This window comes from Hirundo rustica, chromosome 3 (assembly GCF_015227805.2).
Source record: "Hirundo rustica isolate bHirRus1 chromosome 3, bHirRus1.pri.v3, whole genome shotgun sequence".
In the NCBI taxonomy this organism is placed as follows: Eukaryota; Metazoa; Chordata; class Aves; order Passeriformes; family Hirundinidae; genus Hirundo; species Hirundo rustica.
The window spans coordinates 107,721,887-107,866,065 of NC_053452.1; the positions used below are offsets into that span (position 1 = coordinate 107,721,887).

Here is a 144,179-nt window from a genome sequence, read left to right on the forward strand (position 1 = left end):
AAACATTGTTTGGGGCAGTTCCTGCTAGAAAATGCACACCACCTTTAAAGGCATGTTTACCTACTCAACAACTTTAAATGTTTGTTTACCTGCTGTACATATGGGTTGGGCTTCAGAGGGCAGACATATTCCAAGAAAAGGCAATCTCTCAATCAGTCACAAGCAGGTCATTTAGGACAAGCAGATTATCACATTAAATTGTTCAACAAGTGCTGGAATCACTGACCAAGATGTCCCTATAGTCCCTAAAGGAAAGTGGGAGATGGCCTGAGCCATGACATGGCATCTCCTCTTGAAGAAGTGGTTTTTAAGGTGTCAGCAAGGCCTGTCATTGTTTTAGCAGATGTTGCCTATAACTCCCCTCTCCCTCACTGGCTTCTCCTAAACTGACTATTTAAAAAAAATCTTGTCTGCAATAGTATTTTAGTGCTATTCATTCTAAGTCCAGCAGTGTTTCTGGAAATTGAAACAGGTCCCATTTAGCAAAAGATGCTTTCCTGGTCCTGGCCTCCCTGGGGTAGACAGATAGGTGACAGTCAGAGGTGACTCAAGGCACACCCTTGGAGTGATACAGGGTGGACTTTAGTCCTTGGAGAACAGAGGCTGGGTCTACAAGTGCTTCTGCATGTGCTGTTACCTGAGCTGGTCCCGAGCTTAGCTCTGCCAGCTCTTCATGGAGGGAGCCCTGTTGCTCTTGGATTTGATTGCTGAGTGCTCAGGGTGCTTGAGAAATTTTATGACTCCCATGTTTTGAGCAAGCCAAGCAGATGGATGTGTAACTCCTGCCTTAGCTCCAGGGTTCTGGAGCTTCAGGAAAGCTCCCAGACTTTGGGGCTAAAGCAGGCTTAAGCATCTGCTTGACTCCACCAAGAACAGAGCATTGGGCCAGTTCCCATTTAGATGCTTCAGAAACTCAGAAGTTAAAACACAAGGCTCTGGTGGGGGTTAGATGCCCTAGGGCAAGGCAGCATTGCAGGATGAAGTTCTGGATGCAAAAATTCCCCACTTTTGGGGAAATTTGGGTTTCATCTGCTCTTCTTAGGGTCAGTGCACTCCGGAGTGTCCCTCACCTAATGCCACAAGACGTCATCATGCCAAAGTCCTCACATGAGCCCTGTGGCCAAGTATTCATCCTTTGTCCTATGATGATGGGAAGTTTGATGGCTGGATCCTGTCAAGATAAGGATGGAGATCCTGGATGGGGCACATGCCAAAGCACTGGGAGGAGAAACATCTCTCACTGGCTCTCATCCAGGCTTTCAAAGCAGCAGAGCCAAGGGAATCATGTGAAACCTAAGCATAGAGTCAGCACTTCAAGGGCCTCAGCACTTAAATCATTGGCAGTCACTGTTCAAAGTAAAAACTTAATTGACTTTCCTGATACCTACCTGATGCACGCCACCAAAAATATGCTGTGGGGTTTTTTTTGTTGTTGTTTGGTGTTTTTTTTTTTTTTTTTTTTTTTTTTTTTTTTCCCTGTGGGCTACATTACCTTCTTAGGTAAAAAGTTAGGAAGAAAATGTCCATTAACACAGCTGAATGAAATGGCAGTTACTGGATAGTCAGACAGCATGGAGCCTGTACTTTTTATGCCATTAATTATCTCATGGCTTAATAAATTAATTACACTAGTGTAGTCAAGTCTGAAGTTCAAGAAGCACAATTGTGAGGGTTCTTTTTTTTTTGAAATACATACGCATTGAGATTCTCTAAAAGGGAATTTTGCCTACTCTGAGGCCTTGACTGCTGCATTATTGCAATAAGGCACTTACAAAAATATGTGGGGTTTTGACATGGTATTTTTATTTCTTTGCTTTGCATATGCTTTACAAAATTGAGCTATTTTTTTTTTAATGTAAATGAAATTACCAGATTTTTTGTATCCTAAAAACAAAAAGGAATTTTGCTTTGCTATGCTCCTGTGTGTCAGAAGAGCAAGGCTTTTGCAGGTGTTCACCATTTCTTAAAGGAATGCAAGAGACACTTGTATCCCTCAGAAAAATGTGCTCCCCATTTTTCCATCCAGGATTACGTGGCAAGACGTTCAGAGGAGATAGCAGGAGGTTTAGGTGGGAATCACCCAAATCACAAAAATTTAGGATTAAGTTACAGTCTTTATGAACGAGTGGCAGGTAATTCTCACCTTCCTTCCCCAGGCTCAGCCCCCTCATTCCCATCAAGCTTCCTGTGGCATTTTAGGGCTCATGCAGTTGTACTGGAAACAGATCTGATCTCGGGGAAAAGAAACAAAAGTTGTCTTCTGATGGATCTGTTCCCTGAAGTGATTTGGTGCACATTTTTTTGCTTTTATATTCCACTGACGTGAACCGTCCTCTTCTGATGGCATTGGTCAATGCTCCATGGGCTTCTCTTCATTAGGCAGTGCTAGTAAATAATTGTTCCTTTTGCTCTGGGGCTCTTGGGAGTACCAAGGCAGAGAGGCAGAGCGACTTTTCAGCACCCATAAGGACCAGTCTGTGTTTCTCAGCCTGGTGCTGCATATGAAAGCATGGCTAACACTTAAGGAATAAGAAAGGACTTTGCAGAGCAAGCTATTTATAATCCTCCTTGCCTACACAGCCACAGACCCATGTGATTTCTGCAAAAGTGATAAAGGCCTCCTAAATCCTGGCTTCCCATGGCTTAGGGGCATGGTCTCAGATGCCTCAGTGTTCATTTTAATTTGTTACCTCTGAACAGCTAATGAGCAAGGTGAGGAACGTGCCAGCAGCAACAGCCAACGGGTCCTCACAGCCACTGTATTTGTGAGTCACTTGCTGAGGGTATTTATTTACACCTGCAGCACTGGTGAGTGTGCAGGGAGCGTGCTGCTTCTTGATGGTGGTGACACCTCCAAACAGCACCATCCCTTAGTCACCTCGTTCTTCAAGGACTGATCCCCAAGATGGAGCATTGCCATTTATCAGGATTTAGCTGGGGCCTAATATGCAGTTTTGGTCACTGTACTTGGGGAAGGAGAAGCTGGAAGAGCTTCAGAGGGGAGCATCATGAATGATTGAAGGTCCAGAGGATGAGATTTGTGGATTCAAAGGACTTGGGGAACACCAGTCTGGGTGACAGGGGACTTCCAGGGAAAGATAAATTTGAAAATTGATAAATTTGCTTGAAACAAGGAAAAAATGCCCTTGGAAAGGAAGGGAATAATCTGTGCCTGGAAAGGGGCCAGAGATTATCAATTTTAACTACAGCAAAAAGACTTCAGTTAGAAATTATGAAAAACTTTCTCAACCTAAAATATTGAAGAATGGAGTTGGATGCCTGAGGGAAGCTGTGAAATCTTCACACCAGTCTTTTTTTTTTTTTTCCCCTGAGGACAGCTTAGAGGAGCACCTATGAGCATTAGTTTCAGTATTGTCAAACTTGTCTTGGGGCAAGGGATCTGCATAGTGACCTCTCAAATTCTCTTTCAGGCTGGTGTTCTCTGATGATATTAACCTGTGAAACTATCACAGAAAGTAATTTCTGTGCAACAAGTGAGATGCAGCCACATGGTGTTTCTGGGTGTGCTGTGGCAGCTTTGCAGGGCATGGATGTGGTGCAAAGCAGCTCAAAGCAGGGCCCAGGGACCCAGCACAGGAATGCAAAGCTGAAATGTGGATGAGAGACTTTAATTAATGGTGCAGCTCTTGAGAGGGGTGTCCTGCAATTCTTAAGGACTGCAAATGGTCAGGACCTAAGTCAAAGATCTGAAAGGGAGTGGGTATTGATTTCTCTAGGGAATCAGGTTATGTGTGAGTTGTGCTCTTCCCCTGAAACTCAAAAGCCATTGCAGACTCCCAAAAGACCATAAACCGTCTGCCTTGATGATTCATTTCTGTACAGAGGAGACTTGCTCCCTAACAAGCCAGTGCAAAATTGTTTCCTTCACATGCACCTGAGCAAATGCAGTTTTGCTCAGGAAAACCTTGATCCATGATGTCTGCAGGAGTTTGGAATTCTAAAGCCAAATGTATAATTTGCAAAAGCGCTTCTCTTATTCAGATACCACAGAATTGCATAGGTAGTTGGAAAAGAGCACGCCAGGAGTTTTCTCATTGTAAACACACTATGAGCTGATATAAATCCTGGACAAGCCAAGCTCACAGCAGATGAAACATAATAGAAACAATGAAAAGTTTTCTAGTCCCATAGAGGGGGTGGAGCTGTCTCTTCTATTCAAATGTGGGGATAGATATATCTGCAAGTATACACAGAAAATGAGAGTTGTTCCTGGTGATTCCTTTTCCAGTCGTGAAGCAGTCACAGTTCACAAGCACTGCAGCCAGGCTGAAAGTGCACATTTTGCATGTGATATGTCTGTGCAGGGAAAGATGGAATCAGTGGAAGACCTGACAGGAGAGAGAGGTTCTGAAGGAGGGATGCAGATCCAGAGCAGGAGGTGGGAGAGGAGGAGGCTGTGCTGCACCCATGTGCCCCACATGAACTCCAAGTACAGGATCCATCATGGGATGTGCAGCCCATGGGTAATTTACTTCAGCATCTCAAAGCATCTTGAGGCTGTGAGGAACACCAGCCAGGCATGCTGTGGTTGTGTGGGTATTTTGGTACAAAAGCCCTACTGATTGCATATAGATCATTTTAGTTTGGGATCATCCCAGTGCGAACGTGATCTGGGTTTATATGCACATTTTTCAAGAGGCACTGACATGGCAGAAAGAAAGGGGACATATCACAACCCTTGACTCTCACAATCTCACCAGATGCCTTCCCTCTGTACTCAGTGATTCACTGACCACCTCCCTCCATTCCCACCTTGAGAGCCACAGCTGCCCCTGCACATACAGCTGCTGCTACAGGCTCCGTGTTTCAACCAGCCCCTGCTTCACAGTGCAGCTTGAAAGAGGCCTTGGGTGAGCCTGAGTATTTTGGGGCACCTCTAAGAATCAAAAGTAATAAAACTTTCTTTTACATAATCTGTCACCCTGCTTGAGTTAAAGTTAGCAATTGGTGCGAGCATTTGCCACAAAGAGATCTTACAGAGTTAGAGAACAAGCCAACCCCTGTGGCATTATCAGCAAATAATATTCACTAACATTTTTCTGGTTTTGAGACACTAAAAAAAAAGATGTAATCTGGCAAAAAGCTGTGGAAAGAAAGAGCATATTTCTGACCAGCCAAGGCTTACACCATCGTCTCCAGGAATGTCTTCTCTTCAGGGAGCACCGGGGAACCCTTCTGTAGAAGGTCAACAGGGTTACTTAAACTTGGGTAATTTTACACAGCTGGACAAATGAATCTGATGAAACCAAGGTGGCAGAATCCTCTGTCAGTGAGACTGGAAGGGATGAGAGACCAGGATGACCATCTGGAGCTATAAGCCACTGCTAACAGACTGTTCTCTGTTGAAATACCTGGTCTGATGGTACCTTTTCCAACAAAGACATCTGCAGCCTTCATCACCCATCACTTGTTCTGGGCTGGGAGAATGAACTCGACCAAGAGGCTACCCAAACCCGTGCCTCTTCTATTTGCTCCACACATTGGGGAATAACACTGTAAAAGCCTTAGGAGCCATTTCTGGACTGCAGCATTCCACAGGAGCTGCTTGAGTTAGACAAGGTGACCAGAGTGGTGGATGCTGAGCAGAGAGCAGTGCCATGGGAGGACTGTGCCCACTGCAGGGGGAAAGGTCTGGTTGCACATTCCTCAGCCCTGAGTCACATGGGGCTGCCTGCTGACCCCTAACCCCACTCCAGCTACAGGCAGAATTTTCCTGCCTCACTTCTGTGGGAGAGAGCATCTTCTCCAAGAGGAGTGATGAAAAGCAATCACTGAAGTCTATAAAACACCACTCCTCTGAGGCCACACTGTGCCAGGAGGGCTCAGTTGGAGATGGCTCACAAAGGGGCTTTTCTCCTTTCACTCCTGGCCTGAGGGGGAGGAGGGGGGCCCAAAAAGCTAGTTAATTTTGCAAAACATGTGAATGGCATGATGCAGCAATGGCAGAGATCTGCAAGTGTGCAAATGAGAGGCTTCAATCTTTGCAGTTTAGCAGAGGTTAATGAATGATCAATAGATGATCATTAGCCAGATGCTCTGTTAACTGGTATTTTGGAGGTTGCTACAAGCCCAAAAAGGCCTCATTAAAATGTTTCAAACAAAAGCTTCTATAGGTAGAAACTGAGGCACAAAATTGTCAGTATCTCCACACCAGCTCAATGCACATCTGATGTGATCATGACTTGCTGGTTGCAGGCAGAGTGCACAGAGACAGGAGTTTCCAGTCCCAACAAAGTGACAGAGGAAAGGCCAAAACTCGAGTTCTGGCTGCAAGTCCTGCTAATTTTTTTCTATCTTCCACCTAAGTTTAGTGTTGTGACCTCCCCTGAAAAGTGGAACCCATCAGGAGGGGCTGCTCTAAACAGTTATGTATATTGAGCTGTGTGGGATGTGCCTGACAGTCAGCAGAGAGCTGTGCTTCCCAGAGATAACAGAGGCTTTGGAACGCTTGCAGCCTTGTCCCACCACTCCAATAGTCACAGTAGATGCTACAGCACAGAAACATTTAAGGCCAGGAGGGGAGAAGTGCATTTCATCTAAATCTAGATGCCTGCTTTGTCTGGACTAGGAACTGTAAAATCCCTCTCTGATTATTACATAGAAAAAGACACTTCTAGAATTTGGTTCATTTTCAAAAAGTATAAAATGAGGGAAAAAAATTGCTCTCCCATATCCCTGCATCTGACCCCCATGAGGAAAACAGACCCATAAAACTTTCCTGGATCTTCCTAGCTCCCATCTGAAGAACTTCTTGTGTTGGCTATTTTCCTTTAAAACAAATAATTAAAACAAAACAAAAACAAAAACAAAACCACAAAACCCACCCCCCCAAAAAACCACAAACAAACAAACAAAAAAACCACCCCCCCCAACTGTATTCTTGTTTAAATAAATATTAAATGAAGTAAAAAGAGATGAAAATTACCAGGTTTGCTGCCCTGCTGCAGGTATATGAGTAGTTAGTCTTGTGTAAAAGGAGCAGATTTTTTTTCCAAATGGGTCTGCTTGCGCTTAGGGTGCAAATATAACATTGTGCAGTGATGGTGACAGGGAGGTGATACCAGTGGCTCTGTACATGTGCATGGCAGTTAAATACCTTTCTAAATGCTCCAACAGCCTGCAATCCCAATGGACAGGTGAATGAATTGGAGTAGAAGAAAAGAAAATGTAGACTGTGTTTTTCCAAAGAAGGGGAGCTTTAGTCTTCATCCTTCCCTTACCACCCTAAAAGGATACCATTGTCTCAGAAGACAAGCAAACCATAATCCAGATGTCCAGAGTATTTGAAAAAGGATGTTTATTAATGACCTGGGGACTGAAGATAAACAGGCTGCACAAAAATAACCCCTGAGATACAATGGTGGACTTAACCTCTGCATGCCAGAGGTCTGGGTAGCCTGGGGAGGGGGTAGACAGGGCTGCACAGGCTGTGGAGATGGCTTCAGGCACAGCTCAGAGATTCCACTTACAGGTAGTAACAAATTGCAGCGCTGCAGAGGGTGAATACAGATCTACCAGAGAAGTGTCTTCTCCTATTGTCTGCTTACATGATCAATTATAACAAGGGAAAATCCTGGCCTCATCGCTCATGTCAAAAAGAGCAGCCAATCCATCTCGCTGTAGCAAACATGGCCATGAGAACAAAGGGAGGTTTTACCAGTCCTTCCTTTGGACACACATAATTTATAAACCTACAGCAATATTTTTGCCAGAACAACATCCATGCAAAACAACCACCACAATAAAAGAAATCCTCTTTACTTAGCTTTGCACCCCCCCCCCCCGCCACCTAGCACATGAAACCTGCCTGCTCAAAGTCAATAATGTATGTTCTGAGCAGGGTGAGATCCATCTTCCCCTTCCGCACATCATATTCCCATAGGGAAAGGCCAAGAGGCTCAGATTCCTCTTCTGAACTACATTGCACACCCTGAAACTCAGTGAGTCTGGGCTCTGTGATAACTGTAGAGGAGAGATTCTCATGTCAAGGACACGCTGCTAAATGGCCTTCTGCCAGCCCAGATTAAGCAGTGTCAGCTCCAGCTGATTGCACTTATCACAGACCTGTGCAGGAAAAGCTCAGCTCCATCCACCTGCCCTTTGGGGTGGATTTATCCCCCTGTTTGATGGCTCAGTTGGTACCCAGTGTGAAGGGATAGAGCAGTAAATTGCCTCTATTTAAAAAAATTGCTTCTGCCTTAAGAAAGTTTATGTAAAGAAGTACATAAACTTACATAGAATTTATAAACCAAATAATGAAATACAAAATTAGTAATATATAATTTAAAAATTAAAACATTTATGTAATAATAAATAAATAAAGCTTAAAGAAACTCACAACCACAAAGGTGTGGCTTTATATTAGTTAGGGATGAAGCTTCCAGTTGGCTCCCCCCACTGAGATGTGCCTGGCTTTAGTCAAAGTCTGCACTGCTCTTGAATATGTGTAAGGCACTCTGATGGATACAGGCTCAGGACTGGAGACAAACCCTTTCTATCACTTCTGAGGGGCTCCAAAACTATCCAAGTTACTCCCTGAATCTCCCTTGTCGCAGCTCATTTCTCCTCTCAGCCTCTGTCTCAACAGCTCAGGTCCTCATTTGTTCTGTTTTCTCTCCACTGACATCTCCCTTCCCTATCCATTATTCACACTCAGCAACTGATATTTTGGATTTTTGGATCAGGGCTAGGGAGACCTCTTGCTTGACCTTGCCTAAGCCACTGAATTTCTTTGTATCAGCTTGTAAGCTGCAAAACTGAGCCATAATTCCCGTGTCAAACTGTGTATCATCTACTGAGGCTTCGGGGCAGGTCCTTAAATCTCTCTGGCACGTAACTTGAGAACTGAGTTTCCAAATATTGTGGAAGACTAGGGCCAAAGCTCTTTTGAGAGTGTGTGATTTCTTACTACATACAGGTGTACAAAGCTTTGAGGTATGTCTAAAGATTTGTGAACCTTGGTCTTAGCTGAGACCTATGCTAAGCACTGATAATGTTTGTTCAAACCATGAACCCCACGAAGATGTGTCAAAACATCCACCCTGCCCACCCACAAGGAGCTTCTCTGGCTTATTCCCAGGTTCTCCTGGTAGAAAATGGTTAATATGACCTTTATGTGCCAGACGCAATGAGACCAAGTTTTAAGACTTTTCAATATACAAAAGAAAACAAAGGTCAGGTAAAAATAAACTGATGAAAATGCCTGCTATGTAGCAAAGTACAGTGGAATGACCCACTTGGGAAAACTGCATATTTGACCTCTTCAAAAAGGTATGAAAAACACTCCCCTGACTCATCAACTATTTGCCTCATTTACCTGCTGTGTGCAGTCTTCCCAGGCTAACAGGAGTCAGCCGGAATTCGGCTGCATTTGCAAAGCTGGTGCTGACCACTAACCTAATAACTCATCATTTCTGCCAGTGCCCTTATCTCATCCAGGAGAAACAATTTCACATTTGGCTGTAGTAAGGACCTGTTGATTGATGAGAGCCCAGTTTCCCCGGGCCGTTTGTGCACCGCCGGCCGAAGGTCCCCTCTGCAAACATGCCACAGTGTCTGCAGTCTGTGTGCTGTTTACCCAGCCTTTCCTAGGGCTCTCCCCAGAGGAAGCACCAGGCATTATCAGCAGTTGACACTACTTAACTCTTCTGCTTAATGCATTCCCCCAAGAGGTATTGCAAACACACGTATATCATCTGCCATTTAGCTGGAAAATAACTCAGGCCTCCATTACAAGCCATGTCCAGTTGCATTCATGCTTCACTGCAATTGCTACCTTGAGGTCGAAAGTTGAAGTAAAATCTTCTTGTTAGTATTGTATTTATAATGTTCTTATTGGCAATGAACTGAGCTGGCTGGACCATTGAACTAATCCTTGTATTCACTGAGTGGAAACTCCAAAATATTGACAAAGTGCTGCTATCTAATCTCCAGGAATGCTTTTTGTTCTAAACCAGAGGCATCTAAGACTTTACAAATTATACCAAGAGGCCTCAAGTTTATCACAGGATCCTGATGTTTGGGAGAGAGAAGATCCAAAATGGAACTGCTTGAGAATTTTTCAACTCCCATTTTTCAACATTTGCACATCAGCTTTTTGAAATGGAAATTTTTAACAGAAGTATATTAGTTCTGGTGAAATACGGAGTTGCAGCTTCACAGTCGACTTTGTGTCTGTCACTCCTGAATGAATAGACTGTTCACTCAGAAAATTAGAGATTGGCTTCAGATCTCTGTTTCTGTTATTCAGAGTAAAGGTCACTCTGGAAATGCCATGGTTCAAGCAAGTGTTTCACCAACTATTGCTACAGGCTATTTTGATCTATCTCTTTCTTTTAAAATCTCAAAAAAATATCACAAAACTGGGAATGATCCTTTTCTCCATACACCTGCCCTCCAAATGGACATCAGATGAGAGAATGTATTCCCCTTTCTACCTGGGGTGTCACTCAAGAACAAGTTCCCACTGCCCTGTGAGGTGGCTCAGCAGACTCCTCTCTCAAGGCTGTCTCCTGCCTGGCAGTGCTGAAGAGGATGGCTGAAGAGGAAGGCCTAAATACTGAATCAGCAAGGAGCAGTCTGGAGTGCGTCCCTCCTGTCAGCAGGGAAATAATGTGCTTTGTTCTTCAGTGGCTGCCAACGTCACTCCCCCCTTCAAGCCACCAAGCAATCAGTCAAGTGAGAGTTACCATTTCCTTGCTGTCAGAACTTGGCTGAGGTAGCACTGCATGGAAGAGGTCGAGCCAGCACCATCTTCTCCAACTTCACCAGCAACATACTTCTGATGGGATACACTATCCTAATAATACTGCAAAAACAGTGTTCTGGGGGATCCTGATCAAGGGCTGAGGTGTCAAGAGGGAGTAATGCTGGGACAAATCTTGCTGTGCCGTCTCCAAGAAACACTCAAGCAACCAGCTGAGAGCCCAAGCTCAGTGATAAGAGGGAAGTTCCAGATCCATGACTACTCTGTCCCTGTCTTTGCTAAAAACAGCCAGAGAAATTCAAAATTGGGGATTTTATGTTCCTTATGGGCTTCCATTTTCCCCTCTCAGATTTTTGTGAAACCGAGTACTCTTGTTTTCAGGAGCCCGTAAATCTGCCACTGGGAGGCTGGTTGTCCTTGGAAACAGATTGCAATCTCAACATGTTTCCAAATGAACAAGAAATATCTGGAGATTGAACTGGATTTGTGGGACATAAAGAAAAGCCACTAGCCCTGTGCTTTAAAGCTGTCAGGGAAGATTCAATTTCATGAGGAGGTGAACAAAAAAACCCCATCCAAGAACACTTTCAACATCCCCAAAAGATGAGCTTCTCTGAAATTAAGTCCTTCCTGGATGCTTATATTTGTGCAAAGTGAGAGGGTCCCAGGCATGACAGTAGCAATGCATTTTGTTTGGCAAAATGCCACTTTCGGTGTATTTTAGCTCATAAGTGAATGTATTCCCTGCAGGCAGCTTTGAGCCTTGATACAGCAACCTCCAGCACACAGGAAAAAAGACCACCTTTCCTCTCAGCAGATTAGCAGCAGTTAGGAAGGAAACACAATGAGTTGGTTGAACAAATTCTTTCAGCTCATGGCTGGTTTCTAAAACCTAAACAGCCTTTTGGAAGGGGAGCACAGCAAGGCTGGTTGTGTTTACACTCCAGATTAAAATATACTGACATACTGCCAGGTTTGGAGCTCTGTATCAGGCGAAGGTCAGTGAAAACTCAAACTCCTTGTGACAGATTATTTTGTGCTTAAATAAATTCAGATAAATCGTACAATGAGTTTATCCGTAGCTTTCAAAAGACTGACATGCACCAAGCAAGTTTGAAGGCTGTTGGCCAGCTGCTGTAGGCAATGGCCAGCATGGCCCTGGACACAGCTGACTTATTGGAGTACAAGTACCTGGAATTAATATCTTTCCCAAAAAGAGAAAGCCTCACAAAAATGAAAAATTATGGAATCCTGATTATTATTTACACTTGTAACATAAGACCTGCTAGTGCTTCCAAGTTATGCCCCAAGTAGCCCAAATATTACCATATTTTCTCAGATTGTTTCCTGTCAGTGGCTGGTAGAGCCTGCAGAGGAAACATGTTCTACTCAGCCTCTGGGGATGGTGATCAGACCTGTCCAGCCCCAGCATCCTGTGCCTGCTCCTTCTGTCCTCCAAGGCACCCTACCTTTTCAAAGCCCATGTACAGATCTTGGCTGCACAGCTCAGTCATTTTCATGCTTTTAGTTAAAAAAAATGGAAGGACTTGATGTGTCAAACCTGCTCCCTGATAGCACTGTGCACTTTCAATAGCACTAAATTGGCAAGCATTCAGTTTAGAGCTGTTTATGCTTTGGCCAACAACCAGAGCCCCTCTCCCCTGAAAACAGACATGCAAGGAGCACAGCAAGTTTGCAAGAAATTTGTTAAATGTTGGTTCTGCATTATCGGTTTTATTAATTGAGATGACTACTCCAGTGTAGCAAATTATAACATTAATTATTCATACTTTAATTCCCTCTTCCCTGCTTTTTCCATTTTGACCTGTTTCTTCCTTTGTCTCCTCAATTGCTTCAAGACCAGCAATATAATCTTCTCCCTGTTTTGAAATCCTTTTAATTACAGTTTGGCCAGTGTGACCCCATGAAAATCCTTCCACTGTGAGCAAAAGGAGTCAGGGTTGCATATTAAGCAGAGAGAACATTTACTTGTGTCTTAAGAAAGACACTAATCAGAATACAGGCAGATATAAAAACTGTTATTTATCAGAACGTCTATTTAAGGGAAGCAGTTATAAGGGAATCAGTAGGAGTAAAGTGGAGAAAGTGATCCTTGCAGGGATCACACAGCATTTGTCTCAGTAGAAGACAGTGAGTTATGTCAGTGAAGTTTAGCTTGCTCATCTTAAATTTCTCCACATTGATATATCAGAATTTGTTTATACTGCCCTTAATCAGGAATAAGCTGCTGCCCTACAATTATATGGCAGGATGATTATTTCATCTGGAGATCAAAGACTGCATCTGTCCGTGCTTCAGGATAGTCCTTAGTAAAATACCTGGGAAGCTGGGCTGGAATATGAGGTGCAATATCCAGCTGCATTAAGTCTGCATTTTGTCATAGAATCATAGAATTGCTATGTTTGGAAAAGGTCTCTAAGATCATCGAGTCCAAACATTAGCCCAGCATCACCATGTTCAGCAAACCATATCCCCAAGTGCGCCCCCCCCCCCCCCCCCCCCCCCCCCCCCACACACACACACACACATCCCTTTTGCCCTTTTGAACAATTTCAGTGATGATTTCCTCACTTTCCTGGACAGTCTGTTGCAAGGCTCAACCATTCCTTCAGTGATTAAATTTTTCCTAATATCTAATCTAAACTTCTTCTGGTGCAACTTGAGTCTGTGTCCCCCCCATCCTGTCAAACTTGTGTCTTTGGTTGGGACACAAGTTTTCCCATGTAGAGAGGGAAGCTGAGGTAGGAAATCAGGCCACACACTTCCTTGGACATTGCTGCCTCCTGGGGAGTGTGTCCCACTCTTCTGCAAATGGCAAAGGAACTGCATTCCTCCAACCCACCTGCTTTTCCAGGCACTGGCAGGGATAGTTGCAATGAAGGCTGTCTCTCTTTGGAGGACATAATTTGGTGTGGGTGGATGTAGTATGGATTTTCTCCATCCCGTGTAGTTTTCATCTGGGTAAGCCAGGTTAAGGTGTGCGCTACTCAACACCAGGAAATGAGATAGGGAAAGGAGGTCCCGACCTCCTGGGAAAAGTGTGACAAAATGCATCCTTTTTCTCTGACTGACTCAGGAAAAGGTCCCAAAGTTTGCTGTGGGATTGAAGAGGGTTGACCAGACAGTCCTGGTCTTACCCATGAGCAATCAGGTTTGCACAGAGGCAACCAGCCTTCCAGAGGGGAAAAAAGCCATCTGTTGGGTGTTGCCATCTGCTGGCACTCAAATCTGACATCCATGTCCTTGGGCATTTTCCACCGGGACAAAGAAACCATTCCAGAACAGTTCTAACAATTAGGGCTTTCTACACATGCTTTCTACACATTTCTTACCAGTGGAGTCAGAAAGCTGAGAGGGAATGTCCCTCTGAAGGTGAGCTGTAAGACTGGCTAACCCAAACACTAGGTCCTAGCATGAGGTTTTTATTGACATAGCACTGTCTCTTTAAGTCAAGCATGTTTCAGTTCACAGCACTAATAGCAAATTACATTTATGTTTAAAACCATACCAGTATGTAGTTACTCCATCATCCCTTGTGGATAAGCCCTCCTCACGACTTTTTATGAGCCATCCATAACTACTAAAGGATTTATCCAAGTACCGCCATGTTGTAAACTTGGTCACATGGAACTGTTGATGAGGGACATCCATAAATTTTAATTATGTCATTGATTCTTGCTAAAATATTAACTTGAAGCTGGGTATAGAGGACTCCAGCCACTTGGAATCAAATGAAATTATAAAATGTCCTGTATTTTAAAGATGTTCAGCATGTACTTTTCAAGTAGTGATCTACAGGGAAAACCTTTCATTGCCTGCTATAAAGATAACCTCTTGTATTAGGATTTAATGTGAACAGTTATAAAAATCAGAGCCAAAAAGGATCTATTAATTCACCTCCTGATTCTCTGCCAGCGTAAGTTTGTTCCAAAAAAATTTATTATTGAGTGTTATTGGTATAGCAAAGCTTTCAAAAGGGCCAGCTAATGGGAATTCCGTAACTCTCTTTGGATGTTGTCCCCCAGGCTAATAGACCTTGGCTTTGGAAAAAGCAGCTCTGACATTTAATCTGCAGCTTCTCTTTTTCAGTTTCACCTCACTGCTTCCAGCTGTACCTGCTTGAATCAGCTTGAATTTTGGCTGGCCAACCCTGGTGTTACACAACCTCTAACACAGAGCCTTTCTGCTGTTCTGTGAACAGCCTGGATGCTTGGATGAATTTTTCAAAGCAGGCTCGAAGATCCAGACACAGCTGTAGAGGAGGAAAACAGGAACAGACCAAAAGATTCAGCCATATAAATTTCACTTATTTTTGTGGGAGTCATGCAGTTGCTGCCTGAAATTAACTTTGAAAACCTCACCTGTCTGGTTCTTTCTGTCATGCCAGAGTGGACATCTGTCCCAGCCTCCAACTTGATTTTCCTAAAGTATTTAAGTTTTAATAATTCCAATATTTAGAAATTTCTTTAACAACACTCCCAATGGAATGACTAGGCCAACTTCCACATCACTGAATTTTGACTCCTAGTGTATTATGCAGTGGGCACTAGTACTTGTATGCCCAGACATATGTGCACAAATCTATATGGTTACCGGCACGGACCCACGGGGTTGGTCTTATCTGCATCTACAAGCATGCTAATTTCTTTGGATGAACATTTTAGGGGGCTGGGGTCTGTTCAATTCCACAAAATGACTGGGGTTTTTTTTCATCTGCAGAGTGTAACAGACATTCAGCAGGTTATAAAGCCAACAACACTGAAGTGGTGATGTATCTGCCTGGCTTGTTTATGGCAAATCCCCACAAAGCTAGACTCGCCATTGCTCCTGGAAGCAGATCATTGCTTTTTGTGTCATTACTCCTCTTTAATTCCAGTCTCTCCTCATCTGTAGGCTGGTTTGGAAGAGCCATGGCTCTTCCTTCCTGTTAGTGAAGGAAGCAGATTGGTTGGAGGAACCCACAGAGATGATGAGCAGCACCCAAATGCTGACTCAGATCTCACCTGGTCCAGATGAAAGAGCCTTGTCTTTCAGCACAGATGACTCAATTATTTTGGAAAGCAGAAGAATAGCCATCAAGAGCTAACAAATCTCTAACACATGGGGATTTTTTAATGGCTCATGGGTTCACCTCTCTGCGTCCAAACAGTAATACTTTAAGTTACAGATTAGTGTTCCTCTACCAGCTGTGAGAGGAGTCATGTGGATCATGTGGAGTGACGTAGCCTCCAGAAGTAGTTCAAAGCAGCCTGAACTCAGAGTTGAACTTACTCATATGAACAGGAAGTAATTTATGAGGTAGTAAAAAGAAGGTCATAAGCTGTCATTTCTACTTTCTCTCTCACAGGACTGTCTGAGTTTGGTCACTGAGGAGCTTGGCACATCCCAGGCAGCTGGACAGGCAGGCAGCTGTGGCTCAGAGGTGATACACACCTCTTCACTCTGATGCAGCAACGAGATCCACAGAGATAAAAGCCACAGTGAGCAACTTGGCAAAAAATGGATTTGGGTGCTTCTGAAGATTTATTGAGTGTGACATGTCAATAAAATGCAGTTATATTAATGTTGCTATGGACAATAACAGCACATCTCTGCTGTTGGGAGATTCCAATACTGCAGTATGAAAACATCATAGATATAATTCTGATCTGTTTAGACTTGTTTTCTTGAGTTTCACCTCAAGGCCCTTGATATTGCACCTGCAATGATTTCCAGCAAGCAGGGAGGATGCACTGCAAACATGAGCTGTTTGAATAAGTCCTCAGCAGCTCCAGCTTTAATGACTTATTCATGAAAATAAATTGGCAGATGACAGGCCGCCGTCTCTGGAACAGAAAGGTTACAGCTTTAATTAAACTTTTAATTGGCATGGCCATCTCCTCCCACCCAGAGCAGACACTGAATAAACATAGAATGTCACTGCATCCTTCTTATGAACAGACATGGAGCCATTTCGGAAAATCAATGACAATGATTAAGAGAGCTTTCATGCCTTGCTCCTACCTACATTTTGCTTTCCACACCAAGTATATTGACTAAATGTCTCCTCCCAGAAGGTTATGTGTACAGGCTTTCAGCAAGACAGCACCTGCAAAATTTCTTGTTAGAAGCAGGCAATAGTGCTCAAATTCCTGGCAAGCACCTTCTTTTCCTTTTGCAGTACAAGTTCTGTGGGATCTGGCCACTGTATGAGCCTGGCAAGAGATATACTCTCCTCAGAGATCTTCTAGTCCCTAGGACAGACTAGAAGTGATCAGGGATGAAGAAGTGATATGAATTTTTCCTGCTTGGGGAGCCAGGCAGTAGGAGAGGGCATATGGCTCCTGGCTGAGGACAGAAGCCCCATCTTGGAGTCTCCTTTCACTATTCTGTATGAGAAAACTCCCTCCTCTGAGAGGTCAGGCCAGCCACTGTACCATCCCACAGCTCAGCCAATATGGCATTCCAGAGGCTGTTGTTTTGATGTCTGAAATGCAGCTGTAAGAACACCACATCCAAATGTGTAAAACTCTTTAGAACTGATGGGCTTGTTGGGCCAGCCTAACCCATCTACTGCAGCTGCTCTCCAGTTCTGGTGATGTTCAGGTCTGGGCTTGAGTCTCAGTGTGATACAAAGCAGATGGAGCTCAGTGACAAGTCTGGCTCCCAGATAATCACACTGCTACAGAGCAGCCTTCTTGAAGAGATGTTTCCTGTTTTGCTTAAAATCAGCAGACAATCCAGATTAGGAGCTTTTATCATAAGCAACAGCATTTTGCACACACTGTAATGTTACTCAAACTTTTTTTTAATGTCTTAAAAAGTTTTATTTATCCATCAAAGTTTTATAGTTAATTTTTCACATAAAGGCCTAGGGAGAAGCATCACAAGAAGCATTGGTGAAATATGCTCTAGCAGCTCCAGCAAGGAGCAGAACAGGCCTATATCTCGTTTCCTTACATGGGTTTGAATCTATATCGGGTCAAGCTAAACTAACCTACACCTCCTCTCCTCATATGTCCAGTGAACACAGATCTCTGTAGTAGATTTATACAGGCAATAGCCTGCTCTGCTAGTGACAACCCAGCCTATTACTGCCAGCTTATTAATGGCAGCTGAGCTGTGGTGACTGTGCTGCTGCTGGCCAGGTTTGCCCTTCCAGCCCATCTCTGGAGCAGAGGGCTGGAGTACCTTTCAATCCATCAACTGAGAACTAAAGTGACCAATTTTAGACCTCAATAAAAGAGGTTTACACTGTGCTGCACATGAAGATTCTGTAGATGAATGCATGAGCTTCACTGGTGTCAGCTCTTGGATTGTAATTCATTGAGCTTCTGCATTCTGCATATGTATTCCAGCACTGAGGTGTTGCATATATATATGTGTGTGTGTGTATCTATATATTATATAGATAGATATATATATATATTTATATCTATCTTGGATGTAAATATATGTGTGTGGAAGTATCTATCACAAAGTTACAGAAGAGCTGAGGTTAGAAGGGATGTCTGGAGATCATCTAGTCCAAACCCCTGCTCAAATCAAGGCCAGCTACAGCAGGTGATTCAGGGTCATCTCCTGCGAGGTTTAGAATGTCTCCTGAGGCTGAGGCTCCACAGCTTCTCTGGGCATCCAACCATGGCAGCAAAGCATAAAGCAAGGACCTTAATGCAAGTTTCATGGCCTCTGTAATCCATACTATTGCTGTGGATGGCCAGGACAATGTACTGCCTCTCTGCTGTCCTCCAGTAAAGGGGAAAGCTTTCGTGGTGTAGATACAATGCTGAAGAATTTTGCACATATATGAACACATACGCAAGTTCTCACCTCCAGAGCTATCAAGGTATTTAGGAGTCTTTATGCTTTTGAAATCCATCATGCCTAAAAGACCTTCGTAGTTGTGGAGCCTATTTGTAAGGCTCCAATCACTGTAACATAAATGTCCTGTGTTCTTAAGAACATTATTTCCTTATAGTGGCCCAGGATATAGAAAAAAGGAACATTTTTTAAGAACACTTTTTCCTTTTAGTGGTCCAGGATATAGAGAAAAGGATTTAAACTATTTGTCCCTGTCAGAGACACATCAGTGACAAGGACAGCAACTTGCTTCATGTCAGTCCCAGACCTGAAACCTCGGTTCATCTTCCCTCAGTCCAGCTATTCCAGTAGCACATTACAAATTGGCAGCTTTAGAGAAAGGGAAGTTGGCACACGCATAGGGCTTCAAGCTGCAAGTATTAGAAATGGATTCAAGCTCTTGGATCTAAATAACCCTGGATCTGTATGCAAACTTTGCAGCTGATGCCTAAGAAGTGGGAGGGATTTGTAAATTGTGTCTCAGGAGACATCTCAGAGCTACTGATACTCTTCCTGGAGGATCTGAATTGTGCTGCTGACTTTGCCATCAGGTCATGACTAAATAACAGATGAAAACTAAACTATGCAAAGTTATGACTATTGCATGTGGGGGCCAAATGACTTGGCCGAAAGGCAAGTGTCCAAAGGAGCACTGAAACAGAGCAGCTGCTGTACTGCCTTTCCTCCTCCTCCTCATTTGCCTCCTCCTCTTGCTTCTCTGCAACAGTTGGAGCTTCTCAACTGCTCCCCAAATCCCTGAGAAGCTGTGAGAGCACAGGAGGTACTGCGAGACAAAATAATTCACTTTTTCTGCCTTTTGACATGCAGAGGCCCTTATCCAAGTTCTCTTACATGGATATGTATTTTGTATCCATCTGCAGGCTTTGTGTGCTGCATATAAATGGAATCATAGAATCAGAGAATAGTTTGGGTTGAAAGGGACTTTTAACCCTTCTGCCATGAGCAGGGACATGTTATTTTGTGGAAATACTAAGGGTGGGACCTCCACCTTTGAGCTACATTAGAGAGGGTATATCCATGGGTGTATCCGTAGAGGCTGGATGAGTGACAGTCTGGTTGTGCTGGACAAAGTGTAAATGTTCAGACAAAGTTTGGGGACAGCTGAGCTCTGAGGGTTAGGGATCTGGACTGTTCTGTCAAGCAGATTTAGGGCTTCCATCACAGATTTCTCTTTTCTTAATTAATTTTTCACAACTGCTTCCAAGTAGCCCAGAAACATTCCAGGACCTGCAGACCACAGTTGAAAAGCACTGGTTTAATAAACAAAACACTACTAATAGTTGAGACAAGCAAGCATGGAAAGAGCAGAAAGAAGTAAATTGGCTCTGCACAGTTATAAGCCAGAGGAATTACCACAATTTCTTGCCTTCTAAACCATCCTCAGGCTGCAGTTCATACACATACTATGGAACCCCTTATTTTAATTTACATTTATTTTTTTCCATGCTTTAATTTCTAACAATGTGTGTCAGGCCAAGTGTCTCAGGAAGCAATATGCTTACATACTAATACAGGGAAAAGCACAGCAATTGGTACCTTTTTTCCCTGAGAAGCTGTGCTTCATCTGATGTTCACAGGGCTGTGGTCAGTGTGGTCAATAAAAGAGCTCAGTGGAGGGTGGGAACTATTAGGCTAAGCATGACTTCTGGTGGTCATTATTGCCAGACTTTCCCTTGAATTATTTAAAAGGGAAGAAGCTGGGCTGGAGATCCTTGTGGGTCAGTGAGGCCGGTCTCTCAGTAGGTGCCAGTCTCTGCTGTCACAAGCCACCATGTCACATATCCCCAGAGGTGCACCCATCACCTCCTAAACCAAGATTCACTCCTGCTTCCAGTGCTCTTCCTGTTCTTCCTTTTGTATCTGAAGCACTCTCCTCCAGTGATTAGAACTGCTTTTAACTTCAAGTCTAAAGTTATTTGTGGCTGGCTGATATTCATTTGTACTGGTGCCAACAGTGGCTTTAGCCTACATGTTTTTCTTCATCCTCTGGTGTGTATCTGCTTGATGTATTAATAGACAGCACAAATTAATTGCTTCTTGGCTTTTGTTTTGTCAGACTAAACTGGCCAAATTCACTCAATTTCTTCTCATTGGACATGTTTGCTATTTCCCCCAGTATTTCTTCCTTGCATGCCATCCATTTGGGATGACCCTGGGCTAGAGGAGACCATGATAAAACCATTTTTTTTCAGGAAATATTGTAAAGGAGAAAAGGATGCTTTCAGAAGCCTCTCTCCTGATGCAAGCTGTGACTGTATTTGCTGTCTGGTGTACATTTTGTGTTTGATCAGCACACTCTACTTTATAGTAAAACACTGTAATTTCTTTGGCCATAGTTATGGCAAACTGTACAGTGAGCCAGTGCCTGATGGCGTGGCATGGCTCACATCCATGACTCTCTTAATCTCCAAACCAGAGTGACCTCATCCCTACAGCCCCCTGGAAGCTGTCCCTGGCTGGTGCTAATCCCCAAACCATGCCTGGGCATTGTTGAGCAGGGAATTGCTCAGCCCCGTCAAACAGTGCCAGGAAGCACATAAACATTTATCCTCGCTGATGATCACGGGGCAGTTCATAAACCTGCCCTGGCTCAGTTTAATTAATTAGTGTAGAGGGAGTCTTAGTGCATGCCAGGCACTTTGAACTCTTCACTCCAGGTCTGCTGATACAGCTCTCAAGTGCAATGTGTTTTTCCTTTCTGCTATTCCCAATTCACTGATGCCTCCCAACTGTGTATTGTCTGCAAATATAATTAGCTCTTTCTTATTTTTTGTTCCAGAAGAAAACTATCTAAAACTGGCTCCAAGTAATTTCACCCATTATGTCCCCCTGGCCCTATCATTTTCCTTTCAGAAGAACCTGTTGTGTTTGTTCTTGGCTGTTTCCTGACAGACCTTCAGCTCGAATACCAGTCCCTGTTTCTTCCAACACAAACAATAATTTCCCATGTGGCTCTTTTATCAGAAGTGTTGCTGAAGTCCAGACAGATTAGATCTAAAGCATTTCCCTCGTCTAAAAAAGCCCATGGAGAACTTTGTTTGCTCTTTTTTTTGTGGTTGTTTTCTTATCAAGTTAGTCTGACTCAAGTGACCTTGGTAAATCCTGGATTTATTTTTATCATATTTTGTCTTTTACTACCATGCCTTCAGGTCTTCCTTCAGAATTACTTTGCATGTTATCCAAACAACATATCCAGACCTTCTTCTCCGAATTCATGTAAATTCAGTCCCTAAGTAGTCTGTGTTACTTACATATCACAGCCTCAGGACGTCTGAAATTCTCCCTGCTGTGTGAGCACCCTCAAGAAGTGGGACTGTTTTAAGATGATGGACAGGAAGAAAACTCACAGCTAAAGCTACCTCAGTGCAGTGTGGGAACACCCAGCCTCACTTGTGCCAAGCTAAATATCCAGTTGAGGCAGAAAAAAATCACTTGCATACTAATTCCCTTCATAATTAAAATTTAGGCCAATGCCCCCTTGTTTCTCCATGGGGGTTTTGCAGCACATCCTGAGCCCCCAGCTCTGTGCCTTCCCTGCTGACCAGTCTGTCCATGCTTCACTGCCCCAATCTTCACACACCCGAGTTTGCAAAAACAGATGTACAAGGACCTGCAGGGCCAACACTGACACTGCGTAGCACAAGGCCCATTTGATGTGAATTCTCTGGAACATTCATCTCAGAATACAGTTTGGTCAGGACCTCTGGTGCCCTTTTAAGGGATTTTTAAGGGATCCCTTGCAGCCATGACAAGTGCTGCAAGTGTTCCTGCTGCATTTATTTCAAGTCTTTTAAAGTCATGTTATACCTCTTTCCTGGCAGACCTGTCCCTCAGTCAGCATCTCTCCACAGCCTCCTTTGTGTATATAAATAGATATATATACATAAAGTATATGAACGTATGCGTGTATCTATCTATGCATATAAAATCAATGTGTTTCAAACAATTCCTTGTCTCCTTTTTTGCCCAGTCTAATGCATACACAACAATAATGCAGGAGAGTCCCAGCAGCTGCAGACAAGCTCCTTCTCCAGTCTCCATCAGGCTCTGATCCAAAAGTCTGCTGGTCTTAATCTGGGACAAAGGAGCTCTTTCCCTATTTAGCTGGAGGGTAGCTATGGCAACATGGCACAAAGACATCTCAATAGCTGGCTAAGGCCAGACCAGCCCCCTGTCTAGCAGTCAGACACTGCTTGCTGGCACTTCAGTTCTGCTTGCTTTTTTTTTTTTTTTTTTTTTTTTTTTGACAAAAGGAATGTTTATTACCAAAAACTGGGCCCCTGGCTCAGAGTGTCTAGTATCTGGAAGTGAAAGCAAGCACCGCAACTCCCTCAACAAATGGGACATTTCAGGGGATGTCCATGAATAGGTCATGTAGTGGGTAATGAAAGGAGCAGCGGAGAGGGAGGGGAGGAAATGAATGAGCAGAGGCTGCAGCAGCTAAAGGGAAGCTCGATGCAGGAGACGGGAAAGAGCGCTCTGATTTATGGCTTGTCTGTCTGGGAAAGTTGCACTGATAGAGCTTTTCTTTTTGTCTCAAATGTGCTGCCTTGTGGCCACACACAAATTGTCTCGCATCCTTTTGTCCTGCCTTTCAATGGAAATGATGCATTCTTTTCGTGCAAGGGCTGTTTCCCTCCTTTGTGTTGTAAAGACAAGGGTGCATGCACAGCAAATCACTCTGTCTGTACCCACCAGCCCGTCCATGTGGCCATCACTGGCCTTGGAGCTCACCAGAGGCATATTTGGGAAAGCTTTGGGGAAAAATGGCCTATAAACTCCTCACATATAGCAGTGTATCTGAAGGTCTTTTGAGGAGCACCAGCACAGCCACAAAGGATCTGTACTTTCATGCCCTCACATAAAGCTCCACTCCTGCACTAACTCCCCATGGCATTTTATCTTTTCTCCTGTTTCTAACTTCTATATTTTGGGGGATGACCCTGGCAAAATTAGACAGTTTCAGCCTCTAGGTAGTGGCAGCTCCGAGTTTACTAGAGTCCTCTCTGCTCTTGCTATTGCTCGGTCCAGAGTAATCCCAAACACACCAGCCCTGAATACCCAAGGGAAAGGATAGTGCAGATGTCTAAACCAGCAAACATCTCTTTCTTTCTCCTTCTAGCCCCTGGCAGCGTTCCTCCCTCCAAAGTCCTGCTGTCCTGGACTACAAAGGCTCCACAGGTGGGCCTGGCTGTGCAGCGTGGGCGCACAGCCGTGGTACATGGGCCCTGTGGCCCTGATCTCACCCAGCATGTGCCTCAAGCAATCCCACGCATTTATTAAGGGAAGCTTGGGGAATCTCCCGCTCCGTCCTGCCCCACAGTGTTTCCAGCAGTGGCAGAGCCAGGAGGTGCTGTCCCTTTGACCACTCCACCCCCGAGGCAGGCTCATTTCAGCAGCCACTAGTGCTGGCTGATGGCTTTAGGGTTGCGGTGTCACTGCTGGCACACGCAGGCACCTTTATCACCAATTACCTTCCTTAAAAGCCCCATCTGTCTGGCACTGCCGGCCCTGTCGCCTCCCGATGACAAGGCCCTCGAGAGTGGCACAGCCGCTGGTGCCCGCAGGCAGCGCGCTGCCAGCGTCGGGCGCTCCGTGTGCTCCCCGTCCACCTGCTGTCCCCGGCACTCGCGTTAATCTGAGCCCTGAGGGTGGGAGGCAGTTGGCTGTGCTGCCGGCTCTGCCTCACCTGACCCAGCCCCAGCCCAGCCTGAGGCTGGAAGCAGCAGGCAGGGAGTCAAGGAGCTGCCTCCTGCCCTCTGTGCCCTGCTGAGGCAGGCAGCACCAGCCGGCAACCAGCCTTTGCTGGTTATGTCCTGCACTGACACAGCCGCGGCGTGCAGAACCCTCTCTGCTCCCTTGCAGGACAGCTGGAGGCGTTCGGGGCATGGCTGTCACCTCACAGGACCACCAGTTAACTCAGCCTCGTGCAGGTGTGGAGGTGATCCGTGGCTTGCTCTGGAACATGAGGGCAGGAGGCTCAAAAAAACCCTGATGTTAGCAAACAGCTCATGTGTTATGTTTTGCTGATGAGGAAGGCTGATGTAGTCTCGGGTTTTTTCTCCGAGATTCAGGTGGTTTTAGAGCCTTTTTGCCCTCTGCAAAGCTCTGAGCCAAACGCAAGAAAGAGACGCAGTCTACAGGTTCTGATTTTTCAAGGCTGCATGCTTCGTTTATTGTTTCTTATCTTACAAATTTCTCAGTGCCCCACAAAGGTCTGTGCAGCTGCTCGGGCATTTGGTGACTCCTCGACTCCTCCCGCACGGGGCTGTCGCTATCTTTTATACTAATTGCTACGTATTCTTTACTTATCATTATTTAACAATACCTATCCCTTATACTAAACAGGTCATCTCTGCTTTGACCCAATCTCTTTAAACTACTTTGTGCCACCGTCACTGCTGAAAATGGAGTGAGGGAAGAAGAAAGAAGAAGCAGGAGACAACGCCCCAAATCCTCCATCTTGCCCCCATTCACTTCAATACTAAAAACCCAAATCTACTGTTTTCTTACCCTGTGACCCTGTGACAAGCTAAACTACTATCTTTCACACTCTTGTGGCTTGCAATCCTTCCCGCAGTGCAGGAAGCCTTTCCCATGGACTGAGATCAAAGCCAATGTCCCTCTGGGCTCTGGGCCAGGGTCCCAGACCCCCCTGTCCAGGTCTCTGACCCTCCAGGGCAGCCAAAGGAATGCCCTGGACTCCAAAAATGTAGCAGCAAGCTGTTTGCAAGGTAATAATCAGTCATCACTCAAAAATATGTTAATATATTAGACTGGGTAGTTTATATTAATCTATGCTCCTCTGTATTTCCACAAGTAACCTCCCTCCTGCTATTGGGCCCAACAGACTGCAGTCTTACCTGAAGCAAGGAAACAGTTTAACTCATTTAAAGGTGAGAGTTGGTTGTTGCCAAAAGTCAAAGACTTTTTTGGTTCCTCTTGGAAAAAGCACTGATTTTGGGACCAATCGGGATGTTTATGTGTACATCTGTGAGAGAGCTGCTGGCACTCTGGGTACCCTCCTGCTTCTCACAGTAGCTGTGGTGCTCCCTAACCCTTTAATTACTAGTTCTCTGGGCCTGCCCACTGCTCTACCTCGATAACCCAGCACCATATGCTGCCATAGACTCACACTTCAGCTTTCACCACAGCCTGCCTGAACCATTTTTGTGGTGCTAATACCACTGCAAGCCACTCATTTGCTTTTCTGGATGACAGTCTTGAGCTGTCTGATGTGCCCCAGTGCTGGGGTGAAGGGAAGTAGAGGAAGGGGAGAAAGACACTCAAGACCTGGGTGTCAGCATTGACATGACCTTTTCTAGCTCCTCAACTTGTTGCTTTGTCCCAGGCACATTCTTGTCTGCCATACAAATCAGGATATTTTTTCCTGGACATCAATATGCCTGTTTTTATTCTTCTCTTCCTGTGGGACAAGGACCTACCTTTTCTGAGACCTTTGCCCAGCAGCTTCAGCCAAATAAAATGCAGAGGCACTGAAGGTGCTAACTTCCAACAAATTCCGTGACTGCAAAGCAGCAGGGGGGAGAGAGAGAGAGAGCAACCCTCTGGAGAGGGAGAATCAATGGGTGTTTCAGGTTGTAGGCATAGCAGAAGTCAGGCTGGGGTCTGGGACACTGACACCCACAGAGTAGGGGTGTATTTGTGCCTCCTGGCATCCAGCAGGGTCCTACAGCCACGCTGGGTGGAGTAGGACCAGACGACCCTGTCATCACTCCAGGGTCTGGTCCCTGGGCATGCCAGGATGAATGCCCACAGAGATTGTCCCAGATGCCTGTAGGGATGGCAGAGAGACACTGACATGCTGCTTTTTGGGTGAGGAGATGTGTTTCCCCTCCACTCCTGGCAGATAGGAGGGTTTCCAGCAGCCTGGGATGCCTCAGCTGAGCCTCCCGAGGTGACCAGGGACAGCAGACCTTCGCATTTTTTAGCTTTATACATCAGACACCCAAGGAATGACATCAGTATGACTTTGGCCAGGCAGGGTGGAGGCTGGATCCCACCCTCCCCACAACACTGCTGGTGAAGAACCCCACACAATGGGTAAGGGAAGCTGGAATCTGCAGTTTGCTCCCAGTTTGGTCATGTCTTGAGTGCAGACCTTTTCCCTTCCGGTGGCCTGAAATAGGGAGGACTGCTCTTATTGAAAGGTCAGCAAGAAGACAGCTGACAAATACCTCTGTCTTTGGCCTGTCACTGTGCACATCACACAGATGCTGAAATAATCTGCCTGGGGGTCTGCTGGGGGGGTTTGGAGGGGTTCGGATTAGTTCTACAGAGGGATGCATTACCTTGTGCTGAATGCTGTGCTAAAGGCTGTGTCACAGCCTTTTCCTCTGCTGGTTAGATGAAAGGGGAGGGGAGAAGGAGGTCTGGAACTTGTAGCCCCAAATAACTTAATGGTCATGATCTGTACTTTGAAGCGAGATAATAAAAGACATCTTTTCATGCTATTCATTTCAGGATCCTTTACTCTTCAGCCAGGATTTTTCTGCCTGATGGAAAAAGTTTTAAAACATTCAGAAATCCCATCTGAGACTTCTACTTTGTTCTCTACCTCTGAGGTTTATGTAGGATTTCTGTGGCCTTATACATCAGACAGGGCAATAAACATCAAGAAACTCCAGGTCACACAGGGACCAAATTGCCAACTCAAGCTCAGCTGATCTCTCATAAGTACCAGATGCTGCACCACCAGTTTAAACACCACAGAGCTCTGGAAAGCCATAGAGAACTTATCTCTCAGGCTCTGCCTAACTCCTGGAGGTGCTGAAACCCAGTAGGAATGACCAAATTGAGCATCCAACAACAGGCCTTGAGGATGGGTTGTTCATCACTGCTGCTATATGCTGCAACACCTGATTTTGAGTTATGGAAGAGATTTAAGGAGCTTACACATACATGTGAGAGCTGAGCCTTAAATTGGGGTTTGAAATAGTGTGTATCCCCAAGAGACACCAAAATGCATATTGCCAAGAATGGTCTTTTAAGTATCAAAGATGGGCAATGTGATCATGAGGCAAATGTCAGCTACAACAGCAACCCCCAGCATCCTGAGACAGCTAGGGAGGGCAGGATCACATGAGCAGGTTTGACTCTAAGGTGGACTGAACCCAGCTAAACTGATGCATCCAGGCACTACATGAAGAAGTTCTGGTTCTTCAGAAAATTTGTGGTAAAATCCTGAGTTGCCCAAGCAATGCAGGAACGTGCACAGACAGGCAGCAGATGTGGAGATGTCTGCAGAGCTGGAGGTCAAAGCTAGACTGGGTCTGAAACTCCAAGTCTGGACTTCACACATTTTATCATGGTTTTCCCCTATTTCTCAAGTCAGTTGGAGGTTAAAGCAGACCATCTTAGCTCCTTCCAGACATATCACTATAATAAGTTGTTCAATTTTTAATGAAGCCAAGAGACTGTTTTTCTAAAGACCTTCTGAAAATCAATAGTGCTCTTTAGAGTGCTACTACTTTACAACAGGAGGTCAATAAGGAAGGAAAATGTAAAACCTCTGGGGGCAAGGCTGCCTTCTTACCTGAAATGATTAATTTTATGTGACAAAGTTCAGTTAGACACATGAATGATTTGAGGATGCATCACCACCACATCACTTGTTCTTTAGAGTTATTAAATTGGTTGCTGGCAAAAATTAATTAGTCAGAGATCAGAGATGGTGTAGTATTTTAGAATTTTTGTACAATATCATTACTGCTCTGAATTTCTTTTAGCACTTCCTATAGCGTGGAGGGGGTGGCTATTATCATATTCTGCATAAAAGGAAAAAGCAATTGGCAAACAGAAACACTAGGGCATCCTTTAGGTCACCTGTTACTAAGCTTGACCATCCATATTCAGGCTTGTTGTGTCAGAATAACTAGTCATCTGGGGAAAAAAAAAAGTGAAACTGTGTGGTAAATCCATATTAGTAATAAATATCTTTGTTGATTAGTTCAGAAATTCTTTGTTTGATTAAAAAGTCAACAACTAAATTAATTTGGATCCAACTTGGAACTTTGTATCAAATTCTTACTGTATGTGTCGTCTTCTTTTGACTTCAGTGAGATTGAAAGAAATGCCCGGGGTTTTTCCCAGATTTGGAAATTTCCCAAGCTGAAGTGTATATATTGTGAGCAGTCACTCACTCTGACCTCCCTCTGCTAGGTGCAGAAGGAAAAAGCAGAGAGGAGAAGCACATTCATGCCAACATTTGGACATCTCTGCTAGAAGTGTTTCACTGGTGTTCCTTATACCTTTAATGGGGAGAGCTGGGAGCTGCTGAGCAAGGGTGCAGAAAGCCTGGATCTGCCTTCTTGTGGCAACTAGCCTCCCTTCTGCAGCCCTTCCCAACATTCTGCAAACTCTGGAATTTTCTCCCAGCTATTGAGAAGTCTTGGCAGCTGCTGGCGCCTTTGACTCATCTGTGTTTACTTGGTCTGCCCCCGGTGTGAGGGGATGTGTGACCTTGGAAAAAAAATCTGCTGGACTTCTCTCCATCCCACCCCCGCTTCCCTTTGCACCCTTGGGCGGATGTTGTCTGCACTTAATGCCTTGTCAATACCAAGAGGCTCGAAGCCTTCACAAGCTATTTTAAGATTTATCTTACAGACTTCCTGATTTTCCTGCATTTCTCTCTCTAAATATCCCACCACCATTTTAGGTAGAAGTCTGTACTTCTGAGCTTTGAAAACAATGACCCAATAACTCTGTTATTACATTTTTTTTTTTTTCAGTTTCTATTTTCCCCTATATCATTTCTGCAAGGAAAAATCACCTCTCCTAGTGACACTAATCATAAGTTTTCATATCTTTTTTGTTAATCCTGCTGTCCAGGGACACTGGGTCTTATTTTTGTCATTTTTCTTCTGTATTTCATAACTTTGTTGAAGTTTTAGTCCCCTTTCACCTTGCTCCAAAGTTTTTAGGCAAGAATAGGTATTGTATATTTATGGGTCACCCTGGAAACTGAAATGACAAGACATTAGAAGTTGAATTGAAGGATAACATTGGATTTGGGTGCTTTGGATTTTAACCCAGTTCTGGTAGAGTGGGATCGATAGCCAGGAGCAAATCACTCAGTAAATCCATCTAGTTTCAGCTGTCTTTGAAATGGGAATAATTTTTGCCAATCTCTTATTGCAGCTCATTTCAAACATAACACCTTGGTCAGTCTTGGGTGAAGGGCACTGGAGAGATCTCAGATAAAAATAGATAAAAATGTAGCTGGGCCCAGGTAAAACACTGTACAGGGAAAAGACTGAGATAGGAAATTCTCTGCTAATACAGCTCATGGACACTGATGTGACAAATACACCACAAGGGTTCGCAGGGGAAATAATATGAAGACAAAACCAAAGTAAAATGAAACTTCAGTAAAGGCATTTGTTTTACACCAAAATCATCAGGTCTTTCCTTGGTGACATCATTAATATGGGATTTCCTTACTTTAACACAAAACACAGTTTCAATTCCAAAATAGCTGACAATTCAGCTGGCGTCTGCATCCACGCTGAACTTCAAAAAAAGCAATGTTTTCTTTACAAAGATCCTTGTTTTTTGGTTTTTTTCACTGAGCTTGAGATGAGGCTCCTGGACATAACATACTCACAGTGGATGTGCAGCCACATCTGAGGCAGGGATTAAGCACTGCAAACCTTCCCACAGCATAAAGATACAGGAAGGCATAAAGATAAAGGATTCTATATCCGAGAGAAATCACATTTATCTTGAAGTGACAAGCAAGAGTGAGAGCAATGCTCTTTATTTTATCTAGCATCAACCTCTTCTCATCTCCTTTGCAAAATACTTTCAGTGGTCAACTGAGCTGTGTCCTGGAAAAACGTACTAGAAATTAATTAGTGATGGATTTTTAACAACAGTGTAGAAGATATGCACAGGAGAGAAAGATCTGGCAGTTCAATTGAATTATTATATTTCCATGGGTTTTCAGACTGACTACTTTATGCTTTTGATTAAATTATTATAATTTATGCACTTTACAAGTAGCAATCTTCTCTGAGAGATTATTTTCTCTTGACCCATGTCCACATAGAATTATTTCCATGGTAACAGTTTGAGTAATTTGAGAAACAAAATCATGAACTTCCATTACTATTGGGTTAAAAAAATAGTGTTTTGAAACAAAAATACAGCAGATTTGGGCTTTATAAATGATAAAAAGTAGCATCTGAGGAAATTGAAACTTGATCTTTCATTATTTCTTTGCAACAAAAATATTATCTTTCAAATAGGGTTATAAACTGTTATCATTAAACCAAATAAATCTGATGTTTATCTGCATTTGAAAGTACCTTTGAAAGTATGAGGCTTAAAACAGACATTATTTCTCCTGAGTCAGCAGCCTGATAAATCAACTCACAACTATTATTTAGTATTTTCCTGGAATTTTCTCAGTGCTGAAATGTTTAAATGAGTTAAATGATTTAAATGTAATGCATAAATTAGAGGAATTAGATAAGCCATGAGAGGCAGGTGACAATCACCCAAGGGTAAGTGAGGGATTAGCTGAAGCACTCTTTGAAACATTAACAATCCTCTTTGAGTGCAAATAAGGGTGGGAGATCCCACCAGGCCAGAGAAGAGCAAACAACAGAAGGAAAGGGAGAAGGTTGTGCATGGAGAGAAGCCAGACCAGTCAGACTTGCTTTGGTACCTAGCAGGATTCTGTGAATTGTTTGCAACTTTATAAGCACCAGCAGTGTAAAATAGAAATGTAACAGTAGTAGATTTTTCAGGAGCAAGTCGCATGAGTCCAGCCTGACTCCTTTCTTTGACAAGATAACATGTCCCAAGAACAGGAGAATAGTAGCTGCTATATTGCATCACGACTTCAGAAATGCTTTTGTCCTGGCCAGATAATGTTCTTACATACAATCTAGGAGAATGTGAAAGAGATTAAATCATAACAAGGTGGGTGCTGAACTGCTTGGCATATGGCACTGAAGAGCAATAGTTTGCTCTCTAAAAAGTTGCAGTGTTTTTAGCCAATTTTTTTCACTTTGAGTTCATGATGGAGTAAAGGAAGCACTTTCATTTGTGGAGGGATGAAGCCTCTCAAGGGAAGTTTTCAAATCTACTTAAGGCTCAGCAAGGCTCAGAGCAATATGCTTTTCCTAGAGAAAAGGAGAACCAGCAAGGCTGAATGAAATGAAATGTTGAATTTGGGAAGGGGGGATTCAAATATGCAAATACCAAGGTGGCAGGAAAAAAAACACACCCTCCCAAAAAAACAACAAAACAAGCAACCAAATAAAAAACAAATCCCAAACATCCCCAAGCACAAGTTTTTATTAGGTAGAACATGGAATGTGAAATAAAAGGGGAAATGCATTAAATAAAAGGGAAAATGCATTCTGAGTTGTATTGGTAAGAGTATTACAAGCTGTGGTTTTGCTCTGGTCTTTGCTGATGAGTCTTGGGTTTATGCACTAAAACCAGTTTAAGAAAGGTTGGCTACTGTCCAGGATGGGCAGGTGTGGCAGAGGTTTAAGAAATATGAGTCAAGAAGATTGGCAGACAAGTTCCTCTGGAAAAGAGAGGAGTGAGGGGAGAGAAGCATGCAGCAGTCTCTGAATGTGGGATGGAGGACAGCAAGCGACATTTTCTGCCTGACTGGTAGCACTAGGCAAAACCTATTTGATGGAACTGCCACAAACAATATTTGTATGAAATAGCAGGGAAATATTTCTAATTATAGAGTGCTGAAGCTGTTGATTGAGAGTCCTGGAGAGTTCCTGAACCTCTTGTACTGGGGATCATATACCCCAGGTTAGACAAGTCTTCACCAGGGAGGGTCTAATATGTTTGTTTCTGCCTTAAAACTGGCTAAGAAGAGCTAAGTGCTGTTACTGTCACCTGTGTTGGATGGTGCCTGCATGGGAGGTCGCCATGGGAAGATGCTACTGGATGATGTTTTCCCTTTCTGTTTGAAAGTCTTCTTCACGCCCAATGGAAGCTTTCTTTGCCAACACTCAGATGTCAGCAGAAGAGATCTGGAAGCAGGAGAGGTACCAGGAGCATCTTTTAAATCCCAGGTTCACAGTTCTGCCCTGGTGAAATTCTTTTGATGCCAGCTCCCTGACTACACTATCGAAGAGCATCTGTGCCCTTACAGCTCAGTTCCTACACCCACAGGACGCTGTCTATCCTGGGCACCAGCCAGACTCATACCTCAGAAAGGCAAAAAATACTCTTTTAATTTACAGAGCTGTCATTACCTACCTGTTTTGGGTATATATTTATGTACCTGCTTACTTTGCTGAACAGAGCCCAGAAGAAGAGTGGTACCAGGAACAGAGTCAAATTTGCCTGAAGCCTTCCCAAGGCACTTGCAAGATTTACCAGGAGTTTCATTACCAAAAAGCACCTCCTTCACCTAGGCAGACTCTAAGCCTCTAATCTGATCCCACCCATAAACTATGGGTTCAGCTATCAAGAGTCCTGTATCATGATGCTGAAATTGCTTATTCTTAGGCATTTTTACACATGCACTGTCCCCCCTGGGCAGAGCGACTGCCGGGGTGAGCAGGCTTTGCTGCTGAAAGGTAATCGAGGCTTGTGCCAAGGGCTGTGCTGGCAGCATGCATGCTGTGAAATCCCTGACATTAAACGACAGAAAACAGAACTTCCTGCACAGCCCACTTAATCCAGATAGATGAAATTCATTTTGGATGGTTTCTCTTTCTCAGATCATAATGGATAAAAGAAGAAGAGTTTTATCAGGTTGTGTTGAACATCACTGTCTTCTACAATTTTTGGAAACAGATGCTGCCACATTCACAATGGATATTTTCTCCTTCTTCTTCTGATATGTTTCTTCCTCTTTTTTTGTAAATTTTCAGTCTTGTCTAGGGACTCTTTAAATTCTAATCCTCTAATCTCAGTGTAATAAAGACTCTCTTAAAAGCTAGCATTGGAAGTGCTCTTAAAGGTTGATTGGAATGCACACAGGCTTTCAGAAGAAAAACCTCATGATTATGTCTTCTTGCTAATTTAGATCATGTTCTCTGTGCAAGGAGGCTTCCACCAGGATAGCTGAAAGTGAATCAGGGAAGCTTGTTCTAACCGATGCTAAACTTTCCTGTCTTGTGGTAATAGGAAATTAATATTGGGGGGTGGGGGGGGGGGGGTGGGGGGGGGAGGGGAGAGGAAAAAGAAATAGATCAGGTTGGTTTTAAGAAGACCTTGTGTTCATACATTATTTTGCACTTTTCAGGATGCAGAAAATCCATTAATAGTTTAGTTTGCGTTGTCAGCAGGATGCACTTCTCATTACATCAAATTTTGGTACTGGCTGAGTTTGACCAAAGCTCAATAGCTTTGAAAACACTGAAATATTTTTCTCCAGGGACACTGCTGTCCTGCTTGCTGCCTGCTCTGGATCAGCATGTTCTACTCCTTCCCACAGGGAGTCATTAGGGACAATGCTCTCTGCCAGCATCTTGGGGAACACGACACCTCCCACTCCCAGCTGCTCAAACACATAACTTCTTACCCAGCTGTCTTCCTGGCTAAGGAGATTAAGTACTGTTAAAAGGCTTCTGAGAAGCAATGGGTGCAGGTCACTGGGACACACAGGCACTGGGATGTTTGCTGGTGGCGGGGGGGTCCAGGCATTGCTCACAGACCAGAGGTGTCAGTGGGCTTTGGTGCCAGGGCCAGGCACTTCCCATCTGGCAGGACACTTGCCACCTCAGCCTGCCACTGGGGGTTGATCATCTCATGGAAAGCCCATTTTCATTAAATAAAAAGAGCCTACTTCAGTTCAGGGTCTTTTTTTGATTCTAAGCAATGGTTTTACCTCAATTTGATCAGTGTCACAGCACAAAACCTTGGATCTAGTCTTGATAAATGAACACCTTCACTGGTCAGACAACCAGGGTCCAGGTGAAGCAGCCTCTCCTGAGCCTGCAACCAAAGGACCAGAGTGAAAACCAGAGAGCACCTATCTCTATAGTCCCTTCCACAGTATTTTTAAAAATCATCTAGCTACAGGCATCAGGTACCACTACAAATAAGCAAGCATGTGGCACTCCCTAATATTAGCCTCTGGGCCATTACTGGGACTTGCTCCTGCCCAGGGTTGCAGTGCAAAGGCAGGTGAGAGCCCAGTGCTCTCCCTGTCCCAGCCATCCCATGTCCCTGTCCCTGCAATCACAGATGCCTTGGAGAGGCTGTAAATCACAATTGCTCCCAGCACCAGCAGCAGGAATACCCCTGCATCTCTGCTCCAACCACACTTGGCAAGTTTGTCCAGTTCCTACTGCCTCTCTTACTACAAGGCTTGACCTTTTTAAGGTCCAAAGGATCTACAGGCCTTTCTCTGACTTAAGCATTTTTAGGCTTTAAAGTTCAGTGGTGATCCTTACCTCCTCCTCATGTCTGAGTTCCATCCTGTTGAGATATGAAGGAGAGTCTGTCCTTCCATCAGCTCTGGTCATCACCTCCTCATTTTTGAGAATAACAGTCTCACAAACAATACAGACACTTGTTTCAATTTCATAGGGAAGCTTAGTTTTTGTGCTGCAACAGCTGAAGATTGAAGGCGGAAGAGGTCCACAATCAATTCATCAATTTGTAAGTACCTCTACCCATCTTCCCTTTGTTTGCAATAGTTAGGCATATTAATAAGTGAATAGAAATCAAACTGTTCTCAGACAGGCAGGGCCAATAAGAACAAAGTACTTCTTTACAAAGAGCTCAGTAAGACATTCTAGAAGAGAATGCTTTAAGACTGATTTAGAAGAAGAACTTGGCAAGAAACCACTATCCGTGCCAACTGCAAACCAAAACCAATCCGAGTTTGCAGAGATACTGGTTTAATCACTAGCTGAAAGGACTACTGTTCTGCAAATCTCGAGGCAGGAGCTGCATTGCTGTTACGGGATCCAGTCCAGTCCCACCACCAGAAGTCTCATTCCCATTATGCTCTCTGTGAGCAAGGGGGGCACAGGCCTTCTTCTTGGCATGAGCAGTGTCACACCTTCTTTCTGTGCCTCCCTGAGACCAGAAAATAAAATACTCATTTTCACAGGCAATTTAGCAGGGTGAGAGGCAGCTCTGCCCTCTGCATTCATTAGCACTGCTGTTAGTGCACCCCATTCTGGGGACAAGCAGGTTCCTGTGTGCTGCATTTTTGGAGTATGCTTTGAGTTGAGAGGCCTTTTCCACAAATAGTCATGGCCAATTGAGCCCTGCCAGACCATTTCTGGTTAATGAGACAGCGGGTTTCACACATTCTGAGGGGGTAACTGGAGCGTCACATGGCAAGATGCCAGGCACCCATGCATCTTTGTGCCACTTGTGTGGGTTTCAGCAGCATCTGTCTGGATTTAAATAGGAGCCTTTCAAGGCCAGAATTTAAATGGTGCATTTATAGCTGCTTTGTCCTGGAATAGTCAATGCCTGTAGGAAGTGTAGGTCCATTGCAGCAGCCTGGCTCAGCTGATGGGTTTTTTTGGTGCAGCCCAGATTCATGTGACCTTGTGTCCTGAGATCTTCTATCTGTGGCCAATATTTGTGTGTCCCCTTGGACACGGCAAGGCAATACTGCAGTAACTCTTTGCATCCAGAGGCGGCAGCTGGCTCTTGGAGGGTTCTGACAGTTGGTCACTGACTTTGCTTCAATGCTGTATGGAACCACCTGGTGTGAGAGATACAAAGCTGCCTGAAGCACATCCCTGTGCAGTAATTAAATAGGTAGGCAAGGCTGTGCTCTCTTGGGACACATTTCATTTTTGCCTGAGATAACAGGATAAACTGCAAATTGCCTTACCAGAAGAGATATCCCTGTTGTTGGCCACTCCATCCTTGTCCCCATGGATCACAGGGGGACAGCACAACCTCCTACTAAGGTGACAGGGAAGGGCTCTCACCCCTCAGCCCTGACAACGCCAATGTTTTCTCATTTTCCTCTCTCCAACCTCAGCGGGTTGAAGACCTCCATCACTCACAGGCCTTGTCTCCCAACCTTATAACCCCATGGGAGTCGTGGGGAAGTTTTTTGCCTGAAATAACCTCATACTGTTGAAGGTCAGAGCATTCCTGCACACAGAAGATGTGGGTGCAAGTTTTGTGGAGTAGGGGACAAAGGAAGAATAGAAAATAGGATTTTTCCCCAAGGGGAAGCTCTCATTCAGTGAATGAATATCAGCTTGGCTTGTCCCTGAGCGCAGACATTGCACTATGATGAATGCTGCTGACAGCTACACACTTGTGACAGGCATGTGTGTGTGGCTGCTGTTGAGGCCTTGGATGCAGGGGGACATGGAGCAGTGTCAGCAGCCTGGTATTATATGTCACCTCCAAAAGAAGTCTGGGTCCCACAGCTGCTTATTTGTCTTGGTTTGAAAGACAGGTATCTGCTAGGGAGAGGCGGGGCCTCTCGAGGAATGGGGAATTCCAATCCCCTCCCTCCAAGTTATTATAATTTAGAAGATTAAAGAGACTTTTCAGGCAGGCCTATGGGGAAAGGAATAACAGTTCTTTACTAGTAAATGTAACAAGGCAAACAAATAACAACAACTACAGCTTTGATAATAAACAGAACCAGGATCCTCGAGGGGCTTTGTTTCACAAAGCCCGGAGCAGTCTGATCCCTTGGGACCCCGAGAGCACCAAGCTGGAGCGGTGGAAACTCCCGGGCTGGTGGCTGGGACGGTGAGAGTCCCCAGCAGGCAGGGGGGTGTCCCGGCAGGAAAAGGGGGGGTGTCCCGGCAGGCAAAGGGGGGTGTCCCGGCAGGCGGGGGGGGTGTCCCGGCAGGCAAAGGGGGGTGTCCCGGCAGGCAAAGGGGGGTGTCCCCGGCAGGCAGGGGGTGTGTCCCGGCAGGCAAAGGGGGGTGTCCCGGCAGGCAGGGGGGGGTGTCCCAGCAGGCAGGGGGGTGTCCCAGCAGGCAAAGGGGGGTGTCCCAGCAGGCAAAGGGGGGTGTCCCGGCAGGCAGGGGAGGGGTGTCCCAGCAGGCAAAGGGGGGTGTCCCGGCAGGCAAAGGGGGGTGTCCCGGCAGGCAAAGGGGGGTGTCCCGGCAGGCAGGGGAGGGGTGTCCCGGCAGGCAAAGGGGGGTGTCCTGGCAGGCAAAGGGGGGTGTCCCGGCAGGCAAAGAGGGGTGTCCCGGCAGGCAAAGAGGGGGTGTCCCGGCAGGCAAAGGGGGGTGTCCCGGCAGGCAAAGGGGGGGTGTCCCGGCAGGCAGGGGAGGTGTCCCGGCAGGCAAAGGGGGGGTGTCCCGGCAGGCAAAGGGGGGGTGTCCCGGCAGGCAAAGGGGGCATTCCCGGCAGGCAAAGGGGGGTGTCCCGGCAGGCAGGGGAGGTGTCCCGGCAGGCAAAGGGGGGGTGTCCCGGCAGGCAAAGGGGGGGTGTCCCGGCAGGCAAAGGGGGGTGTCCCGGCAGAGTGAGCAGTGCCGAAGGAGCCGCGACGGCTGGGCAGGGCTGGCCCAGCTCCAGCAGGGCAGGAGAAGGGGCTCCGAATTCCTGGGCACACGAGCAGATGATGGTAGATTTCCCAGTACCGGACTTTCTGTTGACAGTGGACTCCTCCCGCAGCAAAGAGCAGCCTGGCCGTCCTCTCCGACGCCCAGAGCAAAACCAGAAAACAGCCCCCAGCTCCCCCAGCCCTGTCCTTTTCCCTCCCCCAAGACTCGTGTGATCTTCCCCCTCCCTTTCGGCCAGGTCTTTTGTGTTGGTCACGCACCATCTAAGCACCAGTACTTAGTCTCTTAGCAACTTATGGGGAAAAATTCTCTAAGACAAAAAAAAAAAAAAAAAAAAAAAAAAAAAAAAAAAAAAAACAAAAAAAACAAAAAAAAACAAACCTAACCCCCAACATTTTTCTATGAATTTAAGCCCAAAACTCAGTGTAAAGTGCACTTTAGTTGCATTAATGACACTTTCCTTGTGCCGCTTCCCAAAGATCTCACTTTTCCAAACTGGTTATTATATTTTCAGATATTAAAACACCTGTTGATATGCTTTCCCTTGGTGCAAATTACCTGTGAAATGAGGTTATTTAACTGGTGTAGAATAATGCTGGCTTTGTGCTCACATCTCAGGAGACAAGAAGTCTGCAACAGCAAGGATAACAGTGTTTTTTTCATCAGGTGTTGGCACTTCTGAAAATGGTTGGCAGTGTTCTCTCAGAAATTGGGAAGGGATCAAACGATCCAGAACTAATCTAATTTGCATGGATATTTTACCTTAAATGCCACCTTGAATGAAACTACAATTCTGCAGAAATTTTTGGGACGGTAGATAAGACTGAAGGCAAACAGAAAACAGCATATATCTTAAGAAGGTTGAATTATCCTCCGGAAGTTCCGGTCTCTCACTGTGGATTCTACAGAGAACTTGGCAATATTCACATAACCAGCTATGACTATACTTTCTAGCACCCGGTGTGTCAGGACTGCTGCTTTCTGAGCATGAGTGGCAATTGCTCCTCGCTCTCTTGAATCCAGTGTCTGATGGTGATGTGCTGAGATCCAGGCCATCCCTTAGTTCTCTGCTGTGTGATGTTAAGGCTTGGCTTAACAAGTCCCTACCGAAAGTTCAAATGGTTCAAGAAGAGGAAATGAGGCCCTTTTGAAGGTAGATAGTATATTTGAAAAGTCATGGCAACAGTAGAAACTTACAGGAGGTGAAAAGGAAACAAAATAGAGGATAAAGCATGTCGAAGTAGAGGGTAAGTCAAGGTGAAGGCCGTCAATCTGCAGTTTGCTGATGAAAAGGGGATTCAGTCCCTCTTAGAAAAGAAGGATTAGAGAGGAGTTAATCCCCTCACTGCTTTTTGAGTTACAAAATAAGGTCTTATTTGCTTTCAGGTAGGAATGGGACTTGGCTGTATTCCTGAGGAGAAGCAGAAGGGATGGAGCAGAAAAGAGGGAATATTGCAGCTTTTGCTGAGCCTCTCAGGCCTACCAGGCATGAGGGTGACTGCAAATGCATGTGTCTGCTGCATGTCTGCTGCACATTGCCTTCAGAGAGGTGATGCCTCAGTGCTGCAGGATGTTGTGTTTCAAAAAGGGCTGTGTGACCAAACTGCTCCTTCAGCTCCTGAGCTCAGCTCTGTGCAGCTCATGTGCAAATTCTGGGGAAGCCCAGTCCCCTCCCTGGCCTCAGCAATTCTCTGAGTGGGGTCTGAGGATGCAGAGGGGGAGGAAGGCTCCAGTTCCCTCCTCCTCTGCAGATCCTCCAGCCAGACTGGCTGTCGAGGTGGTGGTAATAATGAGGAGACCACTGAGGGAGCTTTGACATCCCTCAAACCCTGCTGGCGAGTCCAGCCACCGCACACAGCAATACTTGGTGGTACCAGAATCTATCTCACACACCTAATTTTCTTTCTGTGGGGAGGAGTGAGAGGAGAAGGGTGTTCAATATCCTCAGGGTCACTAGTATCAATCCTCATTGCTATGAGTCCAGGAACGCAGGAGGAAAATTGCAGCCAAAGACCCAGAGACAGCAATAATCAAAGAATCAGAGAACAGCTTGGGCTGGAAGGGGCCTAAAAGACCATCCAGTTCCAGTCCCCATGTCATGGACAGGGACACCTTCCAGTAGACCAGGTTGCTCAGAGCTCCATCCAACCTGGCCTTTGACCACTTTGGCAGGGGCTGTGCCCTCACAGCTGCCAGTGGAGGTCCATGCTGAAGCAGGATGTTCTGCCATGAAGTGTGGTCAAGGAACTTGAATAACGCCATGTTTGCAAGCCGATCAGCGGTGGACTGGGGGAGGGATGTGGGGGAAGTGAGAGGAGGGCAGTCCTGCTGCTTTTGGTGCTGAATTACAGCTAAACCTAGTCTGACTCGTTCTGATAATGAGGTAAAGATGTGGCAGATATGGTAAGGCATCCCTTCCTTATCTAAAAATGCTAATCTGACCCAGCTGACCTGAAGATACACAGCTGACAATCCATCACTCTGGATGCTGTCTGGGCACAGCAGAGTGGGGCAGCTGGCTCCACTGCTCCGTCACATCTTCCAGGTCCCACTTGGAAGAGAAAGGAGCAGGCAGCACCTCAGGAAGGTGTGGGGGGAGCCTGGGGAACACAGGACCTGCACCACCTCTTTCCAAAAGGGGGAATTGACTGTGTTTATAGTATAAAAGTCCAGTCCCACTTGCAAACAGGCAAGTTCTTCTAACATATTTCTCCTTGGAATGTGTGGAGATCCTTTCCCTGGGTTTTGGAGACACCTACCAAGGATAACTCCTTGAGATTAAGAGAAAGAGGCATGCCCACGAGTGTTGAATGGTGAGTTGCATCAATCTCTACTTAAAAATTTTTCCTTTTTGCTAGCTTTAATATAGTTGCTTTAATATAATTGCTTTAGTATAGTGCACTGCATTATATTGTACACTACTGCAGTTTTTAGTTTTCACATTGTGTAGTTAATAACTCTGATTACCATCTTTTGCCTAATCATTTGTCATAATAAATAATACATTTTATATCAATATATCCAATTTGCCATCTTTCACTTCCACGGGACAAAGTTGCTTAATCCATTGACAAACTCTGAGGCTGCGATTGGATCCAGCCACTCGTAACTTTCTCCCTGAGAAGGGGATTAGAAGGCAAGGGAGTCCTCTCTGTGCCTCATGGCTCAGCAGCAGTTTATTCTTCAATAAACTTTGTCTGAACCTCATAGTCCAGCTTCGACAGTTTGGTGTAGTCTTGTCAGGATGGCAAATGATTTTGAGAAACAGACAAAAGGTTTAACAGAATATTTATGGAGGCCTATTATACACAGCGATGCTGACAACCCCTGGCCAAGAGACAGCTGGTATGAGTGGTAAAAGATACAGGAGAAATTAGATACAAAATGGGGATTGCAGAAAGATAAGAGAAAAAGGTATTATCTGTCATGCACTGGGCTTATGCTTAAAGGCTGCATGACAGTGGAAAGAACAAATGTTAAAATAAACTAATAATCTTAGAGAAGAAAGAAAACTTGTAGAACTTTCTCTACAGTATCAAAATGACCGATTGAAAAAAAACAGTTAAAAGAATCTAAGGAAAAGACAAAAAACTTGGAAGGATAATTATAACTGATATTATTAAAAATAACAATCCTATTGTTAAAATTTACAAGAATTGATAGTTTCACCTGAGGATGAGGGTGGTGATAATTGGGAAAGCCTTGATGAAAATGCTGATGAGGTTGAATGGGATTCCATTGAAAAACTTAAACCCCCACCTGTTAGAGTGGAAGGGATTCCAGGGTTAAAAAGGAGTCCCACAACTAAACTCAAAGTTGTCCGAAGGATCTCAAGGAAGTTAGAGGAGGAACAAGGGCAGAACTACTCCCTGGGCTCCTGCAACGGATAAATGTATGGGAAAAATGTAAATAATAACCGGGGGAGTCAGAAATTGAGTATTTATGGAGAGTGAGTCTCTGGGGGAGATGGAATTTTGCTGCATGGGTTTGAGAGCTCTGGGTTCTGGGGTACCAGAGTCTTGTTAAACATGGGACCAGAGCCTGCCAATGAATCCCATTTAATAAACAGCGGGGTTGCATATTGGGCAGATGGAATAAGTATTCTGGACAGAGGAGAGCCAGTTTCCACACCTGTAAGGTCAGTTGATGCAATGTTTGCCGTTGGTCCAAAGGCAGCTTGCCTGCAGGCAATGCACAGATGAGCACACGTAGACATTCCAATCTCTGAAGAGGTGGACACCAGTTTATTAAGACCCCTGTTAAAAGGAGCTCCTACAATACTAAAAATGTATTTAGTGAAGGACGAGATGAAATTGGAAAAGATGTAATGCATAATGAAGTTTTACAAGAGCCACAAACCGCAAGGAGAATTATCGTATGTGGGCAAATCTCTTACATGACACGGTGAGCCATGTGGACTGGGAAAATCATTCTGGAGAGCAAACTTGGGCTACTGATGAGACCCCAAAGTCTGGAATGCAGAGACCTCCTGAAAGAGGGGTGAGGACTTTTAAACAGAACCCCCCTGGAAGAGAAGAAAAATCAAAGCCTCCTGCTCACTGGCGAGAGCAGTGAAATGAGCTGTGGAGGACTGCAGTGACTTAGGGAATTCTCTGTGCCACCCTCAGATTTAGTCAAGGCCATACAGAGCAGGAGGGAAATGGGTAGCGAAAAGCCTCGACAGGAAAAACGCACCCACAACCCTTTTGAAACTCAAAAGGAAAACAACCTCTAAGAGCTGAGTGAAATTTGGGCATCAACACCCAGGGCATTCCTTTCTTCCAGTGGTCCAATAAGAGTGGGCCCCATATCTACTTACCAGTAGGACCTAGAAAAAAGTCTTTAAGTTTTAATTGATACAAGAGCTCAGCTCTCTCTGATCATCCCCAGAGATGCTAAAAAATTAAGCTTAAGTTTTAAAAGAAAGAATCCATCTATAAGGAAGAGGGTTCTATGAACAAATTGCTATTTGTTATACTGCCAAAATCTGTTTATGGTTATCTGAAGGAAAACAAATGACCTCACAAACATTTGCAAATGCAGATCACGAAGAAAACATTTTAGGATATGATATTCTTAAAGGAAAAGTTTAGCAATTGCCCATTGGGAATGTCTGGTCATTTGGGAACACAAAAACTCTATATAGTACATTTTATGGATAAAAAAAATAAAAATTAACCTATTAAAATTTTTTGCAGTTTTACCTGCTTCTGCTGTGACTAATATCAAGCAGTACTCTATTCCTCCTCCTTTCCAAAGAAAGGGTAAATGAATTAATTAAGAATTCAGAACAAAGGGGTAATATATTTAGGACACATTCCCCATAAAATAATCCTGTTTGGCTGCTGGGAGAACCAGATGGGAGCTGGTGCTTAACAACTGAACATTGACAACTTAATGCTAACACAGAAACACTCACTGCAGCTGTCCCAAATATTGCAAACCTCACTCCTGCCCTGCAAGCAGCTGCACATAAATGGATTGCAGCTTTAATATAAAAGACATGTTCTTCATGATTCCACCTCAGGAAGAAGACAAACCCAAATCTGCATTCACCTGGGAGGGAACACAATACAACTTTAATTGCCTACCCCAAGAGTACAGGTATTCACCTACCACAGCACACAATGCTTTAGTGGAACTCCTTCAACAAATGAAAATCCTGGAAGGCGTACACATCTATCAATACACTGATGATGTGTTGATAGAAGGTGAAGAAGAAGATGCAGTAAGAACAACAGCACAGGATATATGGAATAAATTAAATGATAAGGGGATAGAAGTGCCCCTACTAAATGAAAATGACCTTCTAAAGAGGCAAAATTCCCAGGAACCTGGTGGACTACTGGTGAGGCCACAATCCCAGATGTAATAATTACAAAATTGGATGCTATACCCACTCCTACTACTAAAAAGGAACTTCAAAAGGTCATGGGTACTTTAGGATACTGGATAAATGTTTCTGGATTTTTTCCTAATAGAAAGACCATTGCACACATTAATGAGGGAAAAAACAGGCCTGGGAGTGGCTTGATGGTCACAAACAGGTTTTGCAAACACTGATAAAAGAGTTAAAACATATCTAACACTAGGTCCTGTTCATCGCAGTGATGCTATAGTAGTTAAATGGGGTTAAATGCAGAATGTGGGACTTATTGTAATATTTTCCAGAAAAGTCCACATGGACCCAAACAGCCATTAAGGTTGATTTCCACAACATTGAAGGATACTGAGAAGAGATACATTGATTGGGAAGAGGGATTATTGTCTCTGACCTGAGTTCTTAAACCAGTAGAAAAATTCAGCAGCATCAACCTGTGCAAGTCCAAGGACCTTTTAACCTGTCAGTGAGTATTAAGAAGGGCAGTGCCTCACCAGATGGGATTGCACGAAGACCAACAGTACACAAATGGTTTGCGTGTCTCAGGACTCAAGGATCAGATAGATATAACTGAAGGGACAGCAAAACCTGCAAAATTACATAGCTGTGAACCCAGATATGCTAGCCCTGCAACAGCCATATAGACCTAGTCCTGTACTTGATGCTCCTGCATCTACAGCAGAGTCTGAAGTTAAAGATGTCTGGTTTATTGTGTCAGCCAAACACATTAATGGTAAATGGAAGTACGGAGCAGCTGCTTTTAACATTCAGACAGTAATGGAAGTAGTAGAAGAAAGAATGGGAAGTGCCCAGGTGAGAATGTTAATAGTTGTGTTGCTGGCAGTAAGAGAAAAAGCAAAGACAATATATGTTGATTCTTACGCAATCTGCGCTGGTGCCAGTTGTTGTGTCAATGGAAAACATTAGTTTGGCAGGTAAGTGGAAAAGAGGTGTGGCAGAAGGAAGATTGGAAGTGATTACTTGTACAGGCTCAAACCCAACCAATCCACATAGGATGGATCAAAGCTCATGCCAGTGGTCAAGCCTTCCAGGACCATTAGTGTTCCAACCCAGGGGTCATGACTTCCAGGAACCTGAAAGTGTTCCAACCCATCAAGGTCAAACTACCCCAACTGGGATTGTACCTGTGACTCTAATGGACAGTTGATGTCCATCAGCCCAGGTGGCTACAAACTCTAATAACCACCAACACAAAATCAGGATAATTCCCACATTCTGAACTAAGGAAATTAACCTATCCCATCCCGCACAGTTGCCCATATATATATTGTTTTATTTTACAGATCAATGGCTGCCCCTGGTTATCATCCTGATAGTAACACCTGGAACACTACAGTGGATATAATATCCTTCAAACAGTTTGGAGGCTGCTGACATATGGATTTGCAAACACACCAGATCTCATGGGCCAATATGTACCTGCCCACAAGGATCTTTCTACAACTTGAAGGTGATGTTGTTATGCATGAAAATTACCCTGGTTAAAAACTGTTGGAACATCCTGATCTACACAAACCGGTACAATTGAAAAAGGATAATTGAAAAAATTAATCACTGTCCTTCATGGTGTGGAAAAATACACTGTTGTCCTAGAGAGAGTGAAAAGGGATAGAGAATGTCACTCTATGATGACTTGTTTGGATGATCCCCAACCACAATGAATTCTGAATTTATTGTTACACCCTGTTATGATAATATTGTTATTAATCAGAATCTGGTTCCTATAAGTAATAATTTTATATATATTTTATATGCAAGTGTGGTACCTAATCCAACAAATAAGGATACTAATGATTCCAGAAGTACATAAATTAAAATAATAATTGTTTCTTGCCAGAATCAATAGCTAATTTTATAGTATGCTCCATTTAAAATAAATAATTAAATTCAAACTGATTTTTATAATAATTTTTATATAAAAGTATGAAGTATGATTATAATATAACAAACACTATTTCGAGTCATCTAAGTTAGGATAAAATAGTAAAACATAGGAGACTGATGTATTTCAACATATTTAACAATAATGTATACATAGGCAGTGGACACTTTTATAGCATGAAAGCAAGAGGTACCTGTATTACCACTTCATGAGGTAAAGATGACTGACTGCAGTCATGGGGTGAAGTGTAGCAGGATGCTCTGCCCTGGAACATGGCAACTCAAGCAACTCCAACACTGCCCTAGTGGCAAGGCTACCAGTGGTGGATGGTGAGGGGGCTGCTTTTGGTGTTGAATGATGCTAAAACCAGTCTGACTCACTCTGATGCTGAAGTAAAAATACGGCAAATATGGTAAAGTATATTTATCTAAAAATGTTAAGCTGACACAGCTGACCTGGAGACAAATGACTGGCAGTGAATCACTCTATACTGTAGAAGTCTGGTCCCACTTGCAAACAGGTGGGTTCTTCTAACGTATTTCTCCTTGGAGTGTGTGGAGATTCCTCCCTTGGGTTTTGGGGATGCCCAATAAGGATTGTCCTCAAGATCAAGAGAAAGAGGCCTGCCCACATGTTGATATTGGTGAGTTACATCAATCTCTACTTAATAGTAGCTTCTTTTTGTCAGCTTTAATATAATTGCTTTAATATGGTCCATATAGTCCACTACACACTACTAGTACTTTCAGCTTTCATACTGTATAGTAAATAATCCTGTTTAAGACCTTTTTTCTAATAATTTTTCATAATAAATAATTCTTTTTATGTAAATGTATCTGATAGGATATCTTTCAGCTGGGGGGAAGGGGAAGTTATTTAAACTGTTGACAAGCTGAGAGGCTGAGATTGGATCCAGCTGACCCCAGGCTCCTCTCTGAGAAGGAGTTAAGAAGGCAGGGGAGTCCTCTCTGCACCTCATGGCTCAGCATTGGTGAGAGCAGCACAGTCTCCCCAAACTGGTTGCAGGTGAGTATCAAGATGGGCCTGTTGGGTGTCCTGGGTTCAGGATTTTCCCATTCCACAACACCAAATATCACCTCGAGCTCACAGCTGCCTCTAGGCTGTAACGCAGGCACAGTATGAGGAGACAGAGAATGGTTGTGCATTTGTTCAAATTGCAGTGTGGATTCTGCTGCTGAGTAGCAGCTATCATTTAAATTGTTGGTCTTAGCATTTCAGAAAGTTCATTGTTGTGCTTCCTCCTTTTCCTAATTTAGATGGCTGAAGGGTGCTAAAGAGCAGCTCACTGGTGTCCCCACAGCTCACCAGCTCCATTCTGCCCAGCATCCTCAGCTTTTGAGCTTCAGGCACTGGCATGGGTGCAAGATCTATCAATCACCACAGTGGTGCAGAAAACAATGGAGATCTCAGCACAGCAGGAGCCAAAGATGCCTGAAAAACAATTGCTCCTTGTTCAAACATGCAGGCTGCATCCATGCAAGGAGTCAGATGAGCCAAGAAGAGAGTTTTGAGAAAGGGACAGGATCTGCATTAATCTTTATCTGATAGTGAGAGTTCCTGCTTTCTTACAAGCTCAAATTCAGCATTAATTGAATTGCTCACCTACCTCCACAGAATTAAGTACACTGATATACAGCATGGGATTTGAGTTCAAGCTGACTGGCCGTGGTGGCTTGGGTGAGAGGTGGAGAGGCCTGTGATGACAGACAGCCTTTGCATGCAGGACAAAAATCTGGGTAAAGCTAGGGAGCCACAATGGCCAAAATTATGTATAGACCCCAGGTTCCATCCTGCCCTTAATCTTCTTGGCTTCCACAAAAATACTCCACTACTGGTGGGCACCAAGTCTTGTGGGAATTCACTGCTCTTTTTCCAGCTCTGAAATGGGGTTGATAAGAGATTACCTTCAATAGAGGCCATCAAAATACCTCAGTATGTGACTGTTCCACCACTATAGGCTAAGAGTGGAGACACCATAACCTCCTTGGGCAACCTGTGTCCATGCTCAGTCAACCTCACAGTAAAAAAGTGTTTCCTAATATTCAGCGGGAACCTCCTGTGTTTCAGTTTGTCCCCATCGCCTCTTGTCCTGTCACTGGAAACCACCAAAAAGATCCTGGCTCTAACTTCTTTGCAGCCTCCCTTCAGTTATTTATGCATTGATAAAATTCCCTTTGAGCCTCCTCTTCACACTGAAAAGTCCCAGCCCTTCCTCATAGGAGAAATTCTCCAACTCTCAATCTTTTTCATGAGCTTTCTTCAGAGTCTTTCAAGTATGTCTGTCTCTCTTGTACTGGGAAGCCCACAACTGGACCCAGCACTCCAGCTGTGACCTCACAAGTGCTGAGTAGAATGGAAGGACCTTGACCTGCTGGCAGTTCTTTGTCTGATACAGCCCATGGTGCCATTTGCTTTCTTTGCCACAGAAGCACACTCCTGGCTCATGTTCAACTTGGTCTCCAGCAGGACCCCTAGATCCTTTTCTGACAAGGGGGTGGCCCTCAGCATATTCTGGTGCATGGGGCTGTCCCTCCTCATGTGCAGGACTTCACACTTGCTTTTGCTGAACTTCATGAGGTTCCTGTTGGTCCATTTCTCCCATCTGTTGAGGTCTCTGGATGGCAGTGTGGCTCTGTGGTATCAGCCTCTCCTCAGATTTGTATCATCTGCAGACTTGCTAAGGGTACACTCTTCCCTCTCATCCAGACCATCAATGAAGATGTCAAACAGGACCGAACCCAGTATAGACCCTATACTCCCAGTCACTGGCTTCCAGCTAAACTTTGTCACCACCCTCTGGGCCCAGCCATTCAGGCAGTTTTCAATCCCCCTTACTGTCTGCTCAACTCATCCACACATCAACAGCTTGTCTGTGGGCATCTGATGTAAGACAGAACTGAGGACCTCGGAGGCATCCAGGTAGAAGCTATCCACCCCTCTTCCCCCATGTCCAGGCCAGTAATTTCTTCATAGGAGTTTGTAAAATTGGTCAAGCATGGCTTCCCCTTAGTGAAACTGTGCTGACTGCTCCTGGTGGCTTTCCTGTCATGTATGTACCTGGAAATGGTTTCCAGGGATGAAGCTGAGGCTTGTCAGCTTGTACTTCCTTGGGTTATCCTTCTTGTCCTTCCTGAAGATAGGAGCGACATTTTTTTCCTCCAGGCTTAGGGCACTTACTCATCTTATTTTATGAGAAAATATGTCAGTCCTTAAAAGACCTGGTAAAGCAGCATCATCACTGAAAACACTGCATGTGAGAGAGGATTTTCCTGGCCTGGCTGTGCTGGCAAATACTTCAGAGATAAAGGATGCCTTGGAAACCAGAGGATTATCTTTGATGCTAACCTGTGTTTCAACTCCATCCATGGATTCACAAATAACATCTGGCACTTCTCTGCTTAGGTGATCTTGTGGGCTATAACAAATCTGTTACAGGGAAAAAGAAGTTCAAGTCCCTGTGGGCATCTCTCCCTAATGATTCACTCCTGGCATGACATGGAGCTTGCAGAACTCTCCATGACTGCTCAAGAGTTACACCTCTGCAGTGAACTGTGTCAACCATTCCCTAAATGACAGAGGAAATACCTTCATACTCATCCATATGGTAAAGGAAGTAAGAACATCATCAACAAAAAGATAATTAGGGTAAGATATCCAATAGAGATGCAAATTAACCTCCCTCCACAAAACCCCTTATAAATCCTGGGATTTTGTGCACTTATTACTTCTATTAAACGTGATGTATTTAAAGCTTCCCTTTGCCAAAAGTGCTCTTTCACTCTCTCTCTGACCTCACTTAGCTAGTTCATGAACAGAAAGATTAAAGGGGAGATAAATTTGATTTATTAAACACTTGGGACCCCTGGAAAAAATTCCATGTATAAAAACTTCATGAAACATATAGTATTCTTAAACATTTTATTTTGCTGAAGGTTTTGAACTATTAATTACCAGTAATATTCCAAAGTTCAATATTTCTCTACCAACTATTCTCTTGCTTGCTAGGAGCTTAACTAGCTCCCTCCTCGCCACTTCTCTTTTTTCCCTCTTTGCATCCAAGCTTGTAGAAACCACTGATCTAGGTGGGGAAAAAAGCATTAAGTATACTTTGGCTCTAGGTTACAGTTCAACAGAAAAGGGCTTTTCTTTTTAAATTGGATAGGGTGCTTGCCTAATGTGGAAAGTCCCTGACAGGCCAGCACACTGCCAGTGCAGATTTTTGGTCTGCAACACCAACATGCAAGGTGAGGCTCCAGGTGGAGGTCATTCGGGACTGGGTCAGCCTACTGGGAAGCAGGTCTTCAGAGTGGTGCCTCTGAAAACCTGCCCCTCTGTGGCTTTTTCTCAAAAGTGGTTATTTGCTCCTGCAGGGCACCTGGGTTTCAGCAGGAACATCTCATCCTTATTTGCAGCTGGGGTTGGGATAAGATTTTTGTGGTGGAGATCTCTGGGGAGGCAGCGGCACCACACGGTGCACATCTAGAAGGTGCACAGCAGTCCCACGTGCCACCCCATGTGTCAAACAGCTCTGATGGCTGCAGGCCAACATCCTCAGCAGGTGTGGGATTACTGACAGCTGAATGACAGGAGATCTTGGTGATCACTGGCCAGCATAAGGCCCCAGCATTTGGTGCATCCATGACAGGACATGGAGCTTGGCTGGATCCAGCACCGCTGTATGTAAGTGGAGACAACACCCTAAAATAGCCAGGGGCAATAATGGAAAGCATATTCTGCACGGAAGACAGTCAGACACGTTTCCTCCCACGTGCAGTGGGAGTTGTGATGGCTGTCTGGACCAACATTTGAGCCTTCAGGAGATATGAGGCAATCTGGTTCAGCTGTATCCTCTTTCACCGCGAGCTACATGATGTCACACCCAGCCTCTGCTGCCAGAGCCTCACATCACACTTGGGCACTTGCTGCTGCTGAGGAGCTCCGTGATAACCTGCCAATCTGCAGTCATGTGTCAGAGGTCTCAGTGGGTACAAATCGGGAGCAGCTCCATAAAAGTTGATTACACTGGTGGAAAAAATGGGCAGTGAGCCTTCTGTGCACTTATCAGTGAGGCTGGGCCTATTAGTCATGATTTACTCAAAACTGTACAGAGAAAAACAAATGCCTGGTTGGCCCTATTGAAGTAACTGCTTCAAGTTAACATTTATGGGAAATGGTTTGCGTAATTGGAAAGAGCTTTGTCCTGAGCTCACATGCCACTAAAGAGTTTACTTTCTTCTGCAGGTCCTCACCAGTCATCTTTTGTTATGTTGAAAATATATTGATTTTATTAACAACCTTTGGGAAGTTAAGGTTACTTTGGGAATTAATTTCTTTCAAAAGCATCCTCCTTGAGACTGAATATGTGTAAAAAACTCATGAAGTATAGCAAGAAAAGAGGGAGTTTTGAAAACTGTCATGCTCTTCCCTCACATTGCAACCTCCAGTAAATGCCCCAGCAAAGCTGCAGTCCCCAAGCTTGGCTCAGACCTTTGGGGAAAGTCAACCTGTAGCAACCCAGGGTACCAGGCACCAGAAGGACTTTTTCTGTGATGCTATAATGGTCCTTTTTGGCAGATTCCTTGGGATGCATTAGATTGAAATGACACTGAATGACTGGTATTTACATAGCTATATTTTTAGGTTTCTTTTAGAATAATTTGTTTGCAACGGAAAGATGTGTAGCCATTTTTGTTATTCTCTATAGAAATATAACAATACAAAAGTATAAAATCATCACTTAAGAAAATATATAAGGAAAAGTAAGAGAGAAAAAAAATGTTAAGGGTAGACAGTGGAGAGGAAAGCTATCATCATCCATGGATCCAGCAATGAGACTTGATTGTTGCAAAGTGATGGTTGCAGTCTTGAGAGGTGGATCTGCTTCTTATCGGCCTTTTCTCTTATCTGGCTCAAAAATCAGGGAGTTGCTAAACAAAAGTTAGTTTGTCATGGTCATCCTGCAGTGGTGGGTGTGCACCCTCTCTGCACCTGGGCTGTGCTTGTGCAGATCAGAGGGTTCAGCACCACTCACCCAACAGGTCTTCTTCTCCCCTTCGGCTGGGGGTACAAACCTGGGCTCAGCAAAGCACACCCTGCTGCTTTTGCAAATGGTCAATTGTTGGAGTCATTAACCCTTAACGTTTCAGTCGCTCACAGCTGTCAAGGTGGTTGGTGGTCCCTGGCACACATCTGGCCCTGATGGTGTCCCCTGCTCTGGAGGCCAGCTCACACCATGGACCACTCCTACAGCAGCATGATCCCCCCTTGCCAACTGGTCTCAGTGCTGGAGCTCCTGCAGGGAATCAGCTACCTGTAGTGTTGTCAGGTGCCTTTTAATAAACACCTGAGCATGTTCTGGGTCAGCAGAGAAAGGATGTGAGTAGTCTGTGGCAAGAAGACTTTAGACAGCACTGCTGGGGGCTGAGAGGGATCAATCCCCTCATGGCAGGAGGTGCCTTCCACACCATGTCTGAGCCTTACAGTGCCACGTCATGCTTTCCTTGACCAAGGCTTAGATTTCACCATCCCAAGTGGGAGTTCTGGAGACTGTAGTGTTGGAATGATGTTCCCCAGGAGAGGGCAACCAGACCTGCTGAAGAACATGGCCATGAAAAAGGGGCAGGAAGCAGGAGTCACAGCAGGGATGTTGAAGGAGAAAACATTTATTAGGTAGTGTCACCCTCTGTGCCAGCATCTCTGCTGGGGCATCCACTGCCATGGTCCCCAGGACACGGCAGCAGGGGCATTTGCTTTCCCAGGGATGCCCGATGCACCCTGGCTGTTCAGTGGTCCCCAGCTCTGGGCTGATGTGTGGTCCCAGGCCAGTCATGGAGCTGAGGGTTTTGTTAGCATCAGGAGAGACCACGTTCATCTCAGCCTGACCTTTTCTCTTTTAAATCCTGGTAGTGGAGGAGTTACTCTGTTTAGGAATGAAATTGGCAGATTGAAGCAAAGGTTTCTGTGAGGTTTCATTATCAACAGAAATTTCAGCTTACTGAAGTGATTTCTTGAGTCTCTAAACCCAGCAGTTTTATCCTGAGGAGCAGGGAAGCATTTGGAAACCTATTAGACTCAACTGTTAGGTTTAGGTGTTCCTGTGGGAAAATGGAAGTTGGCTATAGGAGCAAATGAACAATAGTAATACCCAGCAAATTACTCCTTGCCATTTTTACTGCACAACAGTACAGATCACACAAGTATTATGTCTGTCCACGTGAAACTCGCACCCGGACTGTGTGTTCCCCCAGCTTCTGTAATGAGAAATACCTCCCAAAATACTTCAATTAAATTAAATGCCAATCCTTCCTATATGACATGAAGGCAGTGTCAAATAACCACTTGAGGTACAAAAGCCCCAGCATAGTAGTCCCTTTAAGATCAAAATATCAGTGGAAATTTTTTTTTTAAACCAGGCACAAGTTTCAGGTTCCCTTGATGCTTCTGCTCCCATTTGCTGAATTTATTTCACTGGGGTGCCAGAAAGGCAGTAGTCAACTCTTGGTGTGGCAGCTCACGTGTGTTGAACTAGAAGAGAGCAAGAAGGTCCTGCTGCCCACAGCCCAGCCCAGGACAGCACCACATGGCCACACGAGCAGCTGCTTATTGCTGGTCAGTGGAACAAGCTGTGTTTAAAATATGTCTGGGGAGAATGTGTCCAGGGTTTGGTTTTATGCTCCAGGTCAGCATTCAGGCAGCTGCTGGGGAAAACGTCCACTCCAACACTTCTATAGCCCTCCCAAAGTTAACATTATGAAACAATTTTTAAAGACTCCCTGTAAAAATGTACTTTTGCCACAAGGCCAGCACCTGGCAGAGAGACAGACCTCTCTCTGCTCCACAGGAGATGAACCTTCATGGCTTGAGAAAAGCCAGGTCCCACCTGGGACAAGTTGCTGTCTCTCCATTTTCCCCCGTGTAGCCACTACCAGTGCATGCTTTGGCTGGCTTGTGTGCTAACAAATGACCCCGAGCACATGTGCAGAAACAAGGCCAAAATAATGCTCATGGCATGATTCCAGCTGATGGGTCCCAGCCTGGAATAGCCTCCCAACAGCCAGCTGCCTCCTCCACTTACAGCCCAGGGACACCGAGCAAGACCCTTGGGAAAAAGGCTCCTCAGCAGGATCCCTTTCACCCAGGTTTAGATGCTCCCAGCCTGCAGCTGAACAAGCTGGCCACGGTCCCTTGGAGAGGAGGTCAGGCATTTCCAGAGGGCATGTCACCTCACCCTGGGTTAGATGAAGGTCATATGAAGCAGCCTGGAAACACCAGTTGTTTCATAGACTATAAAAGGGTTCTCAGCTGCCAGCTCTGGGATGGGATCACCATCCTGGAGGTCTGGTTCCTTTTGCCGAAGTGCAGATATCTAATATCCGCTTGGCCTGCAGCTGCTGGTCCCAGATCTTTCTCGTCCCCAGATCCAGGCCGATCACCACGTGCCACAGCCCCTTCAGAGCAGGACACCGGTGGCCAAGGGTTGTGCAGGTCTTGCCCAGCATCCTCCTGCACGGGGCTGTTGGAGGAGAGATGATGTGTCCACTGACTGGCTGCAGATGGGCGCTGACGGGGAGACCACATTCATGGCAAAATGTACAGAACTGCTCACAATATTTCAGTACTGGCAGTTTATACATTAGGGGTTTTTTTTGTTTGTTTTGTTTTTGTTTGCTTGTTTGGTGGTTGTTTTTTTTTTTAAATTTTCTCAAACACACAAATTTCAGAAGATGTAGGTTTTTTTATGTCTCTAATTAATAAACCAAAAGGAAAAATTCTGACATCCAAGTGATTCCTATGCTGATTCTCAAACCATCCTTTCGAGCATCGAGACCATAAAGCTTCCTCACCCCCAGTTTTAAGAAAAAACATAAGAAGAACTTTCTACTACTACTACTTCATATGAGGACTCATGAGCTGTTTAAGTTGAAGCATTCTTAATATCTCAGTTGGAGCCAAATAATGGGGCATGTGAAATGTTATCCTGAACAGGTAACACCTGGCAAAGTTTAAGGAACTAAAAACAGGAAAGGAAAACATAAAGGAAATTGCTAGTTGTATTTATCTGCATCAGGAATAACTTGCCACTTAATACTAATAAGGGTCACGTTCATATTGGTTTAGCTGGGTGCCAAATTGGATTATTGTCTCATTTGTGACATGTAATCAATAGGGAAATAATAGCAGGAAGCTTCCAGCGATTAGAAACAACACAGATCCCAGGAAACAACGCTTCTATTCCTGCTCCAAGACCTCACTTCTCGCTCTGCCTGCCGGTCCCGCGTCCTTCCCACGCTCGTAACAAGGCGCGGTGACGGCACAAACTCCCCTTGCCACCAGTGACCTGAAAGCTCCCGTGTCCCATCGCTGAGCCTGTTTTCCCTGCCGGAGGAGCGCGCAGTCACCGCGCACACCGTGTCCGGCTACTGAGTGCCCGCTCCAGCTGCGGGCGTTTGCGAGGAGCGGGACTGCGGTCACTGTGGGGCTGCGGTCACTGCCAGGCTTTGGTCACTGCCAGGCTTGGTCACTGCCAGGCTTTGGTCACTGCCAGGCTCTGGTCACTGCCAACCTGCGGTCACTGCCAGGCTCTGGTCACTGCCAGGCTTTGGTCACTGCGGGGCTACGGTCACTGCGGGGCTGCGGTCACTGCCAGCCTGTGGTCACTGTGGGGCTGCGGTCACTGCCAGGCTTTGGTCACTGCTGAGCTGAGGTCACTGCTGGCCTGTGGTCACTGCCGGCCTGTGGTCCTTGCTGGCCTGCGGTCACTGCGGGGCTGCAGTCACTGCCAGGCTTTGGTCATTGCTGGGCTGCGGTCACTGCTGGGCTGCGGTCACTGCGGGGCTGCGGTCACTGCTGGGCTGTGGTCACTGCCAGGCTTTGGTCACTGAGGGGCTGGGGTCATTGCTGGGCTGCGGTCACTGCGGGGCGGCGGTCGCTGCCAGGCTGCAGTCACTGCCGAGCTGAGGTCACTGCGGGGCTGCGGTCACTGCCGGGCTGCAGTCACTGTGGGGCTGTGCTCACTGTGGGGCAGTGGTCACTGCTGAGCTGAGGTTACTGCTGAGCTGTGGTCACTGCAGGGCCGCAGTCACTGCTGGGCTATGGTCACCTGCAGGCTGCGGTCACTGCCAGGCTGCAGTCACTGCTGGTATGCGGCCACTGCCAGGCTGCGGCCACTGTGGGGCTGTGGTCATTGCTGGGCTGCGGTCACTGCCAGGCTGCAGTCACTGCTGGTATGCGGCCACTGCCAGGCTGCGGCCACTGTGGGGCTGTGGTCATTGCTGGGCTGCGGTCACTACTGGGCTATGGTCACTACTGGGCTATGGTCACTGCTGGGCTGCGGTCACTGCCGGGCTGCGGCGAGAGCGCTGCCTCGGCCGATGCCATCTCCATTTCAGGCATGGCTGCACCCCGGCCCGTGCACTGCTCAAAGCTCAGCGTACTTCTGGGACACTATCCCATATCTATACTCAGTACCTATTTTTTCAAGGTCTGTAGTGCTTCATCCTGGGGAAAGCTACACAGCTTTCTAGTGTCTGTGCCTCTCTGGGCACCTCTGGGTTTTGCTGTCACAAGCTGACTATGAGTTATTTGAAAAAAAAAAAAAAAAAAAAAAGTTTCTCTAAAGAGTTTTGTCTTACGGCATTCCGACACCAATCCAGTAAAAATTTTATTTGTCTTGATTCTGAGCAGGCTGTGGTGACTGAGCAGTGACTGGTTCAGTGACTTGAGATTGATGGGGAAAAAAAAAGGGGGATTTTTAAAGGAGTTTAGAGTTTTGAACCATTTTTCTGACATAAAAAAGAAAACATTAAGCTTTTCCTCTTTCATTTTTAAAGGTCAGTCATTTCCTTCTTATATTTTATTGGGAAGAAATAGGAGGAAACCCATATTCTCACACCCTTAGTGCTGGGAAAATTCATTAGCAATCCTAACAAACGTTATTTTTCTCACAAATATTGTTACATATTTTAAAATCAAATAGAAAATCAACCGGAAAAGAAATTAAAACCTGTAATACCAAAACAGTTTTCTCTCCTTTAATCTGTCACAATGTGACCAGTTCACAGTCTGTCCAGCAGGCAAAGCATATTCCTGAATTTCTAACCAAACAGAGAAAAGACAATTTTTTTTTGAGAGGGTGAGTATTTCAGGTCATTCTTATGCACATCATAGAAATGTGAAAACAAATCAGAAAATCCCTTAACCCACAGGACTGTTTGGTTTATATTTTTAGTTTAGCCTTGAGGTTCATGGCCAAGATATGAAACCAGACAAATCTTTTGCTGGCTCTGCTACAGAGTCCCTCTTTAACTGTGGGAAGGTTAATGAGCCTCTCTGATCTTTCCATGTTCTCATATGTACAATATACATACGTATTTTCAGACAGAGAGGAACACAGGGTCTATAAATGACTCCAAAGTCTTAAATCCCAGTCTCTACTGAAGTGTCAAAAATAACTAGGTTGTTTTCATGAAATGACTGTTATTAAAATAGCCACAGGAAAAGGAAAGGGGGTAGCAGGGCTCTGACAGTCACGTGGGTGAATGCTCCAAGCCCAGGGCAGGGACACGGTGCTGTCACCCTTCCCCAGCACCTTTTGAAGTGTCACTACCAAGCAGCACAGTGTTCCCAGCAAGGTGAGACATCTCCCTACCATCTCCTGGGATCTCTTATTGGATTCTAATGCCCCGTGTAACTGCCTGTGTGGATCTCTGGTGGAATTAATGGAATTCATTATTCAAACATGGCTCTAGGGAAACTTTTCTTTTTTCCACTAAATTTCCAATATTTTTTTTCTCCTCTTATCCTCTGGCTGAACAAAAGAAACGCCATGATTTTATTTTACAAAGCTGGAAAATCTGCAGGTTAAGTGGAAAAAAGAAAAAGAAGAAGAATAAAAAAAGTAAAACAAAGAAGTAGCAACAGGAATGAAAAAAAAAAAAAACCAAAAAACCAAACAAACAAACAAAAAACCCCAAAAACAAACAAACAAACAAACAAAACAAAAAAAAACCCCAACAAACCCAAACCAACAAACAAAAAACCCACAAACCCACACCAAAAAAAACCCAGTAGTAAATGACGACATTACACATTTCACCCACAGTAATTTAGGGGAGGAGCCATTGCAGGTCAGTACCTCGAAGGGGAAAGCAGTCAATCTGCTCATTACTGCATTAAATGGAAATGGGTCAGCTCAAGCTACATTGTAGAGTAGCTCATGGCTGCTCTACAAAACCCAGTCATCATGGACACATTTGAAAATACTGGAAAACTGGAGCTGACACATCAGGAAATGCAGCACTATTCAGAACAGGCTTTGCTTGTCAGCCTTAGCTGAAAACACAGCCCTGGGCAGAGCTCACCGAGACCCTGCCACCCCATTCAGCCCGTGTGGTGCCAGCTTGGAGACGGGAGAAAGCAACAGCATCTCACAGTGACCCCCAGTGACCAGTTTCTAAGGGCTGGGGCTGAGTCTCCTGTCTTGCTTCTTAAGGAAATTTTTATTTCTTCAGACCTTCCCCGGTGCGCTGCCTACTCACCCAGGAGGGCAGACATGCATGCCTTTTGCCTTCCTGAGCTGCAGGGACATTTGATCCTCCCTTTTCCATTTCTCCAGCAAACAAGAATCAAGGCAGTGCCAAAATCATGCATTATCTTCCCAGCTGAAACTGGAAAGAAACAGATTTCCTAGAAGAAGAAACAGGATTTTTATAGCAAGTAGGATATCTGCTTAAGAGCAGGAGATGTGGGAGTTTGTTTTCTCTCCTGACATCCCCACATAATACAATTTTTTCCTTTAGTTGAGCAAGTGTTTGCTTAATGCCAAATTCATGAACAGCCTGGACAGCAGAGACTGATGAACAGAGACCAAGCTGTTACAGAAGGGCACCTGGCTGGGCACTGTGAAACCCACTCCAGCACCTGCACACCATGGAACACCTGAACCTCCCTATGATTTTGTCCCTCCCTCCCTTTGCTCCCTCAGCAGAACCCCTTCCTGCAGAGGTGGAAGGGAACTGGCTGAGTTCAGGTGGATTTGGGGCTCAATTTACCCCCAAACATGAGCTGATGACACCAGAAGTGCAGCAGCACAACGGGAGCAGATGTGCAGAGTGAAACAGCTGGTGGTGAGTACCCACCACCCATACCTGGGGGGCGTTATTTCTACTTCTGGGTGGGTCCTCTGGCCCCCAGTGTCTGGTTTGCTGCCATGGTAGCTCTGTGATGGGAACCAGAGTATGGTTAGGTGAGCCAAACAGATGTGCTCTGAAAATGCTCCCTTGAGCTAAACTAAACCACTGATGAAGACAGCCTCAGATTTCTTTAATCTTTCCTCCTGAAAAGGATTAATTTTCCACACAATTCCATGTAAATTAGTTTTGTTTGTTGTTTTTTTGTTTTTTTCAGGTAGGCATTGAAGCTATAATTATAGTTCTGAACATAAAATATTCCTTTTGGGGAATATACGCAAGATTAAATAAGCAAGCTATGAAAGGCTGAGACAGGGAAAGGCATAAGCAGGAAAACAAATCATAGTAGCCTGCAGATTTGATTGCTTAAGATGGGAGGGAAACAATAGGTAGTTTTGATTCTCAGCATTCAATGTAAATAAATGGGTTTTTTTCACAGTAAGAACTTGTTAACACACCCAGACATTATCAAATGGACTGTTTCATTAAGCTCTTCTGAAGTACAAACAGTATCATTAAATCATTATTGCCAAAAAAATAATCTGAGAAGTTTGTGATCATTAGACAAAATATCTGGGCAGACTTAGAAAGCAGATAGATTAGCAAAGAAATAAGAGCTCAATAAATGCCCCAGGAATTTTATAACTTTGTTTTCTTTTATGTTAATTTGAAAAACCATGGAGCGCCTCTCACCACAGAATCACTAAATTAATTTCTTATTCCAGCCCTACAGCTGTGGTATTTCAGGGGAATTGAATGGCTCCAGAGCTGTGTGTATAAATCAGGCAGATGCCTTCTTTCATTCTGCCCTGTCTCTCCTGTTTCTCAGTGGTGCCCTCCAAGCCCATCAGGCCTGTCAGTGGTGTCACATCCTATTCCTTTACCTCCTCTCTCCAGTATCAGCACAACCAGGCCTCCACTGATCTGCATGAGGTTTTGACAGCTTAGATTGAGAGCATGACCCTCACAGAAGTCATAGGAAGCAACCTTTTGATGACATCAGTGGTGCAGAAACATCGCCTCTGGTAGAAAATAGCTAAATTGCATTCTGAGAGTATTTAATGAGTTCAAAGAGAGACTGGTTTGCATTTCATTCACCAAAACCCAACAAAATGATAGGTTTTCATACATTGTTAGGATTTCTGGGTGACTGAAGGGCCACGAGGAATATGCCACAATGACCATAATGCTTCCCCATGGCTTTAACAGCTCCACACTTCCGTTTAATACTGTCATTTCTTGGTACTCGATAATAAAAACAATATACCCAAGGGTAAGAAAACATAACAGCTGTTAATGCAGCAGGCTGCATTAACAGGGCCAGAGGGCTGTGAGTTTTTTGTGTTGGCTGATGACATCAGACTCTGAGGTTCCTGAGCACCTCACTGCAAAAAGTTGTAATGTAACATCAGGTGCCGTGTTTAGGGGGTACTCAACTGCAATTTGATGGTTTTGTCATGATGCTCATTTATTGCCAGGTTACACTGGTAAACCTCCTGTATCTGACAGCCTAAGCAAACTGTAGTATATACTAACCTTCCCATCCAGGGTGGCATCATTGAATCATAAAACAGTTTGGTTGGAAGGGACCCTAAAAATCATTCAGTTCCAGCTCCCCTGCCATGGGCAGGGACACCTTCCACTAGACCAGGTTGCTCAGAGCTCCAACCAACTTGGTCTTGAACACTGCCAGGGGTATCTACAGCTTTTCTGGGAAACCTGTTCCAGTGTCTGAGCACCACTACAGTAAACAGTATCTCCCTAATGTCTAATCTAACCCTGCCTCTACTTCGAAGCAACTTCCCTTGTCCTACCCCTACAGTTCCTGAAGAAAATTCCTGCTACATCTTCCTTGTAGCCCCCTTCAGATATTGAAAGGGGTCTATGAGGGCTCAACACAACCTTGTCTTCTCTGGGCTGAGCAGCCCCAGCTATCTCAGCCTGTCTTCACAGGGGAGGTGCTCCAGTCCCCTCACCAACTTCATGGCATCCTCTGGACTCGCTCCAACAGCTCCACATCTTTCTTAGATCACGGGGCACCAGAACTGCATGTCATATTCCAGATGGGGAATCCTCACTCAAGGGGAGGATCTGGACCTGGAAGAGCATTCAAGAATTGTTAAGATCTTCCTCTGATACCATCTGGACTTTTACTGCTCACTAAATGTCAAAAGTGGCTTTTGAAAATGTATATATTGCAAATCAAAATTTCCACTGACTCCAGGAATTTCTCCTAAGTAAACAGGAGAACCTGCTTTGTTGTTGTAAGGCAAGTGGAGGGATCTTATGGAGGGTGCTGGGAAGCAGGGTGATAAAGCACTGAGTATGTTCTGCTCTCTCAGTCACTAAATCCTCCCTGAGTGACTCATTCCATGTGAGTTTTGGGTTCGCTCAGAACAGTATTCCTTACAACAGCCAAAAGCAAATCACTCTAGGGAAATATTACAATATTTGGCAGTTGTCTATTCTCCTTGTTTCCAGGAACCTGCAGCTCGAGGACTTTTCAAGCTCTGCGTGGCATAACCATCAATTGATTTCTTTCCATGAATCTAACTGGTTTCTCCTTGACCCCATATAATTTTAAGCATCCATAACATCTTGGTATGAATAAAACTTAGTTCCTAAATATCTAGAACTAATCAATCCTTTAAGCAGCTTTATTGCCTTCTGAACTCTCACAGCAGCATTTAATTTGACAATTAATTTAATTTACCACCTTCCAGTGCAAGTATCTTTACTCAAAACAGTGCACAAGATTTTCCCATCACTTGAATTCTCCATTAGGCTAAACACATGACATGAAATAACAATATCCAGGAGGCTTTAAAGGAAGATCAGTGATAGGGTGAGGACTGAAAAAAATTGGATCAGGAGAGTTTAAAGATGAATTAAGAAAGAAATGGGCACAATACAGAAAGCGAGTGACTTAATTTACTCCAGTTGTTGATGCTGAGATGAAAAGTAAGAATATAGATTAAGAATATAGATAAAACTTCACAGTAAAAGCCTTTCTGTTCTTGACCCATACATGTTTAAACTGTAACAAATGTGTGATCACTTCAATTGAGGTGAAATGTGGTTGATGCATATACACACAAAGATTCAAGAATCCTCAGTGAATCAGTGACAGTCACACTTTTAAGTGAAACATCAGTGCTTTCTGGTACTCAGTATTAAATCTAACAACCTCAGGAATTGCTCATTTACAGTTGCTAATGCCTTAGTGGCCCATGAGCATGCTGGATTTTCATGACCTTAAATCAGAGGCTGACTTGTGTATTCTGCTGCAGCCAGCTCAGCTTCTTTGCAGAAGCTAACATCTAGGCAAAAATTACCAAAATATCAGTTTCAAGTAATATATTGTTTTACAACTCAACCCAAATTTTAACTGACAGAAGTAGACCTTAAGTGCTACATGGGAATTAGCTTTCCTAAAAATTCACCAACTGAACAGACATGAGCAGACGACCCACAACTCACCTGTGAAATACTGAGCTTGGTGAAATAATTTAACTGTGACCCAAATAATGAAGTATACAGTGTTAGTTGTCAATTAGTGCTGTACCACAGAGCAAGCAGAATGTTATGCAAAACAAGAAGCTGCTTATAAGGCAATAGAGATACCTATTATGAGTTCTAACTAACCTCCCCATCTTTTTTAAGAATTTAAATATAACTCTTTCTTGTCAAATCTTCTGATGAACTCTATTACTGATGTTGGAAGGTGATGACTGTCAGCCAAGAACTACACTAGAGTCCATAATTGAATTTCAAGAATTGTCAAGAGCAGGCTAATCAAATGGCTGCTACTAGAAGTAAAATATGAAAGAAAGGTTATCTTCTGGCAGGATGCACAGTATGTTGTACGGTTTCCCTATGTCTTTTCTAATAGTATGTTCAATTTTTCTGGGCTACCTTTGTCTGACATTCTTCTCTTGTATAATAATGATTCATTATATATAACGTATTCAATGACTGTAACCCACCTCTTAGTGCCCAAAAATATGACTGCAGCTAGACATTTGCATTGTAAAACAAAAGCATAACACCAAGGTTTATGAAGGATCCTTTTATATTAACTTCTTGACAGGATATTTTTTTTTTCTGGAGTAAAATACTGACCTCAAAATAATCTTAAAAATCTAGCAGAGGAAACAATTTATACCTCTTCCCTCCCTGTGCTTAGGATTTGACAATTTTAGGGAGAGCTGGGGTGCAAAATATTCCTTGGCCATTCAAGCACAGTGAAGAACTGCACTCATTCTACTGATTATTAAATCCATGGCAGTTTGTAAGTTTTAGCAGTGTTCAGGCTATGTGATGGGCTGTGGTCCAGAATTACAGAAATGCGAGCAGTGTCCCCAAACAGTGCTGAGTAAAACGGAGACGATGGTCCCTGAGCCCTCAGTTAAATATAGCAGTTGTTCACGACAGCAGGGACTGCAACAGGAAGGCTGCTCTGAATTAATTTTTCCTGCCTATTATTCCCTGCCTGTTCTTGGGCAAGGCATTTATTTTCTCCTCACTGCTTTTATTCACCTTTTTATTCCTAATTGCAACAGGACACTGAGGGGACAGACAAGACCCAGTAGTACCTTTGGTTCTGCCTTTAGCTGCTCTCAAAGGAAAGAGGAGCACAGCTACATTTTTGGTTTTATAGTTATTTACAGTTTAACACCACACAGCTCTCCTTCTCAGCTAAATGGAATAGATTCTTTGCTGCTACTGTACAACCTAGAGAACAACAGCAACAACAGTAACACCTGTGGGTTAGCAAAATGTTTTATTATAGTAAAACACACCATATCAGAGGAGAACCATTTGTTATATTTTATCTGTCCCATCAAAGCAAAATACCTTCATAATATTTCCCACTGGCTTAAAAAGGAAATGCTAATAGAAATAATTTCATTATTAAAAATATATAATGTTTTCTATTTATTTTGTTCTATATTAGAAAGGCAAATATTGGAATGATGCTATAGCTTAAATATATTAAAATTTTTCTTCTGGGGAGCTTGTCTTCATCTCTAGCTAGGCTACACATGGAATCAATGAGTTCAGGAATCTCTGCATGACAGCAGGTATCAACCCACATTAGGTGTAAATTTGCTATCTTCAACCAGAGTGCCTAAGTTTGGCAAGAAGAGGGAAAGTCTGGGATACCTATTCTATGTTTTTCTTTTCCTGCATATTAAAATTTCTTCAGTATATTTTCTTCCTATTTTTTTTTCCTCTAGATAATGCCAAGTTGGTCTTCCCTTGTTTTAACCACTACACGGTAAAGAACAGAACACCATCTTATCACACAAATTCAATTTATCTTAGTGGAACTGATCACCATTGCTGGAGAAGTGAAAGAATAGGAGAGAAAGAGTGACTCCAGAGAGCAATTCAGACTTCCTCCATTAATACATCTGCACTGAATCTCCTCCGGGAGAACTCTCTCTCTCTCCCTCTCCACTAACTACATTGGAAGCCCATGAAGACTTGGCTGGAAAAAATTAGCCCTTGTGAATGCAGAGTTCACAGGAGTCCTACAGCATCCAAACCTCCCAGGCAGTGCAACCTTCATCATGTCTGGAGAGTGCTCTTAGCCACCCTCAGTCATCTGCTATTCTTCCCAGAAATCAGGGATGCATAGTGTGGTCGTTGCAGGCCTAAAGTTCTCTTACAAGTTTGCATTTGAGCACCAATTAAGGCAGCAGATTGTCCAGCTTAGCTGGGATTTCAATGTTCCATGGACAGACAGAGGAAGCGTTAACTATATTTAGCAGTTCCTGTTAAAAATTACCAAAATACCAGTCAGGGAAGAAAAGGTTGCTAGAAAAACACACTGGGTAAAAGGAAAATGGCCTTTGCACTGAGCTGAAAAACACTATCTAAAAATGACAGGAACAGCATCCTATCGTGCCTCAGACCATTTGTTGGACGTTATTCACAGTTGCCATGTGTACAACATCCTCACCATTTTCAATCCACTGGCCAAAATTGTATGATGTTGATACTAAAATAGCAGTAGACAATCTGTATCTGCTACATCCTTGTCCACATTCCCTGTAAAACTCTGAAAATCTAAGGCAACATTCGATCACAGCTGCACTGTTTTGAAAACCTCACAGGGAGGTTCTGCTGCTCAAGCTTGCTGCTCTCTGTATCCTGGTACCCAAATGAGCATTGTGACAGTAGAAACACCTGGTCAGTTCTTGTCACTTGAGCTCACTGGGAGGTGGGGCCAAGAAAGCATCATCACATTTTAAAAATATCTATGTTCAAAAAAGACTTGTATCCTGGTTGTTGATAGATTCATTTTCCTGGATATACTGGAGAATGTCCACTTCATTCATTGTCTGAATCCTGTTCTCCTTTTGCTTTTCCAGTGAAGGTGAATTAGTGCTCCTGGGGGAAACTGCTGGCTTCTGAGGCAGAGGTGGTTTTGGTGGGACCTTAGGTTTTGGTTTGGAAGTAACCTCTAAGAGTTTTTCAAAATCATCTTCAACTCTGGAATGAAAAGAAAACATCAGTAACATCCTGGGAATTTCTGAATTGCTTTTTGTTTTGTAAAAAAAATGCAATCTTTCAAAACAAAACTTTCTGCAGGAAAGGATCTACCGTGATAAATTTCTCTCTCCATAGAAGTTTCCATAATAACCATTTTTTTATAACCTGGCCTTTCAGTACTCACAAGTTAACTTATACAAGCTGATTTTACAGCTTGTTTCAAATGTCTATATTAAAGGCAATTTGCAATTACTCCAATCACCAAACTTTATTTTAATTTGGGAAACAAATGTTTTTCATTTGTGACAAGATGCTTTGCTTCCCCATAAATTTTCATGGGAAAGTAAAATTATCCACATTTAACTGTTTCCTCTTCATCCCCATCACTCAAAACTGAGATTGAGCGTCCCCATGCTCAATGAGAAACTGTAAACACTAAGGGATTTAAAAAATCTCTGCTCATATTTGGTGCCAGGACACTGAATAAGTTTTGTAATCTGTGACCATATACAACAACTCTTTTTGGTGATAATTTGATTCTGATTCCTACTGAAATAACCCAGAACACCTCAAACAGTTCAGGGTATTTTCTACCCGCAGTGTTTGTCCTTATCATATATGCAGCAGGCTATGCGTGCCCAACTCTGTTCCCACATGAGCTGTTGAAAGATTTTAAGAGAGCCCTTATCACAGATTATCCTGTGACTCCAAGAACTGTGTGCCTTTCGAAAGTCAAAATATGGAGTGAAGAATAAGAAGGATGCTCTCCAGCAGCTCCACTCACTGGAACAGGATATGGTACTGGAGTCCAAGGAAGATGCCTTTTTAATTTCTTCTTCTCCATTACCTGTAGGTAGGCAGTCCCTGGAGCATGAATAAATAATTTCATGTCATGTATTTTTTGGTTCTTCCTCTCATTTGCCTTTTGTACTTAGAATCATGGGATCACTGAATATCCTGAGCTGGAAGGGACCCATCAGGATCATCAAGTCCAACTGCTGGCCCTGCACAGGACATTCTAAGGGTCACGCCACGTGCCTGAGAGCACTGTCGAAATGCTCCTTGAGCTCTGTCAGGATGGTGCTGTGGCCACTTCCCTGAGGAGCCTGTTCAGTGCACAACCACCCTCTGGGTGAAAAACCTCTTCCTAATATCCAGTTTATAACTTCCTCAATGCCAGGAATTGAGGCATCTTAGGAGGTTACCCAGACCACTGTGAAACCCCTGGGATAATTTCTGTTTCCTAAATGTGACAGTGATTCCTCCCTTTCTCTCTCTGTTCAACAGCTGCCTTAGGACAGGTACTGTAAAAGCCTCTACCACACAGCAGTACAACTGGTGGGGCTTTCTGCAGACAGTTAAAAGTAAAGCTGACCTCTTCCATAATTTGGGAAGCAACTGTCCAGGATAACCAGAACATGATCGAAGAACCAACATCTGAGACATTCCTCCATCCCCAGTGAATATTGTTTGAATGTTAAAACCATAGGTATTTCAAGAGCTACAGCCCCCTTAAGCTAAGGATCCCACAATTATGAAGATAAACTGCATCATTTCAAGGGTTTCTTTTTTGTGTTCACCCTCATTAAAACCTGTGAGGAACTCACAATGGTACTGCCCAGGCTGAGACAAACTACACCCACCATGAACTGGCCACTAAGTCAGTAAGGATTAGCCTTATTTCTGGTGTAGAGACAGTTGGAACTCTTTAAGGTAAAACCATTCCTGAAGTCAGACAGATCTTCCTGTGGCTCCCAAAGGGAAACTAAAAAGAATCACTTTCAACCAAGGTTGCTCTTGTAAAATCAATCACCTGAACACTGATATCTAAAACTAGGGAACATCTGAACCAACTGATGGACAAAGCCATTCACTGCCCTAGAGTTCTGCACCTTGAACTCTACCTGTGGTATTTTAACAGGCAGAACCTCAACTTTTATCCTTCTAAGTAAATCTGGAGACTATATTCTCTTATTTAGATAAGATTTCTGACGTCTTTTATTTTCCATGATTCCTTGTGCGTGACATATCCATTAACTTACAAAACACACTCAATGTATTTCTGAATTCCTAATCTACAAAGAAATTAACTTCATTTAAGCCCAGGCCTTTTGTTTGTTGCAAACTCTGATATCCAAGAGCTATCACACCTGTGATCACATTGCCAAGACATGTTCTTGTTCTCTTTGCTGGGTAATAAACAAAACTTGTTAGGGCTGGTATTTCTGAAGCTTCCCTTCTTGGCATAAACAAAGAGTGAATGAATCAGCGTCCATGCCATAAAGTTTTGGTCTTAAATAACAGAAAACATAACAACCAGAGGAACAATACCCAAAATACATGGAGACCATATGCAGGAAGCAGGATTTTGAACTAGGTGCATTAACCAGAAAGGGCAGCAGTAAATCCAGCTCACTAACCTGGTGTGATGATACAACTTCCTGAATTCTCTGCTCCAGTTTATGTGCTAATCATAGTAACAAAACCACTCAACAACCAAAAGAATACCCCCGAAAGATCCAGTCCAGTAGGTTGTGGGCGTTTTTAGGGGGTGGGGGTTTGTTGTTCTGTTTTTAAGACAAAGATTCTGCAGAACAAAGTCTGGAAGCTGATGATGTAATTTCCTTTTTCTGTCCTGGATTTTTTCAAGACCTTGGTTAGACAGAAGCCTCTAAGAAAGAACACAGCAGATAATATGTGGTCTTTGTCTCAAAACCTGCTTTTCAGCGCTGCAGTGCTAGGCAAGCTGTTTGATCCACTGCTGTTTGATCATGTGAGACACAACAGTCTTTGCAAAACTAAAGAGGTAAAATGCAAAATGCCTCAGGCAGAGATAGAAACAAGGACTTCTATTTCTTGAAAGCAAATGAATTGTTACAGTGCATAACTACCACCATATTTAACTCCAGGGCAGGAGGAGGAACAAAAAAATCAAGCAAGTATTCTGAAACAAGATTAAAGGAAAAACCTTCCCACCCCATCTTTTTACAGACAATCAGGCACAGAATCCATGTAATTAATCATTCTTTAATAAGTCTCTTTCTTTTTCTGTAAAAGAAAAGCAGCTCCACAAAGTTTAAAATTCCTGCCATATTGTGCTGATTCACAGACTCTATTGGTGGAAATTCTCTCTGACACAGAAAACAATCAAAGCCCTCACTGAAGAAAGGCTGTCACAAAGCCCTTCATGACTGCTGGCATGTGGATTTCCAGACAGTAAACGGGTTCTGACTTGGAGATAGATGCAGCTGCCACAAGAACATCAACATTTTAAATGCCATTTCTCTGGTCTTTGTCCCTTCTCTCTGGACCAGATCTTTGGGACAGGAGTGACTGACTCTATGTACAACATGATGGGGACAGTAACCTCTGCTTGCTGGGAATGCTTTAATGAGGAGAATTTGTAATGAAAGCCAGAGAAAAAGACTCCCATCATTTGCTAAAGTATCCAAAAGGCTCATGCTTGAAGCTCAGTTGTGCAACTAACTGCAGTTCTTGCAGAACAGACTTTCACCTTTTGCTATCTTAGTATCTTCATTTTGTCTGGTGATAATTCCAAGTATGAGAGATACCTTAAATAAAGCCTTGGGGAGTGCTGTAACATCATATCTACAACTTGGGAAAAGACCTGTGCCCAAAAATAGGCACAAGACTTCAAAGTATCCATTACCCCTCACATCTGCTATGGTCAGGAGAGACAGTGTGATGGTCAGCAAGGCCAAGGGAAAGATACAGGCTGGAGTTAACCCCAGGAATGCCAAACACTGGGGACAGTGAAGGAGGTCTCTCTCCTCCTGCTTCACCTTTGCCCTGCAATCTATTACAGGTAAATTCACAGTGGTATTTTAACCAGGGCTAGGAAATATGTCTGGACACTGGAATGTTCCAGTCTGTATTGTTTAAATGCTACAGGAACCACTGGCATGGCTTTGGTCTGGGAGAGATTAGCCCTCCTCCAAAAAACTCTCCGGCCCAACTCAAAGCTGGTGTGGGACAGGGACTGTTCCCTGGAGGCAGCTGCACACAGTCCCCTTGTTTTGCAGCTGCAGAGTCTAACAGCATGGATGCTGCCAACAGTCCAACAACCCGGGGGTGCTGCCTGGCCAAGTGCTAGGGAACCTGCTCATTACTGCAGGTAAGTCCCACAAGAAGCCCTCTGAGGAAATCAGCCTGCTGGTTACACCACTCACCTAGGAAATGAGAAAAGTCAATTTTTCCAGTCTGAAAAAATTCAAACCTCTCTCTTCTGCCTCTCTAGGAAATTCCCCAATCACCAGCCAAAGGCACAGCTGGGGCAGGGCAGGCAGCTTTTGCCCCTTGAGCTGACGATGTCTGTCAAAAATGCAAACTACTTGGGGCAAGATGGTTGAAATCTGGTTGGTCTCAAGCCCAGCAAAAGCATTTCTTGCTACACCAGGACTCTACATCGTCTTTGTACATTATTCCATGCAACCTGTACATGTTCCTAGGGGTGGGGCAAGGATTAATGTTTCTGGTCTAGCAAAAAACTTTTTGTTTTGTTGACAAGTTTACTTTATAGCTTTTCTAATGCTTTTCAGTAGCATCCTGATATATCACAGGAATGAAATAAATAAATTCTCGAAAACCATCACAGAAGAATTTGTTTTCTGTAAACTACTGCAGCGAAATCAAGAACCTTTCCCCACAGTTCCGTCACAGCAAGCAAGAGAAACTGCCCTGGAGTGGTCAGGAAATTCCTGACTCAGTTATTGCAACCTTCTCTTCCACCTGTACATTGCCCAAATAACTCTCTCCCCAAAGGATCTACATCTAAACTCTCCGGAGTTTCTCAAAGCTTTTTTTTTCCAACTATAGTGTTGCTCTCATAGTCTCAGGACTGTGAGCATTGGTGCTGATGATGCTGCTCCACACAAATCCTGAACAGGTTGAAGATGCGTTACTCTCTGAATTCAGCATCAGCTAATGCCTGCTGAAAGAACACACAAATTTTTTCTCCTTCAAGGGTGACAACAGTTCCTTGGGCAAACCTGAAGCTGACAAACCTGCTCAAGAAGCTCTATGAACTGAACAGTGTCTGGGGTGCAGTTTCACAAATAGTCTCAGCCTTAAAAGTATAATGCTCCTGCAAAGGATTATCAGTGTAATCCTAAGAAGGAATACACCAGATCTGCCATCACAGGGTGGCAGAACTGGGATCCTACTGTTCTTTTTTTTCAGCACTGGAAAAAGACAAATGTTGGGTTAACAGCTGCTTCCTTCCATCTCAGCTCCCTATTCATTATCAAAGGTGAAGCTAATTAAATCTCTCCTAAAAGGCTGCTCAGACAGCTGTGGTAATTATTTCAGCCTAGGATGTGTGATAATTTATGTAATTCTGTGGGCACACAGAGCTGCTGCAACATTCACAGGATCGATTCCAGCATTGGTTTTTCACAAAAACCTGATCCATCACACCAGGCAGGCATGATTGAGATTAATGAGGCTGAAGAGTGCATGCCTGCAGGGCTATGGTCTCACTGGCATCATGGAGACACAGTGGGATGGGTCCTGGGACTGGAGTGTTGGAATGGAAGGATACAGGCTCTTCAGGAAGGAGACAGGCAGGGGATGTGAGGAGGGACTGTCACTCCCTATGCCAATGACCAGCTGAAGTGCACAGAGCTCAGCCATGAGCCTCAGATGAGGAGCCATCCAAGGACTCAGGGGTCAGGATTAAAAAGGGAAGGCAGGGACAGGTGACATTACAGTGGGGGTCTGCTACAGGTCACCTGACCAGGAAGAGTGAGTGGATAAGATACTCCACAGACAGGAGCAACTTCACATTCACAAATCCTGCTCCTCATGGAGGACTTTGACCACCCCAATATCTGTTGGAGTGACAGCCAGCGGGGCATAAGCAATCCAGGGGGATCCCTCAAATGCATTGAGGCCAATTTACTTCTCCAAGTAATAAAGGAGCCAACAGGGAGAGATGCTGTGCTGGACCTCGTTCTCGACAATGAGGAGGGGCTGTGAGGAATGTGAAGCTCAAGGGCAGCTGGGCTGCAGTGACCATGAAATGGTGGAGTTTGAGTCTCTCATGGCAGTGCAGTGGGTGCTCAGCAAACTCATACCCTGGGTTTCAGGAGAGCAGACTTTGGCCCCTTCAGGAATCTTCTTTGGAGAGTCCCATGGGATAGAGCCCATGGGCAATCTCCTATTGCCCTTAGAATGCAACTGGTTCTTCTCGATGCTCAGCACTTGTTAATGTAAAGTTGGTGACTCTATTTAAAACAGTAATTCTCATTTCATATGAGCAAGTATCCACAGAGAGCACAGTCCTCAGTTTGCAATGAGAACATTTATCAGATTCTCTTCTCCCTCATGTTGTGACAAGCACAGCCCACGCACATTTTGCAGACTCATTTGTCTCCTTAACAGCCTCTGCCTCATGAGTTACAGCCACTGCTGAGGATTCACTGCTGTGCTGACACTGCTGTGGTGTTACTGCTGCTACCACCACTCAGCTACCATAAAGATCACAAAGGATTTGGTTCCCCCCGTGTTCTGCTCTGAACATTATCTTCTCCCATCCTCTTTTGAAAGAAGATTCTGCCCTCCTCTGCCTTAGGCAGCTCTAACTCTCCCCATGATTCACAGTGAGTCAGACACTTGTCAGATCTACCACACACATGTGAGCAGACGCTGAGGTACATGTGAGTGTTCACTACACTACTGAAGAGCTCCCACATCTGCATTATTCAGCTACCTCATTGAAGTGCAGTGAACATATCCACGTTCCTGGACTTACCACAGACCTGCTGACACATCATAGCTCAGGGCAGACCTAGATCTTAACAAATATTGTGTCCATCTAAATTTTTGGTATAACAGACTATGTCCAAGAGACCAAGACGTTTCCATTTCCATTTCTAGTAGCATACCCAGCTCTAGCCTGCTAAAGGAATGGGTGTCACAGCTCCTAGTCTGATCTGAAAGCTGGGGAGAGATTTCTTCAGTCCTTTTGGGAAAGGAGACTAATGGTCAAAACATACGGGGCAAAGGCAAAACTTATTCTTAGGCCTCAAAATAAGCTCAAGCTCTCACGCCAAGGAGATTGAAGAGTTCAGCTTATGTTGAACATTTTCTTACCGCAAAGGGTCACTGCCTGGAAAAGAGACTGTGGTACTTCCCTGCAAGAACATTCAACACCAGTTTGGTGGGAAGGGAAGGTGGGAGAGATTCCAGCACTGTCTATACATTTGTGAGACCTGACTGTTCTGCTGAGGCTTCCAGCTGAACAGAAAACAAAGTGCATTTTGCCCTACCACTGGAGAAAGCTCAGATATGGGATTTCAGGCGACTGCAGTGAATTTGCATAGAGGGGAGGTGAAGTGTTGCATTAGGTTAAAACAGCACTGCCACTCTATCACAGGTTGGCACAGTTTTGTTTTCTAGTTATAGAAAAATGTGAGATGTTTTTCCCTGCCCTAACCGTGGAGTGGTTTGGGGAGGAGTACGAGGACCTATCAAAAAGCTAGCCAGGATATTGGCAGCTAAGTTAACCAATAGGAAATGTCAATGTGACTTTGGAGGGGACATTTAAAACTAATTGCTGGAGATCAGCCTCTCTCTTGCTTTGGAAATCAGCCATGAGGTGACATCGTGGGTGGCGGGTGGCCTCGGGTCGGGCCCTGCTGCCCTCCTGGCCGGGCCGGGCCCAGCCGGGCGTCTGAGGGCCGCTGCCCGCACAGGGAGGGCCTGGGCCGGCTGAGCCCCTTTCCCCTGCTGCCGGCAGGGAAGGAAAAAGCAGCTGCAGTTCGACATTGCTGACCATGTGCTCAGACCAAGGCAGAAGGGGCCAAAACATGGCCCAGCTTAATCACCACTGGCAGCAGAGAAAGCAAGCCTGCAGCTCCATAACAACTCTGAGCTGGACTGCCTTAGGTGAGACCGAGGGGTGGAAAAAAGGACATTTACCAGCTTCCTCAATCAGCACAGCTTTGCATTTTCTTCAGTTCCTGCATCCCAGCGCATGCATGTAGCTTTTTGCAAGCCCGAGCGGATTTAACCCTTTACTAGCAACATGAAACTTTTAAAGCACAATTCTTCCTTAGAAGAAAGAAGAAAGAAAACAAAGAATACTAGAACAGACACTAAATGAAGTCAGTTAGATTAGAAGTGAAAGAACTAATAATATTGGAATAGGATTGAAGAAGTGGACATTTTTAACTGGACTTTTCTAAGGTAAATTATGAAGAAATTAACTGTTTTTTGCAGCATCTTAGTATTATTTGGGTAGAATGCTATTCTAATCAAAATTAAGGACTGATGTAATAGAGATTTATTTGGGAACTTTGAAACCTCCGCTCCTGGGTTAAAGGAGGTCTCAGCCTTTGACACAAAGATGATTTTAGACTAGAAGAAGTATTTGTAAATAGTACCCCAGATACACGGAGAAGCTTTTGCTGATAGAACATCAGTCTGCGAAAACTCCGGGCAGCAGCAAATGTGTGACACTGAGAGCACTGGACTATTTTGTCTTGTAGCAAACGTCTTCATAAAAAGATCTTAGAAAGACTCTTCTCCTAAAGTAATGACTGGTTATGTCTAAATAGTGAAACTGATGGAAAATCCTAAGTTGCATCATTCTCTTTTGTTCAATAAGAAAGTTAATAGTTTGTAAGAGGAAAGAAGCGTGTTTTAAGGTATCATTCTAAGTTTTTCTTTTTCTCAACTTTTTTTTTTTCCTCATTCTTTTAATATATGTTAATAAAATTATTTTTGTTTAATTTTTAAGCTTAAGCCTGCTTTGTTTTTTTTCTCCTAATCTCTCCCTCCCACAAAAAAGAAAATTAATACTAAAACCCCTACACACTCCTCCTCCCCTCCTGGACAGCAGCTTCTCCTTTACCCTCAACTGCATTGCATTGAGTTCGCCAGCCCTCTATGATGTGCAGTAACACCATGAACTGGGTTTACCAGGGGAATTTCAGAGGGTGTTAGGCACCTGAACAGATCAGCAGATCCTGACCTATCTGCCTGTACCTCTTCCACAGCCAGGAGTAGCCTCTGGATTCCCATTTCCCACTGGACCACTGACGTGATTTTCTGCTTCATTATATTTATTCATTTCCAATTGGATCTTGATGACTTATCAACTATTGGAAGCGTTGAGACAATCAGGAATAAAGGAAAACTACTGGAATTTAAAAGAAATGAAATATTTTCCCATGGGTTCCCATAACCATCTGGCTGTGCTGCTGTTGTTGATGATCCCAAACTAGTCTGAAAGCATGGTCTACTGGTCTCAGAGCAGACCTCAGAGACCTTTCTCTAAACATATATAATCCAAAAGACATTAATATGACGGATGGAGAAGTTCTTTCTAGTGGATAAAAATGCAAGGACTGCACTGGAACAAGCCCTTCTTCTCTAGTCATATGAACACTCTGGATGAAGTGCTCTATGCTGAGATCACTAGCAGACTAGAAAATATTGCAAGCACATGTGTGTCTGCTCCCAGGAGACCACAGCATGAAATCAGGTCCTGCACAAAAAGCTTCTATAAACGTCAGCTGGGCTGTCAGGGTGTAATGCAAGATGGCACCCAGCCAAATTTAATCTTTGTTTAAAGTAAGTCAGGTATTACTGCTAAGATAGCCAGCGCTTTTCCATGCGTAGGAAGCAACAGCTGCAAAACTACCTGATTCAGGAGAGGTTTGAAACCACACACAGTGTCTCTCTCCTGGGTTTAGTACTGACTGTGGAAATCATACATCCTAACAGGAGCTGGCTGACACAAATTAGCACTGGAAGGAGACTGGCCTCATCATTCAGATGCCAGAAGGAATGAATGTGACTCATTACTGCAGCACACATTCCCTGTGTCTCTCCAAGCATTGGCTCTTCCCTGCTCGATCTCTTGAGGATTATCAGTGCAGGCAAACCAGCCCTGTGAGAGAGATGTCAGGGGTAAATGCATTATGTGTTCCAGTGCTACACTGTCAAGGGAGAAGCAATATATCATACCCTCTTGCCACTCTGAGCTTCAACCCTCCTTCCCACTAGATTAAAAATTAAATGCAGGGTGATAAAGAGTCCTTTACAGCTGTGGAGGTATGCACAGGATCCCTCCTGGAAGTATGCATGGCTGTGAGCCATCAGCATGAAAATCATTCCTCCTGTGGCGAGAGCCCGTGATTGCAGGTCCCTGAAGCTGAACTGCTCTTTATCTCTGCGCTTTGCTCCCCGCTTTTCACAGTGGAGGTCAGGTTCCCTGTGGATTGTTTGCGGAAAGCAGAAGAGTTGTGCTAGAAAACAAGAACAAGATAGCACACCTTGGGCCTTCAAGACCCTTCCTTTGGAGTCACAGAGTAATTCCTTGCACCCCACCTTTCCTAAAGGGTCTTCTTAATTTCTTATTTAACGTGTTTGATATCCAAGCTCCTGACACACATTTTACATTTTACTTGTCAATACAAGTATTGATTCAATTTGCATTCTGAGTATTTAAGCTTTGTCCACAAATTTATCTCTTTCAAGATCCAAATAACATCCCAGACCACCTTCATCCCACACGACAGATTTGAGATGAGTACCTCAGCAGCTCCTCAGTGTCCTCCTCAGGATCCCTGCTCAGCACATACTTGCTGTGCTCACAGGCAGCTGGCAGCAGCAGTGAGTCACCCAGTCTCACCACCCCACCGAGGTCTGGATCTTCAAATAACTTCAGATCTAGAAAGGGGAATCGGAAGCTGCTGTATTTAAATCATGCTATGTAACACAATGCCTCCACTAACACTAACTAGTAAATCTGGCTAGTTTGGTTGAAAAAACAGATAGTGTAGACAATTCTTTTTTTTTTTTTTTTTTTTTCCAAAGACTTCCAGTCCACAAAATGCAGTGATACTCTGTACTCTAAGGATTTGGTAATCTGCTTTTTTCTTGCATTCAAAAGGAGGTCACAGTACTCGTTAGTGTGGCCTGAGTGACTGTGGGACAGCAAGCTCCCACATACCTTAATATCCCAGTTCAGAATGTTTACAGAGAACAGCTGTGGGAGCTACAGGTTTCATTTGCTCTTTCTGAATGATTCTAGATGATACTGCTAAGCTGAAGATTCGCCTTAACATTTCCAAGTCATTATTTAGCCTGTATAGTATGCATCACTGTAATTTAAAGGCTCAGTTATACACATGCTTTAGACAAAACAATCTGTGTATATACAAATATAGAACAGATTTACTCTCTTTCATCTTTCTTCTGGGACCAATTGATGAGAAATCTTTTTCTGGGCCAAAGAGTCCTTCATTTGGATCCACCTCTTCTTCAAAAATGGGTAATTTTGGCTTCTCTTCCTTGGCTGGAGGAGCAGGTGCTTTCTTTGCTTTTTTAGTTCTAAAAGGTAAGAGAAAAGAAAATTAGCTGCAACTCTTCATTTAACAAGCAAGATTTATGGCTAGGAAGTCTCATAAGCTGAAAATAGATGGTAGGAGGCTAGGAAAGGTTTAGACAAAGGTACATGAGCATCTGTTATAATTGCTGGCAGGAATGGGGCACTGAGCTGGAGAGACTGTTGGTCTGGCATTCCCTAGCTGGAACCGTGTTTTGTATTCTTAATATCTGTCAAGGACTCCAGTGGGAATGGGAAAAGCGGAGCTAACAATGCTGTACTGTGCAAACTACTACTCAGAAACATTTAAGCAGTTTTACTCCTCCCACACATAAAGCTTAAAATAAGAAAGATCAGTTCCAGCAACACTGTTTGAGACAGACAGAAAAGGATGGCTTGAAATACAAAGTGCAAGTTGATCCATTGCACTGATCCCTTTGGCTCCATTTCCTTGCCAGTTCCTGCTGGAAAGGACGTCTAATATTTCTAATATCTAATATTTCTACTATTTCTAATATTTCTAGTATCTAGTATCTTTCAAAAATGATTGTGAAGCCCTCATTTGCACATGGCTTAAACAAAGAGAGTTGACTCCCCTTCCAAGAGCAGAGTGAAAAGCACGAGCCTCTTGCTGTCATACCCAGGATTCACACTCCACCAGCTGAAGCTACAAGGCAGCTTTCACAATAAGGCACCTTGAATTAGGAGGCAAACCAGATGGCACAGAAAAGAAAATTTAGAGGACAAAAACCTTTGGGTCAAAAGTCCAATTCAAACTAGGCTAAAAGAGAAGCAGTCCCTAGGACAGCATGTCCTTCCAAATTATTGCCATATTTCAGAGACCTTTACTCGCAGCAGCCCTGGCCCTGCGATTTCCAAGGCAGCCCCTCTGAGTGCCTCTTCCAATGGAAGATCTGATCTCCTCTGCAGAGAGCAGGTCAGGCTTCAGCCTAGAGCAAACCCAATTATCAGCACTTAACATGCCACAGTCATCAAAAACTAAGAAAAAGGTCAAAAGATTACACACACATTCCAACTACATTAAAGAGTCTTGTAAAATCCTCTTCCAATTACAGCTGCACACAAAAGCAGAGGTCAGTTACTTCCAGTTATTTTCACAAGTTTATTATCAACAAACTGGAACTCGTGGATGGTATTACCTTGCTACCACCACTTTGTGGCAAATGCAGCCAAAGAACAAGCCCCATGCAGAACTCAAATATTGTTTTAATTGGAAATATACCCTATTTGATATTCTACAGGCATCTGCAGGTGTCAGCAGCTACTATTTATGACAAAACCCTACATTTTAAAGCAGAAGAAACTTTAATGAATTTCTCTTTTTTTGCATTAATATTCATTATGGATATGTCTCAAGTAACTTTTGAATCTGAGCTATTTTTGAAAGCACAGCTCCAAGAAACTGCTTCCAACTGAAGCATTTGTAGAAGACCCTTCTTCCAAAACCTGTCAAAGTCTGAAGTTATAATATGCACAGGAAGCTTTCACCCAGGATACTTACACAAACTCAGATTCATTGTTTTATTAAATGTAGTAAGGGATCTATCACTCAAATGATCCCAAGTATTAAAGGAAAAGGTGAAACAAACAACAAAACCAGAACAGGAAGACTAAGTCTTTCAGAGCTGACAAACTGATTAAAAAAATTAGTAAACAAAAATAAATCTGATCTACTATGGAAGAAGCAATCTTTATTTGCATAAATCACACCTCACAAAGTATTCTTTGAGAGGTGAATGACAATATAGGTGAGGATTTGCCAACCTACAGAATGCCAAAAGTCTTTGACAAGACCCCTTGTCTATTTAGAGAGTTACAACAGCTCTCTTGATGCATAAGTGCCCATCATGGCACAGGTAATTATATACACGAGCCGTACACTGCCAAGGAACAGATCTCCACCCCAGTGAAGTTAACAAGGAATTTACTGTTAGTTAGCTCACGTATTTGCAGTAAACAAGAACAGAATGGTGGGAAACACCAAAGAAAAGGGAGAGAATCATAAAGAGTGTCATAAAGAACAGCATGTAAAACAGAAATAATGGAACTGAAAGGTCCTGGTACCAACCTTCTGAGTAGTCTGGCCACCAAACCAGCCCACTGACACGGGCTCACTTTCTGTTTGGCCAGGAGACGCCAGGGGCAGTTACCGGGCACGGGGCCAGACCCGCTGGGTCTGACTGGTGCTGGTAGGAACAGGAGGAAGTTGTTTTATGCCTTCAAGTTGTTTCCCCTCACTACCCTTATAAGGAAGCCACTGTTGGACTGCCAAGTAATTCCAGCATATCCATACAGGGACATGGTTGAGGACAGTCCCTAAGTGGGAAACAGGATTCCCACACTTCTGTATTTAGCCGTGCCAGTCCAGACTGCACTGCTGAGCAGAGGTTAATGGATGAGAAGGGGGGTGTGAAAAGTTTCAGAGACTGTCTGAGGTTCTGCAGCTGGCCTGAGTGTGCATCTGCCTGTCCACCCATCCCCTCTCCGTATATTGGTGCTACCTCCCCATAAGCAGGGCCCAGGGACTCTGCTGGAGCCGAGCTGATTGCGAAGCCCCAAGCTGGCAGGGATGCAGAGGAGGAGCTGCAAGGACAGCTAATTCGATGATCATGACGTACCAGGGTGCAGTAAACTTATGTAGGAATGTAGAGTATTTGGGGAAGGCAGAAATGAAGGAACATTAAGTCTTCCAAAGTATTACTGCATGCAAAGACTGCACTTCATTAGCACCTTCTTCATACATCATGCTCACTGCCTTGGCATCTGACATTTTGAAACTACCAGCATGCAGCTGGCAGAAGATGACCCGTGTTATTGCTATTTCTTCATTTATGAAACAAGTGAACTTTTGGAACATCACTCTAGTGACTTTTAAAACCTTAACAAAAACCAAACCAGCCCTAAAGATGACGTAGATGTAGAGCCTACTGACGTCTACACAGGAAACACTGTCAGAATAACTCAACACTCCTGTCTCCTGCTCTGACTAAAAAGGAGCCTCCTAAGTGATTGTGCATAGAGATTGGCCTCCTAACTGACATGGACCAAAACTGGATGATCAAAATTTAGGGTATATGAATCCACCTAGTCAGGCTGTTGGAACAGTCCAAAGTCCAGCTGAGCCTCCTGGCTCTCACATGATCCTCAAATCACCCATGAAAATGTCAACAAAACCCTGTATGCAGACACTTTCAAAACTCACTCACTTTGTGAGCACAGCACTCCTGTTACTGTTTACTGATGCAATGTAGGTCACTCATCTGGCAGCCTCCAGGTCTCACTGGCACAGCAGCAATGCACAGGAGCTTTCTGGTCAGTTGTGGAAAACAGCAACGAGCATGACTAAGACACTCCAAAGCTGGAAGATTTCCAGACCTGTGTGTGATGGCTGTTTGTAAAACACTGGAACTACAGATCCAAGGCTGGATGACACTGGTTTAAATCAGTGTGTGTCTACTGTGCTCTATATAGAGAGGTGTCCCTGCCCCATTCTCACTGCTGGGTTGAAACAGTGAGTGTTGTTATCAAGAGCACATGCAATCCTCAGCAAGAATCCTCAGCAATCCTCACACAAGAAAACCTTTTTCAGATATTAATATTCTGAAAATATGACCATCTCTTTTTTACACAAATAAGATTATGCTTCAGAAAAGGAGTGTTACAGTAACATTAAAAAAAGACTTATTCAGAATATACATACTCATGTATTAGGTATCCATGGAATTTTACAAGGAAGAGCTCACTAATATAAATGGACATCCCAACTCCCACAAATCTACTTTCAGGCTTGAACAAAAGAGCTACAGCTAGAACAGCAGCAATATCAGCATATCTTCTTGAAAACCACATCTAAAAAACAAAGATCCTATACACTAGTTAGTGCAGAAAACAAAATGTCATCTGCTGCTTTCTTTTCACTCAACAGTGCTCATTTGCCAGAGCTGCCTGATAATAACAGACAGGACAAAAGGGCTCATTCTCGGTCGCTCTGGCCAAGGGATGCCCAATGGAAATTTGAAGCCCGTCAGCTCACACAGCCTCACTCCTAAGTGTTAAGCCACCACGACAAGTGCTGGCTGCAGAGATACTTTACCTCACATAGCAATCTTTTTCTTGCAGACATCACGCTAATTTACAGTATTTTAAATGGCTTTGGCATGTCCCAAAATAAGATATTGTGTAATTGAATAAATCTCCAATTAGAAATCATTTGGAACAAGAGCATTCAGTTGCAAAGTTTGTCTGCTGCAGCTCCGAGATTAGGTCAGCCTTGGATTATTGTTCCAGCAGAGCAACAGATGGAAAGCAAGCCTGAAGGAACAGATTTTCAAGAGTTCAGCTCCCATCCAGGGACCTGCTTTTGTGGAAAGATTTTTCTGAGGGGTTCAGAACACAAGAGTACCTGTTCTTCCTAAACAAAGGCAAGCTGTGTTTATAATCTGTCCTCAAGTTTTCTGATTTTTATCTTTTTCCAATGTAATTTGAAAGCAGATGAGAAGACCACAGATGGACAACTTTTGTTTAGTACACAGATCATTTGCAATAATCATAATGCAGAAACATTTCCGAAAACGTTTTCAACTAAATAACTAATAAAACACTCAAGCATTCATAAGCTTGGCAAGGGAACTAGGGTTACAGAGCAGATTGCAAAGAAGGAAAATTACCATAAAGGAAATTTCTTTATAATTTTCCTCTGATTTTCTAGACTAAACCAGAGTGTAAGACTTGCTGAAACAAGTTAAGGACAACAAAAGACAAGCTGCAAAACATCATCATGACTAAATTAAATCACAGTGGTCCAGAACAAGAGAAGCATAATTAAGTTGTCAATAATGACATGAAAAGGCCAAAAATACTCACTAGTATTTTGGGTTTCATCTGCAGAGCAGAAAAATGGTACTTTCAGGGTTTCTGACAGCAGTAAATTTTTTCTTATCCTAACACTCATGTTAATGATGAACATTTTCAGATATACAATACCAGGTAATATGCACTAAGGTGTTTCGGAAAAAACTGGCCAGGCATTTTCTGCACCCGGGATGTAGCTACTCAACACATTTTAGAACTCCAGGGAGGTTACAGAGGGCTAAAAATGAAGCTCTTTTAGAAGTCAGAAAAGTTAAAAAAGTAGCGCACAAGCACGGGCCAGTGAGCATTGCCTTGATGCTCAGTAAAGTTAAAGAAAGGCAGATTATCAGATATAATCAGTCAGTAATTAAAAGAGCATTCAATACTAAAATCTGGCCAGAATCATGCTATTTTCTTTTCATGAATCTACAGCCTTGATTAATAATGGTATCTTACCCGAGCTGTGACATAGCAATCCGAAAAATTCACACAATTTTCTTCTAAAGCAGGAGCAGGACAATGGAAGTTTCACTCCTCCAGGTCCTGCAGACAATGATCTCACTGCACCACTGCAGGAACCTGCTTCTCCGTAGAGATCCTGAGCCATCTCTGCATTAACTTGGACACTCATATACTTCAAGCAACAGGGGATAAAACCACAGCACTCTTTTGGTAGGACGAGGAGATGAGAATATCTGTCTATGAATTAGTAAAAGAGCTACAAGGCAATCATGATGATGGCAGCATCAGGCCTTGATGCATACAGCTTTTATCATGCCCTTAACATCTGGCAGGACTTGATTTTAAACTGATAAAAAGAGAGAAACAACTATTTTTGCTCTGCTTCCCTCTTCTGGTGCACCTTTTATTTTCCTTATGTCCAGCCTCTACAATTCCTGCCCAATTCCATCCTTTCTCCCCTTTTCATCCCTCCTCCTCATTTTGCCAATTTTCTGGCTAGTATCAGACATTTTCTTGCTCCATCTCCACAATCTGCAGTGCTGCCTTAGCCTCCTCACTGACAATAAGGCTTCCTTGTCATCTTGAACTCCCTTCTTCACATCATGTACCTCTTACTCTCCAGACCTCTGTTCTGGACTCTTCTTTTTCTGCTTTAACCCTAGAGATCATTATCATTGGTCAAATTATGCTTTTGAAAAAGACCACAAGCAGTAACTGAAGGAGAAATAAGAAACTTCACTGGGAAAGTGGGAAAATGCCGATGAGAAATGGTAAGGGGCAAAAAAAAGGATAAAACTAAGCAGAGGTATCAGCAGGCAAAACAAGAGAAAGGGGAGAAGTTGAAGCTGATCACAAATGGTAACTAGCTGTAACTGCTAGCCCCTAAGAATAAATGTTTACTAGTCAGTTTTCAATAAAAGGCAAAATTCATGTCAAATCTTGAATAACTGCAAAATCTTTCTGGAGAAACAAAGCTTTATCAGGAAACAAAATGTGGGAGATCAGTTTGGACTTCAAAAATTCTGCAAGACATTATCCCTTGGTTTATTTCATTTAAAGTAAAATTCAAGCTAAAGGAGTCACTTTCAGAATAGTTACATTTCAAGAGTTACTCCTCAGGAAACCTTCTTTTAACCCTATAAAAATTACACTCTAAGAAAAAAAAATCCATTCTCTTACATTTATTAATGAATGCTGCAGGTCTATAGCTCCAAAATGAACAAATTCTTTAGTAACTACTGTGTTGCATGCTTGTAAAATGATGACTATATGCAGTATAACTCAGCAATAAAATGTGCCACAAGAATTTAAATTTGACCACTGTAACGAAATCAACCTGCCAACATTGTCCCTTTATGAGACATTCTTCTCAAAACATCCTGAGAAGCTTCACAATCCAAGTCACCCAAGCTGAAACAGCATGTGAAAAAAACTTACTAGTAAACATGTTTTCTGCCATACTCTCAACAGATTTGGGAGCAGACACTTAAAAAGAAGGCCCCACAAAGAGGAAATAAAAGATATTAAAAACATGCAATATCATGCTGAGAATTCTTACAAGGAGCAACTAAAAGTGACAAATGCAAACAGCAACCATTTTGGAGGGAGAAGTGATTGGTTTCCTCAACACTGAAATGGTGAAAACTGGTCCCCTCCTGACATGAACATATTCCTGTAGCTTCTTGCTAGACCTATTTTCTGAAAAAGCACTGAACATGTGAATAGTTGATACCTCATTTTCAGATGTGTTGTGCACTCACACCTCATCGAACAGCAGTCACAAAATTGGTTTGGGTTGGAAGGGACATTAACATCACCTATTCCAGCCCACCTCACATGTACAGGGACACCTTGCCATTACGTGGCTCAGAGCTCCATCCAACCTGGCCTTGCACACTTCCAGCATCCACAGCTTCTCTGGGCCAGTGTCTCACCACCTTTACTGTACTTACATCTCATCTAAACCCACCCTTTTTCAGCTTAACACGACAAGTTTTAAAGTGTCGTCTCACTACAGGCCTTGGCAAGGTGTAATCAGCAACTGTTTAGTGCCTCCTTCCAATGACAGGCAGCCTGCTTGTAACTGCTACCTCCACTAAATAAAGTTTTAGTTTTGAGTTATTTAATCTTTACCTCCTCAAAACAAATGGCTGTCCAGCCCCCTGCACTCACACTGCTCTCCTCAGGAGGAGATAATTTCCACTTTGCTGCTGCCTCACCTCAATTCCCTCCTCATCACATCCTAAAGCAGAAGGGGTAGGAGAGCCCAGACTGCAGACACAACTCTAATTTTTCTCTGTCTGTGAACAGAAAAGCTTCAGTTAGGACAGAGGATGTCTGCATAAAAAACATCTGGCCTCTCTACCCCTGATGCTCCACATAAAACTCAGCCTGAAGAGTACCTTTCCTTTTCTTTGCCTGGTACCTGCACAGACCAACCCCCAGCCTACAGAAAACCTCTAGCAACCTGCACACGATGTTCCAGTCTAAAATTCTGTCTGACATACCTGTCACACCACATCTGCAGAGTTTATGAAAAGCTTGAGAGGGGCCAGTTACCAAGGCAGTGAGCAGATTCCAGCAGTAGCCAAGCAGGATTTGCATCAACTCGAGGACGGATGATGGGACTAAGCCTGGTTCCCCACTGCCTTCCCTCCCCCACATCTTGCTCTTCACAGAGGTCACTCTTTCCTCTTGGCTGTGCCATGGGTAAAACAAACCTCTCACCACAACTCAGAGATGGCTCCAAAGGAACTACAAGGGAGAAGGACACAGTGAGACATTGTCAGAGCTAAATGACACTGCTGTTGCAGACACGGTGCTGTGCTCCAGCTGCTGCCTCTCCTGCTGATTTATGACATCAAAACATCTTCCACAAAAAGAGAACACTGCTTTCCTGCCTACAGGTTTCTTGTGATGATTTTTTTTTTTTTAAACGGAAGTAAGATAAAATTACTCTGGGTCAAATATTCCCTAGGCCATGGATATACCTACTGCATGAAGCAGTTCCACTTGTTATGTTGCAGATACTGCTGGAGGTCAGACTGTAGGAACAGTCACACCAGGGAACACCCCAGACACAATCTCTCCCTCCTAAGCTAAATACTGAGGCTCTGCAATGGTGACTGCCTAGGGGCTGCTTTCTGCTGTAAGCAGAATAAAAGCTGACTAAATTCTGCATTTTTTAAACTGGATTCCTATTTATGATTTTATTGCTAACTAGCTTGATTTCTCAGTAGAGAAGCTTTTGCAAGGTCAGTAACTCCAGGGTTGGGCACTGATCTCAGTGTGCCTGCAGCGGGCTGTCAGGCTGGAGGGGGGTTCAGTGGGGAAGCACCACACACCCCTTGGGGAGCACAGCGGGGCCGGGCACTGAATCACTGGAACCTGCTAAGTGCCAGCAAGCCACAACACATGACTGAAAGAAGAAATGAGTAATCTTACAAGTGTTCTAGCTTATGCACCCAGTCCAACTCTGTTGCTGGTGTTATTTGGCAGCCATGACAATATTCCAAAAGCTTAACAAAATTCACTCCTCTCCTACTGGCAAAACATCTCTGAGCTCAGCCCAGCCAGAGCAACATTTGCTATTCCCACAGCACTCTTCAGAGCTGGCAGATAGAAGATCCCAGGCCTCCAGCTAGCATCTCACATGCCCAGGGGACTATGACTTGACACAAACATGAGCCTGTAGATCCACACAATTGACTCCTTGCAGACCCCACTCCTTGCTCCTGCCCAGGCACCTGATGATCTGCTCCTGCCTGCCAGCCCCTTGAGATGACTGCATTGAGCACTGAAGATTCCTGTGCTGCAAGGGTGCAGCAGGGAAAATGGATCAGAGAGCACAGACTGTGGGTACAAATGCTGGTAAATACCTCAGGCTCTCATACCCCAGAGGACATGAGGTCTCAGGCTTGTGTGAGGACAAAAAGCAACAAACATAGAGCTCCAAGAGCCAAGAAGCACTCTTTCCAGGCTTAGCTGCTAGTCACTCACAGTGTGAGACAGGTTTAGTTACTGGTCACTCACCTGTGAGCTAACTTGATCCTTTGGGTCAGTTTGCTGACTCACAAATCCTAAATTCATTCAAAGAACATTAAAGCTCTACACTGTGAAGAATCTTGTACCACCTAGTAAGTTGGAGATGTGAGAAATTACCTGAGGTGTGGTAAAAGAGGATCTTTGGTTGAATACAGAGGGGAAACACAAACTGTATCACTGATCTGTGTCAGTTAGAGGGATGACTGGAAAAGTGCTGAAATTATGCTGATGGAAGCAGGGGATAGCAATTACAAATAACTGCACAATATTTAGATCTTTTACCCCCGTGTGTTACAGTGGCTATGGATGACAGTGTTGGAGGAAGAATGATGATTACAGACAGAAAACACAGACCCAGGGCACTTCAGGATTTGGATCCTTAAGGACAAATGCTATAGCAGACCTTTCACATGCCACACAGCCAGGACAGAAAACAAACACCACAGGGTCAGCGTGGTTGTAAACATACAGTACATCAGATACAGTCAAAATGCTGATTCACAGGGCTGAATGCTTCCTGAGAATCTCCTGCAGAGATTTCCCTGTAGCACCTGGTGAGGCAGCTGTGGCCCTGCAGCCCACGGGGGATCAGAGATCCACCTGCGGCCTGTGGAGGATCCCAACCCGGATCAGGGGGATGCCCTGTGGAGACCCCACACTGGAGAAGGCTCCTGGCAGGACCTGTGGCCCATGGACAGAGGAGCCCATGCTGGAGCAGGTTTGCTGGCAGGACCTGTGATCCCAAGGGAGAAGGATGTGAACAGTCCTTCCCCTGAGGAAGGAACAGCAGAGACAATGAGTGATGAAGTGAACCCAGCCCCCATTCCCCTGCACTGCTGCTGGGCAGGCAGAGAAAATCAGGAGCAAAGCTGAGTCCAGGAAGAAGGGAGGAGTGGGGGAAGGCATTTTATAATTCAATTTTCTTTCTCATCAGCCTACTCTTATTTCACTGGTAATAAATTCAGTTCATTTCCCCAGGTGGAGCCTGTTTTGCCTGTGACAGTCATGGGTGAATGATCTCCCTGTGTCCTTACCTCAACCCATGAGTCTGTCATTATAATTTCTCTCCCATGTGCAGCTGAGGAGGGCAGTGACAGAGTGGCTTTAGAAAGATTTTGACACTGAATTCCAAAGCAGAGGTGCCATGAACATGGGAGGCAGCACACACACCTACACTGATGAACAAGAGGGCTGGTGAAGGACTGTATCCATACTTTACAACACTTGGCCTTGGTCTTCCCTTGCTCTCTCTGGCATCCTGGAATTAATGTTTATTCTGCATCTGTTTTTAAGTTCAGAGTGCTTGAAATGACATGAGGGTTGTGTTGGAGCTCTACAAAGCCACAGCCTGAACTGGTGCTAACGACTTTCTTTGGGCATAGAACAAAGGCACATGGGGGTATGTGAAGGAGCAAAGGCTGGTGTGATTCTGCCAGGGGACTGTATATGGAGGGAAGCTTGATGTCCATGTCACCTTCTAGAAAGAGTCCTTATGAGGGGTCCTGGGTACCAGCCCCTTCCAGGAAAAAGTGATAAGCAGAGAGCAGAAAGGAGACTGCTGTCCTTTGCCACGCTGTCCATTTGGCTGCAGAGCTTAAGGACACCTCAGCATCTTTCATAATATCCACCAGCAGCACACAATGGCACCATGACACCATCCCTCCTGTGAGCAATGCTGCTGTGCTGCCAACAGCTGGAAAAGGACTGGCAAACCAAGGAAGCTCCTCCATGAGAGTAAGGGATAACAGGCTGGGTAACATCTCCAGCACCACCTCTCAATGGCAACTAAACCAATGCTTACTGACAACAAACCACAATGTTTGGATAGCCCCAAAACACCTCACAACCTTTCAGAATTCACTCTCTCTGCACCTCTGCATGTCAGGGCACACCAGCACTGTTCCTTTACAGATCAGGAATTAAATGTGGTCCTGAAAACCAGAAGTGAGCTATCTGCAGCCTAAACAGGATGTCTTTGAAATGAAGAATTGAAATAAATTGTCCTGAGACGTTGGTGCACAGTTCTAGACCATGTGCTTCCCCTTCCTGTTCCAGCATCCTGCATTGTGTGGCACTGCCCACATCTCTTGGCAGCATCACTGAACAAATAAAAACAACTCCAGCGAGGTCAGTGTTTGGTATAACAGCCCCTGAAGGACAAAGTGAGGGTTAACCCTCAGGAGTCTCTTGAGAACACATTTGTTTTCCATAGGGCAGGAACAGTTGGGATCACGGCTTTGTCACTCACAGCCAAGAGGAGAGAAAGATGGATGATTCAGGAAAGTTTCCAGGACAAGACCGTTACACACAACAACAGCCTATGCTGGCAGATAACCCATCAGACAGATGAAAAATGAGATGTCTGTTGCAAACAAGTCTGGGTAATACAGTGAGTTCTCATTAGCCATGCAGGCGCAGGGTGGGGCTTTCCTCCAGCGAGCAGCAGGGTGAATTAAAGAAGGCTCTTGGGAGCGAGGTGGAACAGGAGTGGGAAAGAGGGCGTGGCACAGCAGTTCATGCAGGCAGGGCAAGCAGGCAGGATTGCAGGTTTCCTCCTGCTAGTGGGGCCTTCAGTTTGTTGTTTGCTGTGTTTTTGTTGGTTGCTTGGTTTGGGGTTTTTTTATTAGAAATGGTTTTTACAACATCAAAAACTGCAGTTAGTAAAAGTGTGTGTAGCCAAATAAAACCCTCCATAAAGGATGTGTCCGTCCAGACCCCTTCCTGTGTGGACTGTTTGAGCTTATCAGTGGTACCAGGGAGTGTTGCAGAAGAAGCCTGCCAGCGCTGTGAACAGGTGAATGATCTCCTTTCACTGGTGGCTGAGCATAGGGAGAAAGTAAAAAGAATAAAGAGTACTGGGGAAAGTGAAAGGGCAATAGATTTGTGGAATTCCACCCTTCCATTCTTGATAGAGTCCACCAGGAGTCAGAGGACTCCCATGCCTCCCACTGTCAAGAAATAGGAGACAGCTATATATATATATATATATATATAAAAAATAGGAGACAGATGAGGGGGAGTGGAAATGGGTCCCTACTTGTCCTCCTGACCCCCATCACCTACCCAGGTGCCACTTCAGAATAGGTATGAGGCCCTGGATCTAGAGGGTCAGCCAGATGATTCAGAAGAAAATTATCTGCCCAGTGAACCTCCCAATTACGCTTCATCTGTAGGACGGATCACCACCTCTGACATTAAAAAGAAAAGAAGGGTAGTTGTAGTGGGTGACTCCCTTCTAAGGGGAACAGAGGGCCCCATATGTCACCCAGACCCATCCCACAGGGAGGGCTGCTGCCTCCCTGGGGCCCAGGCATGGGATATCACCAAGAGACTCCCTGGGCTGATTCAGCCCTCTGATTATTACCCACTACTGATACACCAGGTTGGCAGTGATGAGATTGAAAAGAGGAGCATCAGGACAATTAAAAGGGACTTTAAGGCACTGGGTCAAGCGGTCGATAGGGCAGGAGCACAGGTAGTGTCTTGGTCAGTCCCTTTGGTGGCAGTGAAAAACAATGAAAGGAATAGGAGTGCCCACATTATCAACAAGTGGCTCAGGGGCTGGTCACATCAGCAGAATTTTGGGTTCTTTGATCATGGGGCAACTTTCACCTGACCTCCTGGAACTGGATGGGCTCCATCTCTCTGTTAACAGCAGAAGGATTTTAGCTCATGAACTGGCAGAACTCATTGAGAGGGCTTCAAACTAGGTTTGAAGGGGGAAGGGGATGCAGCTGGGCTCTCTGGAAGCAGGCCCAAGGATGGTAAGCCTGAGTCAGGGGTGAAATCAGCAGCCCAGCTGAGGTGCACGTATACCAATGAACACAGCATGGGTAACAAACAGGAAGAGGCCATGGTGCAACAGCAAAGCTATGATGTAGTTGCCATCACAGAAATGTGGTGGGATGAGTCACATGGCTGGAGCACTGCACTCAATGGCTACAAGCTCTTCAGAAGAGGAGGAAAGGGAGAAGAGTTGAAGGGGTGGATCTTTATATTAAGAAGGCTTTTGATGCCATAGATATTACAATTAATAATGATGAAGTTGAATGCCTACGGGTAAGAATTAAGGGGAAGGCCAACAAGGCTGACATCCTACTGAGAGTCTGTTATCATCCACCCAACCAGGAAGAAGAGGTGGACAACTTATTCTATAAGCAGCTGGAGAATGTTTCAGAATCATCAGCCCTTGTTCTTGTAGGTGATTTTAACCTATCAGACATATACTTGGTACTTAATATAGCAGAAGAGAGGCAGTCCAGGAAGTTTTAGAGTGTGTTGAGGACAGCTGGTGGATAAACACCAGAGAGGTGTTAGACTTGTTTGCAATTAGAGATGGGCTGGTGGGAGATATGGTGGTTGGAGGTTGCTTCGGGCATTAGTGATTATGAAATTATAGAGTTCTCAATATTTGGTGAAATCAGGAGGAACATCAATAAGCCTCTTACATTGGACTTCTGGAGGGCAGACTTTGGCCTTCTCAGAGGGTTCCTTGGGAAGCAGCTCTCAAAAACAACAGATCCAGGAAAGGTGGGCATCCTTCAAAACAGAGATCTTGAGCGAGCAGCCAGACCAATCCTTGCTGCAAAATGCCCTGGGGGTTTATGGGCACAGAGCATCCTCAGGTGCCAGGCATACCTCAGTGCTGCCTGCTTCTCCTTACAGGGCCCCAAAGCTCCAATCCTAACTCCTAAAAATGCACATTCCTCAGGCTGCCCTGAGGGCAACAAAAGGCCAACAGCAAATTAATGTGGTGAGTGTATGGGCTGGGATAATGGTGCACAGTAACTGCCTTGTGAGTTTTCAGCATGCTCATCAGCACGAATTTGGCCCAGGCTAATTACTGCTTTCCCAAATGATGCCTGGACAAAGTTTAGGGATCAGTACAAGCTTGGGGTCCTTCCTGTTTTGGACATGGCCAGCTTGCTCTGAGGAGCAGAAGGATTTAGCTGTTGGACAGAAGCTACTTTATTCTAGTTGGCAAAAGCAATGCTACAGTTCCTGTCTGCTTTTATTTACTAGTTTAGCTACAGTCAAACCACCTACCACAGCTGTGTATTTCACTGTCATAATAAGTCTTACTCCCTCTATGATTTGGACATGACTGGGCATATCAGGCAATATGCAAAGAAAGGGTTTGACTCTTACCCAAAATGTACAGAAGGTAATGGAAAGCATTTCTTTTGCTTCAATGACAATGGTCATTAACAACTATCGGAATGCCACATTTCTGCGCAAAGGGAAACTTTTCCCCAGGCAGATCTATAAAATCGGTTTTATTCCTTTTACTAAAGGGAGAAATCTAACTTTTAGACCAAATTATATGACCGAAGAAATTCAAGTGTAGAATGAAGAGCTGCTGAGTCCCAGAAGCATCTGTCCTTAGGGCCATTCCTCTTTAATTGATACTTCAGATGATTCCAGACCTGGTCAAATGCTGCAAGGGGCAGCAGTAAAAGATGAGATCCCCAGGTGTGTTAATTAGCACCAGCCTATAGTTATATAGCTAAATCATGCATTTTTGGCAAAGTTTTACGGATTGCTTTCAAAAATGGTTTTCCAAACGCTGATTCTTTGATCCTTTGAAATGAAGACAGAAATGTCTGCAGCAGGTCCATGGGGAAAAGGGAACAATGGTTTCATTAAGTCTGCTGAATTAGGAACCTGACAGCATCAGATGAAAGGAAAAACAAGTCTCCTATTTCGACTTAAACTGAGCACACATTCACCCCACAGACAGCTTCTTCAGTGAACAGCAAAGCAATAGGGGAGCTCTGAATCCATCCCTCATTAGCAGTCTGTCTCATCTATGAGCAGTTCCCTGCATCTGCCGATTAAAGATTTCCCCTGCCTTGGTGAAAGGAGCAGGCTCATCGATGAGGTAATGCTTTTTTTATTCTAATTAAAGACTTGAGTCATCCTATTATTGTAAAGTCCATGAAACAAAACATGCTTAAATCTGCTCAATTACATCATATTCAATCCTCTTTCAAAGGAGAAGTAAAAAAATAAAAAGACACTTTGATTCTGTGTAGTCATAAATTTCTCCTGTAGCCTCTCTAAAGGATCTCCTGCCTCCTACTCCTTTCTTTCTCAATTAAGTAAGGGCTTGCTGGATACGCCTGCAGAGCAGCTCACAGCAGCTTCTGCACACCTTCCGTGCTGCCTAGCTCTGCTACAGAATGCCTGCATGTCCTGCCAAACACGAGGGGGAAACCAAAAGCCAGGAGTTCACTCAGAGGACTATGGGAATTATTTGGAAGCTGGTGCCAGCTAGTGGCAATGGCATTTCATTCCAGTTCCCTGATATTACTTGGCCCTACAGTTCTTCTGTATACAGAAAAGTGCACGTTAAATTTTTTTCCTTTAGTACACTGTAAACGATGAACCAGGTCTGTTAAAAATCCTGTGAAATCTTTCTTAAAAGGAGACAGTCCACTTTAGCAATCTGGTCAAATTCCATTGTATTTATACGGGTGCAATTCTCTCTGCATTTCCAGCTGAATTAAGTGTTCTTCATTTATGGTGCTGCAATGAAGTGTTGCATGAAGCAATTAAGTCCTTGTTGCATTTTACCCCAGTGAAGTTACATTTGCGTTCTGCTTGGAAACACCACCGGATGGTACACACAGCTGTAACACTACACAGACTAGAGAGTTATTTTCAGCCCTTTGGGCTTAGGATGATGGCATAAACACCAATCAACTATTTATAAAACCCATTAAAGTATATTCAGTGTTCTAATCAGAAAGAAAATGAAGCACATTAAAGTAATTACTTAAACTCTTTCCCAAAGGATCCTCATGTTCCAGCTATGGATGTACTGGAATCACTCAATCCAGTCATGACGGAAACTCACCACTGAACTTTAAGACAAGCAATTGCTTAAAAACCTGGAGAAATAATGACTGCATAATCTCACTGGACCAAAAATCCAACATTAGACAGGGAAATATGAATGCAGATAAGGACAATGTGGCACAGGGAGGACTCTCAGAAGTTTTCTTTAGGTCAGGGAAATTACTATTTCAAAAAAAAAAAAAAAAATACAGAGCAGCCAACTTTAGAGCTGTGACTTGTGTATGCACTCCAAACCTCTTTGACAGTGTGAGTGCCCTAGCTCTGATCTCAAGGTAGACTTCTTTCTGACTGCCAGGTGCACACATAGCAGCAACCACCTGTGCAATACACTCTCCTGAAGGAGTGGTTATGGATAGAACTTGTGTCAACTACAAGTCCAGGAGTACTCAAAAAAATCTCAATTTTTCTGAGCATAATTCCATTCAGTCTGCCCTCCCAAAGAAAAACCATGAGAGAAGAGGGCCAAGTCCTTCACACATCTCACTCAATTTCCCTGTCTGGGAAGCACAGCTAGGAAAGGGTCTCAGTTCCACCACCTGGAGCCACACAAGCCTTGCAGTTATCTCAAGAGAACAGGTTTCTGCCACTCAGAAGATGTAACACTGAATAAATATAGATGATTCTGTGAGATCCATCAGTTAAACATGGTTTCATCTTCCACTGTTTTCTTTCAATCACCCTCAACTTCCCATTTGTGATGGCACAGCAAGATTTTCAGCAAGGAAACACATTGGAAGCTGTTCTCAGGAGATGGGATTGGTGGCAAAAAAGAAAGGAAAGCCCTCTGCATGGGAAACACCAATCACAAAGCACCTATAAAAACAAAAATGTTCAGAAGACAAAGTGGAGGGACTGAATTTCTGCAAGGAGAGAATCCCTGCCAACCTGCTTTACTCCCTAGCCACTCAGTTAAAACAATCCCAAGAAGAGACTACAATGTTGCCCCCAAAAAAGGTTGAGACCAGACAATTTATGAAAAGTGAGGCAGGCTTATCCTTTAACTGGGTATGTAATACAGAATTTTTGCTCCCTTTTCTTCCTCTTTGATGGAGAAGAACACTATACCAGACGATTACCCTTGGTTTTCAGAAAAATTTAATCTGTCAGTAGAAGACCAATGGGGCTGTTTACTGGGATGTTGCAAGTTGCCAATCTGACAGCAGCTGGATTGGAATTGCGACAAATACTTGTGTCACTTGGCAAAGTGACGGTCAAACATGCCTTGCAACCTAAGCCTGTGACTCAACAACTGACAGAAAATAAAGATTTGCCTGTTTAAATCTCTGCAGGCCTCACAGCTGTGAGCACAGATACACACACTGCTAGGAAAACAAAGCTCTATTTTCTCATTCATTGTTTTGACTATCTGAATTTTGTTAAAGAAAAATAACCTGTATCTTCGCTCTTCTTTGATGCTTTGATACCTTCACTTTCTTTTAGCTGACTGGGAGAGACAACTTGTTTTTATGCTGTGTATAAATCCTACTGGATTCAGAGGGGAAGGCAAACACGTACCTGGCTGGACCGAAAGGCAGCTGTGAATTTGTGAGTGGCTGAGGAGCAGGATGCCTGAGGAGTGGCAGGAATACAACCCTGCCAGCCAAGGACCAGAAGGCACAGCAGCTGAACACATATTTTGACAAGTTTACTCCAGACCATCTGTCCAGCAGACAGCAGCTGTGCTAGGACACCACTCCAGACAGCAGAAGTGTTCTTCCTTGGAGGGAAAAATCCATGAGCAAGTATGCTACCCTCACCTATTACAGCTCTGGGCATTCCATCAATAAAAGCACTTGGAAGTATGCTAAATGCAGGATTCACCTGAAACTGATTTCTGCCTCTTCATCAGCCACTCCCAGCTGCCCAAGGTCTCTGGCAGAGGAAGCAAGATCAAATGTTGCCACTCGTTTCTTCCCCAAAGACAAAAGGCTGAAGCCATTCTAGGCTCCTCTGCCACAACAGGGAAGAGGAAAGGAAACGGAGCATTGGGACCAACAACTCAGGAGTCAAGCTCTAGCCTGACTGCCACTAAGGGGCTGAGAAACAAGGTGTAGGATGCAACCCAGAAACAACTGATGGCTTGTGTGCCAACCTACCTCCTTCTGCAGCCTGCCTGGCTCTGCAAGCCCTGGCAAGGCCAGAGCTGGCTCCTGGCTGTTCATTCCCTGCCAATCTGCTGCTCCAAGCCACCACCTACTTCACCTACAGCCAGGAAAAGCACCCAAGTCCCTTAATAATCTCCTTACCAACTAAACCCAGCAACAGCAAACCTCAAGCACCAGAGGTGCTTGAGCTTGACCCCAGCAACAACCAGCTACAAAGATTTAAAAAAACCTCTGGCAGAAGGTACCCAAAACATCAGCCCTCACCAGCCCCATCCCTTCCTAACTATTGTCAGGACTTAGCTGTATCTGTGTTTAGACAACAGATGCAAAGCTTCCACCTACCCACGTCTGTATTCCTCAGGAGAGGCACAAATTTGGATGACGAGAAGCCACAAGAGGAAATCCTCTGAAACAACAGTAAAGGCACAGAGCCAAGAGAGAAACTCTCCAGGACCCACTAGGAGATAGAAGAACCTTTGCCTAGGGAATATTCACCTCTGTGCAGTTTGCCAGGAAAAGCCTATGCCTGGGGAAATATATGCTGTCACCGGAAGATTTAGGAAGGCAAAGCAAAAAGGACGGAAGGGAGGAACCCTGTGTGGAGGTGAGGCTCCTATGAGGGCTACAGAGAGCTGATGAAGACAGGAAAAAAAAGCACAGGAAAAGGTGGGTTCTCCCAGAGCGGTGAACAAGTATTACCTCAGAAGGTAATTGCAGTTGAAGAAATGCATGCACTGAAAGGGCTGCTGCACATTTTAACCCATGAGGCAGCCACACTCTTTTTGCAGAATTGCTGCTGCTTTGTTCAGAGGATCTGGTTCACAGTCATTTTAATCAGCTGCTGTCTGAGGTTTTTTGGAATGAACTGAAGACAAGTACTAATTTCAGTTGTTGTGACTACAAAGTGGGAGGAGAGGGATGCTAAAACTCTCGTCTTTAACATATAAACAGTAAAACTCTGCATTTCACCCACAGAGGAAGAAGACAAAACCCAGTTCAGTTACTGTGATGTGCTTTTTAACTTGCTCTAAGATGAAGACCTGGAAATGTGAATTTGATCTTGCTTAGATTAAGCAAAACATCCCAAATTGGATGCCTGAATTTTCTACAGAAAGCCAAGCCCTAAGGGTAGCTTGAAGGCAGAGTGGAGCAAAGACGGCAGCAGGCAGAAAGTTCTGTGGGTAGAGGAACAAGGGGCCGTACTGGTTTTTTGAGTAATTCCTTCACAGCCTGGGCCTGAGCACAGGAGCTCGGTTCGACAATTCAAGCTGTTAGAACAGTCCCTGGTACCCCCCTGGCCTGGGACAACCTGCCTTCTCCTAAACCATCCCATTCACAGCCCAGGAGGCAGCACAGGCCAGCAGCCACTTGCAGTGGGCATTCTGGACACAGCCAAGCTCACAGAGAGGACAGGAGAAGGTGACAGTACAGCCACGCGCACACAGCGCTCAGCCGGGCCTGGCCGAGGGGCCTTGGCACAGCCCAGCTGGCTGAGCACTGCTGCTGCACACAGCTCCCCTCAAACCACCCCACACCTTCTCCCACTGCAGAATTCTCAACAGTACCATCAGGTTCCGGTGAATAGCTCTTCCACCCTGTGTTTCTCTTCCATGCCTTGTCCTTCAGAGGATTAGCCTCTTCAAGATCCGTGCTCTTGTTTCTTTCATTCCTAAAGCCATGCCAGTTGGAGAACTCCCTGCAACTGAGACTAGCCACACAATACTATTTTGCAATTTTTATGAGGAAAATCCTTTAAAACATTGTTAAAAGATACTACACCTTAAAAAACCCAGATGACAAAGCAGCATGGTAGCCTACTAAGGATTTAAAAATATGTATCTGCAAATGTTGAGCTCTGTGGATTTAAGAAGAGTGGTAAGAGTGGAGACAAAGCTAAGTCAATAAACCCAATATCGTCCCTATAATGGGGAGTTAAATAGGTATCTGATTTCCTGTATCTGATTTATAAGGGAATTAAAATATTTTAACAAAGGAATATTATAATGATTGTGGCTTAAGAGAAAAAAAATGGAAGAAAGAAATGCCAAACCCAAGAGATGCTAACTTTTAAAAAAACGTTATGAGAGCCTTATAGTGACTTACAAGTCACTGTATACTTAAAGTGCTAAGAAAAGTGAAACAGAGCTAAAAGTGTGCCACTGCTACAAAAGTGAGAATACTAAGAATTTATCCCCTTATGCACAGCTGACATCAAAAGATCATCTTACTCTGTATTAGGAGTGATTTTTCTTACAGTACCTGTATATTCTGTCCAAAGCTGAAAAGATTTCTACAAATGTCCAGGAAAACTTGCAGAGTAATTGGTGACAATACACAGGAATACCAATACTTCAAACTATCAAGAAAGGCAGAGGATGAAGAGAAAAAAACATTTCAATTAATTTTAACACTACATTCCACAAATATAAGTTAATTTTGAGCACCTTTTATTCTAGGAAGAACCAAGCTCCTGGGGTAAAAAAGTAAAAATATGCAGGGGTGCTAAAAGATGAAAACTTAATCAGAAATATATCTTGTTTTTGACATGTTCCTGATTTGGACAGCAAACCCCCAAGTCTTTCTGTTGTTAAGAATCCCAGAATCACCCTGCTAACACAGAGACAAAGCTTTGAGGCATAAGAACCATACAACACAGAAACACCAAGTTTGGAGATCATCATTAATACCTACAAAAGATGAAGAGCTGAACTGGCAAGTGAGTTTGTCCACCTGACATCAAAGAGCAACTCAGACACAGCCCTGACAGTGAGGCAGAGAATCAGCACCACTGGGATCTCTTCCAGGCAAAAGGAACCAGGCCACTGTGAGCTTCCACCTGGATGATCACCAGCAATACAAAACCAGAATCAAAAGGCCCTAGTTTAGAATTTTACCCCTAAGGGCAGATACTTGACTGGATACTGGGTGGTTCAGCAGCACAGCAGCAGTGCTGGGCCAAATTCAATTCACAGCCTTCTGGCCCAGGAGGAGAAGTTGTTACCAAATGAAGCGTGCTGACAGCATATGGAGGCCCGTGCTACTGGAGCAATTTCATCCTCATCCAGAAAGCAAAAAACCTGTAAGATTATGCCAAACACATGATTCAATTTAGGTTGGAGCTCTGCTGCTCAAAGAACTCTGGCCACCACTACTGCACAAAATGGACTGGCTCGTTTCAGCGCTGACTGTACAGCTTTCCAAAGTTTTTTCAGAGAGGAAAGGAGCATGGTAGGGCTTTTTCCCCCACTTCTTAACCTGAATTTACTGAGCAGTAGGGAACAGTTTACTACTAAACACATTTATCTATCTGCTTCACCTCCCATTTATTCATTCCCATGCCAAAGGAACCACAAGCACATGGGAAGCACTAAAGTTGTGGGGCTTCATCTCCCTCTTCAAAGCATGCAAGCAGCAAACATTTTAACAGGCACAGAAGACACCCTAAAATGTCCCCAAAGTACTGCCCATCCACTGACCACTAAGCTCCTGCCTTTGGCCTCTCACCAAGACACCTCTTACTAGATGGCACAGAGCGGGGATACAGTGCTGATGTCCAATCTGATCTCCATTGATGTGAGCTGAAAATAACTTCCATGGAAGCAGGATGAGTTATAGAACAGAGACAATGAAAAATCCAACTCAGAATTCTTGTTTCTGCTTTCATGTTTCTGCCCCAACACTGCACATACATGTGAGAGTCACAAAAAAAAAAAAAATGAATAGATATAGATATTTCTTTTATAGATAGCCAGCCACTGCTTTAGAGTGAAAAGCATCTGACTGCATAACATGTCACACTGCAGCTCTGTCCCAGTGAAGACCATATTTATATAAATGAAGTTATTTTGATTCAGTAAGAATTCTGTACTTGGAAGGAATGGAAGCAATAAACTAAATGTGGATTAAATACCAGATCCTGTCATCCTTCAGTGCATTAGAAGACCAAAATAATCAAGATTTTCAACTGCTATGTCAAGCTGTGAAGAGGAGAAAAGCAAATTTCTTGCTTGTTTTGGCATAGCAAGCTCTTTACAGCTTCTATTTGTTGTAAGTTGGAAAATATAACATTGCATTTGCTAACCCAATAGATCATTTTCCTATCCAAAAAAGGACAGCTGCTTTTGTAAACATACGAACTAAGGACTATTTTGTGGGAAGTATTGCTTTATCTAACTACTCATTGTAAATAGTTATTTAAATTTTTAAACTCCTTAAACAAAAGAATAATTCTGATGCTGAGTAATTCAGCACATTTTGTCAAAAGAGTAATACTTAATGTTTTCTGGTGATCCTTTTTAGGTGAATCTTTTCTGATTTAAAGGATTAAACACTTCAAGTAAAAACTACAATATCTGGGCATCCACATAGGATTACATATGATTATAATAGCAGGAGGAAAGTGCATCCAGTGTTAATCATCTCATTTGACCAAACCCAGTGTAGGAGACTCCAGCTTAGAGCCTAGAGTGAATGATCCCCTGGAAATGATTTAATGCCACTAGGAAACACCAAGAGAGGGATCTGGCTTGTTACTCTCAGTTACTGCCTACTGCTATGCAGAAGCACTTTGAAAGCACAGTCTAGATCCAAGACAACATTCAGCAGTGGCTGATGACTCTGGGTGCCTGAAACCATTCAGCTGGGTCAGTCAGTGTTTACTGAAGATCGAGAACAGCTATACCTTCTTTACACTTGCGCATTTAAGCCTGAGACACCCTAAAAAGTAGTTTACACTTACGATCCCAGCCACAGAAAAACTAATTTTGCTTCCAGAGTTTAGTAGTTAGGAATTGGTTTGGAATTTTGTGAGAAATTCCATCTTGAAGTGAAGAAAGTAACTGACAATTACTGGACAGGAAAACAAACCTAGATACTAACATCAGGAAGCTTTGATCCAGTTACTGTCTCTCAAGCTGTTAATGCTTAGGCCTTAGTGGCATTTAGCATGTCACACCTTCAGACAGAGGAAAGAAAAGCCAAAAGTGAGCTCAAAAGCAGTTCCAGACACTGTAATCAGAGCGTCACTGTGTACTTCAGAAGGCACATCCACTGGATGCTGGAGGGTTGATGCTTTGTGGTGGAACCCTGCAGTGCCAAGCAAAGTACCTTCTGTAGCTGGGATTGTTACCAAGGCATTCATGATGTCCCTGTCACTTTGATGTCCTGAGGAATGCACTGAAAAGGCACTACAAAGTCTCTTCCCTCTATCAAAGCACCTCATTCATGAACTGCAGAGGCCCCTCCTCCTCTATGAAATTTAGCTATGTGGGGACAGTGACATACAACAGCCTTATTCAGAAAGGCTAAAATCTAAATACCTAATTTACAGGATTTTAGCCATACCTGATTATACCAAGAGGGTCTAAAACTTCCTCTTCTTCCTCATCTCCCTCTTCTTTTTTCTCCCCTTTTTTGTCATCTTCCACTGATAAAAGCTGTGAGATTAAGTCAGGTGTCTTCTCCTCTTTGAAAAAATCCAATGCCTCATTTTCTTCATCTTCTTTCTCGCTGTCATCAGGCACGTTTTTACCCTTGAAGTCAACGGCACTGGAAGATTTTGTTCCTGCAAAACACAGTAATGGAGGTACGACTGAGTATATGAGACAACAACTACAGTTTTTTTATACCCTGCACTTGTTCCTGACAGTTTTGTTTGAGGAATGAAGGACACGATCAGCTTTTGTGAAACTCTTTCAAAACACTCCCACTGTTCCCTTTATTCACTATGTGTCATTATGTGTCTGATCTGTTTACTGATTTGAAGTAGTTAAGTAGAGGAAGATAGAGGAAATGAACTTTATCTGAGACACAGCAGCACATGTCAAATCTGCTTATGTTCCTTCTACAGTCAACAGAAACAATAAAATTTCCACATGGTGATTCATCCCATCCAAAGGAAATCATGTGAAAAGTTTCTCTTGGAGGTGCCTATTTCTCCTCTACTGGCTACAGAGAAACTGTAAATATTCTGCTTAGATGTAGGTAGCTAACTCTCACATAGCTAGTAGAGCTTAAATCCTCTTTTTGATACTATTTAATTAACTTGGGCTAAAATTAGAGCATTGGACAGCATGTTTCTACAGCAGCTCTTCAGTTTACACTGAAAAATGAAGCCTGAAATTCTAACACCCTCCAGTATGTAAGATGCATCCAGTTCAACAAATTCAGCCAACTGAAACATAAAACTAAGTCTTCTCCCCATACCTGCAAAGGCCAGCAAAATGGGGAGAAAATGGTTCCTTGTTGTCAAGTTTCTGGGCGTCCAGGAAAGCAATTTAAAATAATGAGACCAGCTAAAAAAAAAGGCTACTGAAAACTGTGACGGATAAAATTAATGAAGTAACATGGCATGGGAGACTCATCTCACCCAGCTTTTCATGTCTGCATCTGCCAAATCAGGGTAAGACTTACATTATTCTAAGCATATTTTGATTCCACATTTCTCGCACCCAATCTACCCACAGAATGCAGTCCAGCCTAGTTTAGCTGCAGATGTGCACCACGGTTAGGTTAACCAGCATGCAAAGATCAACCAACATGAATTCTGAATTCTCTGTGCAAGGGGTCTGCTTTCAAGAGAACACTGCCAGGGGAAAAAAATCCCAAAGAAAAACCTGACTACCTGGAGCTTGCCAAGCATTAAGCAGCTTTGCCACCTTTGACTTTAGGAAGTTCCCAATTTCACAAGAACTAATCTGGCCACACTTGACACTTCTGCAAAATAAGCTGTTAGCCTCTTGCAACTTCACTTACTTAAAAGAAACTCTCCACTAAGAATCCTGCACAGCACCAGGCTGGAGTATTCCCTGCTCAGCAGCCCTCAGCTAAACTAAAAGCAGAGAACTCATCTGTTCCTCTCATTCAGTAACTCCCTGCTGTGCCCAAGGGACATAAGAATGGAACTATACCAATCACTACACAAGATAACAAGAGCCGGACATAAGGATAAGGAAAACTAAGAAAAAAATTTAAAACTAAACTAAAAAGAAAAAAAAAAAGCTAACTAGAGAATATGTTTAACTAATAAAGAATCTGTCTTCCATTTAAATCTTTCTCAGAGTCAATAATTTGCAGGAAAACCAGACAAAATATGGAAGAGTTGCTCAGTAAGGGAGACTCTGCACTGTCCCTTTAGGGTCCATCTCCCCACTGACAACGTATGACTAAACTTACATGTTCTGAAGCACAGCAGGAAATCAAAGACAGGATAGCACAATGCTTTCTTTGAAGGTACCTATCAACATCTCTGAATGAGGCATGTGTCCACTGAGAGGAGGGAAAAACACTAACTTTAACTGCGCAAACATAACTGTGCAGCATTGTAAAGGCACATGAGGATATTTTCAGTGACAGCTTTTATTCTGGCACTCTCTCATTTTTGGCTACCTGAGTCAAGAACTTAACACTTCCATAAAGCAAATTCATGAGAGGAGACACTCACATATTTTAGTTACCTAAAAATTCCAGTAACTCAGGACTCGTTGCTAGCTCCTCATCTTTGGAGATGAATTTCATGATATCATTGAACATAGCTCTTCGTTCAGAGATGTCAGATTCCCCCACAAAGAGAACTTTTCTAGGCAGGAGTGGAAGAGAAACCTGTGGATATCGTGCTGTCAGTCTCTGGTAGAGCTCTTCAATCTCACTGTACTTCTTGGAAACCTGCAATGAAAATGTGTTGCCTGGGTTCAATTCTTTACAGGAGAGACAGGAGCAGCAAAGCAGCAGTTTAAGTGCTGTGAAACATTAACTGTGGAAGTGGAAAACCATATATTAGCAAGGAGCTTTACACATGGCCTAGCAAAAGCCTGTTATGTACCCGGTGAATCCTCAAGCATTGTTGCTGGTCTTCTAATACTATTATTAAAATCCACAGCTTAATGGAATTAAAGTTCGTTGCCAGAATCCATTTGTCTGACTCATCAGCTAATGAAATACTGGGAAGGTCACCGCTCCAGACACTTTTCTGACAGCAGGAGTCCTTGTACACTAAAAGTGATGCCCAGTCCTGAGAGACAGGAGGAAAGAAAAGCCCTGCCTGGCAGGTATATGGTGGAGAAAGCTACCTATGTTTTTGCACCACTGTCCCATTCCTCACTCCTGGTGGCTTCAGTGCCCTTTGGTTGCTCAGGCCTAAAAAACTGTCACGTTTTCTGCCTTGAAGAGGACATGACCCAAAAACCTTAAGGGCAAAGACCTCAGCTGACCCCTGACTATTCAATCCACCCATGAGAAAATAAAAATCAACAACTTGGCCATGGCCTAAAAGGTTCTCATATAGGGAGAAGATGCCAACAGTGAATGGAGTCATTCCTTCTGTGGACAAAGACAGGAAGCCTGAGGAGTAATAAGGCTCAAGATATTGCAAGGAAAGCAATAGCTATGGGAATGTTGGTTTAAAAAGGTGTGGCTTTTATGACCCATTAAGTATTGAATTCAGTACCTTAAACCAATACACAAAACCCCCACACAAACAAAACACTACCTCTATGCAATATTAAACATGCATTGAGGGTGACTTCCCTGCTCTGTGTTGTTATACAGATAATATATTTGTCAAAGTCCTCCATGGACCAATAAAGTACCAAACTGTTTCAATTAATACAGATTAAAAACAACCCAAAAACTAGAGATAGGAGTGCATAGGACACAGATACTCTTTTAGGGTCCAGCTCTCATCCTCCTATAATGTGTTGCTGAACTCTAAGAGGGGTGAATCCTAATTAACACTGCAATATGTGCAGCATTGAACATACTGAGATGGATATAAAAGATGTAGAAACTCAAGCACCACATCTTGGAATGAAGGAATGCAGAGTTCTCTCACTGACACAGTGATAAAGAAAGTGAACCGAACAAAAAGCACAGAAGGGAAATGAGTTATAGATCAATGCAGAATCCCTACACTGCATCTATACAAGCAAACTAAACAGCATCAGGCACATTCCCAGCCACTGGAACCTGAGAGCATCTACTAGAAACCTCATTTACAGTGTCTACTGGAACCTGACAATGTCTGGCACAGTTCCTACACTCTGGGCAGCTATCACACCCCCAGGTAACTCTTCCGCCCAAGATTTGGCCCAGTGGAGAAACCTCTCAGCATCCAGTTTGGGTACTGATGCACATTGCAGATGGTAAGGAAGTTTAATCCTGCACATGCAGCCAGACTGTGAGCTGCCCTCCAGGCCAGGGAACAGACCCTGACAATAACAGGCACACCTCAACCAGTTCACCGATTCAGATGTGGGCACAAAGAGCAATAACCACCTCAGCTTTCATGCTTCCCTGCCTTTCACAGTAATTATCAGCCAGATGATTTGGAAAAGCATTTGCATTTCAGCTGTACAATGCTCACTGCGGGTTCAGTGTCCAGTCACAAAAGGCAAGCAGCCTTCTAACAAAGATCTGAAACACAACACCCAGCCTGAGTTCACAGGAATGAAAACCAAGAATTTTAGACTTGTCTTGTGAAAGCAACAAAGGTTAAGTGTGACTAACACTGTGCTCCACAAGAGGGATCTGAAATGCCATTCGGCAACCAAGCACTAAAGTGAGGGCAATAGAGATGTTCCAGAACATCATAATCTTCCCTTTGAAAGGCACCTCAAAAGGAGGGGGGAAAACAATTCCAGAGCTTCTGAACTGCTGTACATTTTTAGTTCACTAGGTCCCAGTAGCACTCTGAACAGGGTATGATGCCTGAGCCCCTCCCAAAAATATGCACAAATATAAGGGCAGGAAGGAATTCACTGGTGCTCTTTCAAAAGAATAAACATCATTACCCTCCATCCAGGAAAAAAAAAATTAAGTCTGATTTGCAAAAACCATTTAGCATTTAATTACTTTCAATAATAACTACCAAATTAACTTCTGAAAGCATTACAAGACAGCAGCCAATCAAGATTATGCCAAAACAGTTTTTTAAAATACTCTAACACTGAACTGAGATACACAAACTTATTTCTTTTCCCACTTAATTTTCATTCCTCCTCTATCAAAGTCTGTAAATTATTCATAAATCTCAATTTATGTCTAATTACACCACTGAACCTAAAGCAAACGCACACCCTCGCATCCCATCGCTAATTGCGCCTTTGTGGATCTGCGTGGGCTCTGAACAACAACGCCGGGAACGCACAGGAGACGCGGAATACCAAGTGTGACAGCACCGCCTCCAAAGCATACTGATGTGCTTCCCGGAGCCCGCAGCACACGGCGCAGGCCAATATCCAGCAGTGCCGGGATGCCCTCTGCTGGAACACAGTGATGTGTCAGACCTCCAGCCAAAACCATTCCCACCGACACAAGCCCAACGCTGGCTCCTGCAAGCCCCTGCCAGCTGGGGCTCCTCACCCGCTGTCCCTGCACCTCAAGCTCTGCAGCCACGGGCTCTCGACACCCTCGCTCAGCTCCGCTGCCAGATTTACCTTGGGTGTGGTGCTGGGAATGCAGTGGTAGGGCTGGCTGAGCACAACAGTCCCAGACTGGTGCGCCGTGAATCACCGAATGGTTCGGGCTGGAAAGGACCTGGAAAATCATCCAGTTCTATGGGCAGGGACACTTTTCCACTAGACCAGGTTGCTCAGAGTGCCATCCAACCTGGCCTTGAACAGTTCCAGGGATGGGGCAGCCACAGCTTCTCTGGGCAACCTGTTCCAGTGTCTCAGCACCCTCACAGTCAAGAATTTTTTCCTTACATCTAATCTAAACCTTCTCCTCTTCAGCCTAAGGTCATTCGCCCATGTCAATTGCAGGTCCTTGTAACCACACCCTCTCCTGCTTTTTTACAGCCCCTTTTTAGGTGACCCTGGAGCCTGGAGAAGGCTGAACAGGCTCTCTCAGTGTCCCCACAGGAGAGCTGTCCCAGCTCTATGACCACTTTTGTACCCTTCCTCTGGATCTGCTTTAACAGGTCCATGTCTTCCCTGTACTTGGGACCCCAGAGCTGGATGCAGCAGCACAGAGGCCTTGCAGGTTCCAGCACAGGTGCCAGACAGGTTCCACAGAGTGCATTTTTTCAAGTCAAATCCCAGACATGATGCAGACCATTCTCACACCTTTCCAGTTAGAAAGCACAGCTCTGCTGCAACAATTTTGGACCCTTTCAATTTGACATCTTCTGTCCATTTTCCAGGAGAAAGGTGTATCAGCACGTAACAAAATTAAATCTTGCCTTTCATGGTTATCACTCACAGCCCTTTGAAAATCGTTGATGGATCCTATGGCTCAAAATGTCAGAATAAAAAATAAGCACTGCTTTAAACCTCATTTTATCAATCCTATTAAGTAAACAAAGTTCCATTTGTTTAATATTCAAATATTTTTCTTCTGCTGCCTGTAATTCCTCCAGGTCTTGATCCTGCAGTTATCCTCTCCCCCTCCAAGCTCTAACTGAACTCTGTGAACACTGTGGAGCTAAACCCCCACCTCCTGTAAGTAAGCCTGAGTGCACACGCTTCAAGGAGTTCTGTCAAGTCACAATATCAAAGGCTCAATCTGCTTCACTTCAAAGGAGTTAATCATGCAAATACAGCAAAGCATGTGCACATTTGCCAGGTCAAGACCTTATTTGACTGTAACAATTAACATCCAACGCAGAACTTAAAAGACAGACAGGGATGGGTTGAATGTTTTTTTTTCCACTGGGAACAAATAAATAAGTTGAATGTGATCAAGTATAGCTAGAAGGTTAAGAAAACCACCACAAAGTTCAAAGTGAAAGTCTGAAGTTTGCTGATAATCCTTTAAATCTCATGCATGTGCCTTGCCCCCCTCTTCCCAAGGGCCTCACGCATGAAAGTACACACCGGAATGGCTGTAGGATACGAGCCTGGGACGCACAGTTGTGCGCAGAATTTGATCCCACTCACTATTAGTGCTAGTTACTGCCTCCTTTCCCTTCAAAGCTCCTTTAACTGCCCTGTTTCTGACCTCAAACTTGTCTTCATATGCTTTATATCTACTGCAAGGATTTCAACAAAATGGAGATCTTACAGCTAACTCAAGCCCTTTGCCAGCCACTGTACACCAACAAAGAGCACACTTGATTTTATAGTATTTTGTGAAAACCAGGGCTACTGTGACTTCTTAAAAAGCCCACTTCTTAACACTGTCAGAAAGGTGAGATCCAGCATCTCTGTCCTTTAAAACAACCACTAGCTTTGGGTACAGGAATCAAAAGCACTCCTGTTCTCAGGCAGCACAACCCAAGCTTTCGTTTGAAACTCCCAATTCAAGCCATACCAGAATTAATGTTGCTTAGTGACCCCGTGGGTAAGCATTATGGTAGATTTTAATTACATGACCACATGCTGTTCTCCTCATCTGTTTAGCCCAGCAGAGGAGCAAGAACTCTAATATTTCTTTTTAATCAACATGAATCCCTATTGGCTCCTGAACCTACTGCTACACTGAACACGAATTTTTTCCCTCCTCTCTCACACAACAGAAGCCATAAAGTGAAGGAATTTATCTTTACAACATACCTGCATGGTCAGGAGAAAGCAAAAAAGCCAACATATACAAAAAGGCAATAATGAAAACATAAATGAATACGCACCCATGTACTCATACACTCCCTCATTTTAAGAGAGGAAGAGCGTTCTATAGTAAATGTCTCCCTAAATTGTGCTATGCCTGTCAAACACCAGTAGTTATTTGTTCAGCTTTGAAAAAGAAAAAACTTGACTAACAAATAACATGTACAGAAGAATCAAACTGGATGTAGGTACAAAGAGAAGGCACTAAAGGCTGGATGGATTTTTAATAAGGCTGGGAAGGGAGAAGTTAATTGTTAAAAAAGCTAAGGTCTGGCTAGAAGAAATGCCTTTAAGAAAAGCAAAGCCTTTTCTTATTGTCACAGAAAATGGCAAATCTACAGGCAGTAATTAAATATCACCCTGGTAGCAGTACCAAAGAGAAAACCAATTTCCCTTTTTCAACAGTACAAGAGTATTCTGACCTTTGAAAGAAACGCAACTGACTTTTCCTTTAATTACCAAATATAACCTGAAGGTTACACAGTTCTACAACCCATTTGCCCTACTTTACAATCAACAGTTTTTAAAATTAAAAAGTCCCTCCAGTTTCTAAGAATTTACACCTGAATGTCATCACAGAAGTAAATTTCTTCTTCTGTTAATGCTTCACAAACACTTTAATTAGCAGTGCCATGATGCTGATTTTGCATAGTCCTATTAAGGCTGGGGAATGGGGCACTCCAGATTGTTTAGACACACAGTAAAGGCTTCACAGATCAGATCTGAAATCTCTTTTTGATGTTCATCTGCGTTTTGTCATAGGGCCTTAACACACTTCTCGATCTTGACAGGATGAGAGGACAGAGCCTCAAGCTGCACCAGGGATGTTGAGGGTGGACATTAGAAGGAATTTCTTCATGGAAATGGATGTCAAACATTGGAATGGGCTACCCAGGGAGTTGGTGGAGTTACCAGCCCTGGAGGCGTTCAAGAAATGTCTGGACGTGGCAGATGTTTGGTGCTCTAGCGCAGTTGACACGGTGGTGATCTGTCAAAAGCTTGGTCAATGATCTTTGGCTGTTTCCCACCCAAATGATCCTGTGACTCGATCCCGGGGAGCACAGCTAGCTAAGAAGATGCTTCTGCCTCGCTCACCATCCTTTCCCAGGGAAAGGAGCTGCTGGAGCCGCCGGTCCCCGCCACCCCCGGTGCAGGCCCTGAGGGCAGGGCGGGAGCGCCGGCTCCTCCGAGGCCTCAGGGACAGCGACAGGACAAGGAGGAGCCACAAAACACGGACCTGGCTCCCAGCTGGACAAAACAGACAATCCGAAAATCGGTATCCAGAGACAAGGAAAATGCTACCACGCCTGCCTGCCTTTAACCTACATGTCACCTCAGCACTGCGACACTGGCTTCCTCCTCCAGTTTGGCAGTTGCAACAAAAGCAAAAAAAAGAAGTCCCCTCTCCCATTCTGCTCCAGAACAGGCACAAAGTAGTTTCTTCTTCCTCCTTCATATGTCTCATCTCATTCTGCTTTGTGATTCAAATTTGATGTGTTAAATCTGCTGCCCATTGCAGCCTCGTTCTTCTCTGCTGCTCCTCTGGTACCTGGCTCTCTTACACTCCACCTGCAAACCCTCTGGGCAAGAGTCACAGCTCTTGTTTGTGCTGCTCCAGCATCCAGCACAACAGGGCACTGCACAGACACCCAGGGTGCAACCCGCCTTCCCTGGCAGCCACCAGGTTGAGCCATCTGCCTACACACAAGGCGTTATCAGCTCCCATGACAGTCATTGGTAAAATGATATTTTGGTGAAATATGACTGAAGCTCAACTCAACTGAACTAGTGGCACCTTGGATGCTGCACCTTGGATGCTGTATTCTCCTGCTGTTTCAGGGCAGTGCCAATGCCAATGCCTTCATGTTGTCTGTCACACCTGCCAGCCCTGTGCACACCTACGGTAACTTAGGGGTTTCTCAAATGGTACCAGATGTTTATGTTATGCAAAATGGGTGGGTTCCCCCACCTCACAGATGCTCAGCTACATCCTTTTCAACAGCACTGCACTGATGGGGATGTGAGTTTAGAAAACCAAATGCAGATATCTAATTATAGAGAGCAGACTGTTCTGCCCAGAAAAAGGCATCCCGTGGCATCTGAGATGCTTTGGGGTATCCAAGGAGCTTGTGTGCAGCAGGCTAATATCACACAAGATCAATAGGAAACCCACAACCTTGCTGAAGGCCAAATAGAAAATCCCAGGACACCTTTGAGTGCACACAGTGATCTGTGTGCAACTCTATTGACCCTCAAGAATTTCAGCCAGGAGTTGAAGCCCCCCGCTGCAGCTGTCTAAAATGTAGATACTTTCCCTTTACGGTCAAAGAAGAGAGACATTTCCAGAGGATGAGTCACATCATTCCCCTCTTCCTCACTGACCATACAAGCATGGACAGACTCAGATTAAAATATCCAACTTACAGAGAGATAAGTTACGACGGGTGAATCCCTCTATTCCTTCCAGTAATACATACAGACAAGACTCATCGGAATGAATCGATGCAAAGCATCCATCCTCAACCTCCCAGCTCATGGTTTTAAATTACTTTCACACAACAAACTATATAATATATCATATTTAGTCAGCTGAAAAAAATGTAACTGATGAGATAAATGTTATTCTCGTCAGGCTCCACCAGTTTTCCTCTTCAAGAAGAATGAAATGTCAGGAGGCCTCACCACAGGAGAAATCAGGAAGGTTCATTTCACTTGAGCAACTGAGTGCTAAAAATCCTCCCAGAGAGAGACATGGGAATAGACAACCCAGCAAGCACAGGGGCCACAGTACAAAGCCTGTCTCTCCTCTTTATAGACGAGCTGATTTTATCAACGTATTCTTACATGATGCAAAATGAAGGTAAATGATGACAGCCCAGCCTAACACCTCAGGTGTAGTCAGATTCTTTCTTCCACAGAGCTGTGTGGAAATATTACATAATATAAACAGGCACTGATGCATAAAAAAAGCAACTGCACATCCCCTTCTCTTATCTGCCCACGTCAAGGCCTTCCCTGTCCTAAAAGAAACTTTAATGCAATTGTGCAACTCACAGGCTCAAGGAACAGGTGTAAATCAGTACGGAAAAACAAGCTTCAAAATACCCATTTTTAGCCAGGAGCAGTTCCTCAGCTGACGTTATGAAATAGCCACATGACACTGGCACACAAAAGGAAACACTGCAGGAGCAAAAGCAGGCAGTCAGGGATGCGGAGTGAGAACAGAACAAACTCCTATGCCAGCACTGCTGCTTTTACCTTAGTTATATATAGCACAAAGTGTGGAATAAATGCAGGAGATCTCATTTGTTGTAAAGCATTTCTTTTCAATGCTGACAGATGTTTATTTGCAAATCAGAATATTTAAATAGGATTTTATCAACTATCTTCTATGAAGTCTGAGTTACACAAGAGGTCATGGTCTACCACGTAACCACACATTCACATCAGTCTGACATTAGTTATTGCCAAAACATCTGAAAAGAGCAGATGTTCATAGCATGCAACAGGGCATGTTCCTTTATGGTCAACGGACAGAGAAATGCACTCCTTGGGAGTGGTTCAGCAGGCAACTAAAAATCAAATAGAACATCCTAAATGCATCTTTTCCCATCAGCTTGACAGAGTCCCAGGGGCAACAACTTAAGAGGATGTGCATATGCCATAGGTGAGATTAATTCCACACGTTTTAAGTCATGTGCTGTGCTTTCAAACTTTTACTCTGCAGGTATAATGAAAAAGACAATCCAGATAAATAATGTTTTATATGGACACTTCCTTGTAAACCTCTCTTACTAAGGATTTTAAAAGCTGTGTCTAGGTAATAGATCCATTCAAATAAGCTACTATATATTTATTTCTGGTTTCTGTATGAAGTCTAGTACTGATACATGCATTGGAGAAACTAATTTCTAGCAGAACTTACAAAAAGCTTAATTGGTTTCTATTTGGTGATCCATAATGAAAAACGCCTTAAAGGCAACAACAGTCATCATCACTTTTACCTCCTGGAATAAAAAGTTCAATTAGTTTTTGGATAATGGAATACACAAAATAGAATAGGAATTGCAGAAATGGTAGAGACTGTGTTGCCCTACCAAGGACCTTGACCTGGAGAGGCTGTGATTGATGATGAAGCACCTGCTACAGCATGACAGAAATAATCAAAGCTGATTAAGAAAGCGATCACTAACACAGGTCTGATTAAGTATTTACCATAAATTGAACAACATCTTCAGGCTTGTGCTTTGCTGATTTGAAGGCAGCCAGCCGGGTAACAACGACGATGTGATATTCGACATGGCCAGACATCATCTTCCCACGGATTTCCTGGTACTGCGGCACTGACAAATCCAGCCCCGTATGCGTATTCTGAATTTGCCTAGGGAAGAAAATACACAACAGTTCAGGCACTGGCACAAAGCCTTTGAACTGTCCCCTCTCCCAGTTAAAAGTCCAAGAAAATCAATGCAAAGGCTCTCACTGGAACAGGACATCAGACAGACCCTGCCCCCAACACTTCCTACTCGGCAACAAGACAAACTGGAACATGACCTGTTTCCTATATTCCACCCCAAAGAACCTGCCATGAGCCACTGCAGGCAACATGACAGGAACACAGCATTTCTGTGAAGAGGTGTGGATTCATTCAGAACACGACTTCACTTGCAGGAGCTAAAAGCTCTCCTAACCCAGCATGGCAGGTGAGATCCCATGATCTCTCATCAGGTTTATTTTGAGACAAAGGTCTGTGCATAGTGACTCATTCCAAGCCCTATCTACCTCTCTTTTATCTAAGAACATTCCCAGGAATGACAGAGACAATAGCTGAAAGGTGCCAGGAGAGAAGGGAGCTCCCTGGAGCACAGAAACAAGCTGAGGTCTGTGAAGCCCCAACCAGGGAACCAGGCTAAAGCAAAAATACAAAGAAAGCTGCTGGAGTAGACTGATGAGCGAATCGTAGTTTCCATTTGTGAAGGTTTTTGAGGAAAATTAGACAAACATCAGGACTGAGCAAGTTATAGGAGGACATGATCCCTCAGAGCTGCCTTCTAGATAGAGTCTTGTTGCCGAACAGCCTAAAGGGCACACTAGCCAAAATATCTTGGCTTTCCCGCAGAAAATCCTAATGGAAACAGAACTACCTGACCCTTCATACCCATTTAAAGTAGACAACCACAGCATTAACCTCAGAGCTGCCAGCAGGCGTAACCACCTATGCTCCTCCTGGAGGAAAATGCAACACGGGAGCTGCTGCTGCAGTTCACTCAAGGCATTTTTTTCCTCCTGACCACTTCAGATCCACAGAACCATGGTGCCACCTTCCCCCTGGATTGCCACCTGAAAATATTTATGACTTTTTTGCAAGAGGAATGCCGGATCACATTAGACTGTTCACACATCAAGAGCAAGACCAAGCAGTTGCTGCTGGAGCATTGAACGATTATGTTTCAAGAGCCTGAAAACCAAAACTGATCAAAGATCCCTTCCCCAAAGTTATCCTACGCCAAGCCACAGAACACTCGCTGTCACTGGAACCAATTCACCATCCAGAGGACTGAATACCCTCTGAACACATCTCTGAGTACATCCCTCCTACGTGTGAGTGAAAGTTTTTTAGAGAAACCAAACTAGGACCATTAAACATTTTTTATGCCTTTTTAAACTTTAACCATGAGGATCAAGTTCCATCTTCCCTGGATTTCCTGCAGCCTGCAGAGTTCTTGTGGAATTCTCACCTCTCCCTTCAGGAAGTTTGTATTCATTAACAGAGGCGCCCTTTCACCTAAGGATACATAATGCATAGAACTTAATATGCACTTTCAAGAGGCTTAATCTAGTTTCAAACAAAGTAAGATTCCTCTCATCATGTCAAAACTTCATCAGCTCTCACAAAACTTGAGCTTCCCCAAGAAGCCAACCTCTGAATCTCCAATTCAAAGCTTGAAAAAAAAGCCTTTTAAAGAGAGTGTCTTGAGAGTTCTTACTAGGATAACAAAAAACAAGGACACAGACCCAGTTTTGGACCCAATACTCTTTGCAAGCCATGTTTAAAGCACTAGGGCTTTCTCTAACAACAGCTCTACTATCTCCAGTGTTTTGATGATGCTATTCTGTCTGCCCCGATACTCTCCTCATATTCTGTCAGTTAAGGACTTCACTTTAAACATCCAGTCAAGATTTTGTTCTCAGTTACATGGGGCTGGCTCCAACACACGACCAGTAGTGCCTATGTGTGAATACACAGGTGTCTGGCTTTCACACAGCAGCCTGTGGGATCTGCAAGTAACAACCATCATCTGGAACTCTGCCTCCTTCAGTGGCAGCCAAAATGCTGACTCTAAGGGTACCTGCCAGTAAAATCAGCTGTGTCTGGAGTTTTTTATAATATACCTGCAGCAGAGGATATGCTCTTCTAAGAGACTTAAAGATCACAATGCCCTTAAACACTGTTAAGATCACCAAAGGACTTTACACACTATGGCAGACTGTATAAAGAAGCAACTCCTGATCTGCAACCACCAATGCTGCCACTATGAATTTGCGCCCCCATGAATTCCTGGAAATATGGACAGTAAATGAAGCCACCTGATGGGGACTTGAGATAAGATAAAGGTGCTACTATTGTCCAAGTTATCTCAAGCCTAAGGAGAGTTAAACAAGACTGGGGGAGAAGTGTGTAACACTGCAAGGAGTCCATGGGAAAGGCCAGCTCAGCAACTGTGCTGAAGGTCAGTTCTGACTGGAGGAGGAGACCATAGTCCACTGACTCAAGAGACACACTGAGCACAGGACATTCACACTCACACACAGGCCTAGGGGTATTTATCCCTTCTGATGGGGCATAATGAGCTCAACTACACAAGCATGAGAGGCAGCTGTTGTGTCTTAAAAGGTGTCATAAACCATTAAAGACACTCAAAGCAACCCCAGATTTATTTCTGGAGCCTTCCATCAGAGGACTATACATGATTCACAAGTGTAGCAAAAGACAGTGCAAAACTCTCCCCTGTAGGGGAGGTGCTTGGGCAAACCCACATATACCTTAATGTATATTAACCCATTAAACTTTATGTTTTGAGGGACCCTTACCACCAAAAAGGGTGAAGAAGAACCAACAGAACACTGCTAGATCCACAAAGTTAGTAATTATATTTCTACTTAATTGTTCTCTCTCTGCCTGCCCCCACCCTCTTTTCTGTCTTTCTCTCTCTCTCTCACACTTTTTACTAAATAAAATCGGCATTATTGATTTTGGCATATGATCTCATTTGCACATTAATTTGGGTAGAAGCATCTTTCTCTAATACTCACAATAATCAGATCTTAACAGTTCTCCAGATGTGCAGTCATTCAGAAGTTGTGACTGCAGCTATGGCAGCAAAAAGGTCTGTCACCCACACTCAGGAATGATTTACTAAGCTGGGGCAGTGCGTGAGTTACCAGTCCTTGAGAGGATGTGTAGATGTGGCACCTGGGAACAGGGTTTAGTGATGGACATGGCAGTGCTGGGTTAATGCCTGGACTTGATCTTAAAGGTCTTTTCTGTCTCAAATGAGTCTGTGATTCTACTTCTATTAACACAGAGTATAAATGACTAATTAACCTGCTTTTCACCTCTAATGCAAATAAAAGGAGTCATGACTAGTGAACCATCCTCAAGTGGCCTTTAGCTGAAAACACCAACCATGTACAGATGTTCTGAGATGACACAGTGACAATTCCACTGTAAGAGCTGCTGAATTAGAGAGTTCTGAAACTGTCATGAAGTTAGTAAGTACCTTATCTATACCCACGGGTTTTCTTTTAAAGTTGTTCGAAGTCTGTGCTAAAATATCATGGAAAATGATTATAGGGAGGGGGAATAGCTACATTTTTGTTTGTTTGCTTTAGGCCTTATGATCACTTTCATTATCATCTCCTACAGGAAACCCACCCCTATTATCTCTTCCATAGTAACAGGATTTCTTTTTAAATAGAAAACTGATTCTAAACAAACAGAAATCAGCAGGGAGGCTGAGACAGACAGAGCATACTATCAAAAGTGCTCCCTAGTTCTTGTAATGCCTTCAAAATAAGCAGCCTTAGTGTTTTAATTAATTACAGTTATTGTTATTCAAACAGAACCAGCACCTGCAAGCCCCAAGACAGAATATAGTTTCACTGCACTTTTCACCTAAAACACAATTATTTTTACACTTGTAGCTTTAAAAAAAAAAGCAGCAAAAGGAGAAAACTGGTTGTTTTACCTGGACACACAGGTTTATTGCTTCTACTCTTTACTTGAATCTAGCTTATCTCCAGTTTACACTTCTGTCTACAAAACAGACAGTTCACTGGAGACCTGGGCACATGGTTAGCCTTCCTAACAGGAATCACTTCAACCAAGTACAAGGAGACCATTCACACCAGCAGCACTGGTGTGAATCAGATCATTGCACAATCAGATCATGCAGGATCGGCCCAGAACAGAGGAAGTGCAGACTATAAAGGTCAGCTAAACTGAGCAGCTTCAACAGCTCACAGAAGAGCTGGATTTTCACTCCAGCTCCAAAAAGACCTTCACTTTTTTATTTGCATATAATAATTAATTTGTATTTTAATTAATCTGCTTTCTGTGCTGAAAGGCCAGCATTGGGGGTGGGTAATAGCTACCTCCATAAAGAAAGTAAAATAAGAGATGCAATTGCTGTGACCAGAGAAACATTTATTCCAGCATCTGTGTGGCCAGGAGAGGTCTGTGCTTCCTGCCGTGATAAAGTCAGCCCTGCCAGCAGCACCCAGCTCCAACAACCTCCCTCCACAGGGGACCAAACTGTGACATCCCTGGTCATAACATCAGGAGAAGAAAAAATGCACAACCAGTTTTATTTATTAAGTGAAGGCAAAGTACTCACCAAATAATTTATTTCTCTGTACAGTCTAGCTACAAGCATACAGATTTTACAGTCTCCCCAGAGAAGTGATCACAGCACCAAACCTGACAGAGTTGAATAAATGTTTGGACAATGCTCTCAGGCACATGGTGTGATCCTTGGGACGTCCTGAGCAGGGCCAGAAGTTGGACTCAATGATCCAACTCAGGATATTCTATGATTCCATGATTTATATTACCATAGCAACTAGGAATCCTATTCGCAAAACAAGCATGGAGAAAAGGTCACAACTAAACAACTATTTCACCTCAGAAGCTAGAAAATACATTCACTTGCTAAAATCTTAATCCCACACATACATATATACCAAATTTTATCATTGACAGCATTCCAGTTTTCAGTGGGACAATTTGCAAGTGGGTCTTTTTCAGTCTAAAAATTTTATAATTAATCCAGGTGTTCGGATTTCCATTTCCAAGACTAAACTTAATATAAAGTCAGTCCTACAAAACATCTGTTAGTCACATCAGATACATTTGAAGGTTCTAGGCCACTGCCTCAAGGCAAGTCCAGCCTTGATATAGCTAAATATTTTAGGATTAAAATAATGGCTTTGAAGTTAAAGTGACTGAAATAGCCATAATTTATGTTCTAGGAGGTAAGGACCTTGCTGAATCAACACTTCTGCTTCTCATGTCTCTTCTGATAGGAGACTGCTTTCATGTGGTCTCAAATAACCCGTGGGAATTAAAAAAAAAAAAAAAAAAGGATATCTATCAATTTCCCTATAAAAGATTGCCATAAGCATTTTCTTCTTGAGGCATTTCTCATGAGCATTCCTTTACCACATCTAGGAAAAGATCAGGTTTAAAAATTTAATGCAATGGAAAACAGCCACGCCTGCACCACGCAGGGGACAGCTTCGAGAAGGTGAGAAAGGAGAATAAACTCTTTTTTGCCTATTTCTGGGCTTCCAGCCATAGTGGGCACAGCAGTGGCAAGAGGCACCAGCCGAAGCACTGGTGACACCGCGCCTCCAAGAGCCCGCCGCACACGCCAGGATCAATCCCGATTCCTGCCCACCCACCTCGAACACACCGACAAAATGTTCCGGGAGGGCGACAGCACACGCTGCGCCACAGCGAACGGCAAACGACCCGGAGTTATCACAAGAGGAGAGGGCACACAGGGCGGGCCAGGGATCTCCCCCGGCTGTGAAATGCAGGAGAACTGCAGAACATCTGAAGCGCCCCGGGGCAAACTGCGCAGAACCACCCGGCTTTCCCTCAGCCTCCGCCACCCCGCGCTCTTTCCTTTCCTTTCCCCTCTCTCCTTCCCCCGCTCCCTCGCCCGGGCTGCCCCGCCGAGGCCGAGGCTGATGCGGGCGCGGGGCCGCTCCCCAGCCCCGTCCCCGGTACCTGGTGGTGACCAGCACGGCGGGCGCCGGGCCGCGCTGCTCCATGGCCGCGGGAGGAGGGCCCGCCTCTCTTCCCGGGGCTGGACCGGCCGCCCTGCCGGATGTCAGGCGGCGGTGGCTCCGGTGCAAAACGAACGGGGGGGAGAAAACGTCCGGCACGAGGCGGAAAAGAAAAACGCGGCTCGTAGTCGGCAGGATTCGAACCTGCGCGGGGAGACCCCAATGGATTTCTAGTCCATCGCCTTAACCACTCGGCCACGACTACACCGACGAGCGGGTGTGCCGCCGTCTGAACCCCATTAACTCATCCCCGCGCTTCCTCTTCCTCCCGGGAGCGAAACTTCCCCCGAGCCTCGGTGCATCCCTGGGCGCTTCTCTTCCTCCTCACGGGAAACAGCTCGCACGCGTCTCCCTGCTCTGAAACAACGGGCACGGCGCTGCTCACCCAACCCCATCCCGAGGCAGGGCCAGCCCTGGCCACACACCTCGGAGCGGCTGTGTGTTCCGAAGTTTATTTTGGGAAAGAAGAGGGAAGCAGCTGGTCCTCCTGCTGCCCCCCAGGTACCCGCGGCCGAGCTGGGCAGCCCCGGTTGGGTTGCAGGCCGCTGGGCGTACCCGGGCGCTTGGTTATCAGCTTCTCTGCGCTGGTGGGCAGGGCTCCTGCAAGGAAGTACTTGGGGAAAAAAGCTTCGGGCCGGGCGCAGCTTTGTGGAATCACGGAATTACAAAGTCCTCATGGTTGGAAAAGACCTCTGAGACCACGGGATTCGATCGTTTATCCATCCACCATGCTCACCACTAAACCATAACTCTAAGTGCTACATCCACATGTTTTTTTGAACACTTCCAGAGACAGCAATTCTCTACCCTGACCAGCCTGTCCCAATACCTGACCACCCTTTCAGTGAAGATTTGTTTCTTAATACCCAATTTAAAGTTCTTTAGGTGCAAATCGAGGTTATGTCTTCATCTGGCACTGTGTTACTTGGGAGAAGAGTCTCACCTCCACCTGGGTGCATCCTCCTTTCAGGTGGTTGTAGAGAGTCACAGGGTTCCCCCCTGAGCCTCATTTTCTCCAGGTTAAACACCACCAGCTCCCTCAGCTGCTCCTCGTTACATTTGTGCTCCAGACGCTTCTCACCAGCTCTGTTGTCCTCTGGACAAAGAGAAATCGTAGGTGATGCCAGGCAGCATTTTAAAAGTGATAAAAAACAGATGCTGACACTGCATCAATGCAGCCCGTCTCCAAATAAGCTCAGCAGCTCAAGTGGGTATCTCAAGCAGTGTCCCCAGAGAGGGGCAGCCCTTGAAAGCGGACCTAGTGAATAGATCAAGACTTTTCATCCCAGAAAGGAACAGCTGGAATAGTTTGGGATGTGATGGAAATGTCAAAATCAAGAGAGGTCCGAAGTGGCAGATGCAGAACAGTCTTTCGATGCTTGTGGTGAAACGAAATCTGGAACATGAAACCCACGAGTCAAAACAGAAAAAAAAGAAAAGGAGGCTTCATAGGTGGGGTTCCTTCCTAAATCCCCATTGTTTTCTCTCCCTGCCTCTGCAAACCTTTCGTTAAGCAGAGTGTAAACAACACCACCCAGCTGCAGCCTTTCTGGCACAGGAGTTGCAGGTTCCGGAAGTGCTGCAAGCCACCATAAAATGCTTTTGGAACATGAATCATTCTCATGTGACCTCTGAATGGTTAAAAAGCCCTGAGGTGGAGTTCCTGAAAGCATATAATGAACAGTTTTATGGCTAAACAAATTGCTTCTCTAATGGCATTTTTATTCCCATTTGACTTCCTAGATAATGCAATTTATTCAGATAGTAACAAGGAGTAAGCAGCTGGCAGTTTGCTGTCTGAGACAGCAAAAAATAGAGCAGGACCTGAGCCATGAGTTCCCACTGAAGCTTGTCATGGTCACTGAGCAGTGTCCTTCCAGGGGTTGCCAAGTGCATGTGAAGATGCTTCAAAAGCTGGGGATTGTCCCCCCAGACAGAGGTGTTTGCTTGGCCCCAGTAAGCTGTCACTCTGTCCTGGAGAGGCTGTGTAGGCTAGGTCTGTGCACTCATGAAGAAGTCCAAGCATTGCCTGTTTATCTAATTTCCTAACAAGTCTTGTCATATATGACATTTTTATAACTCCACAGCCCATATCATCATAACATATGAATAAAACAAGTGCCTCAGAGGTGCTAACCTCTGAAGCTGTGGAAATAATCAGCTGATTTTCTTATGAGATAGGGCAGGTCTTTGTTCAGATGGTGACTGGGAAGAGTGAACCTGTGCATAAAAGGTGGACACAAATCAAACCTGTCAGGAGAAAACTAATATGCCAATAGAGCTGTCTGCAAGTGCTAAACATCAGCTTGCCTCTTTGAGAAGCAACCTCCCAGAATACTTGTAGTTTGATTCCCGTTACTTTGGATGCCACACAGAAAGTTTCTTCCACTGAACCAATTTTTTGACTCAATTATCCACTGGAAACCTGCAGGTGAAAGCCTATGGGAGAATATGCAAAGAATCTGAGAACCAATACCAGTAATAGTAATCACTTATAAACTTACATTTTCCTACCTACTACTTGGGTTGCCCTTAGCTGTTCCTCTCGCTTTCATGGTCCCCTTTACCTCAGTTAAATTGTCTATGAGCAAAGAAAACACAAAGAAACTCTAAAATTTCTCTAAAATTTTCTTTGGGATTTCTGGCTTTTTTCCCTGCCTCTTAGCTCTGCAGTACTGACTGGTATGGTACATTGCTTGACTTGTTTTTATCCATTCTTTTTCTGTTTTTTTTTTCCCCTTCCTTTCCATACCCTCAACAAGCTGAATCAGCATATTCATGCAGTCTGTATTTACTAACCTAATTTATGCATAGCCTCTGTAGTAAAACTATTAATTAATTTGCATAGAATAACTGCCTAAATACAAATACATATTATTTTACTGCAGGAATGTGTGGTACTGTACTAGAGCCTCTGTGGTTTCTGCATAAATGAGGTGAGGCCAAAGATGACTGCTCCAAGTGGGAGAAGATACTTGAAGAAAAGGAGGTCAGTCTGATTTCAGTCAAAAGCCTCTAAAAAGTAAAGGAAAAGAACGAGTGGAAGACAAGTAAATAAGCTCAATAGGAGGTTGAATGAGTTTTATTTGTGTTCAAGATGTCTGAGCATTGGGAAGTGTCTAGGTAAGAGGAGCTCATGCTGAAAAATTATATTGTCCAGGAAGGCTAAGATAATAGCCCTCCCAACACAGAGGTAATAGAGAAGCCAGGTTTTAAACAAAGGGTTTATGGAGAGATGCATATAACCTCTTTAACAAGAGGTGTAGCTGTTTCATGAGTCAAATGGCTGTTTCTGGTTTTACTACCACCATTAAAAAAAAAAAAATCTTTTAGCTGTCATTTCACAGAAATAAAAGAAAATGAGTTATTCTTAGAGCTCAAAACTCAGATACCTACTATAAACAAATCCCAACTGCAGTACAATATTGTTATAAATGTCATGATTTTGAGACACCTTTTGACATTTGGGTTCAGTAGTATGGTTCTGCTGGTCTGGGAGTACCTCTGCATAACTATTTTAAGGCCTATGTCCTGAGCTGACTTCCTTAACCTTGTTTCTACACTGACATGGTCTAGGTTTCTACTTTACCCAGTGGCTTATCACTTTGTGCTAATGTCCTGAGGTGACTGCATGGTCCAGTATCACCATAGGGTGTTTGTTTGTTTTTGTTTAGTTAGTTAGTTTGTTAGTTAGTTTTCCTCAGAAATGAATCCTGGGATGCGGGACAGCTATGAAACAAGAATATGTTCTGTCAGAGCTACTGTGTCCAGCACTGGCAGGACTCTCAGAGCAGAGGGTTCCTGGAGGCTCAGCAGCAGCTGCTAAATGAGTTCATATAATTTTTCCCCACTTCTTTCTTCCTTTTCATGACCAGTGTTTTTACTCTTCTTCCACAGTACCTCTCTGCTCTTCTAACCATTGACTACATGCAAGAGCAGGAACTGCAGGTGTTTTCTTCAACACAAGGAAAAGCACTGAAAAATAGTGTAAAGGGGTTGAGGTGGTTCTTGTGCTTCTGAGTCAGCTCTTACCAGGTGAGGTGGGCATCCCGTGCCACCCTGCACTGCTCTCTCATTAATCCTCTGCCCTGAAGTGTCACAGGTCAGGGAGACCCGGTTTGAGCCTCCCTCCCAAATCCTGCTCCCAGGCACTGAGCACAGGCCCATTGTGTGTGAGTATTACACACTCAGTGCTTCAGACGCTCGGCTGAGAGTGACTTAGGTTCAGCTCCTCAGGTTTGTTCGCCTCTGGATGCGTTTTCTGTCCACTAGAGAGCACTCAGATACCACCTATAAACGCAGGGTGGGCGCTGGCGCTGCCTGCAATCCCCTGCTATGTCGTCGCTCTGGTTCTGCATGCGGCAGAGTTAATTTTCTTCGCAGTATCTGGTAAACCGTGACACTGACCCTTTGGGAGCCCACTGCCCAGCTTGTCTGGCACCATTCACTCACACACACAATCCCACCAACTCCAGTGTAACCCTCAGCTCGTGCTCAAAACCTGACTCTGGGACCACTTACACTGGGATTTTCTGTAGAGTTGGTCAATCAGTGATGCATTTGCAGTTAGGACTGATGTTTGTATTTACTTTTGATGCACAATTTACTCCCAATAGCTAACTTTCACTAACTCATAGCCCAAAGGGCTTTTCTCAGCCACCTGCCTCGACATGAATGTAGGGGACTGAGTGGTATGAAAAAGGGGAAGAATTGCCACGTGTGCTCGAGGGCTGCTCACCAGCCATCTCCAGCAGGCCCTGACGTCCCACAAAGGGTTAAAGCAAGGAAGAAAAACCTCTCAGAGCCTGTTAAAATACTGAGTGATTTGTGGCTGGGGTCTGTTCATTCTGTTCGATGCAAACGGACTGCAGCCCTGCAGTTTAATCCCTCTCTGTTCTTCACAGGGGCACGGAGATGAAGGGTCTCCATCAGGGTCAAGGTGTGACCCCATGAACTCATCCCAGGGTCATGTCTGTCTCCTGGACACTGAGCAGGGACCAGCTCTCGCAGCGCTGCATCCATGCCTGGGTGTGATTCTTGGCAGCCTGTGGATTTGCTTTTCATCTCCCCCAAAGCAACAGGAGAACAGTGAGTTTATAAGTCCAGAGGAAATTGTCCACCAAGTTTTGAATCCCTGGCAGAGGACTATCGCTGTAATCATGTCAGGATGAAGGGAAATCAGAGCCCTGCTTAGGGTATAGTAAATAAAATGTGGGAGGAAAAAGCAAGGACAGAGGAACATATTTAAAAAAAAAAAAAAAAAAAAATCAGCTATGGAAACACTGTTTAAATGCTGAGCATGGAACTTTTTTTCAGCCTCGATTTGGGAGAAGTGCAATATAATTTCATTACTGAAAATGGCTGAGCTAAGATTCCAGTGAGATGATCACTCACTTATCACTCCTAACACTATTTGTTTTCAGATGACAATTACAAAACCCAGATGTGAACCACTAGGAGATTTTATATTAGGACTGGGCTTCTCAGTGAGTTTCAAAGGTAGCTAAAATGGTAGATTTAAAGTTCGCTCCTGTTATATGATGTGGTAAGGTTGTTGATAGGCTGTCATGGCAGTCTTTTAATCTACACACCTCCTAAAATCAGTATAGATTTATTCTGGAGAGAAGGGAGCAGAGTTATAGAGCTGTTATTCATTATGCCTCATGCTTTTCTCCCTGCTTTAAACGTTTAACCTGTAATATGATGAGCCACATGTCAGGAATAATCTGGTAGAAACCGTAGTTAATCCTTGCTGAAAGATAAGACTGGCTCTTGACCTGCTGCAGCCCTGGAATTAAAATTCCACCTCTCTTAAGTATTGGGGGTCCTAGGTAAATCATGGATAAGTTCCATGGTATCCAGTGAGGAATAAAATACGAAATTTTCTGGTTTGCCTCAGTTTAATAAAACCAGACCCTGGAATACAGAAAATTGTCTATATTATTCAAAAACCACATCTACAGTAGACACAGTAGATAGATACAGTATTTTTTTTTTTTTTTTCCAAAGAAACCATAGTTTTTGGGTAATTGAGTCTTTACATAGCAGCAATGGAAAGTATTTTCCCAGTCCAGGAAAAATGAAGGAACAGTCAATAACTGCACAAATTTCCACCTAAATATGTTGCCAAATTTTTCAAGTCTGTCTTCACCATACACCTGATCAAAGCCGGTGCCCAAGGATTTTACCATCTCATCCCTCACTCCCACCAAATAAGCTCTAGAGGTGTTTATGTTTGTGCTAAGTTATTTAGTTGGAGATGAGCAAGAGCCCAAGTTCTGCTCAGTTTTGGTGCTGGCTCGTGGTTGCTCATTACCTGTGTGAAAGTGTAGAAGTGGCTCCCTGTATGCAGATTCCTGACTGTTAGTGTAAAGGCTGAGAGTGATGGAGACCCAGGCTTCTCTGCTGAACTACCCACCAGAGCACAGTGTGAACCATCCAGGTTAGAGCTGGCCAGGTTTGGTTCCTGGATTTCCTTTTAAAATTAGGAAACCTTTCAGGGTCATTAGAATTGTTGGAACAATTCCTCCATTTTATGAGTGATTCTGGACCTGAGTGAAATTCTCCCAAAAGGAAAAATTTAACTTTTGGAATTAGCAAGAAAAAGAGAAAGGGCTGGGAGGTGAAGGGGTGTGAGTATGTTATTCTTCAGCACCTCTTCCTAAAAAGGTGTGTGCAATTGCTCTGTCAGTTGCCCCATGTATCTACCAGTCTCTGTGGCTGCTTCCCACTGAAAAACACTGCAGTAACCTAATGATCCATTTTAATTAAACACAACAGAAGAGGAAATGGCTGGACAACTTTCAGCTCCTCCAACCATAGTAAAAACCTGGCAGCTCAATAGGTGAGAGGCCAGGATTTGTGTCTCTCTAAGGGAAAAGCTGAGGCATAACCTCAGCAGATACCTGTTTGATTTGGCTCACCAGTTGCTTCTCGTATACCTCCAGTGTGTGATGGAAATAAAAGACAAGTACAATGCAGGGTTTTTTTGGTAAACTGAGTCACATTGGTTCTTCTGCACTCTTTTCTATCCAAGATAACAAATTTGGCAGATGCCATGAGAGCCATTTCAATGGCTCAACCTTTTCTAGGTGACAGCAACCCAGGATAGAGTCCAAGGAGGTCTGCAAGGTGCCTATGTCTCATAGCACAATCAGTACAATCCATCTCATCAACCAGTCAGTCGTTCACACACAGCTGTAGTAGGAAGGTCAACATCTTTCCAGGTCATTGCTGTTTCTTTCAGGAGCTGAGTTTAGCTCACAGATTTTTTTTTTTTTTTACAATAAGCATTTTAAGTCAGATGCTCTCACTCTTACCAAGAAGGTGACTAACAGGCTCTGGGTTTCACCAGGTCATTTGTGACTGCAGTCATGGAGGTGTTACAAAGCAGTAACTACTTGCCTATCCAGTGTTACACAGTGAGATTATTCTTGCTTTAAATTAGATTTTGACCTGCTCAGCATGTTGCTGTGTGCTGATCTGTAAGACTGGCTTTGTAGTCAACGGACAAAAGGAAAAATTCTGGTCCAAAGAGTGGCACAGCTGATGTGTGTCTAACAAATCTCATGTTGTAGATCAAGTGAAATTAATCTACCCTAAACACTTCTTTATCACACTCCCCCAAAACATTTAATACTAAAGTGGCACTATATGGCTGTTGGAGATTTTAGAGAAGTGGGTGATTGAGCTTCAGAAAGACAGAGGAAAAAACATCACCAGAGAGGGATGTAGCCATTTATGGTGCAGTGGTGTAGCGAACATTTTGGATATTTTTCTCATGAGTCAAGTTTTCAGCTTTCTGTAATGCAAGAAGCAACCACCACCTGGTGAGAGAAACAATTAGCCTGAGGAGAGTAGAAATTAAGTCTCCTTGGGAGACCACATTGTTCAAGCTGGTCCTACAACCAGCTGTATCCATTCCCAGTTCATATGACTGGAGCCTAAGCTGGAATCAGTCACGTGGGCGTTCAAAGCTACAATTACAAAACCAGAATGGTGATTGCCACACGAGCATTATGCAGTCGGGGGAAGTGGCCTGCGCAGTGCTGAGCTGGGAAGTAAAGAGGGAGATGCAGGAATTGAGGAAGAGCTGCTGGCATGGAAGGGACTCTTTCTTCCTGACGCTCCACCAGGAGCATCCATTCCAATCCTGTGCAAGGTTGTAAATACAGCTTTAGAATTTCCTTAATCCTTCTCCCAAGCTGCCCACAAGAGCAGTCAGGAACCTGTTGCAAAAGAGAGGGCAAAACTAAGATGGGAAGTAGTGTGGCTGTCTCAGGGTCCCAGCCAGCAGTGGCTGAGGTCCCTTCCCAAGGCAGTGTTCTTTATTGCTCTTGCTGCCAGCTTCTCAGCTCCCCACCAAATACTAAAGGCCCAGATCTTTCTTCCTAAAAGAAAAGCCATTGTTTCTTGGCTGGCTAAGGTTCAGCCCAGCTATGCTAGAATAAGCTTTTGGGACTGAAAGGACTAAGGCAAGGACCACAGATAGTTCTGACAATGACGTAGGTTTTCTACACACAAGCCCATCAGGTACCCTGATGTGATCTCCAAAGTCTTCAGCATTTCGCTTGCCCAGGTAAATAGTGGTGTGGGCACACAGTTTGTGATGATTGGGAATGGGGCTGCTACCGAGCCTCATTCCTAATGGGCTACAACTGTGTAGGACAGGTGAACAGTATTGAAGGCAAAGAAACATGGAGTGCTGAGGTGTACCTGATCAATACAGAAGGGCAGAGATGGCACGCAGGTGTAATGCATGTAAGATGAAGGGTATTAAAGGTTGTACTGAAGAACAATAAAATGCTGATGCTTAGAGCCTGTTTTGGTGTCAGTTGTACCTCCTTCACCATAGTGCCAGGGAACCAGGTTGTTTCTGCCCGGCCCCAGGGACGCCAGAAGTCGGGGGCTTACCCCAACATTCAGGTGGTTTCAGGGTCCTTGCTCCCCTGCGCAGCTCCGAGCCGAAGGAAGAGACGGAGTTCTCAGGTTTAGATTTTTCAAGGTTGCATACTTCGTTTGTTGTTTCTTATCTTACAATTTTCTCGGAGTCCGACAAGATGTTCTCAGCTGCATGGATTCCTCACGTCTCCCCCCGAGCTGGGCTGTCCTTATCTTTTATACTAATTACTACGTATTTCTTATTTACTATTTCTTACCAATGTCTATCACTATTGCTAAAAAGGTCATCTTTACTTTGACCCAATCCTCACTAACTACTTTGTGCCACGTCAATGCAGCAATGGAGTGAGGGAAGAAGAAGGAGAAGAAGAAGGAGACAGCGCCCCAGATTCTCCATCTTGTCCCCATTCACTTCAATGCTAGAAACCTAAAACTATTATTTTCTCATTCTGTGATAAGCTAAACTACTATTTCTCACATTCTTGTGGCCTGTAAACCTTCTCTCAGTGTAGGAAGTTTTTCCCATGGACTGAAATCAAAGCCAGTGTCTCTCTGAGCTCTGGGCTGGGGTCCCAGACCCCCCTGCCCAGGTCCCTGACCCTCCAGGGCAACCAAAGGAATGCCCTGGACTCCAACACCAGGTCAGCATTATTACAGAGTTAAGAGGGCCTCTGGTGTGTTTTTGGACTCAGACACCAATGAAGAGTTCTTGGGGCAGTTTAGTTGTTAACACGGGCTGGGGACTTCTCTCAGCTGACAGCTTGTACATGACCATCAGTCTTGGAGATAATGGGCATTTATCCATGTGGACAAGGGCTGATCCACAGCACTTGACCTTGGTATCAATGAGTGTTCCTACAAACATCTAATTTACATGTATAGCTGTAGCCCAAGTGGCTACCTCTACTTGCACAATTATGTCTACCTGAAGAGCTCATGAGTCTTTATATTCACAACCTGTCTTATAAATATTGTATCTACAAACCATTACTGTACAGAGGAAAAAACTATGGAGATTCAGAGGAAAAAGCTACAGAGAAGATTTGGATCTGGGTTCACTTGCAGTTTCCACACCACTAATTCATCAAGGCCCAGGACAGATTTTAACTGTCCCCTGTGCCTTTGACTCTTATTAAAACTGTCAGCTGAGAATCTGCATGCAGGGTGAGGCCCTACATAAAGGACAAAGGCAGAATTTAACACCTCCTTGTGCCAAGTGAGAAGTGCTGGTTAGCAAATCAGCAGCTGCCCTCCCAACAATCATTTCATACAGGACCCAGTCATAAGAAGACATTCTGAGCTGCAGTTTTCTTCTGGACACAGGTGAAGGAGCCCAAAATGGCATATTTTGACTTACTAACCTAGGGAGGTCAATTGTGAAGCACAGAAATAGGCAGAGCTCCCTGTACACTGCTGAAGCAACCCACATACAGTGCTGTGCTCTTCAAGGATTTCTTCCGTATCAGAAAGTCCCATCTTATTTTTTTCCTACTAAATTCTAATGAGCTTCTCATAAGGTCACATGCACAGGTGCTAAAATAGGTACCTGGGGCTTCTCTGCAGGATACTCAGGACACCCCTGTAGACTCACAGGATCATTTAGGTTGGAAAAGGTCTATAGGCATTGTGCTGGTCAATGAGGCAGAAGCTTAGAATGCCACCCTCTTTTCAGAGGCAGCAGCTGGAGGTCTGGATGTCTCAGGTAGCACCACATATTCACATTAAAATATCTGACACTGTTTCAGGTGCCTCAACCTGTACATAAGTGTGTAAGTGGGAAAGGCAAAGCAAGCATGTTGGCTGCATTAAATATAAATCATCGAATCATAAAAAGGCCTGGGTTGGAAGGGACCTTAACTAACATCTTGTTCTGCTTCCCCATACTGTCATGGGCAGGGACAGTTTCTACTAGATCAGGTTGCTCAGGGGCCCATGCAACCTGACCTTGTTGGTCAGGGATTCCAGGGATAGGACATCCACAGCTTCTCTGGGCAACCTGTGGCTGTGCCTCACCACCCTCACAATAAAGAATTTCTTCCTATCATCAAATCTAAATCATTCCTCTTTAAAACTATTCCCCCCTTGTCCTATTGCTGTCTACTGGTATAACAAAATTGCTGTTTCTTTTCTATAAGCCCCCTCTAAGCACTGCAAGGCTGCAGTGAGGTCTCCCCAGAGCCTTCTCTTCTCCAGCTTGAGCAGCCCTCTCAGCCTGTCCCCACAGGAGAGGTCCTCCACCCCTGGGATGGTCTTTGTGTCCTACTATAAATAACAGCTCCATGCCTTTCTTGTTGAGGCAGAAACAGATGTTACCCAAATATTGATGTCAGTACAGACCACACCAGCTTGTCTGCAAAGAGCTGAGATAGGCAGTTGTGAACACACACCTGATGTGTTAGGAAATCAAGGTCATCCCTAATAGGGCACTTGACATCCCACGCTGATGTGTGTCAGTGGCTCCATCCATGCAGCTGTCCCTGTCCAGGGGCATGCCTTTACATTTAGTGGGAGAACTAAATAAATGTGCAGGGGCTGCAGGATGTAATACATTGTGTATATCTCCCTTTATTGCATTTACCAATGAAAAGATATATAGCCAGAAAGCTTTGTCTGTTACACCTCAAAACTTTGCAAAGAACCCTTTCTTAAGCAAGGTGTGATTTGCTCTTTGTATTAACTCAATGACTCTTAGAGTCTCAAATGTGAAATAAGCTGGAATTTCACCTGATTACACATGTAGTAAAAACTTTAACACCTGATCCTACAACTCACACTCAAGTCCGTCTAATGCACAGCACAGAGGAAAAAGGATGTGCCCACAAAATGTGCTCCCATTTGCAGGCAGTTTTCCATCTCTCTCTTTTTTACACAGTCCACACTTGTACTGGGTTGCTTTACGTGTATTTCACAACCTACACGGAGAGAAACCAGAGTGGGTGCCCTCCAAACTGCTAGTGCCTTCCACATTCCATCTGTGCTTCTGAAAGCACCTTACACGGAGCCTCAGTGCTATAAATCCCTTCTCCAGGAGATGGTGCTCCTGCCCTGGGAGAGCTCTTCCCAGGGCTCCCTCGCTTCCAGCTGATGCTCGGTCCCACCGCAGCCACCCGGTCCCTCTGCTGAGCTGGGACGGGGTGACTCTGCGGGATGAGCTCTTTTCCGAGCTTCTCGTGCTGCTCAGCGACTGAAGGAGAAAGAGGCCGACGGCATGAATTTTTGTTTAGAAAGCAAAAAGTTGGAAAAGGCAAGATGGAAAAGGAAAGCAGAAATTGTGAGCTTAAAATGCAGAACTGGGTGGAAGAGCAGAAGGTACCAGTGGTAAGAATTAGTTTGTGAACTGCTCAGTTTGCCCCATGGTGTGTGCCGGTGTCTGTGGCGCCTTTCCAGTGAGCATCATCTCTCCTGTGGGCCCAACCCCCCCACATCTGTCATGGAAGGACATGCTGCCCTGGCAGGGACGTCACAGACAATCTTTGATGGAAGTGATGCAGACCATGCAAAGCTACAATCAAACACAACTTTACACCACATCTTCTCCCCCATCCACACACCCACCTTCCTCCATTCCTTCTCCTCCTCACGGCCCAGCACAGCAGCAGGCTCAGAGGAGTGAAAGGAGGAGTGCTGGGCTGGAGCTGAGGGGTGGCAGGTCTCCTTTGGCTACCTGCACACCTTAGCTAACCCCAGGGATTGTTGGTGTCCCCAGAGTAACTGTCCAGGAAACCAAATTTACCAGAATTTAGTTCCATTTGTCAGGTCGGTGGCAAAAAATAAAAGCATGGGGTTAGAGCACTGAAGTGAATGAGAGAGAAAAGATCACAACAATACCAAAGGATGGGAAGATAATTTAAAGGGGAAAAAACCACCCTGAACAACTTCCTTCCATGTTCCTAGTGGTGGACAGCTGCATCCAGAAAGTTATGAGCAAGATAACTGGAGTTATTACTGGAGTAATTACCAATAACTGGAGTTGCTGATAAGACTTTGCATTGTGATGGAAAGCAAAAGACTTTGTTTTTGTATGGAGAAATTCTGTCTCAAGTGGCAGAGAAGTGAGTCTGACACAACAATCATGAGCAGCACTGGCTGGGAAGGGATGGGGAGAGGGCATAGAAGGAATCTCCTAGGAGTAGCTGGGAACTGGAAAGATCAGGGTGAGGTTCTCTCTTCCTTTTCTGGTGTTCCCTTGGGTATCTGTTGACAAATACTCTCCCAGACAGGTCTCCCCTTCTCCTCCCTGATGCCCCCAAATCTGAGGACCCTTCACAAAAGGCCTGGGAGCTGGAGGACAAGAAACTGGGGAGGAACATGGTGATGTGGGAAACTGATGAGAGAAAAAAAAAGATTGAGTGGAGATCAAATTATTTAATACATAAGAATAAGGAATCATGGAGCAGAGCTTGGGGAGGGCATTTCTTGACCTCTGTGGCAGCTGTCTCAGCTGGGCTCTGTGTTAATGCTGTAGGAGTGCTGGAGGTACTGCTCTCCCTCCAGTAATGGGAAGAAGGTGGTTAGCTAGGCTGAAAAGGAACCCAGAATGAAGGGAAGTGAATCCCACCCCAACACTGGCCTAGAGTATCAACATGAGGACACTTGGAGTGACTCATCACCAACATCCAGCATCTGTGCTTGGTGCATTGACAAATTACTTGCTGACTCTGCACTTTTCAAAAAGCAGAGTCAGCTTTTAATTTTTTTTTTTGTTTTTTTTAATTGAGTGAGCACTCAATTGTGTTTTGACTCACTATTTTCAGGTGGCTTGTGCTGGACCCTTTCAACCAGATGCTGAATAGGACCATTTTCCCTGAGGGAATTGGAAATCCTTTTTCAAGAAACTTTTTTGTTTCCAGAAGGATTGAACTCTCTGCAAAGCATTTCCTGTCCCCTAGCTAGAGCACAGTGCTCAAATAGAAAGTGATGTGAGACAAGGACAGCTTTAGGCAGCCAGACTGAGCTGACGTCAGGTCTCTGGGCCTGAAGCAAAGCAGCCTACAGGGTCCTTGAATCCATCTGATGTTTCATGCATGGAGTTTGCACCTTGATTTGTCTTATCTTCCCTGGCTATCCCTGAGCAGACAATCAGAAAGAATTCAGCTTGGCTTCAGTTTAAGTAAGTTTTGGAAGGAGTTGCTGGAAGATTTGGAAAGAAAATGATGCTGTTGCCTAGCTACTTGCTGAGCTGGCCCTGCCGTCACTTTTAGCCATCTCACTAGAAGACATTTGTTAAGTGAAGCCCCAAGAGGCTTCTTGTGTGGTCACTACATGAAAACACACTCTTCCAAGTAGCCACTGGCATCAATAGTCTGATCACTGAACTTGCTTAAGACTTGAAAAACTGGTGGAACCCCACTTACTCAGCTAACAGAAACAGCTGCCAACACCCTCTGTTTTGAAGCATGGAGGAGGTTTGTCACTGCAACTTATTTGTATTCCATCAGAAAGGGTTGATGACAGGGAAGGTGAGGTGGAGGTGCAGAGCTCTGGGAATGTGGCTGAAACGTAAGGCACATGGTTATTCCTTGAGGGTTTCTCTTCTGCCTCAGTTTCCTACTTTGAGAAGTAGTCTTCCGTGCCTGGTGGGGTTCTAGTTAAATTCATTCCTGTGCTGACGAGCATCAGTAGGGCAGCCCGTCTGCCAGACTGTGATCTTGCCCACAGCTGTAGAAGAGGAGGTAGCCATGGTAGGGTGATGCACCATGACCAGGACTCAACCCCTGTGGGTGGAAATGATTCAGTGCTCCACACACAGTGGTCCCCAGCCGCCTTGGACAATGCAGGAGAACAAGCCTGGCAGCACTGGGCACAAAAATCAGGAGCTCAGGAAGGGGGACTGCAACAGAGGGGACAAGCCCAAGTGTCAGCCAGGCAGAAATGACTCCTTCCTGATCCTGAAGTAATCAGTATCCAAAAAATATTCCCAATAAGAACACTGGTTTAGCGAGAAGACTGTCCCCTTCTTTCCAGAAACCTGACCAGAAGGGTGTATTGGTCAGGGAAGGGAGAGGCTGTAGTGGGACATGGTGCAAACTGTTTCAGGAGTCAGGATCCCTCCTGGGCATACAGCCATTGGCTTCATGTTACTTGGGACTGGTTCTTAGGGAAAAAAATTAGAGGCAAATGTGGCCCTTTATCTTCATCTTAGGTTTTGGCACGCTTCCGATTTAATACTCAGTGAACAGGGTGTCAGGACAGTCTCAAAACTGTGTTTTTCAGCCCATGATAGAGATACCCAGAGGATTTTTAAGCCCCATTGATTGAGGGGCCCCATGGGCAGGAACACATTGCTGTGCCCACAGCAGTGGGGAGTGCCCTCAGGAGGAGCTAGTGTATTTGCTGGTGAAGCTGAACGGACATAAAATCTCCCTCAGTTATGTGGGTGTTTTTTTCTGTATAAACTTGCTAATTGAGTTGTAAAACAAAACTGCAGCCTTTCCTCTCCAATTTCTGCTTCTGCAGCAGCGTGCTAATTTGGGTTTGGGAGGGGGCTGGTAAAAGGTGGCTTTTTGCCAGCGTGAAATTATGCACGAAAGTTTTGCAGTGGGAGAGAAGGGAGCCCATCCCCAGTACAGGGAAGGACTGAGGGCAGGAGCTGCTGTGCTGCTGCACAGGGCTCGGGAGGCTTGGGAAGGTCCTGCAGCTGGGCTGGGCTGGGCTGATGGAAATTCAAGAAAGCCCAAAAGGGTTTAAATGAGGCTGCAATGGAGAACAGATGGGAAAGTCAGTGCTTGTGCATCTCGATAGATGCTGTGTGGTTGAGAGGATGAGCTGTGGGATTTCACATCTACTCTCTGGCTCGGCTGGGCAGGATTTGCTGCTTGGGTTGGTGTGCCTGTGTGTGCATGTGTGTGTATATGTGTTCACTTGCTTTCTGGTGCGGGCACGTGTGCCTGGTGCTCACAGGTGTGTGTCCCTGTCACTGGGGTTGTGGGGGGGTGTGTGTGCCTCTGGGTCTCCAGTACAGACAGTGAGCACAGGGATCTGGCTTTTGTCACCCAGCAGCATAAGGCTGTGTCATGGGGACAGCTGCACACAGGGACAAGGATGGTGTGGTGCAAATTAATGCACAGGAGCCAATTGCTCAGCTCTGCCAGCTCGCAGCAGGCAGGGACTTGGCCCTGGTGCCCACACTGGGGGCTGAGAAGAGGACTGGTCTGTGGGCAAAATGAGTTGTGGAGGAGGAACAAACAGGAGGCACAGCTGTCTGTTACATCAATGTAACTTTAATTTTTGAAAGATACACGTCAAAAATGCAGTGACAGTGACAGTTCCAGTCCCAGGGAATTTGGTGAAGCTTGGGGTTCCACATGTGTGGCAGGTACATGCACCCCAACCTGCAGGAGGATGTACAGACTTGGGGGTCCGAGGCTAGGCTCGCACTCACCATTTTTGAACCTCTTTTCTATAAAACTGACTGTGTGAAACTATTGAAGGCAGGATGCTCCAGAAACCGTTGCAAGAAGCCCAAAGGTTTATGGATAGACTTGTCTGCCCATTCCACAATCCTTCCCACCCCATCATCCTTCCATCCTTTTGCTTACCCTTTTGATCCCTTCCTTGGGCAGCACTGGGAAAGGGAGTGCTGCCATACACTGCAGTGGGAGCTCCAGGAGCACAGTTTGGAGCCTGGGGCTGCTCTTTGAGGTGGGATTAAGCGGGACAAGACTGGACAGTGCTTTTCAGCCTTCCCATCTTTGGATGAGCACTGAACTTCCCATCCCTGAGCACTGAACCCTGCTGCCATGTTCTGGTTCTGGGAGGGCTCCCGAGTGGAGTCTCAGCACCCTGGCCAGGGGGGAGTGAGGCCTCAGGGCTGCGAGGTCTTGTGAGATGTTTTGTAAAAATGACCTTTAGTATCTGAACAGAGTCAGCCTGGATTGAATAAGGGACTGACAGAAGAATAAGAGTTAATGAAGCCGCCTTCTGCTGGCCCTTCCTGTGCCTCCTGCCCCAGCTGGCTTAGGCACCTGGGGGTCACTGACTGCTGGGGGGGTGGTGTGTGCAAGGCCCTGTGTGAACACGCTGAGTGTGCAAGTGCCATGCAAGCCATGCCAGCTCCATGTACAGGCTGTGCAAGCCTTGTGCAAAGGCTGTGCAAACTCTGCAAATGCTGTGCAAGGTGTGCAAATGGCTTCAGGCCTGGCCATGCAGCACTGCATGGGACAGGAATTTCTCAGGATGGGGTTTTCTTGGGATGGTGTCCTGGCAGCAGCGTCCATGGCTCTGCACGGTGTGTGTACATACCGAGCAAAGCCGCTGGTTGGCATTAGAAACCCGCTCGCGATACTGTGACAAGACACCTGCAAAACTACAGCAGAAAGAAATCCAAGAGGCTGCAGTGACAAATGCTCGTGAGAAGCGATTGTTTCGGGGGCAGGGGGAGAGGGGGTGGAAGGAAAAAAAAAAGCCGTGTTTGTTTTGGCGAAACACCTACATTCCTTCAAATAAATCATCGCAGCTCTTGTTTTTGTATTTGCGGAGAAATCGCAACAGACATAACCAGGGACTTAAGAGACTTGAAATAACATCCTAGTAAATACTCCACTTTGTTATTTTAATCGAGACCCAAGGAAACATCTGAATTTTACCAAGGAAACCCTCCGTTCGAGGGAAAACATCAGCCCGCAGCCCGGCTGGGTCTTTGTTTTGCTCCGGTGTCGGACTCCCGAGGCGGAATTACCGGGGCCGATGGAGGCTCGGGGCAGCTCGGGGCAGCTCGGAGCGGTGCGGGGGGAGCCTGGCGCCCCAGGGCCGCCCCAGAGCGGGTCGCTCCGGCTCCCCCGGCCGCTCCCGGCCCGGCCCTGCCGGCAGCATCACCCCCGCAGGCCGGTGTCGGGGAAAAGGGGTCTGCCCGAAACAGGGGGTGTCGGTTCCTCCGTTCGAGACAGAGCCGGGACTGTTCCATCTCCAGGGTGGGACCGGGACCCCCGCCCCAGTACGGGAGGGTCAGTGACCCGCTCCAATACGGGGTGAAGTTTCCTGGTCTAGTCTTCGGTGGGGGGGTTCTCAGTCTGAAATATGATCCTGCAAAGAGAGGTGGCGGTGCCCCCCCCAAACTCCCTCCATCTCGAGCTGTGGTCGCCTTCCAAAGACAAACACAACCCCATTCCACCCCGCAGTTAGGCTGGGGTGACGCCTTGGCACGGGGCTGTGGGACGCAGCTCCCATCGCCAAATGTGGGTGCGGGTGCCCCCAGCGGGTGGGGGCCCGGAGCCTTGAGGCATCTCTCACCTGCCGGGGGAGCCAGGGCGGGATCCGATGGCGGGTCCGAGGGTTCCTCACCTGTCGGCGGAGGCGGGGCGAGGTCCGAAGGGGGCCAAGGGCGGGACGATGTCCAAGGGGGGATCCGGGGGGTCTCTCCCCTGCCGGGACAGGCGGGACGATGTCCAAGGGGGGGATCCCTCAGGCGGGACGATGTCCAAGGGGGGATCCGGGGGTCCTCCCCTGTCGGGACAGGCGGGGCGGAGCCCGAGGGCGGCTCCGGGGCTCTCTCACCTGCCGGGGCGGCTGCGGGGCGCGGGCGGCGCTCGGGCGGGGAGGGGCGAGCGGCCGGCAGGGGGCGCCCCCGGGCGGCGGGCGGCCGCGGCGGCGGCGGCGGCGGCGGCGGCGGCGGGCGAAGACGATGTTCAAAAGCGGGCGGGGAGCGGCGGCGGCAGCAGCTCCGCGCCGAGCCCCGGGCCGCCGCCATGCGCCTCCGCGCCGCCGCCGCCGCCCTCTGCCTCTGCCTGCTGGGCGCCTGCCGCCTCCGCCGCGGGCTGGAGGCCGCCGCCGTGCGCGGCCCGTCGGCGGCCGCTCCCCAGCGACCCTCGGCAGCCGCGCCTTCCTCCGCCTCCTCCTCCTCCGCCGCCGCCGCCTCCCCCTTCTCCTCCCCGCCGCGGAGGGACGGGGCTCTCCGCAACGGCACGGTGGTGCCGCATCATTACATGGTGGCCCTGTACCAGCGCCTGGCCGCACGCCGCGCCCCCGGCCGCCGCGCCGACACCGTGACCGGCTTCGCGGAGCGGGCGCGCAGCGGTGAGTGCGGGACGCGCGTCCCCCCGCGCCGCGCCGCGCCGCGCAGCGCCCGCGGCCGGGCGGGGAGCGCGGACCGACCGCCCCGCCGGGAGCCCGCCGTCGGCCGGGAGAGAAGGCGATGCTTGGGCTTCGGAAGGGGCTTGAGGACGAGGATGGGGCTTGGGGATGGAGACAGTGTTGTGCATGGGCGTGGGGATCGGGCTGCTCGGTGGATGTGAGGATGGACGCACGGCGTTGTGCATCGCTCTGAGCGCGAGTTTGGGGAGTGATGGCGCACGGAGAGGATGCTCGCACGTTGGTCCGAGCGCGGGCTCTGCCTGGGATAGGACTGTGCGGTGGTTGGGGAGCGGGGCTGTGCGCTGGTTTCCGTACAGGGTGATCGCAGGGCATGGAGCTTCACGGGTTAGGGGCTGCGCATCCCGATTGTTTGACGGGAATGAAGCCGTGCGCCAATCTGAGCATGGGAGTGGGGGCGAGGACAGGGCTGGAAGTGGGGTTGTGCGTGAGTATACGGTCAGGAGGCTGACGATGGGGACAGCGCAAGGTTTGTGCCTGGCACCGGTGAAGAGGTTTGCCGGGGGAGATGAGCGTGGCGCTGAGCGGGGGTCTAGGGTGGCGATGGGGCTGCACACGCAGTCGGTGTCGAGGATGACGCTTGGTGCTGGGGATGCGGTCGGGGACGGGGTGCGAGGTGCAGCCAGTCAGGACGGGATGAGCGGCGGTGCGGGCGGCTCTCCCGCCACCTGATGCGGGTCCGGGGTGTGCGGCGCAGTTTGAGAGCAGCTTCTCCGCGCGGCATCCTCGTCCTGCCCGAGCCTTTGCAGCCCGAAAAACTCCGTGGAGCACCGCGACGGGCCGGGCCGGGCCAGAAAGGGAGCACGGCCACGGTGCCCCCGGGGGTGCTCGGCTCCGGGCGGCCGCGGGGCTCCGGAGCAGCTCCCGCTAAGGCTGAGCCCGGCAGCGCGGTCCCCTTCTCCCTCTTCTCCCTCTTCTCCCTCTTTTGCCCTCTTCATACCCGCGAGTCTAATAATAATAATAATAATAATAATAATAATAATAATAACAATAATAATAATAATCAAATGCATATAAGCACCTAACGATATACTTTAAACAAATTCATGTGTATATGTGCTTCGCGCCCTGCCAGCCAAGTTTGTTCGGCTGGGGAAAAAAATAATACATTCCTGATCGAATAAAATGAAAACGCAAACTGAAAAGCAGCGCCAGCCGCATCCCGTGCCTGTCGCCGGCTGCCTCGTGGTGGGAGAACCCCCCAAACCCCATTCCCACACCTAGAAGGGGCCGTATCCTGCAGGCAGTCTTTGCGGGGGGAGGTTTACTGGAAGCTGATGGAGAAGCGTCGGGGGAGCGAGGCGGGACCGGGAGGAGGATGCTCCGGTGGGAGGGTGGGCAGTGCTCAGCTTGTGAGAGCGGGCGAAAACTGCGCACAGGTCCTGGGAAGTTTCAGCGCAAAACGAAACCAGATGAACTCTTCAAAGGGATCGCCTTATCTGCTCTTATCTGCTTCTCATAGGAATTCTAGGACTGCTTTTCAAATAGTAATTTTAATAACTATAATGAATAATAATGCAACTCTTAATGATAATAATAGCAGCAGCAAATGACAGGGTGAAGAAGTTTCCCCCGCGGCGGGCGGTGCAGGCTGCACCCAGCGGCGCTGCCGGCGGGGCTGGGCGGGTGTCGGGCAGGGCTCGACACAGCGGGTCGGGGCGCTCCGGGCACAGGAGAGATGTTTGCAGCATGCCCAGGTCAGGTTTCTCGTTAACGAGGGAGAAAACAAAAAAACAACGTCCCGGAACTCAATTCATCTCTTCTTCCCAGCTCCACCTCCTTTGGTGTTTCTTTTTTTAATTCACATTGTGTGTATTTATTCAGAAACTGCACAAGCCCGTGTCAGGTCTTTGGATCCACTAAAAAATAGTGACAAACTGAGGCTGGGCTCCCTTTCAGCTGTGGGTGCCTCTATCAGACCCGTGTGCCTGCGCCTTATTTGCGAGGGGGAAGCGGAATTTTTAACAACATGTGTGTGACACTTGGGGCAGAAGAAATCTGTGACAACCTGCTGATCGGGGATGTGCTGCACAGGTTCAGGTGTGGCTTCTGTGCCAAAACAGAATCGTGGTGCATCTGGGGTCACTGGAACACCTGGGAGGAGACAGAGAAGCCTCCTCAAGGTGTGGAGAAGAGTGCTGATCAGAAGCCGCTTGTCTGAATGGATTCCTCCCTCTGTACCTTCTCCTCCCCATTTGTTTTTGGTGCCCCCAGCCAGAGTGACGCTCCTGGATGCGGGACACACAGACTGTGTCCCGCTGGAATGCTCGGGGAGCCCTGCTGCACAGCGAGATCTCCTCCATTACCTCTGCGTCCCTTGCGCCTCCCTAACGAGAGCTTGGCTTCGGCTTGCTGATATTTAATTTTTTTTTTCCCTGTTTTTTTTTCTTCTGTGTTATCTCTTCCAGATGCCTCCCCGTCCGCCTCGGAGCAGCGGTACCTCTTTGACATCTCCAGCCTGCCTGAGGCAGAGGAGGTGACGGGAGCAGAGCTGCGGATCCTGCGCTCCCTCCCCGAAAACCGGAGCTTGGCCCTGTCCCCCGAGGGCACCTTCCACCACCTCCTCCTCTCCACCTGCCCCGGCCGGGACGGCGAGGAGCCCCGGCTGCTGGACTCGCGGGCTGCGGACGTTTTGGACACGGGCTCCTCCAGATGGGAGGTGTTTGATGTCTGGGAGGCCTTGCGAGATCAGAGGCAGAGATCGCTCTCGGGGAAGCTGCTGTGCTTCCTGCTGAGGATCGTGTCGGATCGGTCGCGGCAGCTCCTGCCGCCCCGGCAGCTGGGGTTCGGCAAACCGCGGCCGCAGCCCCATGAGCGAGCCCTGCTCGTGGCCTTCTCCCGCACACAGAGGAAGGAGAACCTCTTCAAGGAGATCCGGGATAAGATCAAGGCCCTGGGCAGCCCCCCCTTCCTGGAGCCCCCCGATCCCGGTCAGGAGGCATATCCCAAGCGGAGGAAGAGGAGGACCACCATTGCCGCCCGGTCTGGGGGCAGAGGCCAGGGGAAGAAGGCGAAGACTCGCTGCAGCAGGAAGCCCCTGCACGTGAACTTCAAGGAGCTGGGCTGGGATGACTGGATAATCGCCCCCCTGGACTACGAGGCTTATCACTGCGAGGGGGTCTGCGACTTCCCCCTGCGCTCCCACCTGGAGCCCACCAACCACGCCATTATCCAGACCCTGATGAACTCCATGGACCCGGAGTCCACCCCCCCGAGCTGCTGCGTGCCCTCCAAGCTCAGCCCCATCAGCATCCTCTATATAGACTCTGGGAACAACGTGGTTTACAAACAGTACGAGGACATGGTCGTGGAGACCTGTGGCTGCAGGTAGCAATTTCTGCAGCTCTCCCTATCCCTCCTGGCCTTGCTCAGCAACCCTGCCCATTTTTTATATATATATATATATATATATATATATATATGTGTGTGTGTGCATTTTGGTGTGTGCCTTTCCAAAGGCCAAGCTCAGAGCAGGGTTCCCCTGTCTCCCCTGGGTCACCCTGGCCATAAGCCCGAGAGGGATGGGGGATGTCCCTCTGAGACTGAGGCTGCCACCACCTCTGTGCCTTGCCTGTTCTCCCCTGGAAGGGGGGCCACACGGCCCCAAGGGAATGTCTCCTCAGCCTCTGAGCTCTGCCTGATACACTTGGTTGGCCTAAGTGGAACTTCTTTCCCAAAGGTTTTGGATGATTGTCCAAAACCTAGCCAAAATTGTCTTGGTTGGAATGATGACCCGGGGTGGGGGGGAGGTGGAGCTGTCTGTGGCAGAGGTATCGGGTCAGCATCACCCTCTGGCTGTGGCAGTGGGATGGAGGTGAGGTAGGAATGCTCTTTTCTTTGAGTTAAAGGAGTTTTTCTGGCAGTCTTCAAATTGCTGCCCTGGGTTTCCTGGTGGAAAAATAAGGGATCCCTGGGGGAAGGCAGGGAGTGGAGAACCTGTGGCTGGCATGGGTTGCAATCACTTGGTCCAGGCCTGTTTGCAGTAGGGAGAGGTCTGTCAGTCTGCTGGCAGAGACAGGAAATAGGGAGAACCAGAGGTTAAAAGAGTGAGGTCTGAAGCAGAGCTTGTGCTCTTAAAAAGATGGGAGTGGCCCTGGAAAGCCTTAGCTGGAGATGCCTCCACTCCACACGGTCGGAAGCAATGGCCCTGTGGTCTGGTCCTGCAGGAGGTACTTCTTGGTGAGTCCCCTCCCTTTCCTGCACAAAACTCTGTTTCCAAGGCATACTGGGAACCCGGCATAAGGCCCACAAGTCACACAGCCATCCTGAGCATGTCTGGAGAGAAACAAAGGTCCCAAGTTCCCTAGGGAAGAGCCATTTCACTCGGGTTCTTCTCTTTCCAAATAATCTCTATAAAAGCACTAAGCTCCACCCTGTCTTCCTTTGGCATCTATTTCCCAGGGAACTGTGTCACTCCCTGGAGTGCCGGCTGCCCCCTGCTCCATTAAGGGAGCTGGATCCTCCAGGAACAGACCTTTCCCATGCAGAGGGCTGAGTGCTACCCTCGGGGACTGCTGTATGAAGGGCGGTGCTTTGACGTGTGCTGGAAGGGCTGCAGGGTTTTATTAACTCAGGAGCTGAGTATAAATTACACCTTTACACCAGAGGAGCTCTTCATGCATGCCAGGGTGTGCTTTGGATGCTGGGAAGCATTTCTGCTGCACCTCAGTGGCTTTTGGTACCAAACTTTGGCTTCCTGAGTAAGTTGGCTTAGACTAGAGATGTATTTGCACAGATTTTGTGTTTGATGGTTTTTTTTTTTTTTTTTTTTATTGTGGGAAGACTGTTGGTGTGTAACCATCAGTGCTTATTGGTGACGGTAGTTTGCTTTTGGGGAAGATAAATCCCTGCTGGAAAACTTGGGATTTTTCCTACATGAGTCCAGTTGCTCTCCATGGCAGGGATACTCTGCTGGGAGGGCTGAGCCTGGCCAGGGTAGAGAGGGAGTTGCCTCAAAGACCTCTACTGAGATCCAAATGATCTCAAAGATCAGAAAAGCCTTTGTGAGGTTCAACAGCCCCTTCTACACAAGTGCCTCAGTAGGAAGTAAATGTGTCCATTGAAGACAGTGACAGATCCACTGGGATAACAGCCCCTGGCTCCCTCCATCCTCGCCCATGGAGCCTGCTCTGCATCCTCAGGCTGTGGCAAGTGGCAGCTCAGAGTGAGTGTGGTGCCCATAGGTCTCATGTACTCCCTTGACACCTGCCGACCTCATCTGGCTTTACATCCTTGCATCCGAGAAGAAAAGCCATCTCCCTGCCTCAGCATGAGTGTCCCTGTCTCCAGGGGGATGCTCAGAGATGGAGGTCAGGGCAAGGATCAGGTCCGTGCCATGGGGTTTCTCCCTGTCACCATTTGGGGAGGCTGAGGATCCTGAGTGGGTGAGGAGGGGTCAGCACGAGGGTTTGTGGATTTCTTCTGCCCTTTGGCTTTAGCACAGCTGGTTGGGGAAGGAGGTTGGCCCAGCAGTGCTCCAGCTGCCAGATTCCACATCAGTTATAAAGTTACCAAGCTTTGGAAGTACCTAATTTTTCAATTGCTTTTGGTTGTTTGATAGTTTTTTTCACCGCTGAGACAATTTTTTTAAATGTTTTTGTTTCTTTTACCCCCTCCCCTTCCTTCGAATATTTGTGGTGAAGGTTCATGGGCAGTTCAAATCCAAGCAAGATAAATATATATATATAGCTCCTGGCAGCCCCTGCTGGCTGGTGGCTCTTGTGAGCCTCCACCAAAAAGGTGTCCTGAGATCTGCTCCTGTGGTACTGTGTCCAAGGGGTGGTAATGCCAGTGACTCCCAGCTCCTGTGTTTTTTTCAGCCAGAGCTGCAGGGAACAGAGAGATGTCACCAGCCTCAGGTCTGGAGGTGGCTGATGGAGAGTAAGGTGACAGGTAGGGTCTTGCTACTCTTCACCCCAACCCTGTTTCTGGGCAGTACCCACTGCTGGGGCTTTTGTCCTGAAATCCATGATGGCTTTGCTGGTGCTGGGGACAAAAGTAGTGGCTCAGTTGCTGCAGTTCCATGGCCTGGATCACTATGATAAACGAGAGGGGAAGATTTGGGGACAGTGCAGAGGCCACTGCTGGCAGCGATTCTGTCCATGGTTTCACCCATTTGGAAACTTGTCCTGGCACTCCCATCTGTGGGCATCCCTGAACAGGGGTCTTTGGGGGAAGCAAACGCCATCCCCCCGAGAGGAGCCCAGCGGTGCTGGGGCCTGTGCCAAATGCCACCCGTTCCTTTCCTGGGCAAACAACCTCTGGAGGACAAAGGGAGGGAAAAGGATGGAGTTGGATCCCCTGGAGTGAGTGTATCAGCTGCAGGGCTTGGCTGTCACATTGCTCGTTGCTCCCAGAGGAGTATTTCCAGAGCAGAAGCCACCCACTGCCCCCTTTATGAATCCCTGCATGAGGACTGCAAGGGCTGCCTCTCCAACCCCAGGCAGATTTGGAGATTGCACCAAACAGTGGAATTAGTCTTGGGCAACAGCCATCAGACCTGTAGCAAATGTGTAGAGGTTTAGATTAAATATTTGGGGAAAAAAGTCCCAAAAAGAGTTGTAAAGCTCTGCCCAGGGAAGTGTAGAGTGACCATCTCTGGAAGTGTCCAAAAATGCTGTGGGTATGGCACTTGAGAAGATTTTTCAATGGTGAATATGGTGGTGATGTGGGGTTGGTGGTAGGACATGATCCTTTCCAATGTTAATGATGACACGATTCTAAATAGAAGTGGTGGGTGTGAAAGCCTTTCCCAGGCAGAGAGGTTTTCTCAGCTGAGTTGTTGCAGCCCTGCACTGTTGGGACAACACAGGGATGTGTCTGTAGAGGCCACGGAGCAGTGAATCCTGCCTTTGGAGAAAGGTTGGTGGGGCCATGGCTGCAGGATGGTGGTAGCCCAGCCCTGCCCCCATCCCTGGAGCTGCTCCTCTGCAGAACATCACCCTCTAATGCCAAAAGAAAGGCCCAGAAAAAATGTATTTCTGATCAATTTCCTCTTGCCTGAGCTGATTTTTGGGCACATGTAAACCATAAATATG

General features: G+C 45.2%; 2 protein-coding genes and 1 non-coding gene across 4 annotated transcripts; 1 reads left to right on the top strand and 2 right to left on the bottom strand.

The window, feature by feature from the left end:
- Positions 1–63,863: 63,863 nt before the first annotated feature.
- HS1BP3 (HCLS1 binding protein 3) lies at positions 63,864–118,712 on the bottom strand. Of its 2 annotated transcripts, XM_040060393.2 has the most exons (8): positions 118,581–118,682; positions 118,097–118,299; positions 112,018–112,183; positions 102,715–102,922; positions 100,604–100,823; positions 76,770–76,921; positions 76,123–76,258; positions 63,864–65,560 (listed from the first exon to the last, which is right to left on the bottom strand). In XM_040060393.2, exons 2-8 carry the CDS (start codon positions 118,138–118,140, stop codon positions 65,332–65,334), a joined length of 1,155 nt encoding a protein of 384 aa, XP_039916327.1. In that variant the 5' UTR covers positions 118,141–118,299; positions 118,581–118,682; the 3' UTR covers positions 63,864–65,331. The 2 variants fall into 2 exon arrangements, with proteins under 2 accessions (XP_039916327.1, XP_039916328.1); XM_040060394.2 differs by lacking the exon at positions 118,097–118,299 and having other exon boundaries at positions 118,581–118,712.
- Positions 118,279–118,360, bottom strand: TRNAS-AGA (transfer RNA serine (anticodon AGA)). The gene has a single exon. It is a non-coding gene; the product is annotated as a tRNA-Ser (tRNA).
- An 18,264-nt stretch (positions 118,713–136,976) lies between the features above and the next one.
- GDF7 (growth differentiation factor 7) lies at positions 136,977–140,473 on the top strand. Its single transcript, XM_040059780.2, has 2 exons — positions 136,977–137,067; positions 139,551–140,473. The coding sequence occupies exons 1-2, from the start codon at positions 136,977–136,979 to the stop codon at positions 140,471–140,473; spliced, it is 1,014 nt and encodes a 337-aa protein (XP_039915714.2).
- The last annotated feature ends 3,706 nt before the right edge of the window (positions 140,474–144,179 follow it).

Bases quoted from the DNA above. Each gene is read 5' to 3' on its own strand.
- HS1BP3 (XM_040060393.2), bottom strand. From the start codon at position 118,140: ATGGAGCAGCGCGGCCCGGCGCCCGCCGTGCTGGTCACCACCAG. The intron at 112,184-118,096 runs GTACCGGGGACG...TTTCTTCCCTAG, and splicing joins GCCGTGCTGGTCACCACCAG to GCAAATTCAGAATACGCATA. The intron at 76,259-76,769 runs GTAAATCTGTTC...TCCCCTTTCTAG, and splicing joins CAGAAGAAAGATGAAAGAGA to ATCTGAAGTTATTTGAAGAT.
- GDF7 (XM_040059780.2), top strand. From the start codon at position 136,977: ATGGTGGCCCTGTACCAGCGCCTGGCCGCACGCCGCGCCCCCGGCCGC. The intron at 137,068-139,550 runs GTGAGTGCGGGA...TATCTCTTCCAG, and splicing joins CGCGGAGCGGGCGCGCAGCG to ATGCCTCCCCGTCCGCCTCG.